Here is a 122,964-nt window from a genome sequence, read left to right on the forward strand (position 1 = left end):
AGCTCCTTGGTCTTCATGGTGCCGCTTGCTTGATGGTGGCCCTTGCTTAGTGGTGTTGAAAACTCTGGGGCCTTTCAGAACAGGTGTATATATACTGAGATCATGTGACAGATCATGTGACACTTAAATAAAGTCCACCTGTGTGCAATCTAACTAATTATGTGACTTCTGAAGGTAATTTGTTGCACCAGATCTTATTTTGGGGCTTCATAGCAAAGGGGGTGAATACATATGCACACACCACTTTTTTTGTTTTTTATTTCTTATCATTTTTGGAAACAATTAATTTTTTTTCATTTCACCAATTTTGACTATTTTGTGTATGTCTATTACGTGAAATCCAAATCAATGTATTAAATTACAGGTTGTAATGCAACAAAATAGGAAAAACACCAAGGGGGATGAATACTTTTGCAAGGCACTGTATACAGGGGGTACCAGTACAGAGTCAATGTGCGGGGGCACAGGTTAGTCGAGGTAATTGAGGTAATATGTACATGTAGGTAGAGGTAAAGTGACTATGCATAGATAATAAACAGAGAGTAGCAGCAGCGTAAAAATGGGGGGGTAGGTAATGTTAACAGGCATTACCCGTGGAATGCGGGGAGTGCGGTGCTATAACTCCTTGCTATAAACCAGTCAGCATCCAGGATCCAAACAACCCATATTTGTGCTCGGACATTCACGGACATGTATACAGTATGTCCAGAAACGGTTCAGTAAATCCCCACAAACCACCACACATGCCAGTGCACACCTTTAACATCTCCAACCACGTCCGCCCGTCTCTCCCATAAATGTCAGTAAATGGCTGTGAACTTGCTCAAGGTTGTGCATGCTTATTCACCCCACTGAATGCTAATCAAATCAAATCAAAGTTTATTTGACACGTGCGCCGAATACAACAGGTGTAGACCTTACAGTGAAATGCTTACTTACAGGCTCTAACCAACAGTGCAAAAAAGGTATTAGGTGAACAATAGGTAAGTAAAGAAATAAAAACAACAGTAAAAAGACAGTGAGAAATAACAGTTAACGAGGCTAGAACAGTAGCGAGGATATATACAGGCACCGGTTAGTCGGGCTGATTGAGGAAGTATGTACATGTAGATATGGATAAAGTGACTATGCATATATGATAAACAGAGAGTAGCAGTAGCGTAAAAGAGGGGTTGGCGGGTGGTGGGTGGTGGGTGGCGGGACACAATGCAGATAGCCCGGTTAGCCAATGTTTGAGGGTACTGGTTGGTCGGGCCAATTGAGGTAGTATGTACATGAATGTATAGTTAAAGTGACTATGCATATATGAGAGTAGAGAGAGAGTAGCAGCAGCATAAAAGAGGGGTTGGGGGTCACACAATGCAAATAGTCCAGGTAGGCATTTGATTACCTGCTCAGGAGTCTTATGGCTTGGGGGTAAAAACTGTTGAGAAGCCTTTTTGTCCTTGACTTGGCACTCTGGTACCGCTTGCTATGCGGTAGTAGAGAGAACAGTGTATGACTGTTGTGACTGGGGTCTTTGACAATTTTTAGGGCCTTCCTCTGACACTGCCTGGTGTAGAGGTCCTGGATGGCAGGCAGCTTAGCCCCAGTGATGTACTGGGCCGTACGCACTACCCTCTGTATTGCCTTGCGGTCGGAGGCAGAGCAATTGCCGTACCAGGCAGTGATGTAACCAGTCAGGATGCTCTCGATGTTGCAGCTGTAGAACCTTTTGAGGATCTCAGGACCCATGCCAAATCTTTTCAGTTTCCTGAGGGGGAATAGACTTTGTTGTGCCCTCTTCACAACTGTCTTGGTGTGTTTGGACTATTCTAGTTTGTTGGTGATTTGGACACCAAGGAACTTGAAGCTCTCAACCTGCTCCACTACAGCCCCATCGATGAGAATGGGGGGCATGCTCGGTCCTCCTTTTCCTGTAGTCTACAATCATCTCCTTAGTCTTGGTTACATTGAGGGATAGGTTGTTATTCTGGCACCACCTGGCCAGGTCTCTGACCTCCTCCCTATAGGCTGTCTCGTCGTTGTCGGTAATCAGGCCTACCGCTGTTGTGTCATCAGCAAACTTAATGATGGTGTTGGAGTCGTGGCTGGCCATGCAGTCGTGGGTGAACAGGGAGTATAGGAGGGGACTGCGCACGCACCCCTGAGGGGCTCCAGTGTTGAGGATCAGCGTTGCAGATGTGTTGCTACCTACCCTCACCACCTGGGGGCGCCCGTCAGGAAGTCCAGGATCCATTTGCAGAGGGAGGTGTTTAGTCCCAGGATCCTTAACTTAGTGATGAGCTTTGAGGGTACTATGGTGTTGAACGCTGAGCTGTAGTCAAGGAATAGCATTCTCACATAGGTGTTCCTTTTGTCCAGGTGGGAAAGGGCAGTGTGGAGTGCAATAGAGATTGAACCATCTGTGGATCTGTTTGGGCGTTATGCAAATTGGAGTGGGTCTAGGGTTTCTGGGGTAATGTTGTTGATGTGTGCCATTACCAGCCTTTCAAAGCACTTCATGGGTACGGACGTGAGTGCTACGGGTCTGTTGTCATTTAGGCAGGTTGCCTTCATGTTCTTGGGCACAGGGACTATGGTGATCTGCTTGAAACATGTTGGTATTACAGTCTCAATCAGGGACATGTTGAAAATGTCAGTGAAGACACCTGCCAGTTGGTCAGCACATGCCCGGAGCACTCGTCCTGGTAATCCGTCTGGCCCCGCAGCCTTGTGAATGTTGACCTGTTTAAAGGTCTTACTCACGTCGGCTATGGAGAGCGTGATCAAACAGTCGTCCGGAACAGCTAATGCTCTCATGTATGCCTCAGTGTTGCTTGCCTCGAAGCGAGCATAGAAGTGATTTAGCTCATTTGGTAGGATCGTGTCACTGGGCAGCTCGCGGCTTTGCTTCCCTTTGTAGTCTGTAATAGTTTGCAAGCCCTGCCACATAAGACAAGCGTTGGAGCCGGTGTAGTATGATTTAATCTTAGCAATGTATTGACGCTTTGCCTTTTTGATGGTTCATTGGAGGGCATAGCAGGATTTCTTAAAAGCTTCCGGGTTAGAGTCCCGCACCTTGGAAGCGTTGGCTCTACCCTTTAGCTCAGTGCGAATGTTGCCTGTAATCCATGGCTTCTGGTTGGGGTATGTACGTACAGTCACGGTGGGGACGACGTCCTCAATGCACTTATTGATAAAGCCAGTGGCTCATGTGGTGTACTCCTCAATGCCATCGGAAGAATCAGGGAACATGTTCCAGTCTGTGCTAGCAAAACAGTCCTGTAGTATAGCATCTGCTTCACCTGACCACTTTTTTATAGACCGAGTCACTGGTGCTTCCTGCTTTAATTTTTGCTTGGAAGCAGGAATCAGGAGGATAGAATTGTGGTTGGATTTACCAAATGGAGGGCGAGGGAGAGCTTTGTACGCGTCTCTGTGTGTGGCATACAGGTGATCTAGAATTTTTTTCCCTCTGGTAGCACATTTAACATGTTGATAGAAATGACGTAGAACTAATTTAAGTTTCCCTGCATTAAAGTCTCCGGCCACTAGGAGCGCCGTCTCTGGTTGAGCGGTTTCCTGTTTGCTTATTTCCTTATACAGCTGACTGAGTGCGGTCTTAGTGCCAGCATCCGGCTGTGGTGGTAAATAAACAGCCACGAAAAGTATAGCTGAAAACTCTCTAGGCAAATAGTGTGGTCTGCATTTTATCACAAGATACTCTACTTCAGGCGAGGAAAATCTAGAGACTTCCTTAGATTTCGTGCACCGTCTTACCGGAGTGTGCTGTTCTATCTTGCCGGTGCAGCGTATATCCCACTAGTTGAATATCCATGTCATCATTCAGCCACAATTCCGTGAAACATAAGATATTACAGTTTTTGATGTCCCGTTCGTGATCGTACCTCATCTAATTTGTTGTCCAATGATTGCACATTGGCGAGTAATATTGACGGTAACGGCAGCTTTCCCACTCGCCTTCTGCGGATCCTTACGAAGCACTAATGCTAGTCATTGCAAGCTTGCCTTAGTGACTGTCACTGATATATTAAAAACACAATTAATTATTCAATGAAGGAATGAATAAATTACTTTTAATTATTTGTATTAATATTATACATCAGGGTTCCTACACCTTTTCAGAAACAAAATTCAAGCATCACTATCAAGGTTTTTCCAGCACCTCAAGACATCACTATACTAAAACAACTGTTAGTTCCTTGAATAAAACACACAAATACACTTCTTGAAGGATGACAATTATCCTCTCTGGGAAATGTTGGACGCTAGCGTCCCACCCGCGGGACACCCTATTCAACAGCCAGTGAAATAGCATGGCGCCAAATTCAAAACAACAAAAATCTCATAATTCAAATTTCTCAAACATACAACTATTTTACACCATTTTAAAGATGAACTTCTTGTTAACCTCTCTAGGGTATGTGGGACGAAATCGTCCCACCTACTCAACAGCCAGTGGAATCCCGTGGCGCGATATTCAAATACCTTAGAAATGCAATTACTTCAATTTCTCAAACATATGACTATTTTACATCATTTTAAAGACAAGACTCTCGTTAATCTAACCACACTGTCCGATTTCAAAAAGGCTTTACAACGAAAGCAAAACATTAGATTATGTCAGCAGAGTACCCAGCCAGAAATAATCAGACACCCATTTTTCAAGCTAGCATATAATGTCACATAAAACCAAACCACAGCTAAATGCAGCACTAACCTTTGATGATCTTCATCAGATGACACTCCTAGGACATTATTTTATACAATACATGCATGTTTTGTTCAATCAAGTTCATATTTATATCAAAAACCAGCTTTTTACATTAGCATGTGACGTTCAGAACTAGCATACCCGCAAACTTCCGGTGAATTTACTAAATTACTCACGATAAACGTTCACAAAAAACATAAATTATTTTAAGAATTATAGATACAGAACTCCTTTATGCAATCGCTATGTCTGATTTTAAAATAGTTTTTCGGCAAAAGCACATTTTGCAATATTCTGAGTAGATAACTCGCCATCACGGGCTAGCTATTTTGACACCCACCAAGTTTGGCACTCACCAAACTCCGATTTACTATAAGAAAAATTGGATTACCTTTGCTGTTCTTCGTCAGAATGCACTCCCAGGACTTCTACTTCAATAACAAATGTTGGTTTGGTTCAAAATAATCCATAGTTATGTTCAAATATCCTCTGTTTTGTTCGTGCGTTCAAGACACTATCCGAAGGGTGATGAAGGGTGACGCGCCCGGCACATATCGTGACAAAAAAATTCTAAATATTCCATTACCGTACTTCGAAGCATGTCAACCGCTGTTTAAAATCAATTTTTATGTGATTTTTCTCGTGAAAAAAAGAGATAATATTCCGACCGGGAAACCCTGTTTTCGTTCAAAGACAAAAAATCTAAAATGGACTCTTCACGTGAACGCGCACCCCCGTCTCATTGTTCTCTGATCGACCACTTACCAAATGCGCTACTGTTTTTCAGCCATGGCCTGCAAAGTCATCATTCAACGTTCTGGCGCCCTCTGAGAGCCTATGGGAGCCGTAGGAAGTGTCACGTTACAGCAGAGATCCTCAGTTTTCAATAAAGAGAGTGTAGAAGGCCAAGAAATGGTCAGAGAGGGCACTTCCTGTTTGGAATCTTCTCAGGTTTTTGCCTGCCATATGAGTTCTGTTATACTCACAGACACCATTCAAACAGTTTTAGAAACTTTAGGGTGTTTTCTATCCAAATCAAACAATTATATGCATATTCTAGTTTCTGGGCAGTAGTAATAACCAGATTAAATCGGGTACGTTTTTTATCTGGCCGTGCAAATACTGCCCCCTACCCTAGAGAAGTTAATCCAACCACATTGTCTGATTTCAAAAAGGCTTTACGCCGAAAGCATAGCATTAGATTATGTTAGGACAGCGCCGAGACAAGAAAAACCACACAGCCATTTTCCAAGCAAGGAGAGGCGTCACAAAAACCAGAAATACAGCTAAAATTAATCACTAACCTTTGATGATCTTCATCAGATGGCACTCATAGGACTTCATGTTACACAATACATGTATGTTTTGCTCGATAAAGTTCATATTTATATCCAAAAACCCCATTTTACATTGGCGTGTAATGTTCAGAAATGTTTTGCCTCCCAAAACTTCCGGTGAATGAGCACATCAATTTACAGAAATACTCATCATAAACGTTGATAAAATCTTAAACTGTTATTCAAAGAATTATAGATACACTTCTCCTTAATGCAATCTGAGTACAGCGCTCAGAGACGAAACCAAACCCGCCATTTTGTGGAGTCAACAAAACTCAGAAATAACATTATAAATATTCACTTACCTTTGATGATCTTCGTCAGAATGCACTCCCAGGAATCTCAGTTCCCTAATACATTTTCATTTGTTTCGATAAAGTCCATATATATGTCCAAATACCTCCTTTTTGTTCGTGCGTTCGGTAGAGTACTCAAAATGCACTGTGCTTACGCAGTTAAGTTCAGACAAAAAGTCAAAAAAGTTATATTACAGACGATGTATAGAATGTCAAACGATGTATTGAATCAATCTTTAGGATGTTTTTATCATAAATCATCCATAATATTCCAACCGGACGATTCCTTTGTCTTCAAAAAAGAAAAGGAACACAGCTAACTCTCACTGGAGCGTGCGCCACTGAGCTGATGTTATTTTCTCACTCATCTACTTCCAGGAGCTCTTATTCTCTCCCAATTCACAGTAGAAGCATGAAACGACGTTCTAAAGACTGTTGACATCTAGTGGAAGCCTTAGGAAGTGCAAAATGAACCCTAAGTCACTGTATACTGGATAGGAAATCACTTGAAAACTACAAACCTCAGATTTCCACACTTTCTGGTTGGATTTGTCTGCCATATGAGTTCTGTTATAATCACAGACCTCATTCAAACCGTTTTAGAAACTTCAGAGTGTTTTCTATCCAAATCTACTAATTATATGCATATCCTACCTTCTGGGCCCGAGTAGCAGGCAGTTTAATTTGGGCACATCATTCATCTGAATTTCCAAATACTTCCCCCTGTCACTAAAAAGTAAATTTCAGTAGAGCAGGAGAAAGTGGTTAATAGCATCTGCATTTAGACTAAGCATGGCCTGAAACTAAAGTAACCCCCATGGAGGCTTGCCTTGGGCCAAGCTGTATGACTCCTGCCAGTACTCTGCTCAATTATGTTAAACACTTTCCTTCATCTTTGAATTTCAAATGTGGTGCGGGGGTATATCTTATTTGGGGGAAAATGAACGAGCCTATCCAAAGACCAACAATAGTGTTTTCAATAGAATAAAGCACAGTGCTGACAGGATTCATCCAGCTTGGCCAAGGGCGAGCCTCCATTGGGGGTGCTATAGCGTTGATTTGTCCTTGGGATATAGGTTGCTGTTACGGAGTCTAGTTGATAGGTAATCGACTAGAGGTCATTGGAATAATACATTGGGATAATACTATTATGTAGGTTATGTAATACAAGACATATATGGCTGAGGATGGTGCTGCGGTTAAGGCCGCCTTCCTCGGCACATATATCATTCCCTTGCCAGCATGGAGTCGAAGCCTTACATTGGTAGGCTTTTACTTCCTTAAAACCAGTACAGTGTCTATATTTTAGCCAACAGTGTCCTCTGGTGGTAATAGAAAATGAAGCAGCCTAACACCTTATGATGTTTGTAGCTCACATTCAAGCAACTGTCCAGCGAAAATCCCACATTTAAAAGTTCATATTCTGTTAACTCATACCCAAATAATGTTGTTTACTCATCTATACTCGTATGTAGCCAAAGCATAAATTGGAGAGAAAAAAAAATACTTCAAAAAACCCACCTGAGCAAAGAGCGGTTTACTCGCATTAATATTTTTTAATGACTGGTAAACACCCAGACCATTCTGTTGTTGGTGTACGCCCACACCATTCCAAAACAGAAAAGCTGCTTTTCAACATACTTAATTAAAAGGAAAACTATTTCACTCATATTGCTATTTATTATAGGTCATATTTCATACAAATCTGGAAACACTGGACAGTTACTTTAAATTTAGAGTGGACTAGGATGTGAATTTGACTTTACAGCTCATAGCAGATGCCCTTTATAACAAAGGCCTCTCTGAAACGATCAACTTGCAGTATATTAATTATTGTTCATTAAATAGCCCACTTGCACAGTTTGCCTGGTTGACCAGACTATGGTACCAGGACAAAATCTGAGTTTAGTAAAGGCCCAATTCTACTTTTTTTATATAGATATGGATAGGAACGATCTGGATTATTTTATCCCCTATTTTGCAATCCAACATCAGATCAGTAATGGTTGATTTTAAGCTAGTTTATCAGAAAAGTATTGGATTGGATCATTTTAATCAAGGGCCACATTCAGTAGTCAAATGTTATCCAATGTTGCAAATAGACATTTTATGAAGAGAGTCAATGTGATTCCTTGTGCTACTTGTCAGAGGCTGCGCACAGGCAGCCCAATTCTGATATTATTTTCCTTCACTAATTAGTATTTTGAGCAATCAGATCAGCTCTGATAAAGCCAGTAATGGTTGGGGAAACACCCCCCTGACACCTCCTTATGCATCAATGTTTGATGCCGCTGCCATCAAGCTAACTTCGGAAACTCGGAACCTCCGAGTTAAAATGTCCCTACGTTTTTTGCATAGAACTTCCTATTGGTTGATTCTGATACTTTCAAAGTGGGAAATTCGAACCTCGTCTTTCTTCAACTAGTTTCCAAGTCTAACATTTCTGAGTTCCCAAGTTCCGAGACGTCTTTAACAAGGCAGAAGGATGAAAAAGTGAACAAATGGGGTATAATCATTACGCCAATTCTATGGCAAAACGTTTGCAAAAGAAACTGTTTACTCCAAACGGTAAACATATTGAAACGAAAACGAGAGTTTCTATTGGACAAATTCAGGGCGGTCCCTCCCTGTTTCGTTCTGTTGGCTCTATTTGCTTCTGTTTGGTTCTTAAACAGTAAACGGTTTACATAACAAAGGTTTCCTCTGTTGCAAAATGTACTAAAAATGCTGATGAGTTCTGTTTTATTCTTAAACGGAAGTTGTAGTTCTGTGTCTGGAAGATTTCACTCCACTTTAGATCATGGAAGAACCGGTCATTTATAGATGTGCAGCTTATGCCACACACTTCTTAGACTATTCAGACTGGAATGGCAACCCGTGGAAACCATACTATTAAAATGAACTACAACTTCTGTTTAAGAACCTAGGGTGAAGATTATATTTTTGACCTAGTTAAGAACCCAGCAGCTTTAATTACGTGACGTTGAAGTGTTAGGAGTAAACGGTTTGCAATGGAATCTAATGAATACCCCCCTGCTGCTGCTCTCCAATAGTCCCAGCAACCCAGGGTTGCCATGTTCTCAGTTTTCCTGGGAATTGGGCTACTTTGAGAACGATGTGTGAAAATGTATTGGTTGCAGGTTGCAGGTTTTTGGGCTACTTCTAAATTGCACTTCGGACGCCATAGTATTTCACTTTTTTGTGTTATCTATTAATTTCACTGTGACCTGCTGCTGCTGACTATCAGGCAGTGAGGCAGGCTGCTGTTGCTAAGTGAGGGAGTGGTGGCGGGGAAGGCACTTCATATACAGTCATAGGAAGGGAGGGACTGGCGCAAGGGTTTGTGTGTGTGTGTATCAGGGGTGATAAGTGCCAGAATTAAGCCTAGGCAACCGTATCACCGTGTGGCTAATATGACATGATACCAACGCCTTACCAACGTCTGTGTGATGCCTGCGTGTACCTAACATGTCATCATACCAACGCCTTACTAATGTCTGAGTGATGCCTGTGTGTTAATGAAAGTCATAAGGTGCGTAGTTTATATTTATATTCATTCAATCTCAACCATAAATGTTAGAAACTTAGCAGACAGAGAGCGCTTCTGCTGCAGCAGGCAGCTCAGCTGAGTCACGTCAGAGAGAGAGCAGCATGAGCGCACATCATGATAAGTGACGTGAGATTCAACAACTAACAGCAGCCCTAGGTAGCTAGCTACATACTTTTCCTTGTAGCTAGCTACATACTTCTTCTTTGCTTCCTTCTTTGTGTCCTGACCGCCCCCAGTCCTACCAATCATGACAGCCAACACAGCAAGGGAGAGAAACTGAGAAATACACAAACAACAGTTTCAGAGAGAGGATCGCACAATGTAGCTAGCTAGCTAACATGGCCAGAAAGTTGAAGTCAGAGGAGAGAGGGAGCAACGTACAGAGGTGAGGACAGAGGAACGAACCGATTTGATACGCTAGTTTACTGGCTAGACACGATTCTACTGTGAGAATGCCAGGTAAATGGGCAAAATATTGCAAAGGCTGGGAAAGAGAACGGGTTATAATGTAATCGATTAAGAGCATCCCAGGAGATGACAGAAAAGCTTACTGTCAGTATTGCAAATCAGAAATGCAAGCCCACTACGCCAATCTTATTTCTCATGAACAAATAGAGAAACACAAGAAAAACGCTGCTCCATTTTCTAATGCAAGAACATTGTATGACACAGGAACTGCATTTGTAAGAGAGAATAACACAGTTAAACAAACAGTTATTGATGACTACACATTGCATTGCAACTGTTGATCACCTGGGATGTGTTGTTGAAGACATTATCTTCAACAGTATCCACAGAACAAAATGCACAGTGCTCATCAATGCAGTTATAGGGCCTGCGGTGCATGAGGAACCAAAATGACATTGGGAATGAGTCATACTCATTGATTAATGATGAAAGTAGTGATGTCACAACCAAGAAGCAACTGTGTGTGGTGATAAGATACCACAGCAAGAAACTCTCTCAAATCACACAAAAAACACAAGAAAAAAGCATGTTGAGTAACTTTTACTATCGTTATTTTTGAGTTTTCACACACACAGACACTTCCTTCAGTCAACGGTCTGGAAAGTCTCAATCCCCCTGTTTCTCTAACTGATCCCTCATTATACTTTCTGTCTCTGTTATGTGGTGATGGGGGAATGGCAGCAGCACCAACTTGTATGGGGATCTCCAGGCATTCCATGCTTTTCTTAACTCTTGTCCTGAGCACCTGAGATTTACTATGCAATCTGACACACGTCAAATCAGTTTCCTTGATCTTCTGATTTTGTGTGAGGATAATGTTCTAAACACTGATCTTTACAGAAAACCTACTGATCGTAATAGTTTGTTGAGGGTTGTCACCCGCTTCCCTTGAAAAACAGCTCAGTACAGCCAATTCTGTCGAAGCCAAATAATTTGCAAAAAAAAAAAATCAGATTTCGACAGAAATATGGCTGAGACACAAAGAAAATTCAAGGAGCGGGGGTACAAAAATGGTTAGATTGATATTGCTATTTAGAAAATTCGAATCAAATCGAGACATGATCTCTTTCAAGGACAGTCTCGCAAAAAGAAGCATTCTTGCGTTCTAACTACCCGCTATTCAAAGAGCTCTCAACAAATTAAGGGAATCGTTCACAAACATTGGCACATTCTAAGATCTGATGACAGTATCGGTAATGTGTTTTTGGACCCTCCCTTGGTCGTATTCTCGCAGGGCAAAAATCTCAGAGATCAATTGGTAAACTCTGATTTACTACCCCAAAATATCCCTGCATAGCCGTTATTTGTGCCTCTACCAGATGGAAACTACAAGTGTAATGGCTGCGCTCAATGCAATGACACTTACAAATGTAGATCCTTCAAACACCCCAAACAGGGAAACAAATCCCAATCAAAGGTGTTATCACGTGCTCCACTAAGGCAGTTATTTATCTTAAACGTGTCCTTGTGGTAAAATCGTGGCTGCCTTTGATTTTGAACTGGGCCTTATAAAGATTGATTGTAGGGCAGCTAGTTGAGACTTCAACTCTTTTACTTTTCTCTTTACGTAGTTCACTTTTAGCTGGAAAGTCACTTTCACATTTCTTGTGAACAGTTTTGAAATGCCTCTCGACATTTCCCTTCTTAGCAAGAGCTACATTTCAATGGCAGATCAGACACACATATTTTGAATTTGTTGTGGGGTAAAAATGATCTTCCTCCCACTCACTGTGAAAGTTGTAGATTTTCGGTTTCTTGCTGCTTGGTCCAGCACACACATTAAAAACATAACCGCAACTTCATAGAAAAAAAACATAGTAAAAAAAACAACTACCACTGGAACAACTGCAGAAGGTTGCTATGGTAGCGACAGTTTGGAAAACAAATGTAGCAACTATAGTGCCGCAGGTTGGTCCAATTTTATGTCAATCAAGCAGTTTTAAAAAATATTTTGGCTGTGCAGTAATAATCGAGAAAGAAGCTAACCTGTAAGCAAAGCAAATGGTGCTTCAGAAATGTGGACCTCATTTTTTTTTTTTTTTTAACCTTTATTTAACCAGGTAGGCTAGTTGAGAACAAGTTCACATTCACATCTGCGACGTGGCCAAGATAAAGCAAAGCAGTGCGACAAAAACAACAACACAGAGTTACACATAAACAAACGTACAGTGAATAACACAACAGAAAAATCTATGTACAGTGTGTGCAAATGTAGAAGAGTAGGGAGGTAAGGCAATAAAAAGGAGGCGAAATAATCAAAATTCAGCATAAACACTGGAGTGATAGATGTGAAGATGATGATGTGCAAGTAGAGATAAAAAAAGAGCAAAAGAGCAAGACCCTAAGTAACAATATGGGGATGAGGTAGTTGGGTGGGCTATTTACAGATGGGCTGTTTACAGGTACAGTGATCGGTAAGCTGCTCTGACAGCTGATGCTTAAAGTTAGAGAGGGAGACATAAGACTCCAGCTTCAGTGATTTTTGCAATTCGCTCCAGTCATTGGCAGCGGAGAACTGGATGGAAAGACTGGACGGAAAGGAAGTGTTGGCTTTGGGGGTGACCAGTGAAATATACCTACTGGAGCGTGTGCTATGGGTGGGTGTTGCTATGGTGACCAGTAAGCTGAGATAAGGCAGAGCTTTACCTAGCAAAGACTTATAGATGAACTGGAGCCAGTGGGTTTGGCAACGAATATGTAGTGAGGGCCAGCCAACGAGAGCATACAGGTCGCAGTGGTGCGTAGTATATGGGGCATTGATAACAAAACGGATGGCACTGTGATAGACTGCATTCAGTTTGCTGAGTAGAGTGTTGTAGGCTATTTTGTAAATGACATCGCCAAAGTCAAGGATCGGTAGGATAGTCAGTTTTACGAGGATATGTTTGACAGCATGAGTGAAGGAGGCTTTGTTGCGAAATAAGAAGCCGAGTCTAGATTTAATTTTGGTTAGGATTTGCTTAATGTGAGTCTGGAAGGAGAGTTTACAGTCTAACCAGACACCTAGGTATTTGTAGTTGTCCACATATTCTAAGTCAGAACCGTCCAGAGTAGCGACAATAGTCGGGCGGGAAGGTGCGGGCAGCAATCGGTTGAAGAGCATGCACTTAGTTTTACTTGCATTTAAAAGCAGTTGGAGGCCTCGGAATGAGTGTTGTACGGCATTGAAGCTCGTTTGGAGGTTTGTTAGCACAGTGTCCAAAGAAGGGCCAGATGTAAACGGAATGGTGTAGTCTGCGTAGAGGTGGATCAGAGAATCACCAGCAGCAAGAGCGACATCATTGATATAAACAGAGAAAAGAGTTGGCCCGAGAATTGAACCCTGTGGCACCCCCATAGAGACTGCCAGAGGTCCGGATAACAGGCCCTGCAATTTGACACACTGAACTCTATCCAAGAAGTAGTTGGTGAACCAGGCGAGGCAGTCATTTGAGAAGCCAAGGCTATTTAGTCTGCCGATAAGAATGCGGTGACTGACAGAGTGGAAAGTCTTGGCCAGGTCGATGAAGAAGGCTCCACAGTACTGTCTTTTATCGATGGCAGTTATGATATCGTTTAGGACCTTGAGCGTGGCTGAGGTGCACCCATGACCAGCTCGGAATCCAGATTGCATAGTGGAGAAGGTACGGTGGGATTCGAAATGGTCAGTGATCTGTTTGTTAACTTGACTTCGAAGACCTTAGAAAGGCAGGGCAGGATGGATATAGGTCTATAACAGTTTGGGTCTAGAGTGTCTCCCCCTTTGAAGATGGGGATGACCGCGGCAGCTTTCCAATCTTTGGGGTTCTTAGACGATATGAAAGAGAAGTTGAATAGGCTAGTAATAGGGGTTGCAACAATTTCGGGGGATAATTTTAGAAAGAGAGGGTCCAGATTGTCTAGCCCAGCTGATTTGTAGGGATCCAGATTTTGCAGCTCTTTCAGAATGTCAGCTGTCTGGATTTGAGTGAAGGATAAGCAGGGGGGGGGGCTTGGGCAAGTTGCTGCAGGGGGTGCTGAGATGTTGGCCGGGGTAGGGGTAGCCAGGTGGAAAGCATGGCCAGCTGTAGAAAAATGCTTATTGAAATGATCGATTATTGTTGATTTAAAGGTGGTGACAATGTTTCCTATCCTTAGTGCAGTGGGCAGCTGGGAGGAGGTGCTCTATTTCTCCATGGACTTTACAGTGTCCCAAAACTTTTGGGAATTAGTGCTACAGGATGCAAATTTCTGTTCGAAAAAGCTAGCCTTAGCTTTCCTAACTGACTGTGTATATTGGTTCCTGACTTCCCTGAATAGTTGCATATTCAATGCTAAGGGCTATTCGATGCTAATGCAGAACGCCACAGGATGTTTTTGTGCTGGTCAAGGGCAGTCAAGTCTGGAGTGAACCAAGGGCTACATCTGTTCTTAGTTCAACATTTTTTTGAATGGGGCATGCTAATTTAGCCTGTTAGGGACAGATGTTCCGCTAGCGGAACGCCTCACCAATATCCAATGGTATAGAGTGGCGCAAATTACAAATACCTAAAAAATGCAAAAACCTCAATTTTTCAAACATATGACTATTTTACACCATTTTAAAGACAAGACTCTCCTTTATCTAACCACATTGTCCGATTTCAAAAAGGCTTTACAACGAAAGCAAAACATTAGATTATGTCAGGAGAGTACCCAGCCAGAAATAATCACACACCCATTTTTCAAGCTAGCATATATGTCACAAAAACCAAAACCACAGCTAAATGCAGCACTAACCTTTGATGATCTTCATCAGATGACACTCCTAGGACATTATGTTATACAATACATGCATGTTTTGTTCAATCAAGTTCATATTTATATCAAAAACCAGCTTTTTACATTAGCATGTGTTGTTCAGAACTAGCATACCCACCGAAAACCTCCGGTGAATTTACTAAATTACTCACGATAAACGTTGACAAAAAACATAACAATTATTTTAAGAATTATAGATACAGAACTCCTTTATGCAATCGCGGTGTCCGATTTTAAAATAGCGTTTCGGTGAAAGCACATTTTGCAATATTCTGAGTAGATAGCCCGGCCATCATGGCTAGCTATTTTGACACCCACCAAGTTTTGCACTCACCAAACTCAGATTTACTATAAGAAAAATTGGATTACCTTTGCTGTTCTTCGTCAGAATGCACTCCCAGGACTTCAACACCCAATGTTGTTTTGGTTCCAAATAATCAATAGTTATATCCAAATAGCTCCGTTTTGTTCATGCTTTCAAATCACTATCCAAAGGGTGACGCGCCGGCGCATATCGTGACAAAAAAATTCAAAATATTCCATTACCGTACTTCGAAGCATGTCAAACGCTGTTTAAAATCAATTTTTATGGGATTTTTCTCGTAAAATAGCGATAATATTCCAACCGGGAGACGTTGTATCCGTTCAAACACTGAAAGAAGAAAAATGGAGTCGTCACATGCACGCGCGCACCAGTGCCATTGTTCTCAGAAGTACCACTCTCCAAAACCCCTACTGTTTTTCGGCCCAGAGACTGCAGAGTTATCATTCCAGGGCACTTCCCATATAGAATCTTCTCAGGTTTTGGCCTGCCATATGAGTTATGTTATACTCACAGACACCATTCAAACAGTTTTAGAAACTATAGGGTGTTTTCTATCCAAATCTACTAATTATATGCATATTCTAGTTTTTGGGCAGGAGTAATAACCAGATTAAATCGGGTACGTTTTTTATCCGACTGTGAAAATACTGCCCCTTATCCCAAACAGGTTAAGATGGTGAGGAAAGCACTTTTAAAAAGCAACCAGGCATCCTCTAGTCAATATCTTTCCAGGATACCCGGGACAGGTCGATTAGAAAGGCCTGCTCGCTGAAGTGTTTTAGGGAGCGTTTGACAATGATGAGGGGTGGTCGTTTGACCGCAGACCCATTACGGACGCAGGCAATGAGGCAATGAGATCGCTGAGATCGTGTTTGAAGACAGCAGAGTTGTATTTAGAGGGCAAATTGGTCAGGATGATATCTATGAGGGTGCCCATGGTTGCGGATTTAGGGTTGTACCTGGTAGGTTCCTTGATCATTTTTTGAGATTGAGAGCATCTAGCTTAGATTGTAGTGCATGTCCCAGTGTAGGTCACCTAACAGTACTAACTCTGCAGATAGATGAGGAGCAATCAATTCACATATCGTATCCAGGGCACAGCTGGGGTTTGAAGGGGGTCTATAACAAGTGGTAACAGTGAGATACTTGTTTCTGGAAAGGTAGATTTTTAAAAGTAGCATGTATGACGGCACTCATACGAATCTCAATGAATCTCTGCAGTAGATTGCAACTCCGCCCCCTTTGGCAGTTCTATCTTGTCAGAAAATGTTATAGTTAGGGATGGAAATTTCAGGAATTTTGGTGGCCTTCCGAAGCCAGGATTCAGACACGGCTAAGACATCTGGCTTGGCGGAGTGTGCTAAAGCAGTGAATAAAACAAAATTCTAATGGCAGGCTTCTAACGTTAACATGCATGAAACCAAGGCTTTTACGGTTACAGAAGTCAACAAATGAGAGCGCCTGGGGAATAGGAGTGGAGCTAGGGGCTGCAGGGCCTGGGTTAACCTCTACATCACCAGAGGAACAGAGGAGGAGTAGGATAAGGGTACGGCTAAAGGCTATAAGAACTGGTCGTCTAGTGCGTACGGAACAGAGAGTAAAAGGAGCAGATTTCTGGGTGCGGAAGAATAGATTCAAGGCATAATGTACAGACAAGGGTATGGTAGGATGTGAATACTGTGGAGGTAAACCTAGGCATTTAGTGACGATGAGAGTGGTTTTGTCTCTAGAGGCACCATTTAAGCCAGGTGAGGTCACCGGATGTGTGGGGGTGGAACAAAAGGATTAGCTAAGGCATATTGAGCAGGGCTGGAGGCTCTACAGTGAAATAAGACAATAATCACTAACCAAAACAGCAATAGACAAGGCATATGGACATTAGGGAGAGGCATGTGTAGCCGAGCGATCATAGGGTCCAGTGAATAGCTAGGCGAGCTGGAGACACGGCGATTCAGACAGCTAGCGGGTCGAGGCTAGCAGGCTAGCAGATGGACCTTTGGGGGACGTCGCAATGGAAGAGCCTGTTGAAACCCCCTCGGACGGTTATGTTGGCAGACCAGTCGTGATGGATCGGCTGGCCTCCGTGTCGGCAGTAAAAGGGGCCAAGCCAATTGGCAAAATAGGTATTGTAGCCCAAGTATTGGCTAGTGGACCTCTTCAGCTAGCCGGGATATGGGCCTAGCTCGAGGCTAACTCCAGGCTAACTGGTGCTTGCTTTGGGACAGAGACGTTAGCCAGGAGTAGCCACTTGGATAGCAGCTAGCTAGCTGCGATGATCCGGTGTAAGGTTCAGAGCTTGCGGTAGGAATCCGGAGATGTGGTAGAGAAAAAGCAGTCCGATATGCTCTGGGTTGATATCGCGCTGTGCAGACTGGCAGGAATTGACTGGGCTGAGGCTGGCTGATGTCCGAGTTAACGGAGATGACCGCTAGCAGTGGCTAACTGACTTCTACCTAGTAGCTAGTTAGCTGGCTAGCCTCTGATGGGGGTTCCGGTTCTAAAGTGTAAGAAATAGCAGATCTGTAACACTTTGGGTGAGGCGGGTTGCAGGAGCTCATGTTCAGTCCGTAGATGGAAATTGAGATAAAAATATATATATATATATATTAAAAATATATACGAAATATATACGAAGAAAAAGATATATACATGGGACGGGACCTCCGACTGCTACGCCATCTTGGAATGTTTTCACAAGAATGTTCACTATCAATCATTATTTTTAAGCACACTCAATGGTAATGCTGTGAATTGCCAAAAAATATATTTTTAGTGCATACATTTTGAAAACTTTTATGCGGTCTACTAGAAAGTTGGTGGTCGACCTCCTTTTATTTATTTTAATCACCAGCGTGCACCTTCTTTGGCCCCTCACTTGCTAGAACCCTGTTGCTGAGTGTCCCCTAAAGTCCAAGATATGGCTTAAACCTGGTAGTGGGGCACCGGGTTGGCCTAATCCAGAAATTTTGGGGTAAGCAGAACACACACAAACACTTCCTTCAGTCAGCTATCTGTAAAGTCTCATTCCCCTGTTTATCTAACTCATCCCTCATTATATCTCTGTCTGTTCCTCTACTCTATGTAGAGCAACATATGGAGAATGGCAGCAGCAGCACCAACTTGTATGGGGATGTCACAAGTGTCGAAGAGATGAGACCAAGGCGCAGCGGGTACCGGAATACTCATACTTTAATAAAAAAAATTTAAAGTGAGTAGCGGGAAAGAAAAAAAACAGAACGACAGCTAACAGATTTGCAGGCTCAACCAACAGGAGTGCAAATACAACTACCCACAAAACCCAAACCAAACACACACCTAATTATAGGACTCTCAATCAGAGGCAACTAGAAACACCTGCCTCCAATTGAGAGTCCAACACCCATAGAAAAACTAAACTAGACAGAACGTAGAAATACATACAAAACACAAACCCTCTGCCACGTCCTGACCAAAACTAATACAATTACTCCCTCTGCTGGTCAGGACGTGACAGGGGATCACCTTATCCTCTAGATCAGGGGTGGGCAAACTTTTTGGCTCGAGGGCCACATCGGGATTTTGAAATTCAACGGAGGGCCGCAGTTTTTGGGAGTACACGACAATGCCTTTTCCCCCTCAGGAGACTGAAAAGATTTGGCATGGGTCCCCAGATCCTCAAAATGTTCTACAGTTGCACCATTGAGAGCATCCTGACTGGTTGCATCACCGCCTGGTATGGCAACTACTCGGCATCTGACCATAAGGCACTACAGAGGGTAGTGTGTACGGACCAGTAGATCACTGGGGCCAAGCTTCCTGACATCCAGGACCTATATACTAGGCGGTGTCAGAGGAAGGCCCAAAATATAGTCAAAGACTCCAGTCACCCAAGTCATAGACTGTTCTCCCTGCTACCTCACGGAAAGCGGTACTGGAGCGCCAAGTCTATGACCAAAACGCTCCTTAACAGCTTCTACCCTCAAGCCATAAGACTGTTGAACAATTAATCAAATGGCCACCCGGACTATTTACACTGATGCCCCCCTCTGTTTTTACACTGCTGCTACTCACTGTTTATTATCTATGCATAGTCACTTTACAAATTACCTCGACTAACCTGTACCCCCTCACATTGACTCGATACCGGTAACCCCTGTAAATAGCCTCGTAATTGTTCTGTAATTTTCTTGTGTTCTTTTTTGATTTGATACATTTTTTTACTTTAGTTTATTTCTTGAATTGCATTTTTGGTTAAGGGCTTGAAAGTAAGCATTTCACGGTAAGTTCTTCACCTGTTGTATTCGGCGCATGTGACAAATAAAATGTGATTTGATTTGATATAGTATTGTGCAAACAGTGGCTGGCTAACTAGCTAGTTAGCTATCAGCACAGCCACAACAGCAACATCACTAGTTCTGGTCCAGGTTGTTATGTGCGACTTGAGTTTTCTCTTTCCCCCGATTTTGTTTAGTGACTTGTTTCAATTTACTTTCGTTACCTACTAATGTAACAATGTTCTTGGAGTGCTGACAAACTTTTCTCTGTATGCGCATGCTGTCATTTCCCAAAAATGCGAAATACCGGTAAACGTTATTGAGCACTTTGTTTACTGCCAGACTGGATTTGGTCCATGTGTATGCTTTAATTCCTATCTGATGCATGCGCTCTGACCAGAACTACTTCATTAGCTAGCCAGTGGTCAGCCAAATAGTTTGTGCGATGATTGTTAGCTACAGTAACATTGCTAGCACAGTGGAGGCTGCTTGTGGGAGGACTGCTCATAATAATGGCTGGAATGGAGCAAGTGGAATGGCGTCAAAAACATGGAAACCATGTGTTTATTGTTGATACCTTTCCACCTATTCCGCTCCAGCCATTACCACGTGCCCGTCATTCCCAATTTAGGCGCCACCAACATCCTATGTAGCTAATGTAACAAAATGAAGCAACTGATGTGAATAGCATATGGTTGTTGTCTAGCTACCTTATGACTGTCATGTGTAATCGGATTGAGTCTATTTCTGTCAAGCTAACTAGCTAGCTACCCATTTAAGGAGACTAGTTTCAATGTGTGTTAGTGGTATGATTGTTGTTAGCTTGCTAGCTGTACAAGGGCTACACTGTAAAAGCTTAAAATGTTCATTTCAGAAGTATAATACAACAGGAACACTTAAAGCTATGCATGAAACATTCACAGGTGAAAAGCATTTATATGTGTAAGAGTACACGGATATCCTCAAATGGATGAAATCGGTAAGAAAATGTGATCTTAGTAGCTAGGTTTCCATCCAATTGGCGACAGATTTTCATACGAATATTCTAAAATCTGAATAAAAGCAATATATGAGCATTTTCCCACCAGAGATGTGTTTCCATCAAAATGTACTTGTTGCAGATAAAAAGCTGTGCGTGATGACCTAGTGCACATAAAAATACCTTTTGAGGTTAATTTCCCTATTTAAATGGGTTTCCATCGAATTTTCATCTCTGCTGATGATTCTCGCACAAAATTGTTTCACTTTATATAGTAGCCAACAGTGCGCAGAAACAGCAGTGTATCTTCACGCTGTTGGCTAGAGCGCATGTATAGCCTACATGATGAGGTTATTATGGACAAAAGAGCAAGATAATTTTTTGTCATGTCGGCACATTTTACAGGCACAAAAAGATCACACCTTTCCTAGCGCATTTTGTTTTGTCGACATTTGGAAAGTTTACGGAAAAATATTCTGTTTCCATTAGGCCTGTCATTAAATTTTGTCCGACATGTACTGTACTCTCATAAAAAGGCATACGGCGACAAGGAGAACTCTGAGGGGGTGGTCAAAGTCCTCTCGTACATGGAAGCGGTTTAGAAGGTCAAAAACACTGCTGACGAGATAGAGGTCACCCATCTGATAGAGGAGCACAGGCTGGAGCGGGAACAACTACTGACAGACCGACCACCTGAAGTCCAAAGAGGTAAGCAGTGTGCACCAACCAACTTATTTAACCAACTCTTAAAGGGGGTAATTCACTCCAAATTAAAGTTGGTCAGATGTTGAAAAGTTCTACTCCCCCGCTATGTGTTTTTTTTAAATGAATGGGAAAGATAAGCACCATATCATTTCAGCATTATGGAACTATCACTTTTTCATATTAGGGTCTCAAGACATCCTTATTACTTTTTTGGGATAAGATTGAGGGTTGTTTTTTGGTCTTCTGATTGTATGATGCCTTTTCTCCTCTGTAGGTATGGAAAGCATTGTTAAAGGAGATGCCCATGGCATCAGTGCTAAGAATCCTGGGTAAATCCTCTAACCAGGAAGCTCAGACGTGGTAGCGGTTTGCGAGATGATCCAGAGTTAGGTGGCTTTAAAGAAGGTGAGACATACCTACCTGCTGTCTCTCACTCTCAATGAACTGGGATTCATTCACTTGCTGCTTTCACAGGGATCTATCTAGCAGTTGTATTGTTATTGTAGGCAAAATTCCACCCCTTCAGCATCTTGGCGGCATCAGAAAATTACATGGTGGATCCGGCGTTAAAGCGTTTTGTGGTGGCGGTGGACATTAGCACGCCTCTGAGCAGCATTGTTCAGCACGGTGGTCACGGCTGCAGCGATGGCCATGGTAAGTCAACACGACTATCCTGCACTCAAGATGCACCATAGAGATGGATAGAGGCTGCACTTGACACAGAAGCGTTAATGACAAAGATGGGGGGTGGGTTCTCTCTTGAACTATAGCTGCACTCCTAAGCACGGTTTAATGACTAGTTGTCACAGCCGTGTTTCTAAGCTGCATCTATAAACATGGGAAGGCTAGACGGTCTCTGGAGGAAGCTAGGGTCAAGGAAAGGGTCTGTTGAGAGATTCCATGGGTTCCTGCCACATCTCCCCCCACATTCCACCATCTCAAGAGGGCACAGGCATTCCAGGCATGCTCTGTTATGAGTACATGTCATGTAAAATTGTAATAACCATTCCAGGTATTTTAGAGAGGGACTATTTTAACATTATGTACCAAGTTGGTTGTGTCTATGTTACAGGTTCTTGTGCAGACGGAGGCAGAGCCACAGGTTCTGGTCTACTCAGAGGGAACTATAGTTCCTTGCACAATCTCAGCCGACATGCCTCTTTGTGAAGTAACAGCTAAGCTGGTCAAGGAAGGACAATAAGTGTCACACTAAAAAATGTGCATCTCGAAACGCACATTGTTTTAATGACAAAAACTTGCTTGCTGAATGCTTGCTTGCCAGAACTGAATGATTGCTTGCCAAAATCACTAGTCACACTGTCTAAAACCAGGGTCATGTGCATAAGGGAACCAAACTGAAGATAATGGACTGAAACAGGGAGGAACTTATCGGACTTGGTCCAATAAGAAAAGCTCATTTCTGTGTTCTGTTTTCAAACGTTTTGCTGCCGAGCCATCTGAACATGGCCCATTTCTTTGATAAAACATGACGTTGTGTAAGTGCTATGATTGTGGGTCATAGCTGACCACTGCGTCATCGATCTGTTCACAGATCCCCAGTGGCTATACAGACTGTGCTCTCCCCATCCTGTGGGCTTCGGAGAAAAAGATCACTGTGAACATGTTCATCATATTCACCAACAGCGCCTGCTGGCATGGCCAACCCGGCGGAGTGTCTGAGGATGTACAGACATGTAAGTTGGATGCATCAAGGTAGTCCTCAGAGAATGATTCTGTGGTGTACCACTGTCCTTCCCCCACTGCTCTGTCAATGCCAACGAGTGCTGCATTGATTGAAAAATAGACTTGGTTGTTTTTGGAAAACACTTGCACAGATACCATGTCACATGGAATATTATTTTTTTTTAATTACATGTGACTACACTACTAACTACTCTTTAATCACAATTCAATCATGTTTGTTTCATGCATCTTATCTGTGTCATTATGTGCAGCTTGGTCAAGTACATTCTGGGGTCGTTCCACCTCAAAGCACAAGAAAGAGGATTTCGACACTCACCAACGCAGATAGTTCTGAAATTGTTTCTGTCGTTAGAAACATAAGAAAGCATTTCTACAACATCATTTTGTTGAAATATAATTTGCTCTGAGAAATTAAGATAATTGATTTCACCCAAATTGGCAATTTCAATGTAGGATTCATATAATATACAATAAATATAGTACGCAACATCCGATGTGCACGAAAACTGCTTAGCAATGATTAAAATATGAGGAATCCAAATAAATTGTAAAACGACACATACCCACCCCAATTGGTCAGTATATAGTATCAGTTCTCTCTGTTAGAAAAGTTGTATGAAGCTGTGACTTGGAGTATTGTTTATTCATGCTATGTAATGTAGTCAGAGTAAATCATTATTTTATTTTTTTTCCTGTTTAGAGATATCCTGCTACTGCCATTTAAAAAGAAAATTATGGTGTCGTGTTTATCAAATGTATCACAACATTTTCTTTTGAACTTTGGGTAGAAAACCAATAGCTTGTGCTCATGGTGAAAATACTTTGTGGTATTCAACAATTCAAGCCAGTCCTCCATGAAAGAAGTTCAGTTTGTCCTTCTCTTAGGCTTAATCTGTGTCCAGAAAACCAGCCCTGTGTGTTTGGTGAAGAAGCAAACTATTAGGCTACAGCAGTTCTAATGGTTTCAATGTTATGCTCTCTAAGGGTTTTCAATGGTAAAAGTCCCAAACACACACAGTATTGGGTTTTGTATTGGGTTAGGTTTAATGTTAAGTGTCACTAATCACACAACATACCATCACCAAGTTTACTAAGAATTGGGGTTGTAACAGTTTGCGTTTCGGTACAGCGGGAAAATGAAATGCCATTCACAATGTTCAGCATTCACAATGTTCATGGCGTTGTCTGTTGTGACAGGATTATTATGCTGGGACTCTTAAGTTTCCACTCTGATGCTGCGTTTTTGTGACCATGTGGGATGTGGGAATTTACCAGTTGTGAAGTCCTAAATACAATTTGTGATGCATTAATCACTATCAAACAATTACTCCGATCAGAATTGGATCAGGCAACTGTGCTGCCGCAGCGCAAAGCAAAGCAGGGCAGGGCATGTTTGATACTCTGAGTAAATTGCCTATATTGCTATTTACTATAGCCTATTTCAATAAATGTTTTATTTCCATAAAGCAAGAGAACATTGTAGATCTAAGAATCTCACCAAAGCAGCGCAAAATATCCAGTCAGAGAATTATTTTATTTTTTCTCTCGAATATCTGACAATCTGGGATCAATAACCGAAGTATATTTTTTTATAGCGGACACACCGGTGTCTTGTTGTAGAAGCCCAAATGTTCTATTTTCTCTCCATTTGATATGAATATGACTTGGTCTATTAAATCAAATCAAATGTATTTATATAGCCCTTCTTACATCAGCTGATATCTCAAAGTGCTGTACAGAAACCCAGCCTAAAACCCCAAACAGCAAGCAATGCAGGTGTAGAAGCACGGTGGCTAGGAAAAACTCCCTAGAAAGGCCAAAACCTAGGAAGAAACCTAGAGAGGAACCAGGCTATGAGGGGTGGCCAGTCCTCTTCTGATTAATTGCATATAATCAGTTGCCATTATAAAGATAAGCAGACCTTTTTTTTTTTTGTATTGAAGAACAATACTTTCAGACATTCAGAAGAGATAATGTGGTCTGACGTGGCGGTTTCATAAAGGTCATATCTGTGGGCTTACGTGCGTTAGTAAAAAAACAACAACTAAAAGAACAAGAAATATTAAGCCACTCTTTCATTTTACTGCATGCTAGATTTCTCCTGAGGTGTAATTTCATTATCAAACAAATGAATGAAGCCTAGAACTCTGTTAGATATCTCAAAGTTAAGTTGTTTTTGAGTAACCCCAAAACATGGGATCTAAGGTAATAATGAGAGAAAAAAACTAGAGCAATATATACAAATTTAATGAGAAATTTTAACAAACCTTACAGTGGAGCAAAGCATTATAAGACAGAAATGATGCATGTGTAACAGTATTGCTTCCGTCCCTCTCCTCACCCCGAACCAGGTACCCTCTGCACACATCGACAACAGCCACCCTCGAAGCATCGTTACCCATCGCTCCACAAAAGCCATGGCCCTTGCAGAGCAAGGGGAACAACTACTTCAAGGTCTCAGAGCGAGTGACGTCACCGATTGAAACGCTATTAGTGCGCACCACGCTAACTAGCAAGCCATTTCACATCGGTTACACTCACCCCCCTTTTGACCTCCTCCTTTTTTCCGCAGCAACCAGTGATCCGGGTCAACAGCATCAATGTAACAGTATTGCTTCCGTCCCTCTCCTCGCCCCTACCTGGGCTCGAACCAGGGACCCTCTGCACACATCGACAACAGCCACCCTCGAAGCATCGTTACTCATCGCTCCACAAAAGCCACGGCCCTTGCAGAGCAAGGGGAACAACTCCTTCAAGGTCTCAGAGCGAGTGAAGTCACCGATTGAAACGCTATTAGTGTGCACCAGGTAACTAGCTAGCCATTTCACATCGGTTACACATGCATGCAAGGTTGGGGGAAAAAATTACCAAAAGCCAATCATACTAACTGAAATATGATAAAAGCATTAAGACATTAAAGTTATGAAGAGTATTTTCCAAACTGTTCTAATAGTGTTTGTCCAAAAGTTTCAGCTTTTAAATGGGAATAATTATGGAAGTCGGAGTCTACGCTATTTTCATTCACAGATTTATTTTGAATTACATATTTTAGGCCACAAGAAGTGAAATTGAGCATACAATACCAAGATGGAAAAATGTAATGAGGAGTCAAAAGAATTGAGGCTACAACTGAGGAAGTCTTATGAAATAAATGCGTAGTTGGCCTAGGCCTATTCCCATATTATTCTAGCAATGTGCAACCCACCTACAACGCATATAGTAGCCTAGGCCTAACAAGAGAGGAGGTTGCGGGAAACATTTTGAATTAGTTTATAATTATCCAGTTCATGATGAGGCCTATTGACTGTCACTCGCTCATCTGCGCAATTCGGCACACACAGCTAGCCATATAAGGCTACTACACATCTCTTTTGTGCCATAGCTCCACCAGAATGGAATAGGCTATTTGAAAAGATTTGCCTCCACTAAATATATTTTGTCAATGTCATGATGCTTCTCGTCCCTCTAGTAGCATGCCAGCCAAATGCGTAGAAGTATTTTTATTTAATGTGTTACTTTTTGGTACATTATTTGGGATGGCTGTTAGTGCGATAACATTGTCTATGGCAGGGGATTCAAACTTATTCCATGAAGGGTTTAGTGTCTGCTGTTTTTTCCTTTCAATTAAGACTTAGACAACCAGGTGAGGGGAGTTCCTTACTAATTAGTGACCTTAATTCATCAAGCGGGTACAAGGGAGTAGCAAAAACCAATCCCTCCTATGTACACTGATTTTCAGTCACCCTTTTGACCTATGGTGTTATGGACCTTTTTTATTGTTGTTGTTTGGCCCGAAAGCTGAAGTTACTTCAGCTTTCGGACAAGTAAAAAAAATGTTAAAAAAAATAATAATACTTAAAAAAAATATGTTTTAATTAAAATAATAAATAAATAAAATATTCGATCCTACTTGTCCAAAAGACAAGTGTCTAAAAACGTTAATGTCAAGCCCTGCTTGTGACTTTCATAAAGGGGGCATGTCTGTAGCATGGTACATCGTCCTCCCACTCCAGGTTAATGTGATGGGCTGCCACTGGGCAGATTCGATTATGCTGAGCCACAGGGCACCGGCCATTGGCACGAGACATGAATGGACAAAAACGACGAGGGTAGAGCGACCTTCTCAAATCGAATGTCAACAAGGCAGCATGGGGCATCATCCAGAAACCTCTCTTTCCCATAAATGTTTGAATTTTCCAATTAGTTTTCATTGGTAAGGAAGATAAAGCATTTTTTAATCAAAGGCAATCACTTTTGCATGTGAAAACACAGAATCATAATCATTATTCCACGTGCTCCTATGTCACTTGTTTTTAGTCAACTTCACTGTGAGCTTTGAACAGGACAACTGGCTCACGTCTGGGTGGCTGCCCAGTTCCAAAACTAATGCAATCAACTTTCACCTGGTGCTAAAGATGCCTACCCAGTCCAGATTAATCACTGTTAAGTAAGCGCAACACCAGTTCATGAAAATCTTTGACTTTGGCTTGCTTATAGAGTAACTTCTGAAAGTTTTCAGACCTCTTTACTTGTTCCACATTTTGTTACATCCTTATTTTACATTGATTAAATAAAAAAATGTCCTCAACAATCTACACACAATACATCATAATGACAAAATGAAAACAGGTTTTTAGAAATGTTTGCAAATGTACATAAGTATTCAGACCTTTTGCTATGAGAGTCGAAATTGAGCTCAGATGCATCCTGTTTCCGTTGATTATCCTTGAGATGTTTCTACAACTTGGAGTCCACCTGTGGTAAATTCAATTGATTGGACATGATTTGGAAAGGCACACACACCTGTCTATATAAGGTCCCACAGTTGACAATGCATGTCAGAGCAAAAACCTAGCCATGAGGTCGAAATAATTGTCCATAGAGCTCTGAGACAGGATTGTGTTAGGGGAGGGTTTGGCCGGGGGGTTTTACTTGGCTCATCGCGCTCTAGCAACTCTTTATGGCAGACAGGGCGCCTGCAGGCTGACTTCGGTTGTTAGCTGAACAGTGTTTCCTCTGGCACATTGGTACAGCTGGCTTCCGGGTTAAGCAAGGGTGTTAAGAAGTGCGGTTTGGCGGATCATGTTTCGGAGGACGCATGACTTGACCTTCGCCTCTCCCGAGCCTGTTGGGGAGTTGCAGCGATGAGACAAGATCGTAATCACGAAATTGGGGAGAAAAAGTGGTTATAAATAAAAAAGAATCAGCAGAGGGGAGATCGTGTGTTTCTTTCCGTTTACATCTTGCTCCGGTATACTGGGGTGACGTCGGCGTAAATGTGTCATCATATTTCAGGTGTTGGCAACTGCATATTCTTGTTGAGCGTGGTGACATACTGTAGACATTCTATCCACAACTCTCTGTCCGTTGCCATTGTAATATACTGGGAAGCCAAAATGTTCCCAAACTGGAGATTTTAAACGATGATGGGGGATCCTCCAATTCTGGTTTATCTACCCCACCACACGCCATTGTACAGAACTAGTTCCCAGCTGCGCCTCACAAAAGGACAGTTTGAAATGCGCCCATTACGGTTTGAATTTTGATTACAACATGCACATAGGCCTGAATATTTTTTTCCAGCTCAGATTCGCTCGAGGCATAGGTCTACAAGGGTAATGTGATGGGCTGCAGCGTAGGCATAGTGCTTTTATTTGGTAAATATATACAGTATATTTTTTTATGTATTCATTTGTGTTCAGAATGTGAACTGAACCGAGGTCCCCGTACTGAACGGTTCAGTACGAATATGTGTACTGTTACACCCTTATGAATAAACAATACTCCAAGTCACAACTTGTCAAACAGAGATCTGATACTGTATACTGGCCATTGGTGTGGGGTTTGGGTGGTCCGTGGGTGGTGTTTGACCATTTATTTGGATTCCTCACATCTTAACCATGGTTAAGAGGAGGTTTTTGTGCAAATCAGATGTTGGGTACTGTATTTGACTATCTGAATCCAATACATTTAAATGGCCAATTTAGGTGCAATCAATTACCTTAATTTCTCAGAGTTCAAAACGTCTTTCAACAAAATAATAAAATATCGGTTTCTAATTAATGAAACTATTTTAGAACAATCTTAGATGGCGGGTGTCATGACATGGAACGACACTGGTTATCAAAGTAGTTGTAACGGCCGTCGAAAGGAGTAGACCAAGGCGCAGCGTGGTGAGTGCTCATCATTAACTTTTTAATAGAACACTTTAAACAAAACAAGAACGACAGCCAAACCGTTCTGTCAGGAACATGAACTAAACAGAAAGTAACCACCCACAAAACCCAAAGGAAAATAGGCTGCCTAAGTATGGCTCCCAATCAGAGGCAACGATATACAGCTGTCCCTGATTGAGAACCATACCCGGCCAAAACAAAGAAATACAAACCATAGAAAAAAAGACATAGAATGCCCACCCTAGTCACACCCTGGCCTAACCAAAATAGAGAACATGGCCAGGGCGTGACAGTAGTTGTAGAGTTGCCAAATGTTTTGTCGCATCTACAACTATAATCATTGTTATTCAAATCCTTGTTATTCATCACGCCTCTATTGTGTTTTGTTTTTGGTAGAAAATTGGTAACTTTTCCAAACTGATGGGGTGCGGGTCGACCTCAAAGGCCACTCCATCGCTGCCCCTGCTGCCATGGACGTCATCCGTAACCTCACCCTAATCTTCGAACAGATTCTGGACCGTACAAAGAAATAAAAACATTGATAGAAATGGTGGAAAGACTATGAAATTGACTTGGCTCGCAACGACGCACAAAGTGCCCTGGAGAGCAGAAATTCAAAAAGATATTGATATTTAAATCAAATCAAATCAAATGTATTTATATAGCCCTTCGTACATCAGCTGATATCTCAAAGTGCTGTATAGAAACCCAGCCTAAAACCCCAAACAGCAAGCAATGCATGTGAAAGAAGCACGGTGGCTAGGAAAAACTCCCTAGGAAAAACTCCCTAGAAAGGCCGAAAACCTAGGAAGAAACCTAGAGAGGAACCAGGCTATGAGGGGTGGCCAGTCCTCTTCTGGCTGTGCCGGGTGGATATTATAACAGAACATGGTCAAGATGTTAAAATGTTCATAAATGACCAGCATGGTCAAATAATAATAATCATAGTAGTTGTCGAGGGTGCAACAAGCACGTCCGGTGAACAAGTCAGGGTTCCATAACCGCAGGCAGAACAGTTGAAACTGGAGCAGCAGCACGGCCAGGTGAACTGGGGACAGCAAGGAGTCATCAAGCCAGGTAGTCCTGAGGCATGGTCCTAGGGCTCAGGTCCTCCGAGAGAGAGAAAGAAAGAAAGAAAGAAAGAAAGAAAAAGAGAGAATTAGAGAGAGCATATTTAAATTCACACAGGACACCGGAAAAGACAAGAGAAATACTCCAGATGTGACAGACTGACCCTAGCCCCCCGACACATAAACTACTGCAGCATAAATACTGGAGGCTGAGACAGGAGGGGTCAGGAGACATTGTGGCCCCATCCGATGAAACCCCCGGACAGTGCCAAGATATGTAACATTATTAAAGTGATCCATTTATTAAAGTGACCAGTGATTGAGTCTCAGTGTAGGCAGCAGCCTCACTGAGTTAGTGATGGCTATTTAACAGTCTGATGGCTTTGCGATAGAAGCTGTTTTTCAATCTCTCGGTCCCAGCTTTGATGCACCTGTACTGACCTCGCCTTCTGGATGATAGCGGTGTGAACAGGCAATTGCTTGGGTGGTTGTTGTCCTTGATGATCTTTTGTTATTTTTCACTTTTTTATTTCACCTTTATTTAACCAGGTAGGCCAGGTCATTTACAACTGCGACCTGGCCAAGATAAAGCAAAGCAGTGCGACACAAACAACACAGAGTTACACATGGAATAAACAAACGCACAGTCAATAACACAATAGAAAAAGTCTATATACAGTGACTATAAACATATTTTGGGCCGTCCTGTGACATCCGGTGCTGTAGGTGTCATGGAGGGCAGGTAGTTTGCCCCCGGTGATGCGTTGTGCAGACCTCACCACCCTCTAGAGAGCCTTGCTGTTGAGGGCAGTGCAGTTGCCGTACCAGGCTGTGATACAGCCTGACAGGATGCTCTCGATTGTGCATCTGTAAAAGTTTGTCAGTGTTTTGGGTGACAGGCTGTTACGCCTTCTTCACCACACTGTCTGTGTGGGTGGACCATTACAATTTGTCTGTGATGTGTACGCCCAGGAACTTAAAACTTTCCACCTTCTCCACTGCTGTCCCTTCGATGTGGATAGGGGGGTGCTCCCTCTGCTGTTTCCTGAAGTCCACGATCATCTCCTTTGTTTTGTTGATGTTGAGTGAGAGGTTGTTTTCTTTACACCACACTCCGAGTGCCATCACCTCCTCCCTGTAGGCTGTCTCGTCATGTTGTGTTGGTGATCAAGCCCTCTACTGTTGTGTCATCTGCAAACTTGATTGAGTTGGAGGCGTGCATGGTCATGCAGGCGTGGGTGAACAGGGAGTACAGGAGAGGGCTGAGCACACAAATTCAAATTCAAATGTATTTGTCACATACACATGGTTAGCAGGTGTTAATGCAAGTGTAGCGAAATGCTTGTGCTTCTAGTTCCGACCATGCAGTAATATCTAACAAGTAATATAACTTAACAATTCCACAACAAGTACTTTATTCACACAAGTGCAAAGGAATGAATACGAATATGTACATAAAAATATACTGCTTAAAAAAATAAAGGGAACACTAAAATAACACATCCTAGATCTGAATGAATGAAATAATCTTATTAAATACTTATTTCTTTACATAGTTGAATGTGCTGACAACAAAATCACACAAAAATAATCAATGGAAATCCAATTTATCAAACCATGGAGGTCTGGATTTGGAGTCACACTCAAAATTAAAGTGGAAAACCACACTACAGGCTGATCCAACTTTGATGTAATGTCCTTAAAACAAGTCAAAATGAGGCTCAGTAGTGTGTGTGGCCTCCACGCGCCTGTATGACCTCCCTACAACGCCTGGGCATGCTCCTGATGAGGTGGCGGATGGTCTCCTGAGGGATCTCCTCCCAGACCTGGACTAAAGCATCCGCCAACTCCTGGACAGTCTGTGGTGCAACGTGGCGTTGGTGGATGGAGCGAGACATGATGTCCCAGATGTGCTCAATTGGATTCAGGTCTGGGGAACGGGCGGGCCAGTCCATAGCATCAATGCCTTCCTCTTGCAGGAACTGCTGACACACTCCAGCCACATGAGGTCTAGAATTGTCTTCCATTAGGAGGAACCCAGGGCAAACCGCACCAGCATATGGTCTTACAAGGGGTCTGAGGATCTCATCTCGGTACCTAATGGCAGTCAGGCTACCTCTGGCGAGCACATGGAGGGCTGTGCGGCCCCCCAAAGAAATGCCACCCCACACCACGACTGACCCACCGCCAAACCGGTCATGCTGGAGGATGTTGCAGGCAGCAGAAGGTTCTCCACGGCGTCTCCAGACTCTGTCACGTCTGTCACGTGCTCAGTGTGAACCTGCTTTAGTCTGAAGAGCACAGGGTACCAGTGGCGAATTTGCCAATCTTGGTGTTCTCTGGCAAATGCCAAACGTCCTGCACGGTGTTGGGCTGTAAGCACAACCCCCACCTGTGGACGTCGGGCCCTCATACCACCCTCATGGAGTCTGTTTCTGACCGTTTGAGCAGACACATGCACATTTGTGGCCTGCTGGAGGTCATTTTGCAGGGCTCTGGCAGTGCTCCTCCTGCTCCTCTTGGACAAAGGTGGAGGTAGCGGTCCTGCTGCTGGGTTGTTGCCCTCCTACAGCCTCCTCCACGTCTCCTGATGTACTGGCCTGTCTCCTGGTAGCGCCTCCATGCTCTGGACACTAAGCTGACAGACACAGCAAACCTTCTTGCCACAGCTCGCATTGATGTGCCATCCTGGATGAGCTGCACTACCTGAGCCACTTGTGTGGGTTGTAGACTCCGTCTCATGTTACCACTAGAGTGAAAGCACCGCCAGCATTCAAAAGTGACCAAAACATCAGCCAGGAAGCACAGGAACTGAGAAGTGGTCTGTGGTCACCACCTGCAGAACCACTCCTTTATTGGGGGTGTCTTGCTAATTGCCTATAATTTCCACCTGTTGTCTATTCCATTTGCACAACAGCATGTGAAATGTATTGTCAATCAGTGTTGCTTCCTAAGTGGACAGTTTGATTTCACAGAAGTGTGATTGACTTGGAGTTACATTGTGTTGTTTAAGTGTTCCCTTTATTTTTTTGAGCAGTGTATGTAACTGAGTGATGGCCGAACGGCATAGGCAAGATGCAGTAGATGGTACAGGGCACAGTATATACATATGAGATGAGCAATGTAGGGTATGAAAACATATAAAGCGGCATTGTTTAAAGTGGCTAGTGATACATTATATCAAGATGGCAAGATGCAGTAGATGGTATAGCGTACAGTATATACATATGAGATGAGTAATGTAGGGTAAGTAAACATTATATAATATAAAGTGGCTAGTGATAAATTGTTTACATACATTTTTCCATTATAAAGTGGCTGGAGTTGAGTCAGTATGTTGGTAGCAGCCACTCAATGTTAGTGATGGCTGTTTAACAGTCTGATGGCCTTGAGATAGAAGCTGCTTTTCAGTCTCTCGGTCCCCGCTTTGATGCACCTGTACTGACCTCGCCTTCTGGATGATAGCGGGGTGAACAGGCAGTGGCTCGGGTGGTTGTTGTCCTTGATGATCTTTTTGGCCTTCCTGTGACATCGGGTGGTGTAGGTGTCCTGGAGGGCAGGTAGTTTGCCCCCAGTGAAGCGTTGTGCAGACCTCACTACCCTCTGGAGAGCCTTATGGTTGTGGGCGGAGTTGTTGCCATACCAGGCGGTGATACAGCCCGAAAGGATGCTCTCGATTGTGCATCTGTAAAAGTTAGTGAGTGTTTTTGGTGACAAGCCGAATTTCTTCAGCCTCCTGAGGTTGAAGAGGCGCTGCTGTGCCTTCTTCACCACGCTGTCTGTGTGGGTGGACCATTTCACTTTGTCCGTGATGTGTACGCCGAGGAACTTAAAACTCTCCACCCTCTCCACTACTGTCCCGTCAATGTAGATAGGGGCTGCTCCCTCTGCTGTTTCCTGAAGTCCACGATCATCTCCTTTGTTTTGTTGACATTGAGTGTGAGGTTATTTTCCTGACACCACACTCCGAGGGCCCTCACCTCCTCCCTGTAGGCCGTCTCGCCGTTGTTGGTAATTAAGCCTACCACTCTAGTGTCGTCTGCAAACACACCCTTGTGGGGCCCCAGTGTTGAGGATCAGCGAAGTGGAGATGTTGTTTCCTACCTTCACCACCTGGGGGCGGCCCGTCAGAAAGTCCAAGACCCAGTTGCACAGCGAGGGGTTGAGACCCAGGGCCTCCAGCTTGATGATGAGCTTGGAGGGTACTATTGTGTTGAATGCTGAGCTGTAGTCAATGAACAGAATTCTTACATAGGTATTCTTTTTGTCCAGATGGGATAGGGCAGTGTGCAGTGTGATGGTGATTGCGCCATCTGTGGACCTGTTGGGGCGGTATGCAAACTGAAGTGGGTCTAGGTTGGCCGGTAAGGTGGCGGCGATATGATCCTTGACTAGCCTCTCAAAGCACTTCATGATGACAGAAGTGAGTGCTACGGGGCGGTAGTCATTTAGATCAGTTATCTTTGCCTTCTTGGGTACTGGAACAATGGTAGCCACCGATAAAGACTGAAGCTGCTAGAAGCACATTAGAAGTATTCCAGTGTAGGAGGTTTTTGATAAAAATTAATGTAATGATGTCAGTCATGCAAAACCTAACTTACCAATGTTCACGTAGAAATGCACTAGGTACCTTTCCAATGTAATAGATCCGACAATGTAACTTTTGACATAATTGTGTAACACTTTAGAAGTATAAATGTAATGATTTATTTTTTCAAATTTTGGATAAATAAAATGGGATAATACTAAAATGATTAATCTTTGTGGGTCATTTCAATTGGAGAAGGACATCTGAAGGTACAATTGAACAAGTAGAAATTAGTAACTGGGATTCATTGAGTTTTGGTCATCTACCATTTCAGATCAACCCCTATTTAGACAAAGTTAATGTTGACCATGTAACTGATTTCTAAAGATTTGTTTTATTTGTGTTTTCATCTTGTGCAATAAAGGCACAAGGTGTGTCAATCTATTTAGAGCCCACCAGAAAGTATGTTTGAATATGTACTACTAGACCCTGTAATTAAACATTCTTGTTGGCTACAATCTATACCCATCCCGAGGAAAAATACATTGGAGTCAGTTGCAGTAATTGAATACAGTGGGGCACATTGACACCTGTCGATTTAAAATTGCCACAGTCCATATTAATATAGACCTGTCAATCTGACATCGTCTATAAATTGAACTAAACTGAAAATGTAGGCCTTGGTGTCACATGGTTGTAATATTCCATTCCACTTTCAATGAAATTTAAGGTGTTTTCTGTCGCATGCATTTACTAGCTCTCAGCGGGTACGGTTGGCTGGGTGTGAACTACAATTCCAACACTGTTTTAACATTTAGAAACATATGCTGTGTGTTCCTCCAGTTGATGAACTACACTTCCTCCCCAGTTTTCTTACGCACAGGTGCTCGTAACGCGCTAGGAAGCTAATTAGCGCGGGTAACCACCTGTTTTCCATAAACAAGCGCTGTAAGATGGCGATATGGCCTAACCATGTAAAGGTGTGTTGTAATTGAACCTTTTGTATTTAGAAAATTATTTCTCGCTAATATGAAAGATAAGGTCTTATGTTTTCAAAACCGTACCGCAAGCTATGAGTTTTAACATTCAGAACGAGAGTCGTTGGGCTCTAACAAAACTTCCCCCTGCTAAATTAGCATCTATGAATGGCTTAGCCATTTACAGCAGCCATAGTGTCAATGCCAACCTTAACTATGTCTATTTACTGTCAATTGTACTTTTTGTGTACAGAGAAAGCAAAGAAAATATGTTATGAGGGTAACGTTACACTGGTACTGCAGAGATTTTAGTGCATCTCAAACTTTGAGGTATAACGTTAAAGGGCATGAATTAAATACACTTTTTTGAATGTGTGTGTATATAGAGAGATCAGTCAAAATATGTGTAATGCAGTTTGTTTTTAGGCTAGGTTTATCAATTGACATTGAACATAAATACAACTGGAAATTGGGATCAGGCATTCAGTGAGACCACATTGCATTCTGTTGATAGGTGACTGGAGGCCTTGCAATCATAGCTACATGAAGACAAGTGAAGATGGCGGACGTGTTGAGTGTTCTTCGCCTGTACAACATCCAGAAAAAAGAAATCGTCGCCAAAGGAGACGAAGTTATCTTTGGAGAGTTCTCTTGGCCAAAAAATGTCAAGACTAACTATGTCATTTGGGGGTATGTTAATTTTGCTTATAAATTGGTAACTAACTCTTCAATTGGCCTGTTGTAGCTAGCTAATGATTAATGTTAGTTAGCTGCTAGCCACTGCTGTATTGCTAAAACTTTTCTTGCTGTTTGTAAGGTGCGACTAATTGCACTGAAAGATCGCACATGCAACTGGTTTTTACTGTTCGTTTTGGGGTTTAACTATTACGTTAACCGTCTAATTTCAATCTAACTAACTTGCTTATTCAAATGTATACTGATATGGTTCGTGTGGCTAGCTACGGTTAGCTGCCTAGCTAACAGAACCATGCCAGGCAACGTTGTCGTAAGCCTGCTGTCTCGCTTACAATGCAAACCCACCAGGTTTAGTCAGTTAACGGTAGCTAGGCAACGTAATCCATAAGTAAAATTGTCTTTGAGAATCTGCCCACGATCGATTAGCTAGCCAGGTAACTACAATATTGCAGTTAGCTAGCTATTATTGATTTCTGCACGTGACCATAAATGTCCTGTTTGACATTTCTAGCTTGCCAGGTATATATTTACCTTGATGTTATGTGCAAATCAGGTAACTAAGTTGGCTAGTAGAGTTTGTGTGGCTAGATAACAATCTATCTTTGCTTGCAAGCTAGCTAGCTACAGTATTTCCAGTTTTTTTGCAGAACCAACAGTCTTTCAGGCCATAATAAATGTAATAGTTGGACAAACCCTTAATTAACCTCATGCACCTGAACCCAGCAAGTTGGGCCAGTTGTTGGAAGTGTAATTGAAGAGCTGTGACATGGTTGCCCTGGTCACAATTTGTGTGTAATGTCATTAACAAAATACAGGATTTAGACAATAAAAAATAAAACAGCCATAGCTATTGATGCATGCATTGTGCCTAAATTCCAGATTAGTTCCACAAGAGGGGGCCAAGATCGATTTTTCTTTAACAACTGTGGACAAAACTGCTGGTCTAATCTGATGGTAATTTTCACCTTCCATTTTCAGGACTGGGAAGGAGGGTCAGCCGAAGGAGTACTATACTCTGGACTCCATCCTGTTCCTTCTCAACAATGTGCATCTCCCTCATCCATCCTATGTGCGAAGGGCTGCAGTAAGTACATGTATATCATCATTCCAAAAGCTTCTTAGTTAAAATGTGTTGCCTAATGCTGATACTTGTCGGAAGCTTTGTGGTGACCTTTGTCAATTTTGTTGTATTTCCTCGTGATTTACATGGTTTTATGATCACCCTAGACCGAGAACATTCCAGTTGTCAGAAGACCTGATCGAAAGGGCTTGCTTTCGTATCTCAATGGAGAAAGTTGTAAGTATGAATTGAGAATTATTTATGCAGATTTTAAAATATTTGCATGAAAATGTCTCCAATTAGATGGAAACCTAACTAGTAAAATGAATGCACATGTGTTAATTCCATTGAAATCATTGTACTAAAAAATATTCCCCTTTGATTTCCCTCTTCACAGCTACTTCAACAAGTATCGACAGAAGTGCCCCCATAGAGATTGGTTTGCAAAGGCCAACACAAGGTACAGTTTAAGCATTTTGGATACTCTTCCATTGATTGACTGGATTATTTGAATCCATGCATATTAGGAAATATGTTCTCTTGCATCGGATATATCCACAGTCCATGCTGTGAGGCCTAATGTGCTACTTGTACGCCATTGGGTTGTTGCACTTATGAAATCAGTTTGGTAAGACACAGCGAAGTAGGAAGTAATTTGAGAGATATTGAAAAGGTATTGCATAGTTGGCTAATTATTCATTTTTTTTCATCCTCAGTCAAACGAGCAGCAGATGAGGTGTCATCTGAAGCCAAAAAACCAAGGATAGAGGTGAAGAATTTTTTTTATTTGACCTGCAACTTTCTGACTCCTCAGCTGAATAGAAATCCTGTTTAACAAAAGGCCAGATAGTGCCTAAAAGTATTCACACCCCTTGACTTTTTCCTAATTTTGTTACAAAGTGGAATTTAATTGTAATTTGTCAACGATCTATACAAAATACTCTGTCAAAGTGGAAGAAAAATTCTAACATAAAAATTATATATATATATTATATCTATCTCGGGAAAAAAAACTAAAACTAAAACACAAAAATATCTTAATTGGGTAAGTATTCAACCCCCTGAGTCAATACGTTAGTCACCTTCGGCAGCGACGACAGCTGTGAGTCTTTCTGGTTAAGTCTCTGAGATATTTGCCCACCTGGGTTGTACAATATTTGCATTATTCTTAAAAAAATGTCAAGTTGGTTGTTGATCATTGCTAGACAGCCATTTTCAAGTCTTGCCATAGAAAACGGAGCATTTTACTATAACATTTTGTCATTCTCTAGGATGAGGAACGAGTGCGTCTGGACAAGGAGCGTTTGGCTGCTCGACTGGAGGGCCACAAAGAGGGCATTGTGCAAACTGACCAAATCAGGTATGTGGTGCCTATACCCGTCCATCCAGTTGTTTTTTTTTGGAAGTGCAGAAATGATTTTTTTGTAAAAATGTTTTTACTGTTCTTCAACAACCTTGTACAACTGGCACCAACAAGCTGAATTGCTATTAAAATGTACATGGATAAAAAAAAGATGTAGGTCCTTTGCAATGGATGAAAGAAGTTGGTAATGTTGGGCCGTTGGCTTTAGCGGAGCAGTCGTATCACTTTCTTATGACTGGCATTAGGATGGGTATGAAGGCACATTCATTGACCTCCCTAGTTACTAAAGGAGGCAATTATCAATAAGCCACCATTGCTGCACACAGGTTTTAAGATTACTAGCTAACAAATCCCAATGAGAGCGGTTAACAGACATGAACACAAACCAGGAACCTTGCTTTATTCTCAAAACGGTGCATTATTTAATCACATTGCTGCTCAATCAACCTCGGACATGAACCTCTACTCAATGACAACTTAGCTTTTCATAACTTTAATAAAAAGCTAAATGATAACGTGTTCCTTTCAGCTCACTTAGTGAAATAAGGGTTAGCTGAAATAATCTCTACCTCCAGGTCACTGTCCGAGGCTATGTCAGTGGAGAAGATCGCCGCCATCAAAGCCAAGATCATGGCAAAGAAGCGCTCCACCATTAAGACAGACCTGGATGAGGACATCACCCTGAAGCAGAGGAGCTTTGTGGACGCTGAGGTGGACGTGACCAGGGACATTGTCAGCAGGGAGCGGGTGTGGAGGACCAGGACCACCATCCTACAGAGCACTGGAAAGGTCAGCGGTCAACCCCTAGACTGGACTGGCAATGACTGGGGGGGGTTGTCATTCTGTCATTTAGGGAATGCTGTCATTTCATGACATTATGAGGCGGAAGCCGGCCACATGGGAAGACACACACGCTCCATGTAGGCGTTACCCTCGGGTAAACATAGCACAAAATTGGCCTTGAAGGGTGGGGGCGATGATCCTTAGCCATAGCTGATCAAAAACCTTTGGTTTAACACTTGTGTTCTTTTATGCCTGCAGGTGGCAGCATCACCACAAGGGAAATGTTTTTTGATTTGGTGGTGAGATCTGCTGTTGTATTATTAAAAGTGATGTCTGAGATTACACATTTTGCAGAAAACCTGGACTAATCTCTCCCCAATTTTTAATACCTCTTGATTTATATACATTTGAGTTTAGGACATTTTTGGGTAGAGGAAGCTCAATGGATTTGTTTATGGTGCTCGCTTTACACATGTCACTGCACAATGTGCACAAAAAAGGGTCCTTTGTAGCTTTGATCTACACATCAACGTTTTTTCTTTGGAGTGATGTCTCGCCTACCTTTTACACTGTGCTTAAATCTTTTGCTCATGCAGAACTTCTCCAAAAACATCTTTGCCATCCTGCAGTCGGTGAAAGCCAGGGAGGAGGGACGCGCCCCTGAGCAGAGGCCAGCACAGAACACCACTCTGGTGGTAAGGAACATGTTTAATTTAATGCACGCTGTAGATGTACCACCATAGTCTGATTTTGGATACACACTTTTGTATTCTAAGAATCCAGCCAATGCATCATTTGAGAATGAAATCCATAACCAGTAAAGGCTCTTGCTGAGGAATTCCATAACATCAATGAGTACCTCACCTCCCTGTTGTCATTTCTAAAAGAAATGCAGCGTGAAATGAACTTGGTGCATCTCCATAAAAATGAGTATGTAACCTGTCGAAGCAGGGTTGAGCGGAGTATTACCACTTTATTATAATAGTCTCAATATGCGTATCATTAATTGGAAATGACCTGTTTTTAAGTGTAACCTCTTGCCTCCCCTCAAGGACCAGTCCATAAGGAACAAGCAACCTGTCCCAGCTGCCTATAACCGATACGATCAGGAGAGATTCAAAGGAAAAGAGGGTGAGTGGGACCAGGGCACATATTGTCATTGTGATGATGTTTCTTTGTAAATATGGCCATGAATAATAGTATTTTGTGTGCAAAGGAGGCTGGTGGGAGGAGCTGAAGGAGGACAGGCTCATTGTAATGGCTGGAATGGAATGGAGTTACGCGTTGTTGCAATGCGTTTGATATGTTTGTCACTAGGGGTGTGAACATTTTTAAATTAAGTTGGGATCCTTAAAGTTAAGAAAAATCCCTAACCAAAAAAACTGTTTATTACATGCTGACCACACCGCTCGTGTCGCGTGCGCTCGCATTGCAAAATAAATGTTAACATGTTATTCAATTATTGCACCCACACTGCTCGTGCGCGCCAACAAGCATCTGCGTTGCCAAGCGCTAAAATAGAAGCCAGTTCTGTTTGTGATTCTGAACGTGGTGTAAGTCCTGCCTCTCCCATCTCCTCATTGGTTTAAAGAAGCTGATAGATGAACCGAGTTCAGGTATAATAACAACTCAACATTTATATCCCAGGACAAATTAGCTAGCAACACCTAGCTAGCTAAATTGCCATAAATGTTTAATGCTTTTTGACCTGTCCCCAAATTAATATATTTGGTTGAGTTTGTTTTGATATTTCAACCTGCGTGTCGTGACCGCGTTTGGTGTGGGGGGACAAAATCTATTTGCGCACGATGGCGCACATGCTCGGCCGGTTTGGGTACGGTGGGACCGGCGGGACCTCTATGGGACCGGCGGGACGAATTCGTCCCACCTACGTAACAGCCACTGCCATCCTGTGGCGCGATTTTCAAAATCTTCAAAATCATATTACTTCAATTTCTCAAACATATGACTATTTTACAGCCATTTAAAGATAAGACTCTCGTTAATCTAACCACACTGTCCGATTTCAAAAAGGCTTTACAACGAAAGCAAAACATTAGATTATGTCAGCAGAGTACCAAGCCAGAAATAATCAGACACCCATTTTTCAAGCCAGCATATAATGTCACCAAAACCCAGAAGACAGCTAAATGCAGCACTCACCTTTGATGATCTTCATCAGATGACAACCCTAGGACATTATGTTATACAATACATGCATGTTTTGTTCAATCAAGTTCATATTTATATCAAAAACCAGCTTTTTACATTAGCATGTGACGTTCAGAACTAGCATACCCCCCGCAAACTTACGGGGAATTCGCTAACATTTTACTAAATTACTCACGATAAACGTTCACAAAAAGCATAACAATTATTTTAAGAATTATAGATACAGACCTCCTCTATGCACTCGATATGTCCGATTTTAAAATAGCTTTTTGGTGAAAGCACATTTTGCAATATTCTAAGTACATAGCCCAGGCATCACGGGCTCGCTATTTAGACACCCGGCAAGTTTAGCACTCACCATAATCATATTTACTATTATAAAAATGTCATTACCTTTTGTTGTCTTCGTCAGAATGCACACCCAGGACGTCTACTTCAATAACAAATGTTGGTTTGGTCCAAAATAATCCATCGTTATATCCGAATAGCGGCGTTTTGTTCGTGCGTTCCAGACACTATCCGAAATAGTAAAGAAGTGTCGCGCGCTTGGCGCAATTCCTGACAATAAAATTCAAAGTATTCAATTGCCGTACGTCGAAGCATGTCAACCGCTGTTTAAAATCAATTTTTACGTCATTTTTCTCGTAGAAAAGCGATAAAATTCCGACAGGGAATCTCCTTTTCGGCAAACAGAGGAAAAAATCCCAAAGGCGGGGGCGGTCGGGGTCACGCGCATAAGCTAGTGTCTCTTGATGGGCCACTTGAGAAAGGCGATAATGTGTTTCAGCCTGGGGCTGGAATGACGACATTCTCTTTTTTCCCGGGCTCTGAGAGCCTATGGACGACGTGGGAAGTGTCACGTTAGAGCAGAGATCCTTAGTAAATGATAGAGATGGCAAAGAAGTTCCAGAAATGGTCAGACAGGCCACTTCCTGTAAAGGAATCTCTCAGGTTTTGACCTGCCATTTGAGTTCTGTTATACTCACAGACACCATTCAAACAGTTTTAGAAAATTTAGGGTGTTTTCTATCCATATGTAATAAGTATATGCATATTCTAGTTACTGAGTAGGAGTGGTAACCAGATTAAATCGGGTATGTTTTTTATCCAGCCGTGTCAATGCTGCCCCCTAGCCCTAACAGGTTAACAAAATGTATGAACACGCTCCCCTCTGCTTTGCGCTGCCAGCCTGCTCTGTCTCTGCTAATGATGCAAGGATGCGTTTGGTATTCGGTCAGTTGCGTGTAGGATACCCTAGCCTAATCATGGCACGATGTCACTGGGCTACAGGGGTGTCTTCAGGCCAGTCTTGCAAGCATGGGGTACCCTACTATTTGTTTTTGTCTCATAATATGAAATTACAGTAGGCTACCGATAGCCTTTATCGATTTAACCTTTTCACACACAATGGAATGTGGCCCCTTGAATGCGCTTCGGCAGGTTTGTATGTCCGGGTAGGCAAACATTTTAATGTGGACACGAAACCTCTGGCGATATGAACCAGCATTTTACTTGTCTATAAAGGAATGAGGCTTCTCAAATCAAATTTTATTGGTCACATACACATGGTTAGCAGATGTTATTGCGAGTGTAGCGAAATGCTTATGCTTCTAGATCCAACAGTGCAGCAGTATCTAACAGGTAATATCTAACAAGTTCCACAACAAAACCTAATACACACGATATAGTAAAGGAATGGGATAAGAATATAAGTATAAAATATATGGATGAGCAGTGACAGAGCGGCTAAGATCCAATATATAGTAAAGAACTACTCTGACTAGTTTTCCATTTATTAAAGTGGCCAATGATATCAAGTCTGTAGCTAGGCAGCTGCCTCTGTGCTAGTGGTGGCTGTTTAACAATCTGATGGCATTGAGATTGAAAAACAGCTTCTATCTCTCTCTGTCCCAGCTTTGATGCACCTGTACTGACCTCGCCTTCTGGATGGTAGCGGGGTGAACAGGCAGTGGCTCGGGTGGTTATTGTCCTTGATGATCTTTTTTGCCTTCCTGTGACATCAGGTGTTGTAGGTGTCCTGGAGGGCAGGTAGTTTGCCCCCAGTGATGCGTTGTGTAGACCACACCACCCTCTGGAGAGCCCTGCTGTTGTGGGCGGTGCAGTTGCTGTACCAGGCGGTGATACAGTCTGACAGGATGCTCTCAATTGTGCACCTGTAAAAGTTAGTAAAGGTTTTTGGAGACAAGCCATTTTTTTTCAGCCTCCTGAGGTTGAAGAGGCGCTATTGTGCCTTCATCACACTGTCTGTGTGCGTGGACCATTTCAGTTTGTCGGTGATATGTACACCGAGGAACTTATCTTTCTACCTTCTCCACTGCTGTCTCTTCGATGTGGATAGGGGGGGTGCTCCCTTTGCTTTTACCTAAAGTCTACGATCATCTCTTGTTTTGCTGACATTGAGTAAGAGGTTATTTTCCTGACACAACACTCCGAGGGCCCTCGGCTTCTCCCTGTAGGCCGTCTTGTTGTTGGTAATCAAGCCTACCACTGTAATCAAGCCTACCACTTTCAACCAAGCAGGTGCCACACGAAAGTCAGAAATAACGATATAATTCATGCCTTACCTTTTGAAGATCTTCTGTTGGCACTCCAATATGTCCCAGAAGCTTCACAAATGGTCCTTTTTGTTCGATAAATTCCTTTTTTATATCCCCAAAATGTCCATTTATTTGGCGCGTTTGATTCAGAAAAACACCGGTTCCAACTCGCCCAACATGACTACAAATTATCTAATAAATTACCTGTAAACTTGGTATAAACATTTCAAACAACTTTCCTAATCCATCCTTAGGTATCCTAAAATGTAAATAATCGATAAAATAAAGACGGAATATACTGTGTTCAATAGCGGATAAAATCAAAGTGGAGGGAGCTTCAGGTCGTGCGCCCCAAACAAGAGTCCACTTGGCTTGACACTCATTCTGAATAGCCATACTACTTCATTTCTCAAAGGAAAAACATCAACCAATTTCTAAAGACTGTTGACATCTAGTGGAAGCCTTAGGAACTGCAACCAGGTGCCTCATAAATCTAGTTTCCCATAGAAAACCAATAGAAAACAGTGAACTCAAAAAAGAGAAATTCCTGGATGGTTTGTCCTCGGGTTTTCGCCTGCCAAATAAGTTCTGTTATACTCAGACATTATTTTAACAGTTTTAGAAACTTTAGAGTTTCCTATCCAAATTTACCAATTATATGCATATCCTAGCTTCTGGGCCTGAGTAGCAGGCAGTTTACTTTGGGCACGCTTTCATCCGGACGTGAAAATACTGCCCCCTATACCAAAGAGTTAAATACCTTGACTTACCAAGACATTTAGTAGGAATAAAACATTTAGCTCCCATACCATAAACACAGCAGCACATCAATCAGTGACAGTTATTGTTGTTAGGGGGAGATTTTTTTTTTAATGCTGCAGCAGAATTGTCTTTTTATTTTTTTTTGACTGAAAAGTTACAAATTGTCGCAATCGACATGTTATTGTAGCTGTGTTCAATGACTGTAAAGGGTTCCGGTAGATATAACTTCATTGCCCGACCCTAGCGGTCATACATATGTAATAGGACCATTATTCTCCATTGTAAATTGACATGGAATTGTCCATTTGTCAAATCCCTATTTGCTTACATTCCATCCATTACAATGAGCCCGTCTTCCTATAGGTCCTCCCACCAGCATGCGTAAAACACTGCAAGTGCTCTGAATGATTGCTAAATTGCATGGCTTTGAGTGCTTTTCTCTTTAGAAGTAAATGGCTGTGTTCAAATACCCATACTATTAGTTAATTTTAGTATACTGTAAACAAATGGTATCCTTTCAGTTGAGTGTACTAGCGCTTCGCCTGTCTACTGGAATTTGATGCTGTTGCTATGCAACTTATTGCTAGCTTGTTAATATAGAAAATTACAAGCTAGACCTCTTACGACTTCATTAACAATGTCCATTGAGAACGCACACCGACTACACCGCTTACCTAAGCTAAGAATGACGTGAAAAGTCAATAAATATTGGGTAGTTAGTTAGCCTACAGTTAATATACTGGCAAGTTTGTATTAGTAGCAACTAACGTTAGGTAGCTAGCAAATGTACTGGTACATACAAGCAACTGCTTTAATGATATGCTATGTTCTTCGTTAGGCTAGCTCAGCCAACATAACTTTTAACTTATTCGAAAAGTAATTACATTGCTCAAGATTTTCTTAACATTTGTCATTAGTTAAAGCATTGAATTTGTATGCTCTCTCGTCAGACTTCGGCTGCATATCTTACGCCATTGTCTTCAAATCTGCAAATGTTGTGAAGCCACGCCCATTTTCTGGAGAATTGCATTATGAGCCCGAAAAGCACTGAAATTGTGTCCACTGCCTATATACTTGACATACTAACTATATCCATAATATGACCAATAAGCATACTACATACTCAATTTACATCACAAATAGTGCGGTTAGTATTACTATTCGAACACAGCTAATGTTTTTGCTGACTACTCAGTTAGTGGTGGTTCGTTCTGTTTTGGCTTGTTTAATTGTGATGCGGTTCATTATTGTTTGAGGCAGCATAGGCATACATGGTTCTCTTTCAAATACTTGTTTTGATCTATCACATTGGGATTTGTCTTGGGAATCACTACTAGGAGGAACCAATCACATAGCGTCTGTCGGCGACAGACTTGTCGAGTGGTGAATGAGGTGTGCCACTCGCCCACCTTCTGGTCATTCTTGCGCCTCTTCCTTGCAAAGCGCACTACTCTCAGCATGACTTGATTCCTGTCTTCCTACTTAACTGTTCTCAGGCGAACCACAAGGTTAACGCTCCCGAACCTAGGACCTCGGCTCTCGTCTTTTGTGCTGAATAACTGACCGAAATAAATGTTTTTGCTTCTTGTAGAAATATGTCTTTAGCTTTTTCTTTCCACTAAGTCTCCTGTGGTAGCTAGTGTCACACAGCTAGCTACTGAGACTTGGTAAGCTATTCTACATGGTAGAATTGCTAGCTCTCCTCGCTCATTTAGTTCAACCCACATTCTCTTATTTCGTGTTGACTAGACTGACAACTTATCTACACAGATGCTTTGTTCATCAAGAGACAAAGAAAGCGCACGCTTTCTCTGGTTGGCATTGTGCTAACTAGCTAGGCTATTAGCCCAGGCTGCGAAGCATAGCTAACTTGGCTTGCGCTTTACAAAACCAGCTAACCATACTAGCCGTCCTACCAGCCCAGACAGTAGTATTGGTAGCTCCCTTCTCTCCTTTAGTTCAATTAAGGGTGGGCGATATGAACTTAAATTCATATCACAATATTTTCTACTGTCCGGACGATAACGATATAATATCACGATATACTGTACATTTTATTTTTTATTTATTTTTTATTACATTTTGTTCCCTTCAAAGTTAATAAATGACAAAATATTGCTTTTAACCTTATAGAAACAGAAAGCGGGCATTGCACTTATATATATTTTTACTTCTGTGGTAAACCTGTGCAAAAATGAAACAAACAAAGGTATATGAGTTACATATGCAGTAAAGTAAAATATTTAAAGAAAATTAAACTTTTTGGTGGGGGGGGCTTTTTCCTGCCAAATATAAGTGGTCTTTTTTTTTCAGCATAACACTGGTCGTTATGAATTCAAGTTGTGAACCTTTTCAAACTAACTTCTTTAAGCATTAACGAGACAGTCTGTCTGTTTCTCAGTTCAACATGTAACAATTCACTACCTCTTCACAAGTTCCGTACCAGGGTTTTGCCTGCCAAATAAGTTCTGTTATACTCAGACATCATTCAAACAGTTTTAGAAACTTTAGTGTTTTCTATCCAAATCTACCAATTATATGCATATCCTAGCTTCTGGGCCTGAGTAGCAGGCAGTTTACTTTGGGAACACTTTTCATCCGGACGTGAAAATAGTGCCACCCAAGCCATAAGAAGTTTAAGTGCTTGTCAAATTGTGAATGAGACTGAAGTGTGTACACAGCCTGTGCAAAAAAACAAAGCAAAGCTCATGCTCAATGCAACTTTTTTTCGTCTTATTAGTCTCATCATGCAGCCTTAGAATGTATTTAAAATTAAAACATCAAGTGCATTCGGAATGTATTCAGACCCCTTAACTTTTTTCTCCATCCATTTTAGAATGTAACAAAATGTAGAAGAAAAATGTTCAATCTACACACACTACCCCATAATGACACAGCAAAATGGGTTTTTAGATTGTTTTTGTTGCAAAAACGTCAATATCACATTTACATAAGTATTCAGGCCCTTTACTCAGTACTTTGTTGAAGCACAGTTGGCAGCGATTACAGCGTCGCGTCTTCTTGGGTATGATGCTACAAGCTTGGCAAACCTGTATTTGGGGAGTTTCTCCCATTCTTCTCTGCAGATCCTCTCAAGCTGTCTTGTTGGATGGGGAGCGTACCTGCACAGCTATTTTCAGGTCTCTCCGGAGATGTTCGATCGGATTCAAGTCCGGGCTCTGGCTCGGCCACTCAAGGACATTCAGAGACTTGTGTCGAAGCCACTCCTGCGTTGTCTTGGCTGTGTGCTTAGGGTTGTTGTCCTGTTGGAAGTTGAACCTTCGCCTCAGTCTGAGGTCCTGAGCAGGCTTTCATCCAGCATCTCTCTGTACTTTGCTCTGTTCATCTTTCTCTCGTTCCTGACTAGTCTCCCAGTCCCTGCTGCTAAAAAACATCCCCACAGCAAGATGCTGCCAACCCCATGCTTACATTTACATTTAAGTCATTTAGCAGACGCTCTTATCCAGAGCGACTTACAAATTGGTGCATTCACCTTATAATATCCAGTGGAACAACCACTTTACAATAGTGCATCTAAATCTTTTAAGGGGGGGTTAGAAGGATTACTTTATCCTATCCCAGGTATTCCTTAAAGAGGTGGGGTTTCAGGTGTCTCCGGAAGGTGGTGATTGACTCCGCTGTCCTGGCGTCGTGAGGGAGCTTGTTCCACCATTGGGGTGCCAGAGCAGCGAACAGTTTTGACTGGGCTGAGCGGGAACTGTGCTTCCGCAGAGGTAGGGAGGCGAGCAGGCCAGAGGTGGATGAACGCAGTGCCCTTGTTTGGGTGTAGGGCCTGATCAGAGCCTGAAGGTACGGAGGTGCCGTTCCCCTCACAGCTCCATAGGCGAGCACCATGGTCTTGTAGCGGATGCGAGCTTCGACTGGAAGCCAGTGGAGAGAGCGGAGGAGCGGGGTGACGTGAGAGAACTTGGGAAGGTTGAACACCAGACGGGCTGCGGCGTTCTGGATGAGTTGTAGGGGTTTAATGGCACAAGCAGGGAGCCCAGCCAACAACGAGTTGCAGTAATCCAGACGGGAGATGACAAGTGCCTGGATTAGGACCTGCGCCGCTTCCTGTGTGAGGCAGGGTTGTACTCTGCGAATGTTGTAGAGCATGAACCTACAGGATCGGGTCACCGCCTTGATGTTAGTGGAGAACGACAGGGTGTTGTCCAGGGTCACGCCGAGGCTCTTAGCACTCTGGGAGGAGGACACAAGGGAGTTGTCAACCGTGATGGCGAGATCATGGAACGGGCAGTCCTTCCCCGGGAGGAAGAGCAGCTCCGTCTTGCCGAGGTTCAGCTTGAGGTGGTGATCCGTCATCCACACTGATATGTCTGCCAGACATGCAGAGATGCGATTCGCCACCTGGTTGTCAGAAGGGGGAAAGGAGAAGATTAATTGTGTGTCATCTGCATAGCAATGATATGAGAGACCATGTGAGGATATGACAGAGCCAAGTGACTTGGTGTATAGCGAGAATAGGAGAGGGCCTAGAACAGAGCCCTGGGGGACACCAGTGGTGAGAGCACGTGGTGCGGAGACAGATTCTCGCCACGCCACCTGGTAGGAGCGACCTGTCAGGTAGGACGCAATCCAAGCGTGGGCCGCGCCGGAGATGCCCAGGTCGGAGAGGGTGGAGAGGAGGATCCCTTCACCGTAGGGATGGTATTGGCCAGGTGATGAGCGGTGCCTAGTTTCCTCCAGTGCTGCAGATATGGTTGTCCTTCTGAAAGGTTCTCCCCTCTCCACAGAGGAACTCCAGAGTGACCATCGGGTTCTTGGTCACCTCCCTGACCAAGGCCCTTCTCCCCCGATTGCTCAGTTTGGCCGGTCGGCCAGCTCTAGGAAGAGCCTTGGTGGTTCCAAACTTCTTCCTTTATAGAACGATGGAGGCCACTGTGTTCTTGGTGACCTTCAATGCCGCAGACATTTTTTGGTACCCTTTCCCAGATCTGTACCTCGACACAATCCCGTCTCGGAGCTATATGGACAATTTGCTTCGACCTCATGGCTTGGTATCAAATTTATTTACGACCTCGTGGATTGGTTTCAAATCAAATTTATTTATATAGCCCTTCTTACATCAGCTGATATATCAAAGTGCTGTACAGAAACCCAGCCTAAAACCCCAAACAGCAAGCAATGCAGGTGTAGAAGCACGGTGGCTAGGAAAAACTCCATAGAAAGGCCAAAACCTAGGAAGAAACCTAGAGAGGAACCAGGCTATGAGGGGTGGCCAGTCCTCTTCTGGCTGTGCCGGGTGGAGATTATAACAGAACATGGCCAAGATGTTCATAAATGAGCAGCATAGTCAAATAATAGTAATCACAGTGAACAGGTCAGGGTTCCATAGCCGCAGGCAGAACAGTTGAAACTGGAGCAGCAGCACGGCCAGGTGGACTGGGGACAACAAGGAGTCATCATGCCAGGTAGTCCTGAGGCATGGTCCAGATGCAGAGCCTCGGTCTGACTCCATTAAAGGGTCATTTACCACCTTCACAAGTGCAGTCTCAGTGCTATGATGGGGTCTAAAACCAGACTGAAGCATTTCGTATACATTGTTTGTCTTCAGGAAGACAGTGAGTTGCTGGGCAACAGCTTTTTCTAAAATTTTTGAGAGGAATGGAAGATTCGATATAGGCCAATTTTAGTTTTTTATATTTTCTGGGTCAAGGTTTGGCTTTTTCAAGAGAGGCTTTATTACTGCCACTTTTAGTGAGTTTGTTACACATCCGGTGGATATAGAGCCGTTTATTATGTTCAACATAGGAGGGCCAAGCACAGGAAGCAGCTCTTTCAGTAGTTTAGTTAGAATAGGGTCCAGTATGCAGCTTGAAGGTTTAGAGGCCATGATTATTTTCATCATTGTGTCAAGAGTGTCTCCCTTGATCCTAGGTCCTGGCAGAGTTGTGCAGACTCAGGACAACTGAGCTTTGGAGGAATACACAGATTTTAGAGGAGTCCGTAATTTGCTTTCTAATGATCATGATCTTTTCCTCAAAGAAGTTCATGAATTTATTACTGCTGAAGTGAAAGCCATCCTCTCTTGGGGAATGCTGCTTTTTAGTTAGCTTTGCGAGAGTATCAAAAATAAATTTCAGATTGTTCTTATTTTCCTCCTTGCTTCAGAGCTCGGGTATTTTCTGTATACCAGGGAGCTAGTTTCTTATGACAAATGTTTTTAGGGGTGCAACTGCATCTAGGGTATTGCGCAAGGTTAAGTTGAGTTCCTCAGTTAGGTGGTTAACTGATTTTTGTCCTCTGACGTCCTTGGGTAGGCAGAGGGAGTCTGGAAGGGCATCAAGGAATCTTTGGGTTGTCTGAGAATTTATAGCACGACTTTTGATGCTCCTTGGTTGGGGTCTGAGCAGATTATTTGTTGGATTGCAAACGTAATAAAATGGTGGTCCGATTGTCCAGGATTATGAGGAAAAAACATTAAGTTCCACAACATTTATTCTATTGGACAAAACTAGGTCCAGAGTATGACTGTGGCAGTGAGTAGGTCCGGAGACATGTTGGACAAAACCCACTTAGTCGATGATGGCTCCGAATGCCTTTTGGAGTGGGTCTGGACTTTTCCATGTGAATATTAAAGTCACCAAAAATGTGAATATTATCTGCTATGACTACAAGGTCCGATAGGAACTCAGTGAGGAACGCTGTATGTGGCCCAGGAGGCCTGTAAAAAGTAGCTATAAAAAGTGATTGAGTAGGCTGCATAGATTTCATGACTAGAAGCTCAAAACACGAAAACGTCATATTTTTTTTAATAAAATAGAAATTTGCTATCGTAAATGTTAGCAACACCTCCGCCTTTGCGGGATGCGCGGGGGATATGGTCACTAGTGTGACCAGGAGGTGAGGCCTCATTTAACACAGTAAATTCATCAGGTTTAAGCCATGTTTCAGTCAGGCCAATCACATCAAGATTATGATTAGTTATTTGACTATAACGGCCTTTGAAGTGAGGGATCTAACATTAAGTAGCCCTATTTTGAGATGTGAGGTATCACGATCTCTTTCAATAATGGCAGGAATGGAGGTCTTTATTCTAGTGAGATTGCTAAGGCGAACACTGCCATGTTTAGTTTTGCCCATCCTAGGTCGTGGCACAGACACGGTCTCAATGGGGATAGCTGAGCTGACTACACTGACTGTGCTAGTGGCAGACTCCACTAAGCTGGCAGGCTGGCTCCCAGAAAGAGGGCTGATTATCTACAAATTCTATCTTTTGGAAGGGGCAGAAAACCGTTTTCAACCAGCGATTGAGTTGACTCTGCTGTAGAGCTCATCACTCCCCCTAACTGGGAGGGGGCCAGAGACAATTACTCTATGTCGACACATCTTTCTAGCTGATTTACACGCTGAAGCTATGTTGCGCTTGGTGACCTCTGACTGTTTCATCCTAACATCGTTGGTGCCGACGTGGATAACAATATCCCTATACTCTCTACACTCGCCAGTTTTAGCTTTAGTCAGCACCATCTTCAGATTAGCCTTAAACGTTGGTAGCCCTGCCCCCTGGTAAACAGTGTATGATCGCTGGATGATTCGCTTTAAGTCTAATACTGCGGGTAATAGAGTCGCCAATTACTAGGGTTTTCAATTTGTCAGAGCTAATGGTGGGAGCCTTTGGCGTCTCAGACCCCGTAATGGGAGGAGTAGAGACCAGAGAAAGCTCAGCCTCTGACTCCGACTCGCTGCTTAATGGGGAGAACCGGTTGAAAGTTTCTGTTGGCTGAATGAGCGACACCAGTTGCGCATTCCTACCAGAAGCCATGAGAAAATTGTCCGGCTGCGGGGACCGTGCGAGGGGATTTATACTAACGTTACCATCTGTACTTACTGGTGGCACAGACGCTGTTTCATCCTTTCCTACACTGAAATTACCCTTGCTTAATGATTGCGTCTGAAGCTGGGCTTGCAGCACAGCTATCCTCGCCGTAAGCGACTGCAGTTAGAAGGCATCATGTTAATGTTACTCCTTAGCTTTGGCTGTTGGAAGTCCTGACGAACCATGTCCAAATAAAGTGTCCGGAGTGGAAAAAGTTTAATGAAAAAAAGTTGAGTGAGGGAAAAACTAAAAATGTAAACGGTATTTAAAAGGGAAAAAACATAAAGTTGTCAGGTAGCAAAGTAAGGTTGGCAACAAAATGCAGAGCAGCACGTAAACAAGTCTGCAAGTTGTGACTGGAAATGACACGTATGACACGTTTATTGGTTTTTGCTCTGACATGCACTGTCAATTGTGGGACCTTATTTAGACAGGTGTGTGTGCCTTTCCAAATCATGTCCAATCAATTGAATTTACCACAGGTGGACTCCAATGAAGTTGTAGAAACATCTCAAGGTTGATTCAATGGAAACAGGATGTACCTGAGCTCAATTTAGAGTCTCAGCAAAAGGTGGCTCAGTTGGTAGAGCATGGTGTGTGCAACGCCAGGGTTGTGGGTTCGATTCCCACGGGGGGCCAGTACAAAAAAAATGAAAATGTATGTATTCACTACTGTAAGTCGCTCTGGATAAGAGCGTCTGCTAAATGACTAAAATGTAAATACATTTAAGTATTTCAAAAAATATATAGAATTAAATGTCCGTGTTCGCTTTGTCAGTATTTTGTGTGTAGATTGACGAGGGGGGGGGGGAATTATCTAATCAATTTTAGAATAAGGCTGTAACATAACAAAATGTGGAAAAAGTCAAGGGTTTTGAATACTTTCCGAATGCACTGTATAGCCCAACTTTTGTATCACAACTAAAAGTTAGATAAATTAATTTAAAGTAAGCATATAGGAGTACCTTTTTCTTTGTTAACCGCTCAACACAGAATAGCCGCATGTGCGCAATCCCTCAAATCGTTTATTTTATTCAGCGATGTTCAATTGTGTTCTTTTATAATATAAAATAATGCCGTGGAATTCTAAGCAAATCTTGTCTGCTAAATGAACTAGTGTAGCTCACACCTTTGTCATAGCCAGATCCAGGCCTAACATAAGGACATCTCAAAGTATTCTCTTCTTCTGAAATAGACTACATTTTCTTAACATGTTTCTTTAGACCTGTCTAAAATGAATAATTGATTTATTGTGATGGTGTAGGCTATATTGCATGGATTTCTTTGACTTTTTAAAATGTAGATGTTCCAAAGGCTGCATCAGTGGCTTGTAGGCTGTGCGTGGAAGCCAGGAGATGCTGAATGTGTTGTTAATTAACGGCAGTTGTTTTATTGACAATCAACTGGCTGACAAAATTTCATGACCGCCACAGCCCTACCCAAGCCACCTGAAAAGTAACGTGCATTACTGATTGATTGACTTGTTGTGTCCTTTTAGAAACGGAGGGATTCAAGATTGATACCATGGGCACCTACCACGGCATGACCCTGAAATCTGTAACGGTAAGACCATCTTTCTTCTTTTGGGGCGTCTACCAGAATACTAACACAGTTGGCACACGTAATAGCAAAGTCACATAGACCCCGTTAGCGAAATGCTAATGAGCGAAAAACTAACGTAATTGCCACGACGGGCAAATCGAGCTCATAAAGCTATACAAGCATAACTAGTAGCTACCGAATGTCATTTTTCGTGAGTGTGGACATTTATAAGTGAGAGAAATTGTGCAAATGAACAAAGTTGTTATGCATGCTTTTCTGAAGGAAGAGCAGCAGGTGTACACGGAGCAGAGGGGATGGGGAAGAAACTCTAGTAGTAGGACTTCTCAAATACGGCAGAAAGCCATTGTAAGATATCTGATGGCAAACATTTAGTAGTGAATTGCATACAAGTGTAACCTCATCACCTCAAGTGAGCTGGACTTGCCGATAGATATAGAACGCTATGGACTCACCAGCTCCCACTTTCTCCCGTTATGCTATTCACAAACAAACGTGACTGGCTCAACTGTTCTCCGGAACTACGGTAAGCGTTATCCTCTAATGTATTTTACAAGTTGACTGCAGGTGTTAACTTAAAGTAGCTACAAATATTAACATTTATAGGAAAACTACAATATTAGTTTTGACGGTATTGAAAAAAACTTTGAGCCTTTTCCATATAGCCCGGTATACAGTATACCACCCAAGCCTAACCTCCATTGACTATTAAGTAGCAGTCTACCTGTTGGCTCTTGGTCATATCCTTCTCAATTAAAGATGCAATATCTAACTTTTTGGGTGACCTGACCAAATTCACATTTCAGTTATAGTTCTGTCATTCTCATTGAAAGTAAGTCAAGAAGCCGTATATTTGTTCTAAGTGCGCCATTTCTATGCTTCCCGTTTTAAAGTCTTGGTTTTGTACACCAGTTTCAAACAGCTGAAACTACACATTTTGGGTTATTGAAAAGATCTTTCAGTGGTCTAGATGGTACAATGATTCTCTGCACCAGGGGTATTCAACTCTTACTCTACGAGGTCTGGATCCTGCTTGTTTTCTGTTCTACCTGATTTTGAAAACAAGCAGTGGAACTGGCTTCGCTGTCCAGAGTTGAGTTTGAGGGCTCTGACAAAACATCTCAAAGATGATCAATGGAAACAGGATGCACCTCAATTTCAAGTCTCATGGCAAAGGGTCTGAATACTTACGTAAATAAGGGATTTTTGTTTGTAAATAAATGTGCAAACATTTAACCTGTTTTCGCTTTGTGACTGGGGTATTGTGTAGATTGCTGAGGATTATTTCTTTTTTAAATCCATTTGATAAGGCTGTAACGTAACAAAATGTGGAAAAGGTCAGTGGGATACTTTCCGAAGGCACTATATAGAGATTTATGGGGGGGGATTTTTTTAATGTATTCATTCGCAGGCGGGTCAAACAGAGGTTGCTGTACTGACCGTTTCGGTACTAATACGTGTACCGTTACACCCCTAGACCATTGCGACGATGTGTATGCAACTTTTAAAAAATTATGTCCTTGATGAAGAGACCCTGTTGTAAAAATCACAATACCCTGACTGTTTAAAGCAAAACTATCAAAACTATTTATTATGGTGAACCTGAATCTAAGTAAATTCTGAATGTTTGAAAACTCCAATCAGCAGTTGGATGTGGGTTGTCCACTCTTAACACCATTCTCTACAGCGCATTTGGTAACAATGACCCAGCAAATTACATTGGTTGTCACTTAACTTATAAAGCCTATGATTTGACAGTGTGAAAGCCATTTTTACAAGCATTTGAATGCTGAATGCGCTGTGCAGATGCACAAATAGCCTATTAGAACAGGGATAAAGCCCATCTCTCGTTGACATGAGCAACTGTCTTAAACTGTACACTTATCAGATAGTTCTACGCAGTTACATGCGTAAAAGTATGATAGGCTACTGAACTGAAGGAGAGGACTCGTCAATTCAGCCACAACAGATGAGTTATTTTTGGAATGAAACAATGAGTAAAAAAAAACATTTAGTAAACCGGCAATTCGTAACGTTTTGGTTCGGTTTTCAAATGGTCCCATGGACCGATGCACTAGTACCTTATGCATCGGTCCCAGGTTCAAATTTATATCTGTGAATCATTACATCCCTAATAGCTGGAGCCCTGAGCTGGAGAGAACGCAATTTGCTTAATTTACACTGAACAAGAATATAAATGCAACATGTAAAGTGTTGGTTTCATGAGCTGAAATAAAAGAAATCCCAGAAATGTTCCATATGCACAAAAAGCTTTCTCTTGTATTTTGTGCACACTTTTGTTTATCCCTGTTAGTGAGCGTTTCTCCTTTGGCAAGGTAATCCATCCACCTGACAGGTGTGGCATATCAAGATGCTGATTAAACAGAATGATCGTTGCACAGGTGCACCTTGTGCTGGGGACAATAGAAGGCCTCTCTAAAATGTGCTGTTTTGTCACACAATACAATGCCACAGATGTCTCAAGTTCAGGGTGCATGCAATTGGCATGCTGACTGCAGGAATGTCCACGAGAGTTGTTGCCAGAAAATGTAATGTTAATATCTACCATAAGGTGCCTCGTCTCAAGTTGTTTTAGAGAATTTGGCAGTATGTCCAACCAGCCTCACAACTGTAGACCACGTGTAACCACGCCAGCCCAGGACCTCCACATCCGGCTTCTACACCTGCGGGATCATCTGAGACTAGCCTACCAGAGAGCTGATGAAATTGTGGGTTTGCACAACCAAAGAGTTTCTACACAAACTGTCAGAAACCGTCTCAGGGAAGCTCATCTGCATGCTTGTCGTCCTCATCTGAGTCTTGACCTGACTGCAGTTCGGCATCGTAACTGACTTCAGTGGGCAAATGCTCTTCACAGATGAATCCCGGTTTCAATTGTACCGGGCGGACGTGGTGTGGGCGAGTGGTTTGCTGATGTCAACGTTGTGAACAGAGTGCCCCATGGTATGGGCAGTCATAAACTAAAGATAACAAACACAATTCCATTTTATCAATGACAATTTGAATGCACAGAGATACCGTGATGAGATCTTGAGGCCCATTGTCATGCCATTCATCCTCCACCATCACCTCGTGTTTCAGTATGATAACGCAAGGATCTTTACACAATAGCTGGAAGCTGGAAATGTCAGTTCTTCCATGGCCTGCATACTCACCACACCTGTCACCCATTGAGCATGTTTGGGATGCTTTGGATATATGTGTACGACAACGTGTTCCAGTTCCCGCCAATATCCAGCAACTTCGCTCAGCCATTGAAGAGGAGTGGGACAACATTCCACAGGGCACAATCAACAGCCTGATCGATGAGGTGTCATGCCGTATTAGGCAAATGGTGGTAACACCACATACTGACTGGTTCTCTGATCCACGCTCCTACCTTTTTTCTTTTTTTTGACAATCATACCGAAAAGCATATCTTCACATTGATCATATTCTTCTTATCAACGTTATATCTTTTTTTGATGTTTGAACTATTACATACCTTGGAGAATAACAGATGCAAACCAGTTGGAAGTCCAGTTCCTACTCTACTGTTGTAAAAGGGAGTTCATGTTCCTCTGATCGGTTTCTGTGACTAACTTATTACCCAAAGCTTGAGGTATATTGTTGTGTACTGTTAGCTCACTGCACCTCCAGGTCTTTGGGGCCTGTGATCTGTGTCCAGAGGCTGCCCAGTCTATAATGAGATTGGGCTCCAGGTACTGATTGTAGGGAACCACAGAGTACATGGAATGAGTCATGACTCGGTGACATCTCTGCAAATGGGCAAACCTGGGAAGGTCAAGCTGCCTTTGTCTTCCTCATCCACACATACACTACAATGAGACCACTGCAGTATGTCTATCATTCTGAAATGTTAATACTGATAATACTTTGCCATTGCTGCTGTTTTAGTTCATTTCCAAGCTTCATTTTCATCAACGCTTCTGAAGACGGTTAATTCACAAAGCCGAATACAATTACTCTGAATTGCGTGATTGAAGAAGGAACTGTAAAGTCAAAGCATCCTTTGTGGAGTCTTATGCGTAGGAGAACTCACGATGAATGCACATATCTCCTTTGTGACGGAATTATGCTGAACTTTCATTTTTTTCGGTCAAGGCTGAACTTCATAGTCACTATATATTTTCAGTGCATTCTATTACATTGTGTTTTCAGTTATTTGTTATGGTATGCGCAATATAGTTGTAGCTATGTATCAATTAATAGTTAACTGATTTGTTGTGTGTTAGTGTTCTGTTTCTTCTATATTATACAGTGCCAGTCAAAAGTTTGGACACCTACTCATTCCAGGGTTTTTCTTTATTTTTACTATGTTCTACATCATCAAAACTATGAAATAATACACATGGAATCATGTAGTAACCAAAAAAGTGTTACACAAATCAAAATATATTATATTCTTCAAAGTAGCCACCCTTTGCCTTTATGACCGCTTTGCACACTCTTGGCATTCTGTCAACCAGCTCCATGAGGTAGTCACCTGGAATGCATTTCAATTAAAAGTTAATTTGTGTTATTTCTTTCCTTAATGTGTTTGAGCCAATCAGTTGTTGTGACAAGGTAGGAGTGGTATGCAGAAGATCGCCCTATTTGGTAAAAGACCAAGTCCATATTATGGCAAGAACAGCTCAAATAAGCAAAGAGAAATGGCAGTCCATCATTACTTTAAGACATAAAGGTGTCAATCTGGAAAATTCCAAGAACTTTGAAAGTTTCTTCAAGTGCAGTTGCAAAAACCATCAAGCGCTATGATGAAACTCGCTCTCATGAGGACCGCCACAGAAAAGGAAGACCCAGAGTTACCTCTGCTGCAGAGGATAAGTTAATTAGTTACCAGCCTATGATTGCAGCCAAATAAGTTCAACACAGACACATCTCAACATCAACTGTTCAGAGGAGACTACGTGAATCAGGCCTTCATGGTCAAATTGCAGCAAAGAAACCACTAAAGGACACCAATAAAAAGAGACTTGCATGGACTAAGACACACGAGCAATGGACATTAGACCGGTGGAAATCTGTCCTTTGGTCTGATGAGCCCAAATTTGAGATTTTTTGTTCCAACCGCTGTGTCGTTGTGAGACGCAGAGTAGGTGAACGGATGATCTCTGCATGTGTGGTGGTACTTTGCTGGTGACACTGTGTTATTTAGAATTCAAGTCGCACTTAACCAGCATGGCTACCACAGCATTATGCAGTGATACGCCATCCCATCTGGTTGGCGCTTAGTGGGACAATAATTTTTTTTTTCAACAGGACAATGACCCAACGCACCTCCAGGCTGTGTAAAGGATATTTGACCAAGAAGGAGAGTGATGGAGTGCTGCATCAGATGACCTGGCCTCCACAATCACCCAACCTCAACCCGATTTAGATTAGTTTGGAATGAGTTGGAATTGCAGAGTAAAGGAAAAACAGCCAACAAGTGCTCTGCATATGTGGGAACTCCTTCAAGGCTGTTGGAAAAGCATTCCAGGTGTAGCTGGTTGAGAGAATGCCAAGAGTGTGCAAATCTGTCATCAAGGTGGCTACTTTGAAGAATCTAAATATATTTTGATTTGTCTAACACTTTATTTTGGTTACTACATGATTCCATGTGTTATTTAATAGTTTTGATGTCTTCACTATTGTTCTGCAATGTAGAAAGTAGTAAAAATAAAGGAGAACCCTTCAATGAGTAGGTGTGTCCAAACTTTTGACTGGCACAGTACATGGTAAGCTAGAAACACATTTAACATCAATGTTGGCTACACCCTTGAAGTGACTACCACAGTACTGTAGACACCTGTTTTGATAAGAATTATTCAATGTATTTAGTTAGGATCTCTGCTTAGCTGATTGTCAGGGGTGGGGTGCTTTCAGTATAAAACAAGATTGGGCTGAACCCTGACGAGGGAGGTTTCATTATTTTCATCTCTGGAAATGGCAGAAATATGTATAACCTTATTAAATGTCTTTTACCACTTATGGTTTGTAGTGCACCACCCATATCGCTTTTCTCTTTCACCCACGTTCTCTCTTGCAGATGTCCTGCCCTTCATAATTCATGTAGATCAACTGGTACTTGTGAAATGATTCATTATTCATATGCGCACGCACCCCTGAGAGGTCCCTGTGTTGAGGATCAGCGTGAGGGATGTGCTGATCCCTACCACCTGGGGGGGCTCGTCAGGAAGTCCAGGATCCAGTTGCAGAGGGAGGTGTTAATTCCCAGGGTCCTTAGCTTTGTGATGGGCTTTGAGGGCAATATGGTGTTGAACGCTGAGCTGTAGTCAATGAATAGCATTCTCACATAGGTGTCCCTTTTGTCCAGGTGTGAAAGGGCAGTGTGGAGTGCAATAGAGATTGCATTATTTGTGGATCTGTTTTGGCGGAATGCAAATTGGAGTGAGTGTAGGGTTTCTGGGATAATGGTGTGTTGTGAGCCATGACCAGCCTTTCAAATTTTTTCATTGCTACAGATGTGAGCGCTACGGTTTGGTTGTCATTTAGGCAGCTTGCCTTTGTCCCTGTGCCCAAGAACACTATGGTGGTCTGCTTGAAACATGTTGGTATTAGACTCAAACAGGGAGAGGTTGAAAATGTCAGTGAAGACACTTGCCATTTGGTCAGTGCATACACGTCCTGGTAATCCATCTGGCTCTGCGACCTTGTGAATGTTGACATGTTTAAATGTTTTACTCATATCAGCTGCGGAGAGCGTGATCAGTCATCCAGAGCAGCTGATATTTCATTGTTACATGCCTCGAAGCGAGCATAGAAGTTATTTAGCTCGTCTGGTAGGCTTGTGTCGCTGGGCAGCTCTCGGCTGTGCTTCACTTTATAGTCTGTAATAGTTTTCAAGCCTTGCTACATCCAACGAGCGTCGGAACCGGTGTAGTACGATTCGATCTAGGTCCTGTATTGACGCTTTGCCTGTTTGATAGTTTGTTGGAGGGCATAGTGGGATTTCTTATAAGCTTCCGTGTCAGAGTCCTGCTCCTTGAAAGAGGCAGCTCTACCCTTTTAGCTCAGTGCGAATGGTGCATGTAATCCATGGCTTGGGGACGACGTCATCAAGTCAATTTGGAGACGACGTCATCAATGCACTTATTGATGAAGCCAGTGACTGATGTGGTGTACTCCTCAATGCCATCGGAAGAATCCCAGAGCGTATTCCAGTCTGTGCTAGCAAAACAGTCCTGTAGTTTAGCATCTGCTTCATCTGACTACTTTTTCTATAGCCCGAGTCACTGGTTCTTCCTGCTATAATTTTTGCTTGTAAGCAGGAATCAGGAGGATAGAATTATGGTCAGATTTGCCAAATGGACTGCACTGTCAGCTATGGGACCTTATATTGACCTGTATGTGTGTGCACCTTTCCAAATCATGTCCAATCAATTGAATTTACCACAGGTGGAGTCCAAGTTGTAGAAACATCTCAAGAATGATTAATGGAGACAGGATGCGCGGCGCTCAATTTCGAGTTTCATAGCAAAGGGTCTGAACACTTATGTAAGGTATTTCTGTTTATTTTGAATACATTTCCAAAAATGTCTAAACCTGTTCGCTTCGTCATTATGGGGTATTGTGTGTAGATTAATGAGGAAAACAATTTAAAAAATGTAGTGTAAGGCTGTAACATAACAAAATGAGGGGAAAAGAAAGGGTTTTGAATACTTTCCAAATGCACTGTATGAGAAAAATCAGGACACTTTGTGTGTGTGTTATTTATTTAACCCCTTGTTTTTGGCAGTAAACTGTCTCTATAAATATACAGTACCATTTAAAAAGTTTGGACACCTACTCATTCTATGGTTTTTCTTTTCTTTTTACTATTTTCTACAATGTAGAATAATAGTGAAGACATCAAACAAATTAAATAACACATATGGAATCATGTATAACCAAAAAAATTGTTCAACAAATCAAAATAGATTTTAGATTCTTCACAGTAGCCACCCTTTGCCTTGATGACAGCTTTGTATTCTCTCAACCAGCTTCACCTGGAATGCTTTTCCAACAGTCTTGAAGGCGTTCCCACATATGTTGAGCACTTGCTGGCTGCTTTTCCTTCACTCTGCGGTCCAACTCATCCCAAACCATCTCAATTGGTGTGAGGTCGGGTGATTGTGGAGGCCAGGTCATCTGATGCAGCACTCCATCACTCTCCTCCTTGGTCAAATAGCCCTTACTCAGCCTGGATGTGTGTTGGGTCATAGTCCTATTGAAAAAGTAATGTTAGTCCCACAAAGAGCAAACCAGATGGGATGGCGTATCGCTGCAGAATGCTGTTTAAGTGGGCCTTGGAATTCTAAATAAATCACTGACAGTGTCACCAGCAAAGCACCATCATACCACCTCCATGTTTCACTGTGGGAACCACACATGCAGAGAGAATTCGTTCTCCTACTCTGCGTCTGACAAAGACATAGTGTTGGAATCAAAATGTTCACATTTGGATAGGACAGATTAACACTGGTCTAATGTCCGTTGCTTGTGTTTCTTGGCCCAGGCACATTTCTTCTTATTGGTGTCCTTTAGTAGGGGATTCTTTGCAGAAATGTGTATACTTCTACTCTACAGCAGAGGATAAGTCAGGCCCAGCCACTGGGGAGCCAGGCCCAGCCAATCCGAATGAGCCTTTCCCACAAAAGGCCTTTATTGCAGTCAGAAGTACTCAAAATGAGAGAAACAAGCATTTTGTCCACATGGAAAATTCCTAGTATTTTTTTTTTTCTTTATTTCAGCTCATGAATATGGGACGAACAATATGTGGCGTTTTATATTTTGTTCAGTGTACTTCCATACATTTTTTTCAACTGGTACCAGGGGACGTTCAGACGAGTCTTGTGTCCAAATGGGCGTCTTAGAGCAAAACAACCGACATGTTCGTGTCGGTGAGAGTCATCTTTCCACAGAGGGCAGTCCCTCCAGGATTCTGTGATCGCATAATTCAATGCAAAATCAACGCATATGATGCGGTAGTTCGCAATTTTGACCAATATCCACACATTTAGCGCATTAAAGGGTCCAATCAAAAGCGGGTTCGTCATTTTTACCGATTTTACTGGACTGTTACCATGGCAAATGGCCCAATCCAACCACACGTCAACAGGTACATTAAAAAAATAATCTCTCCTCCCTGGCCTGTCAGCATATTCGCGTGCAAAAATGGGTGATTGTTGATGGCCGACAGGCAGTATAATGAACAGAAATCAATGTCATTTGCCAACAAAAATAACAGCTGACGACCGTGCAAAACAATTTCCAAATGTTTTTGGAAACTAGAGAATGTCGACAATCAAGTCACTTCGAATCAGAAAAACATATGAGAATGTCAGAACAGTTCCCGCAGCGGCAGATCACTATGACTGAAGTGGTAGCAGGAAAGACTGGCAAGCGCTGAAAGAATCAAGGTCAGTGGTGTTTTACTCAAACTTTTACTCCACTAACCTTGGCTTTAGTAGGGGAGTCGGCACTCTGCTCTCCCCAGTCTGTCTATGGAGAGCGCTGCTCAAAGCACTGAGTGCAATTTGTCAGCTTTGCTGTTTTAAACTCTCTAAAACGTAATACTGATCACAAAAGCACAATCTTTCTGGATTTTTTTTTTTTAATAAATGGAATAGTAAATATCAACCACAATTCTCTATTTTTACATTTTTCATCTCCCTTATGACCCTTTCAGAAAAACTCTTCAAAGTTCTTGATTGTGATAACTTATTAGAAAGAGATTGATCAGCTTTAAATCTGTTGGATGCATCTTGTGTTGATGGAGAGGTGAGTGGATTATGACGAACTGTTCAGGAACATAACCAAAATTGAGCACTTTAGATGTTTCTAATTGTTTTTCTATTATGTATTCTGCTCAATATCGTCCTAAAACTGAGCACATGACTTTTATTGCTTTATATGAAATGAATGTGGGGAAAAACATTGCAAAATGTATTGCAGAATTTCAGAAAAGTTTACGCAAAGTCAAGCTTTTTTGGCTGCAGAAATCACACGTTGCTAAATCCTGGAGGGACAGAGGGGTCATAATAGTGTGTAGCCCATACTGTTCGGACGCTGCATACAGAAGTTGGCAGATCAGCTGTACCGACTTCAGACGAGTCCCAAATTGTGGTGGTCGTAGAGCACCCTCGTTTTCGTGAGTCATCTTTCCATAGAGGGGTTATAAACGTTTGTAGTCCATAACTGTCTGGACGATTTTGTGAGGAGACCGATTTTTGGGATGTCTCATTGTCTGACGAAAACTGCTCTAGCTCTATCAACTTTCACCACAGATGCAGAAGTGCGACGTGTGGATCCAATGCAAAAAAAAGACATCTCTAGCTGAAACTTACAAATATTTTTACTTTTTTTATTATGCTACTTCAATTCAACCTTAAAAGGAAAAGTATTTAAACTCAAGTTGAACAAAATGGATACTAGACAGTGACAGTCCACCAATAGTCTCTAAGATGTATCCTCATAATAAACAGCATCCACATTTCACATAAGTAATGTCTTCCTCTGTACACCAATGCATATATTCTTTCAATCAATTCATGTAATAAATAAAAAAAATACAGCCTTCAAGCATTAGTTTGTCCGAAAACATGCTTGACTCGGTCACCTCTTGCCCAGTAACTCCTGCACAGGCAATGACCTAACATCACACTCAACTCTCTATCACCAAATAGGCTGTACCCCCTGCAGTTTCCTTTGGCGAAACCTGTCCACCTTGTCTTTGGACGTGTTGATACAGGCGTTGTGCTTGTTGCTCTGCAGGTGGTGCCAGTACTTGAGCAGTTCGTTGGGGTGAAATTGGTGGGAGGTTATTAGGTGGCTATACTTGCAGCTGGAGTAGGACACCCGCCAGTGGTTGAACAGGAATTCATTAGGTGGCGGCGTGGGTTCGATCCGCAGCTTGGCCAGGCAGATGCCCACGTAAACGTCCTCCAGATGCAGCCTGCGGATGCCCAGGGAGGCCCTGTAGATCTTTCCAGCCAGGTCCCCTGAGAACACATAGCCCGTTCCTGAGCAGAAAGTAGGGTACACCTCGCTGGGGTACAGCTCGGGGGACATGTACCACTTGCTATTCTTGTTCCTGTTGGGTGCATAGCCCCTCATCAGGTAGCCCGTAATGTAGTCCCGTTTGGGCTGCATCTCTGGCCGGAGTAGCTTGTGCACGAGATACTCTGTGTTGACAAACATGTCACTGTCTGTCTTCATGACATAGTTGGTGCCCGGGCAGTGCGCGGACACCCAGTGCATGCCCATCAGGGTTTTGATAGTCAGGTTGTTGTAAGTGTCCATGTAATCCTGCTGGATGATGTCACGGTGCCTCCGGCTCTCGGCCTCCAGGCTGCTCTGCTGCAGGCGGCCCACCCTGCCCTCCTTCACGCCCAGCAGGAAGAGCCGAACAAAGCCTAGGCCCGGGACCATGCTCTCGTTCCCCCAGGTCTGCCGAATGGTCTCCCTGGCCTCCACCTGCTGGGCCTCCGTGGCTATCAGCAGCACCAGGAAGGGCTCTGGGTTGCCCTCCCGGCACTTGTCGGGCTCGTTGATGATGTAAGGGTATGGCTCTGAGGTCAGCAGGCCCCTTAGCCCGACTTCTCCACTCAAGCTAGCATTAGCCGCCACTGTAACCCCCTGTGGAAAGGAGTCCTGAGGGGAACTGAGGTTGGCATTTCTTTCCGGAGGCGCAGGGGGAACCAGTGCTTCCCTCCATAGAATCTGTGATGAGCTGTGATTCCCTTTTTCTTTGGTAGAGTGTAGTCCTCTTTCGGTGTAAGCCACTGGGTGCTCCCTCTGCCATGTTGGCCCCCTGAGGCCTGGCAGCCAGTCTTGATGGCCCAGGATGATCAGGAGCGAGAGGAGAGACAGTAGGCCAGCGACGTGTGTGTAGCAGTGGCGCCTCCTCCACTGCATGGTGTCTATGTGCACCACCTCACTTGGGCAGCTGTAACACACTCAGTCAGGTCAGGCGTATGCTGTGTGCGACCAAACTTTTTTTATCGTTGATAAACCAAGTAATTAGTCGGGCTCCTGAGGGAGCTACATCAGAGGTGGTGCATGTATTGAACCGTAACATTCAAGTCACTTTGAATTGTTGGTCAGTTGTCAAACCTGCCCATATGTTTCAACCAGGTTCATGCTCAGGGATAAAGAAGTCTTCAGCAGAGGCCAATGTTTTTATCTAGGAGAAAAACAACAGTGATAATGTTAGCACAAGTTAAAACCATCAAACGCTTTGTCTAGGGTGAATGAGGGATTGATGTGATAACATAGTGTATTGAAAGTATTCAGACACGTTGACTTTTTCCACATTTTGTTACGTTAAAGCCTTGTTCTAAAATGCATTGATTAGGGGGAAAAAACTATTTAATCTACACACTACCCCACAATGACAAAGCACAAACAGTTTTTTGTAGACATTTTTGTGAATGTATTAAAAATGTAAAACTACATTTAAAATAGCATTCAGACCCTTTATTCAGTACTTTGTTGAAGCACCTTTGGCAGCGATTACAGCCTCGAGTCTTCTTGGGTATGATGCTGCAAGTTTGGCACACCTGTATTTGGGGAGGTTCTCCCATTCTTCTCTGCAGATCCTCTCAAGCTCTGTCAGGTTGGATGGGGAGTGTTGCTGCACAGCTATTTTCTGTCTGAGGGGGCGGAGGTTCATCGTAGAGATTGTGCCAGGTTTCCTCCAGATGTGACGCTTGGCATTTAGGCCAAAGAGTTCAATCTTGGTTTCATCAGACCAGACAATCTTGTTTCTCATGGTCTGAGTCTTTAGGTGCCTTTTGACAGCCTGCTTGCAGTTTGCCAAGTGCCTTTTTACTCAGCTCTAGGAAGAGTCTTGGTGGTTCTGAACTGCTTCCTTTTTAGAATGATGGAGGCCACTGTGTTCTTTGGGACCTTCAATGCTGCAGACATTTTTTGGGACCCTTCCTCAGATCTGTGTTTTGACACAATCCTGTCTCGGAGCACTACAGACAATTCCTTTGACCTCGTGGCTTGGTTTTTGCTCTGACATGCACTGTCAACTGTGGGACCTTATATAGACAAGTGTGTGCCTTTCCAAATCATGTCCAATCAATTGAATTTTCCACAGGTGGACTCCAAGTTTTAGAAACATCTCAAGGATAATCAGTGGAAACAGGATGCACCTGAGCTCAATTTCGACACTCATAGCAAAAGGTCTGGATACTTATTTAAATAAAGCATTTGTTTTACTTTTTTTTTTATATATATACATTTGGGACAACTTTTTGCTTTGTAATTACGGGGTATTGTGTGCAGATGGAAAAAATGTATTTAATACATTTTACATTAAGGCTGTAACGTAACAGAAATTGGATAAGTCAAGGGGTCTGAATACTTTCTGAATGCGCTGTAACTATCATTCATCGACTAATGTTGAATTAACTGGAAAGTATATTAGCTGTTCAAAGCTTATGAGCCCTTTTAAGTGTCATTTAGAGATGTCTTGCTTAAACTGGCTAATGAGCATCCCCTACTTTCTGCGAGTTAATGGTACAGTGGTTCCTCAACTAAAAGTTTTTAGCTCGTGTCGTGACTGTTTGTGGTAGTGTGGCGCACTGACGGAATCACGCAATCACAAAGGGGAGTTAGAACGCTGATTTATGCTTTTGGTTTCTCCCTCTAAAAACCGAAATAACAAGCTGGCTTTATTTACCACAGTGTGAAAGATTAATAGTCCTTCTTTGCTAATGTGAAGGAGTCCAGCGAGGGGAGGAGGGGGGGGGGGGAGAGAAATGTGGCCTATATTTTCGAGACCTGAGCTACTTCATATTTATGAAATATACAAGTTTATTTAGGCAATTGAATATATTTGTGTAGGCTATATTGCATCAAGCTTATTGACGAGAAAAATATCATCCAACCCATAGGGTATCTCACTGCACCCTTATATGCCATGTCTTGAAATATGCAGACAATATCCATTTTAATACTTCTGAAAGCCAAATTTCTAACTCCACCCATAACTTTTGGACTTTATAACATTCCCAGAAGGCGTGGATTATTATAACCTAATGAACAGTCCATTCATAACTAGATTTCTTCACATTGCTGTGCAGGAAAAGGATGTCATCTCTGAAACCACAGAGACGCTTTATCCTTTTGGAACCACACAATTACCAGGTGGACAGTAGGCCTGTTGAAGCGATAGAGGAAATCAACAAGATCCATAAGTATTCTTTCACAATAGCTGGCCTTACGTTATCTGCAGTTTTGAACTGCACTGTCCCACTCTGTGTTGGATAACATCCACTCATCATTTATGTAATAGGCTGTAAGGCACAAGTATCCCATTTTTTGAAAATCGTCAGTCCACATGTCAAGTGTAATTGCGCCATTGTATTTACCGAAGTTCTCGCTCAACTCTGAGAACACCCGCCAGCTGATTTTGTTGTTGCCTGATGCAGGACTCTAGTGCAATAGGAGAGCGACTGACTGGAACATTCACACCTCCATTAATTTACACAAGGTTAGTGTAATAGATCGCCCTTGGGTGTGTGTGAAATCCCCCAATTTGTGCCACATTTTAGACTACTGATAAATGCTGCTGTCAGAGTTGAGTCCTATTGTAAAGTGTAGCCTAATGGCAAAAAAGGGTGAACTTGCAATGTATTTGAGGCTTAAGAACTCTTTGAAGTTTTACATTTTAACTCCATATCACAGACCAGATTTGACCTAACAAAAAATACATCAACCCCTACAAATATATTAATTTATTATAATTCAAATGAAATTGGCTGTAGAGAGAGAGAGAGACTGCACACTAAAGATCATCCATCAGGGAGTCGATGGCTTGAATAGTCTGGCTGGAAATGGAATACAATGTAAAAATGTGCAACAGACCATAAAGACCAGCAGTAGATTTATTTAAGAATTATTATGCCTACTGTACCTGTTCATTTTCCTGTGCGTTCGGCGTAACACAGGCATCTGACGATTAGTGTTTGTGAATATCACTGTCCGTGACCGTAATCCCCAAGTCTAATGTTATTTTTTTAAATGTCCATGAGAGATGCAACCCGAAAAAGCATTAAAGACAAGAGTTAATGAGTACTTGAGGTCATCGAGTAAGTCTGGACATGGTCTGTTCTCCCTTCGGGATCGGTGTCCCTTCCACGGGACGGTTGAGCTAACATAGGCTAATGCGATTAGCATGAGGTTGTAAGTAACAAAATTTACCAGGACAGAAAGCTTAAATGATTGTTAATTTAAATGCACCGTCCAATTTACAGTAGCTATCACAGTGAAATAGTACCATGCTATTGTTTGAGGAGAGTGCACAGTTTTGAACATGCAAAGTTTTTAATAAACAAAGTACGCACATTTGGGCAGTCTTGATACATTTTTAACAGAAATGCAATGGTTCATTGGATCAGTCTAAAACTTTGCACATACACTGCTGCTGTCTAGTGGCCAAAATCCAAATTACACCTGGGCTGGAATAATACATTATGGACTTTTCTCTTGCATTTCAAAGATGGTACAAAAAAAATATAAATAAAGGTTTTTTTTTTTTTTCTTTCGTATTTTACCAGATCTATTGTGCTTTATTCTCCTCCATTCCATTCACATTTCCACAAACTTCAAAGTGTTTCCTTTCAAATGGTAACAAGAATATGCATATCCTTGCGTCAGGGCCTGAGTTACAGGCAGTTAGATTTGGGCATGTCATTTTAGGTGAAAATAGAAAAAAGGGGGCGGGTCCTTAAGAGGGAACTTGATGGTATTGCAATAGCCTAATAAATTTGACATTTAACTTGAATCTTCTCTCCATTTTACCCACAAGCAAAATGGCATAGTTTAGCATAGTCCCATGTAGACCATGGCACTTGCAACGCTATGGTTGTGGGTTCGATTCCTACGTGGGACAAGTATGAAGAGGGAAAAAAAGAGAATGCATGCACTCACTACTATAAGTCGTGGCTGCTAAACAACTGAAATGTGAATCAATTGTTTTTTTTATTGCCAGTATAATTTTGCAGCTTTGACATGCATAATCCAAACAGCCGCTGAAGGGCAAATGAGATCTAATGCAGACGTCTCTACGATATCTTGCCAATGTGCAAACGCTCTCCATACATCAGCCCGATGGATCGTGTATACATCGGGCAGACGTCAGCGAGATGTGTGTATGTGCTGTCTGGGGTGATGACATGCAAGTTATGTTAAGACGGCTACAGTAAACAGGACTCGTAGTCCTACAGCTCCATGTCATTTCAATAAAAACCTTGAACCCACCTGTCCCTGAATTTACTGAAATATGTGTATTTTACACTAGCAGTAGGCCTACATTTAGATAAATATCATGAAAGACCAACTTACTGAGCATTTCATCTGCAAAGCGCCATGAAGGTCTGCTGCAGGGTATGCATATTAACAGTAGCCGCCAGTCTAATAAACCAATTTAGTATACACAATCACAAAGAGAACCATTATTTTGTTTAGGAAGGTCATAAAAAAAATGATACGAAGACAATTTTTCAAAAGAACAGAATAGCATGTTCTAAGAAGTATTTCTCTGTGCTATAGTAGCTGAGGCTATGGTTGCTTCATGTCAACGAAATTAACTTATGCTTTTTCAGATCGGGTATAGCAATCAAAACGTCTGGCCTGCATGGATCTCCGTAGGATTATTTGGGAAAGTAAGCAAGCAGCATGCTGCCCTCTGGTGGTTTCAAAGAGCATTAACAGCAACGACGGCTGACCGTAAAATACTAGGATGTTATGCACTAACGTGCTGTACCATACCGCAGCAGCCTGCAAGCTGTGCTGCTGTATGACAACTTTTTAAAGGAGGAACCACTATCATTCACACTACAGAGTGTACAAAACATTAGGAACACCTCTTTCCATGAGACTGACCAGGTGAATCCTATGATCCCTTATTGATGTCACCTGTTAAATGCACTTCAATCAGTGTAGATGAAGAGAAGAGTGGTTAAAGAATCATTTTCAAGCCTTGGGACAATTGAGACATGGATTGTGTATGTGTGCCATTCATAGGGTGAATGGGCAAGACAAGATTTAAGTGCCTTTGGACCGGGTAGGATAGTAGGTGCCAGGCGCACCGGTTTGAGTGTGTCAAGAACTGCAATGCTGCTGGGTTTTTCACGCTAAAAAGTTTCCTGTGTGAATCAAGAATGATCCACCACCCAAAGGACATCCAGCCATCTTGACACAAATTATAGTCATGGGCCAGCATCCCTGTGGAACGCTTTCGACACCTTTTGTTAAGTGCATGCTCCGATGAATTGAGGGCAAAAGGGGATGCAACTCAATATTAGAACAGCGCAAACTGGCTCTAACCAAAATAGAGTGGGAGGCCCCGGTCCAAATTCATCTCATGGAAACATCTGTTCTATTCTGCTCCTACGGCTAGCACACACCAACTCTCAACATTCTAAATAATTCCCCCTCTCCAGAGGGACCCGTCGAGTGTGCCCTATGTCCCCACTCCTTTTTGCACTTGTGATAGAACTGCTTACCTTGGCCTTAAAATTATCATCATTCACTGGAATCCACCGAGCTGGTTAAGAACAGGGCAGGCAAGCAATCTACGACTAAGAAACACAATTTTGAACGGTCATCTAACTCGGAATTACAACTCAGGAACTCGTGCCTCTTTCTAGAGCCCCTACTTTCCGACCTGAAGATCACTGACATGATTTTTCCAAGTTGTCTTGAAAACACCATTAGGTTCATTGTCTAAATATTAACTAGCTAGGTCTAAACAAGACTCCACTTCGCCAGATGATACCATGACTCACCATGTTAGCCAGGTGTGTCTGGGGTGTCCTATTGTATTTCATGAACGTGTGTACATGTCTAGACAATAGTGACCCATCCACTTAGCTAGATGTGGTTATAGAATTTATTTCACATGACCCATCCATTTAGACTGTCTGGGTAGGAACCATCTAATAATACATTTTTCTAATATTGCTACTATGCAAGTAACCATTTCACTGTACTGTCTCCACCTTCTTTATCCTGTGCATGTGAATCAATAAATCAAATCAAATTTTAATTGTCACATGCGCCGAAACAACAGGTGTAGACCTTACAGTGAAATGCTTACTTACTACAAGCCCTTAACCAATGATGCAGTTGAGAAAAAAAATAAATAATTAGAGCAGCAGTAAAATAACAAGTGAGGCACCGGTACAGGGTCAATGTGTGGGGGGGCACTGGTTAGTCGAGGTAATATGTACATGTAGGTAGAGTTATTAAAGTGACTATGCATAGATAATAACAGAGTAGCAGCAGTGTAAAAGGGGAGGGGGCAATGCAAATGGTCTGGATAGCCATTTGATTAGATGTTCAGGAGTCTTATGACTTGGGGGTAGAAGCTGTTTAGAAGCCTCTTGGACCTAGACTTGGCGCTCCGGTACCACTTGCTGTGCGGTAGCAGAGAGAACAGTCTATGACTAGGGTGGCTGGAGTCTGACAATTTTTAGGGCCTTCCTCTGACACCGCCTGGTATAGAGGTCCTACATGGCAGGAAGCTTGGCCCCGGTGATGTACTGGGCCATACGCACTACTCTCTGTAGTGCCTTGCGGTCGAAGGCCGAGCAGTTGCCATACCAGGCGGTGATGTAACCCGTCAGGATGCTCTTTGGTGCAGCTGTAGAACCTTTTGAGGATCTGAGGACCCATACCAAATCTTTTGTCTCATGAGGAGGAATAGGTTTAGTCGTGCCCTCTTAATGCCAGCTTGGTGTGCTTGGACCATGTTAGTTCGTTGGTGATGAGGACGCCAAGGAACTTGAAGCTCTCAACCTGCTTCTTGTTGATGAGAATGGGGGCCTGCTCGGTCCTCCTTTTCCTGTAGTCCACAATCATCTCCTTTGCCTTGATCATGTTGAGGGAGAGGTTGTTGTCCTTGCACCACACGGTCAGGTCTCTGACCTCCTTTATAGGCTCTCGTTGTTGCCGGTGATCAGGCTTACCACTGTTGTCATCGGCAAACTTAATGATGGTGTTGGAGTCGTGCCTGGCCGTGCAGTCATGAGTGAACAGGGAGTACAGGAGGGGACTGCGCACACACCCCTGAGAGGCCCCTGTGTTGAAGATTAGCTTGGCAGATGTTACCTACCCTTACTACCTGGGGGCAGCCCGTCAGGAAGTCCAGGTTCCAGTTGCAGAGGGAGGTGTTTAGTCCCAGGGTCCTTCGCTTAGTGATGAGCCTTGAAGGCACTATGATGTTGAACGCTGAGCTGTAGTCAATGAATAGCTTTTTCACATAGGTGTTCTGTTTGTTCAGGTGGGAAAGGGCAGTGTGGAGTGCAATAGAGATTGTATTATCTGTGGTTTTGTTGGGGCGGTATGCAAATTGGAGTGGGTCTATGGTTTCTACGATAATGGTGTTGTGAGCCATAAGCAGCTTTTCAAAGCACTTCATGAGTGCTACAGGTCGGTAGTCGTTTAGGGAGGTTGCCTTAGTCCCTGTGCCCAAGAACACTATGGTGGTCTGCTTGAAACATGTTGGTATTACAGACTCAGACAGGGAGAGGTTGAAAATGTCAATGAAGACACTTGCCAGTTGGTCAGCGCATGCTTGGAGTACACGTCCTGGTAATCCGCCTGGCCCTGCGGTCTTGTGAATGTTGACCTGTTTAAAGATCTTACATCGGCTGTGGAGAGCGTGATCACACAGTCATCCGGAGCAGCTGATGCTCTCATGCATGTTTCAGTGTTACTTTCCTTGAAGCAAGCATGAAGTCATTTAGCTTGTCTGGTAGGCTCGTGTCACTGGGCAGCTCTCGGCTGTGCTTCCCTTTGTCGTCTAATAGTTTGCAAGCCCTGCCACATCCGACGAGCGTTGGAGCCGGTGTAGTACGATTTCATCTCAGTCCTGTATTGATGCTTTGCCTTTTGATAGTTCGTCGGAGGGCTTAGCGGGATTTCTTAAGCTTTCGGGTTAGAGTCCCGCTCCTTGAAAGCGGCAGCTCTACCCTTTAACTCATAGCGGATGTTGACGGTAATCCATGGCTTTTGGTTGGGGTATATACGTACAGTCACTGTGGGGACAACGTCATCGAGGGCACTTATTGATGAAGCCAGTGACCAATGTGGTGTACTCCTAAATGCCATCGGAAGAATTCCGGAACATATTCCAGTCTGTGCTAGCAAAACAGTCCTGTAGCTTAGCATCTGCTTCATCTGACCACCTTTTTTTATTGAGTCCCTGTTGCTTCCTCTTTGAATTTTTGCTTGTAAAGCAGGAATCAGGAGGATAGAATTATGGTCAGATTTGCCTATAGTGTGTGTTTTACCACACATGGTAATGTGAAGAAAAACATGACCTGCACCAAAGTTGGATTAGAATATAGGCCAAGGACTAGATAGGGTGTATTTTTGCTACCACTTTTAGTCTTTGGTTGTTTACTACACAACCTTACTCTGTTTAGCACATGGCCTCACATGTGAATCCTTAAAGACATGGGTGGGACTAAGGCTTTAGAGGGTGTGAACAATGCTGAATGGGTGTAGACAGAAGTGCTCTCCAGTAGGTGTACTATTTTCGCAAAAGTGGGGTTACAAATGTATGAACTTTAAAAGCAGAATTACTTTCCCATTGTTCCTCAACTGCGGTGTATAATACAGTGCCTTTGGAAAGTATTCGGACCCCTTCACTTTCCACATTTTATGTTTAAGCCTTATTCTAAAATGGGTTAAATAAAACAATTTCCTTATCAATCTACACAAAATACCCCATAATGACAAAGCGGAAACAGGTTTTTAGAAACAGAATATATTTAGTTAGGTATACAGACCTGTTGCTTTGAGACTCGTAAATGAGCTCAGGTGCATCCTGTTTCCATTGCTCATCCTTGATGTTTCTGCAACTTGATTGGAGTCCTCCTGTGGTAAATTCATGATTGATTGCACATGATTTGGAAAGGCGCACACACCTGTCTATATAAGGTCCCACAGTTGACAGTGCGTTTCAGAGCAAAAACCAAGCCATGAGGTCGAAGAAATTGTCCATAGAGCTCTGAGACAGGATTGTTTCCCAAAGAAATTCTGCAGCTTTGAAGGTCCCCAAGAACACAGCGGCCTCCATTCTTAAATGGAAGAAGTTTGGAACCACCAAGACTCTTCCTAGAGCTGGCCGCCCGGGCCAAACTGAGCAATCGGGGGAGAGGACCCGCAGTCAGGGAGGTGACCAAGAACCCGATGGTCACTCTGACAGAGCTCTAGAGTTCCTCTGGAGATGGCAGAACCTTCCATAAGGACAACTATCTCTGCAGCGCTCCACCAATTAGGCCTTAATGGTAGAGTGGCCAGACGGAAGCCACTCCTCCGTAAAAGGCACATGACAGCCGCTTGGAGTTTGCCAAAAGGTACCTAAAGACTCTCAGACCATAAGAAACAACATTCTCTGGTCTGATGAAACAAAGATTAACCTGTTAGGGCTAGGGGGCAGTATTGACACGGCTGGATAAAAAACGTACCCGATTTAATCTGGTTACTACTCCTGCCCAGTAACTAGAATATGCATATAATTATTGGCTTTGGATAGAAAACACCCTAAAGTTTCTAAAACTGTTTGAATGGTGTCTGTGAGTATAACAGAACTCATATGGCAGGCCAAAACCTGAGAAGATTCCATGCAGGAAGTGGCCTGTCTGACAAGTTGTTTTATCTTGGCTCTTTTTATTGAAGACTGAGGATCTTTGCAATAACGTGACACTTCCTACGGCTCCCATAGGCTCTCAGAGCCCGGGAAAAAGCTGAAGGATATCGAGGCAGGCTCTGGCTGAAACACTTTATCGCGTTTGGATAGTGGCCGATCAGAGTACTGTGGGCTTAGGCGCGTGCCCGAGTCGACCGAATGCTTTATTTTCTTTCCTCTGTTTACCTAAATGCAGATTCCCGGTTGGAATATTATCGCTTTTTTACGAGAAAAATGGCATAAAAATGGATTTTAAACAGCGGTTGACATGCTTTGAAGTATGGTAATGGAATATTTAGAAATTTTGTCACGAATTGCGCCATGCTCGTGACCCATATTTACACTTCGGATAGTGTCTTGAACGCACGAACAAAACGCCGCTATTTGGATATAACGATGGATTATTTTGGACCAAACCAACATTTTGTTATTGAAGTAGCAGTCCTGGGAGTGCATTCTGACGAAGAACATCAAAGGTAATCAAACTTTTGTAATAGTAAATCAGAGTTTGGTCAGGGCTAAACTTGGTGGGTGTCTAAATAGCTAGCCGTGATGGCTGGGCTATGTACTCAGAATATTGCAAAATGTGCTTTCACCGAAAAGCTATTTTAAAATCGGACACCTCGATTGCACAAAGGAGTTCTGTATCTATAATTCTTAAAATAATTTATGTTTTTTGTGAACGTTTATCGTGAGTAATTTAGTAAATTCACCGGAGGTTTGCGGGGGGTATGCTAGTTCTGAACGTCACATGCTAATGTAAAAAGCTGGTTTTTGATATAAATAAGAACTTGATTGAACAAAATATGCATGTATTGTATAACATAATGTCCTAGGTGTGTCATCTGATGAAGATCATCAAAGGTTAGTGCTGCATTTAGCTGTCTTCTGGGTTTTTGTGACATTATATGCTAGCTTGAAAAATGGGTGTCTGATTATTTCTGGCTGGGTACTCTGCTGACATAATCTAATGTTTTGCTTTCGTTGTAAAGCCTTTTTGAAATCGGACAGTGTGGTTAGATTAACGAGAGTCTTGTCTTTAAAATGGTGTAAAATAGTCATGTTTGAGAAATTGAAGTAATAGCATTTCTAAGGTATTTGAAAATCGCACCACGGGATTACACTGGCTGTTGCGTAGGTGGGATGATTTCGTCCCACATAGCCCAGAGAGGCTAAAATCCTTGGCCTAAATGCCAAGCGTCACATCTGGAGGAAAGCTGGCACCATCCCTACGGTGAAGCGTGGTGGCAGCATCATGCTGTGGGGATGTTTTTCAGTGGCAGGGACTGGGAGACTAGTCAGGATCAAGGCAAAGATGAACGGCGCAAAGTAAAGAGAGATCCTTGATAACCTCAGACTGGGGCAAAGTTTCACCTTCCAACAGGACAATGACCCTAAGCACACAGCCAAGACAACACAGGAGTGGCTTTGGGACAAGTCTCAGAATGTCCTTGGGTGACCTGCCAGAGCCCAGACTTGAACCTGATCGAACATCTGGAGAGACCTGAAAATAGCTGTGCAGCAACGCTCTACATCCAACCTGACAGAGCACGAGAGGATCTGCAGAGAAGAATGGGAGAAACTCCCCAAATACAAGTGTGCAAAGCTTGTAGCGTCATACCAAAGAAGACTCGAGGCTGTATTCACTGCCAAAGGTGCTTCAACAAAGTACTGACTAAAGGGTCTGAATACAAACCAGTTTTTGCTTTGTCATTATGGGGTATTGGGTGTAGATTGATGCGGGGGGGGGGGGGGGGGGGGAACACGTTGAACATTTTAGAATAAAGCTGTAAGCTAACTTAGAAAAAGTCAAGGGGTCTGAATACTTTCCGAAGGCACTGTATACCATTGCCTAGCTCTGAGCCTCTACTTTTATCCAATGGAAAATAAAATACAATTTTCAGATTTCGCTACGTAGGATCCAACTACTCATTTCAAGGTTTTTCTTTACTTTCTACATTGTAGAATAATAATAAAATAGATCAAAACTATGAAATAACACATGGAATCATGTAGTAACCAAAAACAGTGTTACACGAATAAAAATATATTTTAGGTTCTTCAAAGTAGCTACCCTTTGCCTTGAAGACAGATTTGCACACTCTTGGCATTCTCTTAACCAGCTTCATGAGGTAGTCACCTGGAATGCATTTCAATTAACAGGTGTGCCGAAAGTTAATTTGTGGAATTTCTTTCCTTAATGCGTTTCAGCCAATCAGTTGTTGTGACAATGTAGGGGTGGTATAAAGAAGATAGCTCTATTTGGTAATAGACCAAGTGCATATTACGTCAAGAACAGCTCAAATAAGCATCGAGGAACAACAGTCCATCATTACTTTAAGACATGAAGGTCAGTCAATCTGGAAAATTTCAATAACTTTGAAAGTTTCAAGTACAGTCGCAAAAACCAAGCATTATGATTAAACTGGCTCTCATGAGGACCGCCACAGGAAAGGAGACCCAGAGTTACCTATGCTGCAGAGGATAAGTTCATTAGAGTTAACTGCACCTCCGATTGCAGCCCAAATAAATGCTTCAGGGTTCAAGTAACATCAATTTTTCAGAGACTGTGAATCAGGCATTAATGGTCGAGTTGCTGCAAAAAAAACACTACTAAAGGACACCAATAAGAAGTGACTTGCTTGGGCCAAGAAACACGAGCAATGGACATTACACCAGTGGAAATCTGTCATTTGTTCTGATGAGTCCAAATTTGAGATTTTTGGTTCCAACCGGCGTCTTTGTTTAACGCAGAGTCGGTGAACGGATGATCTCCGCATGTGTGGTTCCCACCGTGAGGCATGGAGGAGGTGGTATGATGGTGCTTTGCTGGTGACACTGATTTTATTTCGAAGGCACTTAACCAGCATGGCTACCACAGCATTATGCAGCGATATGCCATCTCATCTGGTTTGCACTTAGTCCCACTATCATTTGTTTTCCAACAAGATAATGACCCAACACACCTCCAGGCTGTGTAAGGGCTATTTGACCAAGAAGGAGAGTGATGGAGTGCTGCATCAGATGACCTGGCCTCCACAATCACCTGACCTCAACCCAGTTGAGATGGTTTGGGATGAGTTGGACCGCAGAGTGAAGGAAAAGCAGCCAACAAGTGCTCTGCATATCTGGTAACACCAACACTGTTGGAAAAGCATTCCAAAAAGCTTGTTGAGAGAATGCCAAGAGTGTGCAAAGCTGTCATCAAGGCAAAGGGTGGCTACTTTGAAGAATCTCAAATGTAAATATGTTTAACACTTTTGGTTACTACATAATTCCATGTGTTATTTCATAGTTTTAATGTCTTCACTATTATTCTAAAATGTAGAAAATGGTACAAATAAAGAAAACCCTTGAATAAGTAGCTGTATCAACTTTTGAATGGTACTGTATGTGTTACAATTTACATTAAAAGGACTTAATAATGTCGCTTTCCATGTGAGTCATGCAAGTCTAGTAATTGGAGCCAGTTACTTTTGAGAGATAATAAACCAAATGACTCTGTTAATGAATGACATGCCACTGGATCTATTATTATACTTGTATTTACATGTGTATCAGTTATGAAGAGCAAACCAACATCCTGTTAGAGTAACTTCTTAGCAAATCTTCTCTTAAATTGAGGGCTATTTGTGCCTTTCCTTGTAAGAAACCGCCCCTGTGCATGATTAAGGTTACTATCTAATATATGGGTGGACTAAATAAGTTAACTATGAGGATCTTATCTGTCCTCAATTGCTTTAGACAATTGGAGGAATTGATATTTGGATAAGGTGTAAGCAAGAAGTGGGCACATTTGGCACAGCAACCCAAGCTAACTGAAAAGGTATGTTTAATTTAGATTGCTGTGAAAGCACTGCACAGTTTTCACATTTTTGGGCAACTAGTCCCCTGGAGTGGTGTGGATTCTCTCACATTCGACTGGATTACATGCTGCTCTCTTAAAATACCCCCTCCAGACAAAGGGTTGTTTGTGAGAGCGCACAAAAGGTGCTGAAAAGCCAAATCCCTCATGTAGGCATCCTCAGGAATGCAAAGAAACATTAAACACACACACCCCAATGTGTTCTCAGGTTCTAAACAAAAACGAGCTCTCAAAGCTATACATTCCTTCCTAACAGCCAGTACCTGTGCATCAGTGTGTACATGGCAGCTTTTACTACCAATACGCTCTTGTAAGAGCATGTGCATGTTTTTGAGCTGTAATTGACCACACCGGACCAGAAGACATACCTGTTCCCCAGTGCAGGACGGAGGGCTTGCTCCCCTCATCTCTCATCTACTAGGGCACAACAACCTACCCATGACTCTGCCCAGTGCTGCTGCCAGCTTCAATGGTTTATCTATCTCTTCTTCCTGTCCACCACACACCTTGGCTCAGCTCTCAGCTCCGTCTCACGGTTACCGTTTTATCGCTGCTTTTCTATCACTGTGTGTGGTGGCCCAATCACGGTGCGACTGCTTCTATGGATCCCGTTTTGGACGGTGTCGTTCCTTCTCTGCCATGTTTTTCAATGCCTCTTGCTGCGAACGCACCCACACGCGCAGAGCGATCCCTCCCTTGGTTTTAAATATGACTCATTGTCAAATTCACTCAGGCACACTGGCTCTTGGTGCCTGTGTGTGTGTAGAGCACCGGAGCTGCATTCTCTCCGTCCACGGTGCTCTCTCAGCGTCGCTTATGTCTCTTCTGCCTCCACACGCTCCCCCTCTATCAACCTCCCTCGCTCCCTATCTCTCTTGCTGTGCTATCGCTCTGTCGCATCTGCTCTAGCTGGTGGGGGCTACTGAGGGGGGCAGGGCTGTTTTCTCTATATGGTCTGATGGATAGTTGCAGGCTTGGTGATAGTATGCTAGTGTTGTCACGATACCAGATTTTAGTGTTGCACGGTATACCGGTACCACTGTAATGTCACGGTACCAAAACGCCATGATACTTATGATATCAACATTTTAGAATACCGTAGTACCGTGTCTTATATACTACCGACTTTTTCAGTCCTATGAATCTGCTGACGCCTGTTATAAAAGGTTTATAAAGTCCGTTTTGTTTAAATTCAGTTGAATTTAATAAGCAACAGCCACTAGTTTCTTGTATGCACGGGTCCAATATCCACCCCACTTTCATGCGCATATCATGTGTGGCAGCTGTAATCAGCCAGCTGCATCCCCTACATGCCCTTACCTGCTTCTCTCCGTCCGCTCTTCACGCGTCTATTCCTCCGTCAGTTTTAGAAATCTATAATTTAGCCGTGATGGCGAGCGGGGATGCAGACCCAGATGAGTATTCTGTTAGATTTGTACATTTGTTATGGAGCAGCGAGCAATGTATCATTTTATCACTTGTTATAACCAAGAGTACAGACTAGTCTGAGTAGACTTTGAAAGTTCAATGTCATGCAGCCTCAGCTGCGGTGTCAGCGAGGGAACATAGAGCACCACTTCGTGACAGGCATGCTTACAGCAAAGAAAAATGTTTTGTCTCTAGCCTAAACGGTAAAATAAATATGACCCATTTTTACTGGATGGGCCTTTTTTTTCTTTTTAATCGGGATTCACGCGCATTTTATATTTATTGGTTTGATAACAAATGTTATGTAAATATGAAAAATATTTTGGCTGGTAAAAGATCTGAGTGGCTGGTAGATTTTTATCTACCTGCCACAGTGGCTAGGGGACCAAAAAGTAAATTTTAGGCTCTGGTTCGGATCATTACATTTTTTTAAATGTACTGAAGAAAAATAAAGTATCCCTTTACATTTCTCGTAGAGAGCATGGCTCTTCTGTGGCTTGTTGTGCAGGCCTATGACTGGCATTCCAGTCAGGCCAGTGTTGAGATGTAGTTAAGCAGCTTGACTTCCACAGACTATCCCAGCAAAGGTGCTGATTCACTAATCTGTCTGTGAGGCCAGTAGATCATGAATAGGAAAGAGAAGACAGTGGGAAAGCAACTAGATGAGAGGGAGATTAAGGGATGAGCTCTAGAGGGATAGACCAAAAGCCTTTGCGGGGCAGAGGCCCCATACATTGAGGTTTACTTACTTTTTGACTGGACTGGAGGACTATTGGCCTAGTATTGACTGATTTTGAGAGTTAGGGTGACCAATGTCATTAAGAATTGGCACCAAAGAAGTACAGTTCTACATAGAAATGGTTACTTATATTTTCTACGTACTTCGAGAATCTCAAGTGAATACCCCTCGCATCCTTTCTCTTCCTCCTCAAACCCCATTGGATGACAGTCACACGTCCATCCACTCTGACCTCCTCCAATGGATTTTGGAGAGAGAGAGAACGTGAGGAATTAGCAATTTAAATTCTCCCTTGGACTAGATTGACAAGATTTGCATTAAACCGCCCCTCTAACTCCTCACTCCTTTATTGGTGGACGATGTGCGCTATCTGGACAGCTAAATTAATCTGATAAAATATTCACAGTTCATTATTTTTGACAAAACAAAACAGGCTTGCATAATTTATTGCATGAGAACTTTAATGTACCGCAATAATTTAAAAAACAGCCCATGGGCCCGGGATTTTCATTGCATTCTCTTGACTCTGCCCTGAACTATTGAATCATATCTGTCATCTACAACTCACCACTCTGTGCTGCTGCCCATGGAGTTAACTGACAAATCTGCAGGAAGCCGGCGCATTATGAGTTCTGCGTAAAATGATATGAAAGCATATCTGTATAACTCCGAACTCTGCGTCTCTGAACAAATTGCTCTGGTCACAGCAGTTTTCCCTACCATTGAATCTGCCACCTACCTGTGTTGGAAAATAATCTATGGGGAACACTGGGTCAACTGGTGACTCTTTATGAAGTTCTGTGGACCATGTGCCATACAGCTCCAATAAAATAAGAGACTAAAGAATTATTCAACCTACTAGTAGAAATCCAACAGGAACCAATGTGTCAAAGCAACATTGCCAGTATTTCATGTAATGCTTCAGGGTGGAGTTTCCCCTAGGTTCTAATCTAGGATCAGCTTCCCTTCCCCCAATCCTAACCTGAACCATTAGGGGGAAATGCAAAACTGACCAAAGATCAGCGTCTAGGGGCAACTTCATCGCATTCCTAAATAATGTATGCCATTGAGGTTCTGGAAAATGGTTCCTCTTTTTTTTTTCTGTACTGAGCAAATTTCAGGTCTGCTGAGTGCAAACTTGAACGTTGTGAAAATTCTGTGGAACTTCCAGCATGTGTTTACTGTAAACACTGAGGCTGTACCCGCTTTAAGTTTCAGACAGTGGTCAAATAGGCTTCTGTGGATGATCATAATGTAGGCCTACCAGAGGACCTACCATCAAAAACAAAATGCATCCCATAACATTTGAACATAGAAATGGCTGTTCTATCATGCAGCCTACAATAGCAGCCAATGTTTGGTGTAAAATGTAGGCCTACGGAATGTACATTTGGGAAAAAAAAACATGCAGGGCTTTACATTAACCTGTTTATCCACTTGTCCTTCAGACAAGGTGACTGAAAATGTTTGATGCAAGAAACCACTTTAAAATAAAATGCATTATTATTACAGAGAATCAGATCAATTATGCTACCCTCTACCGTATTGGCTACGTAGATTAGTCAAGCTTGTCTCAAAATACAACAGTCCTACGTGTCAATGCAATAGAACCAGACTCCGATGCGTTCTGCCTACAACAAAATCACTTGCATAGTTTTGCATACTAATAAGTCTTGCATAGTTTGTTTTGTTTCGGTATGTTGCATTGAAAGTTGCTAATGTTGATTTGATCACAATTCCCACCGTAAAGGGAAGCATTGATAGTGTTAACCACCCCCCCCCCTTAGTTGAGTGAAGTTCAATTGCGGGCTTATTTCTAATGCACGCAGCTTAGTGATACAATCACTGGTTTGAGTCCCAGGCTCTGGCCGGATCGACAGTATTGAGAGCTCTGACAGTATCGACACTTAGAAACAACCCCCAGTATATGTAGATGTTTCTACAGCTCTTCTTTGAAGCCGAGCTCTGGGACTGTCATTAAGATGATGAATTATCACTAGACCTTAGAGGGTATGACCCTTGATACACTCCCATCAGACTAGACGCACACAAGGGTAATCAGCCTGAGGGAGGAGGGAGCAACAGTCATCATACACAACACTGAGGCTCTTGATAAGGACAATGTATACAATGCAATCGGAAAGTATTCAGATCCCTTCTCTTGTACGTACAGCCTTATTCTAAGTCTACACACAATAACCCATGATGACAAAGCGAAAACAGGTTTTAGAAATGTTTGCAAATTTAAAAATGATAAACCGATCTTATTTGCGTACGTATTTAAACCCTTTGCTATGAGACTTGAAATTGAGCTCAGGTGCATCCTGTTTCCATTGATCATAATTGGAGTCCACCTATGGTAAATTTTAAATTGATTAAACATGATTTGGAAAGGCACACAGCTGTCTATATAATGTCCAACAATTGACCGTGCATGTCAGAGCAAAAACCAAGCCATGAGGTCGAAGGGATTGTCCGTAGAGCTCCAAGACAGGATTTTGTTGAGGCACAGATCTGGGGAAGGGTACCAAAACATTTCTGCAGCATTGAAGGTCCCCAAGAACACAGTGGCCTCCATCATTCTTAAATGGAAGAAGTTGGGAACCACCAAGACTCTTCCTAGAGCTGACCGCTCGGCCAAACTAAGCAATCGGGGGAGAAGAGCCTTGGTCAGGGAGGTCACCAAGAACCCGATGGTCACTGACAGAGCTCCTCTGTGGAGATGGGAGAACCTTCCAGAAGGGCAACCATCTCTGCAGCACTCTACCAATCAGGCCTTTATGGTAGGGTGGCCAGATGGAAGCCTCTCCTCAGTAAAAGGCACATGACGGCTCGCTTGGAGTTTGCCAAAAGGCACCTGAAGGACTCTGCAGACCATGACAGACAAGATTCTCTGGTCTGATAACCAAGATTGAACTCTTTGGCCTGAATGCCAAGCTGGCACCATCCCTACAGTGAAGCATGGTGGTGGCAGCATCATGCTGTGGGGATGTTTTTCAGCGGCAGAGACTGGGAGACTAGTCAGGATCAAGGGAAAGATGAACGGAGCAAAGTACAGAGAGATCCTTGATGAAAACCGCCCCAGTAGGAGGTCCTGAGCGCTCTGAAGCAGAAGGTTTACCTTCCAATAGGACAACGACCCTAAGCACACAGCCAAGACAACGCAGGAGTGGCTTCGGGACAAGTCTCTGAATGTCCTTGAGTGGCCCAGCCAGAGCCTGAACTTGAACCCGATCGAACATCTCTGGAGAGACCTGAAAATAGCTGTGCAGTGACGCTCCCCATCCAACCTGACAGAGCTTGAGAGGATCTGCAGAGATGAATGGGAGAAACTCCCCAAATACAGGTGTGCCAAGCTTGTAGCGTCAAATATGTTATAGACGAGTCCGAGTTGGATGGAACTCGCCTACCCTATGCCAATATGTAGGGTTGGCTTTTCATTCATCAGGCTGTAGGTTGACCGTTGTGTTTTTGTTTGTGTTTCAGGAGGGAGCATCTGCCAGGAAGGCCCAGACACCAGCCCTGCAGCCCGTCCCCAGACCAGGTCTGTATCTGTCACTACCAAAGCAGATGACATGAAAACATTGTGTAAAAGTAGGCCTTTTGTAGAGACAGCTTTCCAAGTCATTCAAAACCCCTGTATCAGCAGTCACCACCAACCCTGGCCCAAAAAGTAACTTTTAGAGCTGGGTTGGAATAAAACCCTGCACGCCACGTCACGTTGAACCCCTAATGCGGTGTGCATGGTTTCATTACAGAACAGTACTCAAACACCTGATTCAAGACCTTTATTGGTTGAATCTCGTGTGTTCGTAATGGGCAGGCCTGCAGACCCTGTTACTCTCAAGGACTGGAATTAGTGGTTGACTCAGTACAGTCATGGCCAAAAGTTTTGAGAATGACACAAATATATTAATTTTCACAAGTCCGCTGCCTCAGTTTGTATGATGGCAATTTGCATATACTCCAGAATGTTATGAAGATTGATCAGATGAATTGCAATTAATTGCAAAGTCCCTCTTTGCCATGCAAATGAACTGAATCCCCCAAAAACATTTCCACTGCATTTCAGCCCTGCCACAAAAGGACCAGCTGACATCATGTCAGTGATTCTCTCGTTAACCTCTATGGGCTAGGCGGGACGAATTCGTCCCACCTACGTAACAGCCAGTTGAAGCCTGTGGCGCGATTTTCAAATACCTTAAAAATCCTATTACTTCAATTTCTCAAACATATGACTATTTTACAGCTATTTAAAGACAAGACTCTCGTTAATCTAACCACACTGTCCGATTTCAAAAAGGCTTTACAACGAAAGCAAAACATTAGATTATGTCAGCAGAGTACCAAGCCAGAAATAATCAGACACCCATTTTTCAAGCTAGCATATAATGTCACAAAAACCCAGAAGACAGCTAAATGCAGCACTAACCTTTGATGATCTTCATCAGATGACACACCTAGGACATTATGTTATACAATACATGCATGTTTTGTTCAATCAAGTTCATATTTATATAAAAAAAACAGCTTTTTACATTAGCATGTGACGTTCAGAACTAGCATACCCCCCGCAAACTTCCGGCGAATTTACTAACAATTTACTAAATTACTCACGATAAACGTTCACAAAAAGCATAACAATTATTTTAAGAATTATAGATGCATTACTCCTCTATGCACTCGATATGTCCGATTTTAAAATAGCTTTTCGGTGAAAGCACATTTTGCAATATTCTAAGTACATAGCCCGGCATCACAGGGCTAGCTATTTAGACACCCAGCAGGTTTAGCACTCACCAATATCAGATTTACTATAAGAAAAATGGTCTTACCTTTCCTGTTCTTCGTCAGAATGCACTCCCAGGACTTCTACTTCAATAACAAATGTAGGTTTGGTCCAAAATAATCCATAGTTATGTTCTAACAGCGACGTTTTGTTCGTGCGTCCCAGACACTATCCCAATGGTAAATAACGGTCGCGCGCACGGCGCATTTCGTGACAAAAGATTTCTAAATATTTCATTACCGTACTTCGAAGCATGTCAACCGCTGTTTAAAATCCATTTTTATGCCATTTTTCTCGTAAAAAAGCGATAATATTCCGACCGGGAATCTGCAATTAGATAAACAGCCGAAGGAAAATATATCACTGGGTCGAATCGGGCACGCGCCTAATTCCATTGTCCTCTGATGGGCCACTTGGAAAAGGCGATAATGTGTTTCAGCCTGAGGCTGCCTCGTCATCGTTCAGGTTTTTCCCGGGCTCTGAGAGCCTATTGGAGCCGTGGGAAATGTCACGTTACAGCTAAGATCCTGACTCTTCAATAAACAGAAGCAAGAACAACAACACCTTGGCAGACAGGCCACTTCCTGCATGAAACCTTATCAGGTTTTTGCCTGCCAAATGAGTTCTGTTATACACAGACACCATTCAAACAGTTTTAGAAACTTTAGGGTGTTTTCTATCCATATGTAATAAGTATATGCATATTCTAGTTACTGGGTAGGAGTGGTAACCAGATTAAATCGGGTACGTTTTTTATCCGGACGTGAAAATACTGCCACCTATCCCAAACAGGTTAACACAGGTGTAAGTGTTCACGAGGACAAGGCTGGAGATTGATTGAGTTCGAATAACAGACTGGAAGTTTCAAAAGGAGGGTGGTGCTTGGAATCATTGTTCTTCCTCTGTCAACCATGGTTACCTGCAAGGAAACACGTGCCGTCATCATTGCTTTGCACAAAAAGGGCTTCACAGGCAAGGATATTACTGCCAGTAAGATTGCACCTAAATCAACCATTTATCACGTCAAGAACTTCAAGGAGAGCAGTACAATTGTTGTGAAGAAGGCTTCAGGGCGCCCAAGAAAGTCCAGCAAGTGCCAGGACCATCTCCTAAAGTTGATTCAGCTGCGGGATCGGGGCACCACCAGTACAGAGCTTGCTCAGGAATGGCAGCAGGCAGGTGTGAGTGCATCTGCACGCACAGTGAGTCGAAGACTTTTGGAGGATGGCCTGGTGTCAAGAAGGGCAGCAAAGAAGCCACTTCTCTCCAGGAAAAACATCAGGGACAGACTGATATTCTGCAAAAGGTACAGGGATTGGACTGCTGAGGACTGGAGTAAAGTAATTTTATCTGAATCCCCGTTCCGATTGTTTGGGTCATCCAGAAAAAAGCTTGTCAGAAGAAAAGGTTAGCGCTACCATCATTCCTGTGTCATGCCAACAGTAAAGCATCCTGAGACCATTCATGTGTGGGGTTGCTTCTCAGCCAAGGGAGTGGGCTCACTCACAATTTTGCCTAAGAACACAGCCATGAATAACACATTTCCATGGGTAGGAAACTCCCCAGACCTTAATCCCATTGAGAACTTGTGGTCAATCCTCAAGAGGTGGGTGGACAAACAAAAACCCACAAATTCTGACAAACTCCAAGCATTGATTATACAAGAATGGGCTGCCATCAGTCAGGATGTGACCCAGAAGTTAATTGACATGCCAAGGCGGATTGCAGAGGTCTTGGAAAAAGAAGGGTCAACACTGAAAATATTGACACTTTGCATCAACTTCATGTAATTGTCAATAAAAGCCTTTGACACTTATGAAATGCTTGTAATTATACTTCAGTATTCCATAGTAACATCTGACAAAAATATCTGAAGACACTGAGGCAGCAGACTTTGAAAATTAATATATTTGTCATTCTCAAAACTTTTGGCCACGACTACATGTAGACAGCTTTCTATGTACTACTTCAACATGTTCCTGCCGTTTGAAACACTTTCTAAGTCTTTCTCGGGACAACTGATGTTGCTTCAAGGTTGTGACCTTCGCCAAACGTAAGGGATGTAAAGATTCACAGATAAGCATCCGTCCTGGGTGCCCAAACCGATCCAAATTAAGCATGCATCAGTGATGGGGAATAAAATTTACACCTGCCAAATGCGGGTCAATTTAGGTATTGGCGAGTGAAATAGGCATTCTTACCAGCCACGTTGGCGGGTGGTCAATTTGCAAGGCTCTACAGTGCGAGCATTACATTTGTGAATAAAAATAGTCAAAAGTCAAGTATGAACACGTGAGTTAGGGTTAGAAAAATGCTGCAGTATCTCTTTACAAATTATTTCTGTGGTTTTGTTTCATAGCAGCTAATTGCACAAAGAAATACGAATCCTATATTCCACCTCACACAGCAACACTGCCTGGCAGGGGAGCTGTGTGCAGTAAGTGCATTTCATTCATAGATAATTTTTTTGGAGGCATAAAAGTTAGTGTTATTTACTTGAATATATCTACAAAGTGAGCCACTAAACCATATTACTTCTTAATAATACAATTTTGAAACAATTTAAAAGATTTTACTGAGTTCCAATTCATATTACAGTGCATACAGACTCCTTGACTTTTTTCACATTTTGTTACGTTATAGCCTTATTCTAAAATGGATGAAATCGTTTTTTTCCTAATAAATACACACACTACCCCATAATGACAAAGCAAAAACATGTTTTTAGAAATGTTTGCAAATGTATTAATAAAAAAACTTGCATCACATTTACACAAGTATCTAGACCCTTTAATCAGTACTTTGTTGAAGCACCTTTGGCAGCAATAACAGCCTAGAGTCTTCTTAGGTATGAAGCCACAAGCTTGTATTTGGGGAGTTTCTCCCATTCTTCTCTGTAGATCCTCTCAAGCTATGTCAGGTTGGATGGCGAGCGTCGCTGCACAGCTATTTTCAGGTCTCCAGAGATTTTTGATCGGGCTCTGGCTCAAGGACTTTCAGGGACTTGTCCCGAAGCCATTCCTGCGTTGTCTTGGCTGTGTGCTTCGCCCCAGCTCTGGAGCAGGTTATCAAGGCTCTCTCTGTACTTTGCTCCATTCATCTTTGCCTCGATCCTGACCAGTCGCCCAGTCCCTGCCGTTGAATAACATCCACAGCATGACGCTGCCACCACCATGCTTCACCGACGGGATGGTTCCAGGTTTCCTCCACATGTGACGCTTGGCATTCAGGCCAAAGAGTTCAATCTTGGTTATCAGACCAGAGAATCTTCTGTCATGGTCTGCAAGTCCTTTAGGTGCCTTTTGGCAAACTCCAAGCGAGCTGTCATGTGCCTTTTACTGAGGAGAGGCTTCCGTCTGGCCACCCTACCATAAAGGCATGATTGGTGGAGTGCTGCAGAGATGGTTGTCCTTCAGGTAGGTTCTCGCATCTCCACAGAGGAACTGGAGCTCTGCCAGAGTGACCATCGGATTCTTGGTCACCTACCTGACCAAGGCCCTTCTCCCCCGATTGTTCAGTTTGGCCAGGTGGCCAGCTCTAGGAAGAGTCTTGATGGTTCCAAACTTCTTCTACTTAAAAATGGAGGCCACTGTGTTCTTGGGGATCTTCAATGCTCCAGAAATTGTTGGTACCCTTCCCCAGATCTGTGCCTCGACACAATCCTGTTTCGGAGCTCTACGGACAATTCCTTTGACCTCATGGCTTGGCTTTTGCTCTGACATGCACTGTGGGACCTTTATATAGACAGGTGTGTGCCTTTCCAGATCATGTTTAATCAATTGAATTTACCACAGGCTCCTACAACTTGATTGGAGCCAACATCTCAAGTATGATCATTTGAAACAGGGTGCACATGAGCTCAATTTCGAGTCTCATAGCTAAGGGTCTGAATACTTATTTACATAAGGTATCTGTTTTTAAACACATTTGCGGAAATTTCTACACTGTTTTCGGGTATTGGGTATTGTGTGTAGATTTTTTTTTTAATACTAAATCCATTTTAGAACAAGGCTGTAATGTAATAAAATGTGGAAAGAGTCAAGGGGTCTGAATACTTTGACCACCATTTGCCTCATGCAGCGCGACACATCTCCTTCGCATAGAGTTGATCAGGCTGTTGCTTGTGGAATGTGGTCCCATTTCTCATAAATGTCTGTGAGAAGTTGCTGGATATTGGCGGGAACTAGAACACATTGATCCAGAGTGTCCCAAATATGCTCAATGGGAGACATGTCGGAGTATGCAGGCCATGGAAGAACTTGCACATTTTCGGCTTTCAGAAAATGCGACATGGGGCCGTGCTTTATAATGCTGAAACATAAGGAAATGGCAGCTCGATGAAGTGCACGACAATTGGCCTCAGGATCTCGTCACGGTATCTCTGTGCATTCAAATTGCCATCGATAAAATGCAATTGTGTATGTTGTCCGTAGCTTATGCCAGCCCATACTATAACCCCACCGCCACCATGAGGCACTCTGTTCACAACATTGATAACAGAAAACCACTCGCTCACACAACACCACCTGCCTGGTGGACTTCCTGAAGTCAGCATGCCAATTGCACACTCCCTCAAAACTTGAGACATATTTGTGGCATTGTGTTGTGACAGAACTTTGCATTTTAGTGGCCTTCTATTGTCCCAGCACAAGGTGCACCTTTGTAATGATCATGCTGTTTAATCAGCTTCTTAATATGCAACACCTGTCAGATGGATGGATTATCTTGACAAAGGATAAATGCTCACTAACAGGGATGTAAACAAAGTTTTAGAGATTAGAGTTTTTTTTGTGCATATGGAACATTTCTGGTATCTTTTATTTCAGCTCATGAAATTTGGGACCAGCACATTACATGTTGCGTTTTATGTTTTTGTTGAAAAAATCTGAGCAGCTGGTAAATTTTTCTTTATCTACCTGCAACAGTGGCTGGTAGACCAAAAAAGTAAATTTTTCTCTCTATGCGTTGGAATACTTGGGAACAGATTTCCAAAATGTTAATCACTTGGCGCTGATTTCTTGATTCTGTCTTATGTCCAACAAGTTTGCAAAAAAGGGGGCTAGTGGGGACCTGGCCGGAGCACGATATATCGGTGAACATTTCGGAATTAGCTAAAAATGCCAACATCGGTATCGGATGATATCTAGTTTAACGGCGATGTTAAAAAAAACGATGTCAAAGCTAACGTGCATACGCCACTTAAAATTTGGCGCTACACGTGCAACACAGCATTCCTAACCTAGCCCACACAATGTCTGCTGTGTGGATCGAGCAGTCAACAAGTCAAGCAGTCATTTGAAAGAGTAAGAAAATTTCAGCGAGACAACTCAAATGCGAATGGAATTCATTGCTCTTGACAATCAACCGTTCTCTGTCGTGGGTGATGTTGGCTTTCGCCGACTGGTCGAGCACCAGTACACACTACCAAGTGCGCTATTTTTCAGATGTTGCCCTACCGGAGTTACACAGTAATAGCGTCACTATTAGCTTCACGACATACATGCTATGGATCGCCGTTTGGGTCATTGCGTGTCAAAAAAGTTACAGTAGCACTGTCAAAGCGGTGCAAACACTAGCCACGAACGATGTGTTTTACAATACCGTGTTAGTAATAAAGCCATTGTTTGTTTGACTGCAACTTCTGGGGTAGCTAGCTTTAGCTTGGTACCAAGCTAGCACTAATACAACCAGCCTGAAACTGCAGTCATTTTCATTATTCTTAGCAATGATTTAGGAATCCTTGTGAGTAAGTATTGGCTAGGTTGCCACTTGTTGTTCGCCTATTGAAAGTCAGTTCATGAAAATAAATGGCTAGCCAGCTACTTAAGCCTGTTGACCAAAGCTAACGTTATCCAGCTACCTTCGTCTGGCTAGTGAGGCTCGACCGGACCGGGTTATGTGTTGTGAAGCTAGCCACTGTTGGGCTTCTTTTCTTGGGCTTCTATTTAATGAATACTCAAAATGTGCACTTATAAATCATATCAATTTTAATCAAAATACAGCTGTAGACTGAAGTCAAAGATCAAACATACAACTGATGTCTCTCCTGAGTTCTGCAAAATAGGAAAAGTCCAAGTTGCTTTTATTATGCTCGCAGTCAACCCATATTGATGTAACTGCCAACATCACCACCTACTCGTGAGACCAAGCCCATGCATACACAGTTATACAAACTTGCAGGAGCGAAAAATAGTTCGTGTTTTCTAAGGGCTCAGCAGTAATTTTCCACTCCCCCAGTTGCTTTATAGTGGCATGTCTGACTTGTTTCTCATCTCTTTCGCTCCCCTGCAGGATTCTGTCTATGAATCTCTTTATGCCTTGAGGTGCATTCTCACAAGACACCCTGTTATGACTGCAATAATTCAAAGCTGAATTATATTCATTGGCTAAATGCCATGCTAATTTCTAAAGATGAATATTGACAGTAGTAGCTCAACAACATTTGATCTGCAAAAATGACAAGTTAATCAGTGGGTGATGGCGGTTTCAGATAAGTGGGGGGAATAAAAGTATAAATTGCCCCCACCCCTAATTCCTACACACACACTAGACTTCGAGAAGTCATCCCATCAGCAGCAGATAGTAATAAACCAAATCGCATTAATTCGTTCCCCAAAACAAATCACACTAACACATATCGTATCAGGGGCTATGGATCTAGATACGTATATTGAATTGTTCATGAAAGGAGAGCTGCCAAACGTCAACGTTATAAACGTCCTGTCAATTCTGTGATCGGCATCCTACACGGAACGCGGTCAGACAAGTATTTAGCAGCTGCCATCAAGCGTCCGTCATTGTTCCTACACATGGCATTTATCTTGGAAATGAAAAGAACATGAGGTCCAGAGCTGAAGGTCAGCCCTTCCCCGCTCTTTGTGCAGCGTGATGAATCGCATGTCTGTTTTGCTATCCCCTTCTGACATTCGGCATCTCTATGGCTGTGTAGAGAAGTCACATTCTCTGTGTGTGTGTTTAGGGGTGTGTTTTTGTGTGACACGCACTATATAGACAAAAGTATGTGGACACGCCTTCAAATTTGTGGATTTGTGGCTGGCAAGTGTATAAAATCGAGCACAGTCTGAAATCTCCATAGACAAACATTGGCAGTAGAATGGCCTTACTGAAGAGCTCAGTGACTTTCAACGTGGCACCGTCATAGGATGCCACCTTTCCAACAAATCAGTTTGTCAAATGTCTGCCCTGCTAGAGCTGCCCTGGTCAACTAAGTGCTGTTGTTGCTTCTAGACATTTCCACTTCACAATAACTGCTCAGCTGCAACGTGGTAGGCCACACAAGCTCACAGAACTGGACCGGTGAGTGCTGAAGCGCGCAGTACGTAAAAATTCTGTCCTCGGTTTCAACACTCACTACCGAGTTCCAAACTGCCTCTGGAAGGAGCTTCATGAAATGGGTTGCTATGCAGCCACACACAAGCCTAAGATCACCATGCGCAATGCCAACCGTCGGCTAGAGTGGTGTAAAGCTCGCCCTGGAGCAGTAGAAATGCGTTTTTGGAGTGCTGAATCACGCTTTACCATATGGCAGGCCGACGGACAAATCTGTGTTTTGAGGATGCCGGGAGAACGGTACCTGCCCCAATGCATATTACCAACTGTAAAGTTTGGTGGAGAAGGAATAATGGTCTGGGGCTGTTTTTCATGCTTTGGGCTAGGCCCCATAGTTCCAGTGAAGGGAAATCTTAATGCTACAACATACTATGGCATTCCAAACAATTCTGTGCTTCCAACTTGATTGCAACAGTTTGGGGAAGGTCCTTTCCTGTTTCAGCATGACAATGCCCCTGTGCATGTAGTGTGCGTCAACGTTGTGAGCGATAGTGAAAGTGCGAATCTCCGTTTGGGCTGACTAGCGCCTCCCCCAGTTAGAGGTGAATAAGGCAACCTCAAAGTTACACAGACGAGTACTTTGACACACACACAGATGAAATGTACATGGAAAGGTAGTGGTTCTGAAACAAAATAAACCGAGGTAATGAATGCACTGTACACAATACAGTAACTGATAGCACAAGTAGAGCTAGGCTATTAACAAAGGAAGGACTGATTGAACCTTGATATGCTACCTGCACATACAGGTATTACTAAACAGCTATACACACAGGCATCATACACCAATGGTAACAGCTAACTACGAAGAACAATATACAAATGTCACAACTCACTTTGTGCACGCACACCATCCCACAAGTCCAGAGATATGAGTCCAGCTGTTGCTCTGTGACTGCTTGAAAGAGGCAGAGGGGGAGGCGGGAATTGTGGAGTCGGGAATTGCCTGTGATTGGCTGAGCCCACAGTGTGATAAGGCCCCAGGCAACCATGACCCCTAGCAACCAATCTGTTTGGCTAGGGCCAGAGGTGTGAAGGGTCAGTTTGCGACCCATAGCCTAGTCTGCTAAGCTCCTGAGGGGGAGGGGAGCCTACTGCAAGAGTTAGAAAGTTGCAGAGTTTGTATCCCTGAGAGAAGGCTGCGAGATGGTGTGCTAAGAGTCTCCGGCAGGGATTTCATAACAGATAGCCTGACAGGCAGAATGTTACACATTTCCACTACTCTGCTTGTGTAGATTAATAGATGAGCTTGGTTTGATAAACTAGCAGACATCACAAATGCTGGCCTGGAGAAATGAACACTGAAACTCCACTTTTTTAAAATGTGTTTTTAATTTGGCTAGTCAGTTAAGATCAAATTCTTATTTACAATGATGGGCCTACCCCTGCCAAACCCTAACCCGGATGACGCTGGGCCAATGGTGCGCCACCCTATGGGACTCCCAATCACGGCCGGTTGTGATACAGCCTGGAATCAAACCAGGGTCTGTAATGACGCCTATAGCACTGAGATGCAGTGCCTTAGACCGCTGCGCCACTCGGGAGTTTAAAGCAGTGTTCATTGTTATCTTTTTTAGTTTGTTTTAGTCTTAGTCACATTTTAGTCATTTCATCCTTTAGTTTATCAGTCGACAAACTCTGGACAGTTTTAGTGTAGTTTTAGTCACAGCCATTTTAGTCACGTAATCAGTGCTTTTTTTTCTATTAAATAATGAATATTTAGGCTACCTCTAACTTCCATCGTACACATTCAGATAGCCTTGTTCAACTAGGCCTACTATCCCCTCGTATACCTTGGCTGGCAACATTGATATTGTGGCAGATTGTAACCAATGCCAGCCATAATTAACCATATTGGCTATAAAGCCTTGGCTACAGGTTAAACAATTTACAGCTCAGATTTTTTCCCCATCATAACCATCAAGGGGGTAAATTGGTGGTTTATTTGAAAAGGGGGAAAATTGAGCTTTCCAAAAAATGCCAGAAGTATTACTGTACTCCTAATATTCATCAAATAGCTTTTTTTCCATTAGGAAATAAGCAACCGCAACTCATTTACGGAGCGCAGTGAGTGAGAGAAAAATTACAAGATTATGTTTAAAACTGTTTATGCATCAAATATCTATGATGAGTACTCTCATCTGTGTCTGTGGGACTGAGTTGGGCCTCTGGGGCTTGAGCTGACAATTTACCTACAGCTGACATTCCATAGATGTGATGTGTGTGACCCAAGATAGACAGAGCCTGGTCAGAGTAGAACAATCCCTTATTGTGTCCAATCATTCTTGCATCTGGGAAACGGCACCAGGTGCAGGTGACCACAGGATTAACCCAGAATGGTGCCCCCGATCTGCATGGAGGGGTGGAAGCAGCCATGACTAAGCATTTTTGGGTCTCCTATATAAGATCTGTTTTTTTCATTTAAGGTTAAGCTCTTGGCAAAACACCTTTTAGAGTGTGTGGCCGACCAACTGCATTATTGTAATAATGAATCAATATTAAATAAAGGTGATTGTTTGAAGAAATGAGTCTCTCTCAGTATACATCCACTTCCACGACAGGTGCAAGAGCAGCAACACAGTTGAATGAATAACAGTGCATATGGGAAACTAGAGCTTCTGATGTGATCAAAACAAAAATAGCCTACATGAAAAGGAGAGCGTAAACATTGTTTTTAGGTTAGTTACAAGTCAAGTGTTCTGGCTTCGCATCAGTTCAAAAGATTGACGAGTGACTAAAGTGACTGCCTGGGAGCTGTGTGGGAGAGCCGGGCAGATCAGCTCAATCAGACCGCGCAACTGAAGATGTCAATTCTGCCAATGAGAGGATTGCATTAAATATTTTGCATGCATGTATGCTTAGGATTGGACAAAACGGGTTAAAAAAAAAGCTGCTTCATGTCAAATGAAATGTGCATTAGTCTCACGTGGAATTCTCATGTCACATTTTCGTTGACTAAAATGAAAATTCATTTATAATAGTTATCGTTTTCTCCAGGGCATCTCATCGTCATAGCCTTAGTCAGGGGGAAAAAAGGTTCGAGTATTTTCTCAGTTATTGTTGACGAAATTAACACTGGTTTAAAGGGACATTACTTTTTCTGGTCTGAACTTGGACATGATTTTATTTGACTGTAGTCTAATATCAAGATGAGTCCACATACCACACCATTGATTGTGTAGACCCAGCTGCCTCCAATCCCCCCAAAAATGGAAAAGATAAGCACAGCAAATCTGGAAGTTACGTGGCGCTTACCTTTTCCATTCATTTTGGATTGTGGGATATAGCTGCATCTTTAAAAATGGCCTGGTTTGTGGACTCCGATGACCACTTCGAGTTATAATATCTGACACATTTCGATTTGAGTGTTATGTCTATTTAATGACACCACGTGTTTCTTCCCTTTGATTTGTGAACCCCACATTTCAATGTCTTTCCCTTTTGCTTATTCTTTGTTTTTGCATTAATGCAACACGGTGTGTCAAGTAAGCTATTAATAATCGAGGTAGGATCAATGCTGTTTTGTGACCTTGGTGGAAAAACGGTTGAAAAGAGATGTGAGCGTTAAAAAGATAACAGCAAATCTATTTTTGGAAGTCTGACTAGGCCTGTAACGTACTGTAGCTCTCAAGGCTCTTCATATCACACACATTGCTCTGTTAGATGAGATCTGGGTAGGAGTGCTCATATAGGATCAGATTTGCCTTTTAGATTATAATGAATAAGATTACATTGATGGGGGTGACCTGATCTCGGATCAGAACTTTCGGGACAGAGATGCTTTGTGGATATCTGTGTTTTAACTACAAAAAAAAATGGCGCTTTGCTTCTGTGAAATATACAAATCATACCAAGAGTAGCTGCTCCACTACTCACTGGATCCAATGGCTAAAGCTTGTCTCGGAACCAGACAAATTTGACATCGTTACAGCTGTGCATGTCTGAGGTAAACTAACTCCTTGAAGGGTTTTTTAAATTTGATCAGAAAATGAGTGCATTAGCTTTACCTGGTTTATGCCTGTCCGTTTCACTTAATTCAGGACACAAGCCAGAGCTGTCATTTCCTCTGTTCATTGTCTCATCTGTTGTCAAATTTTATAATTTTTGCAGCACATGGCTAATCATGGGATATCGGTTCTTTCTGTCACTGATTCTTTTTTTTTTTTCCTCCTCCAGTTTCCCAAGCCAGACCCCCACCAAATCAAAAGAAGGGTATGTACTGCTACAAGTGTGTGTGTGTGTGTGTGTGTGTGTGTGTGTGTGTGTGTGTGTGTGTGTGTGTGTGTGTGCGTGCGTGCGCACGAGTGTTATTGATGAATGTTGATAAATGGTAATAGATGAACTAAAACATATACATTGTGTTTGTTTCATTAAAGGTTCTCGGACCCCCATCGTCATCATCCCAGCGGCCACCACATCCCTCATCACCATGCTCAATGCGAAGGATCTACTGCAGGACCTCAAGTAAGTAGAATGTGTGTGCGCGTGCATGCGCCAGGATTTATTTTAGGAAAATGTGGCGTCTGACAACATGACCGGGAAGATTTGAATTTATCGGGTCATTTCTGAAATTTACCGGGCCCATATGGATGCATAACTCATTAGGGCATCAACCCATGGTGCTCAGAATGACATAAGATACATGAACATAATCGAAATTTGATTTAACAGAACTTGCAACTAATGTAATGAAGCAGCCAATACATTTTGCCAACACCATTGTAAACAGCGCACCTGATAGCAGTTCTATATGTGACAGAGATGCAAATCTATGTTAGAAACTTAGAGGGCGGATCTAACGATGCAACAACTAGGATGTGTTGCTAATATGACTAGGATTTTGGCTTCTGGACAAAGAAAGTTCATCTGAAAATCAATAGAACAGGAGACAAATGGCATAGCGGTGGGTCCAATAGGGAAGTGGAAATACATTTGCTGAAATTATATACTTGCTCCTGTCTATACAGAAATAAATAAAATAATTCAAAAATACTTCACCAGAAAGCATGACTTGGCCACAGAGGAGTCGTGGATCATTAGCTTAATTTTTTTGTTGCTGTGGATTGTTTCAAACTATGCTTATTTGGGAAGCCCGCAATTTGGGCAGCGTGCCTAGCTGATTTATTGAGTTGTCAGTCAGTGAAAAGCTTCTAAAATGTGTGATGAATATAATTTCATATGTTGAGACTAGAAGGGGATTGGTGTGTGGTGGAGATTCAGGCGAGTCTGTCTCCAGAATGGATCAGCTGTCTCCTGCCAATTCTTGCGCATCCATTGTTTCATTTTGTGAATTGTTTGCCCTTTTTTGTTTTGTTTTTATCAATTAATCCACATCATTTGGTTACATTCGTTTAATTTATCGTTCTCGGAGTGGAAACGATTGCAGATTTCACAACCTGCTACACTTGTGAGAAACAAGTTTTGGTTTATTTCATAAACTAACAAATTTCAAATGATGTTTTTTTTTTCATTGTCTTTTGTTTGGAGTGCTCCATGTGAGCAATGAGCATTTGTATGGTTTCTCTGTCCTGATGGCGCACGCATAGAAGTACCTGGGCTGCTGCGCAGAAGTGTAGGGAAGTATTTCTTTAACATCCATTGCAAATAATAATATATTAACTATAGTTCCTCACAGTAAGCCATTTGAATAATCTTTCCAACAATCTACCCCTCGATATTCACCAATCCTCGGTGAGAAAGGGCAATAGGCCTTCTGCTGCATTGGCAGCATGAGTTCCATGCGCTCTTTTTTTTGCCGCAAATGATCATGGTTTATCAATGTGTCCATATGGCAGGGTCTGGTGATAAGTTGACTTAACTTTTTGATTATAATTTTAATTCAGATTTTAATGATTAACCACATGACAATGATTTTGAGAAACTAAATCCTCATTATTGAATTTAAACTGTTCCACAAAAATGTGCCTAATGAAAATCCACAACTGGTAGAAATGGTAAACTTGAAACTTACGCGCCGCCTAGTCATTTTATAAAAGAATTGCCTCCACGTTTCCATGGTTGGATTTTGCCTATAGGCTACTTTGAAGCAAGGTAAGACATGCGTCATAATTTTAAATAAAACATTCAGGTTTCAAACAATTAAGTATGTTTTAGAAATACATCCTGCCTCAGCTCACATTGTAAAAAGTGTTGGGTGTTGCCTGCGCTTGCATGGTGAATGGGAGGCGAACTTCAATTACCAGTTGAGAAATAAAAATAGTAGCTCTTTAATTGTGCAGCAAAACAGTTAACAGGCGAATGTATTTAGAATTGTTGCGCAGTGAATGGGCACAATTAAGCACATGTTTTAGTCCAGCAGCAATCAGCTGAGGAGCTGTTGAAGAAATCCTGCTGTGTGATAGTTGTGTTGGACAAATAATATACATGACTAATGAAAATATACACAAGCCCATTTAATTCCACAAAATTATGGAAATTTAAGCTATAGACTGATAAGCATGACTGTCAATGCATCTACATCGACTGGTAACCTATTTCCATCAATGAATAAAGTGCATTATTTTGCAATGTATTTTTTTCCTCCTGTACATTTTGGCTGGCAACAGTTTGATTTATCGACTTTTCATTTATTTGGTGGGGGGCTAAAAGCCGGCAGTTGGCGGCTAATGGAACCCTGGTGTGTGTGTGTTAGAACCTATATGGAAAAAACCCGGTGGATGAATCCTATTGGTGTTCAACCCTGGTAATCCAGTTTATCAATACATGCAGAATATTTATGCTTCTCTGGGAGGCTGGATGTTGGCAAGGTCATTATCAAAGCATAAAGTACTGAACAGGAACCTGTGTTTAATTGATATACAGGTAGAGAGCCCTGAGGGCAGAACACAGGGCCCAGCTACCCACCCTCTGCTCTGTGAACACATGACAGCTCCTTATAAACATTGCAACCATAGCTGCACATAGGATTTTCACTAGGAGAAAATGTGCGTTTATGGGCCTTATTTATCGTCAAAGAATAAACATGAAGCGGTCCAGAAACTATCTCCAATAGACATCCCCGATCACACTTGTAGGCGATGTTATAGCAAGCTAAGCTCATGCACAGAAATGCATCACTGGGTCTAACGGTCGTGTTGACCCGAACTGCCCATGTGCAGGCCGGCAAATCAAAGGCACTCCTTCAATATGAAGCAGTTACTGTTTTTGGACAGTGTTGTAGTAATGGCATGCTCAGCTATTTAAAGGTTCAATGCAGGACTGTCTGGGAGTGGTCTGAGTGGGGAGTGGAAAATTGAAAATTCGTAGTTGGTAAAGAGGTTTAACTCTTTCTTATTAGTCTATTAACTGATTTACCAACCAATTTTAAACCGCTCTTACCCCAAAAGGACATAATTTTAACAATTTCACAGTATTATTCCAACCTCGTAGTGTGAAAAAAAAAATACGCATATATACACACACACACACAGTACCAGTCAAAAGTTTGCACGCCGACTCATTCCAGGGTTTTTATTTATTTTTACTATGTTCTACATTGTAGAATAGAGAAGACATCAAAACTACGAAATAACACATTTGGAATCATATAGTAACCAAAAAAAGTGTTAAACAAATCAAAATATATTTTATATTTGAGATTCTTCAAAGTAGCCACCCTTTGCCTTGATGACAGCTTTGGCATTCTTTCAACCAGCTTCACCTGGAATGCTTTTCCAACAGTTTTGAAGGACTTCCCACATATGCTGAGCATTTGTTGTCTGCTTTTTCTTCACTCTGTGGTCCAACTCATCCCAAACCATCTCAATTGGGTTGAGGTCAGGTGATTGTGGAGGCCAGGTCATCGATGCAGCTTTTCATCACTCTCCTTCTTGGTCAAATAGCCTTCACACAGCCTGGAAGTGTGTAGGGTCATAGTCCTGTTGAAAAACAAATAATAGTCCCACTAAGCGCAAACCAGATGGGATGGCGTATCGCTGCAGAATTCTGTGGTAGCCATGCTGGTTAAGTGTGCCTTGAATTCTAAATAAATCACTGACCGTGTCACTAGCAAAGCACCATCATACCTCCATGCTTCACGGTGGGAACCACACATGCGGAGATCATCCGTTCACCGACTCTGCATCTCAAAGACACAGCAGTTGGAACCAAAAATCTCAAATTTGGACTCATCATACCGAAGGACAGATTTCCACCGGTCTAATATCCATTGCTGGAGTTTCTTGGCCCAAGCAAGTCTCTACTTCTTATTGGTGTCCTTTTAGTAGATGTTTCTTTACAGCAATTTGACCATGAAGGCCTGATTCACACAGTCTCCTCTGAACTGTTGATGTGTCTGTTACGTGAATCCTGTGAAGCATTTATTTGGGCTGCAATTTATGAGTCTGGTAACTCTATGAACTTACCTCTGATGCAGAGGGTAACTCTGGGTCTTTTCCTGTGGCGGTCCTCATGAGAGCCAGTTTCAATATAGCGTTTGGTTTTTGCGACTGCACTTGAAGAAACTTGACATTTTCCGGATTGACTGACCTTCACGTCTTAAAGTAATGGACTGTCATTTCTTTCTTATTTGAGCTGTTCTTGCCATATGGACTTTTACCAAATAGGGCCACCTTCTGTATACCACCCCTACCTTGTCACAACACAACTGATTGGCTCAAATGCATTAAGGAAAGAAATTCCACAAATTAACTTTTAACAAGGCACACCTGTTAATTGAAATGCATTCCAGGTGACTACTTCATGAAGCTGGTTTAGAGAATGCCAAGAGTGTTGAAAGCTATCCAAGGCAAAGGTTGGCTACTTTGAAGAATCTCTTATGATTCCATATGTGTTATTTCATAGTTTTGAGGTCTTCACTATTATTCTACAATGTAGAAAATAATTCAAATAAAGAAAAACCCTTGTAGGTGTCCAAACTTTTGACTGATACTGTATATAGTGTTTACTGAAAGTATTCCGACACCTGGACTTTTTCCACATTTTGTTAGCCTTATTCTAAAATGGATTAAATTGTTTTTATCAATCTACACAATACCCCATAATGACGAAGCAAAAACAGGTTTTTAGACATTTGTGCAATGTCAAACTCCCCAAGCTTGTAGCGTCACACCCAAGATAATTCGAGGCTCTAATTGCTGCCAAAGGTGCTTCAACAAAGTACTGAGTAAAGGGTCTGAATAGTTATGTAAATGTGGTAAGTCTCTCCAGAGATGTTTGATCGGGTTCAAATCCGGGCTCTGGCTGGGCCACTCAACGACATTCAGAGACTTTTTTTGTTGTTGGTATGTTGGCAATACTGTACAGTGAATGTGGTAGGGAGAGTACAGTAGGTCTTGTTTTGTGTGTGTGTGTGTGAAGAGGCTAGCAGTTACCAAGTTTTAAAACGGGCAACAACAACAAACTACGGGGATGTTTTTTTTTTTTTGGTATGTAGGCTATAGTTAGTTTCATGGTTAGAAGATTGTAGGACTTGTTTTGTATGCTAGCATGCTAGAAAGGAAATGGAGGGAAGGAGTGACGGCCAAGTGGGAACAATTCAGACTGGGCTAAAATAGCTGTGCTGGAAATGAATAATAACACTTCATTAATCAGGACACTTAGTAACTTCATCTTATCACACACAAGACTGCAACATTGATCCACTAGGTACCAATAAACATTTCATAAAAAAACAAGCTTCACATATGTTGGACTTAAAAATCCCTATATTAGAATCATGTTGAAAACAACATTGCATAGTCACCAATACTTTTTTTTGCCTTGCTAACAGTAATACATTCTTGACGGAGGTTTTGTATCGTATGCATTAGCCATTACTCTTCTCCCTCCCCTCTCCGTGAGGTTTGTGACGCCAGAGGAGAAGAAGAAGCAGGGCGTCCAGCGGGACAACGAGGTGCTGCTCCAGAGACGCAAGGACCAGATCCAGCCTGGGGGGGCCACGCTCAGCGTCACCGTGCCCTACAGGGTCATCGACCAGCCCCTCAAACTAGCTCCGCAGGACTGGTGAGTCACCACCACCGTACATGACCATTTGGCATCTTCGATACATACATTCCACTCTGTATCATTGACCAGCCATCGTGTCACCAGGACCATACATAACCACATTATGAACATACATGACCGTTCATGATCTTCCATAAATACAGTGCTTTCAGAAAGTATTCACACCCCTCAACTTTTTCCACATTTTGTTGTTACAGCCTGAATTTAAAATTGAATAAATTGAGGGTTTTTTCACTGGCCTACACTCAATTCCACTTTGTCATTATGGGGTATTCTGTTTTTCAATTTTTTACAAATTAATAGCTGAAATGTCTTGTCAATAAGTATTCAACCTCTTTGTTATGGCAAGTTTAAATTGTGCTTAACTATTAATTAATTATACTTTGGAAGGCATATTCATACACCCAGTCACTACAAAGATACAGGTGTCCTTGCTAACTGCTGCCGTAGAGGAGGAAACCGCTCAGGGATTTCACCATGAAGCCAACCGTGACTTTAAAACAGTTACAAGTTTAATGGCTGGGATAGGAGAAAACCGATGATGGATAAACAACCTTGTAGTTACTCCACAATACTAACCTAATTGACAGTGAAAAGGAAGCCTGTACAGAATTAAAATATTTCAAAACATGCAACAATGCAAAAAATGTGGCAAATCAGTAACTTTTTGTCCTGAATACAAAGTGTTATGTTTGGGGAAACCCAATAAAACATACTACTGAGCACCACTCTCCATATTTTCAAGCATAGTGGTGGCTGCATCATGTTATGGGTATGTTATGAGTTTTTCAGGGTAAAAAAAGAAACGAAATGGAGCTAAGCACAGGTAAAATCCTAAAGAAAAACCTGGTCTGCTTTCCACCAGACACTGAGAGATGAATTCACCTTTCAGCAGGACAATAACCTAAAACACAAGGCCAAATATACATTGGAGTTGCTTAACAAGAAGACAGTGAATGTTCCTGAGAGGCCAAGTTAGTTTTGACAATCTACTTTAAAATCTATTGCAAGACCTGAAAATGGTTGTCTAGCAATGATCAACAACCAATTTGACAGAGCTTGAAGAATTTTGAAAAGAGTAAGGGGCAAATGTTGCACAATCCTGGCGTGGAATGCTCTTAAAGAGCAATATGTGACTTGTGCATGTGTGTGTAGACACAATAGTACTACATGATCGACAGTACCTCACGATATTGTGGTAATGGTCGGCTGTAAATGAATGTACTTGACCCAAATCCACATACCGCTACGCCACTTGAGCAACCAGCCCCTCAAAACTTACCCCATGGCCACAAATGACTATACATCCTCTCTACATCTGGCTTACAATATGACGATTGTGCGACACTTACTCCCATTTTACTGTGCCACACATGCAAAACGGTCTCATTTTGTATTGTTTTCACACTAGAGGTTGATGTTGACTGTGTTTGTGCAGGGATCGCGTGGTGGCCGTGTTCGTGCAAGGCCCTGCCTGGCAGTTCAAGGGCTGGCCTTGGCTGCTACCTGACGGATCTCCTGTGGACATTTTCGCTAAAAGTGAGATTCCTCCCACTTGCTCTTATACATACAGGGGTAGCACTTTACATACAGGGGTAGCACTTTAAATGGTTACCCAGTTATTTTAAACTGTAAAGTGCTACCCATACAGTTCTTTGGCTACTAACCTGTGATCCCTTTAGATGGACTTAAGTTCATGTATTTGAGCTAACCTGTCTCGAAACGAGTATTGGTCCTACCTAATTGACTGTGTGTGGTTGTGGTCACCCTGCAGTCCGAGCCTTCCATCTGAAGTATGACGAGCAGAAGATGGACCCCAATGTGCAGAAGTGGGATGTGACCGTGCTGGAGCTGAGCCACCACAAGCGCCATCTCGACCGGCCCATGTTCCTGAAGTTCTGGGAGACCCTCGACAGGTGTGTTTTGATAGCACGTTGTGTACATGTATGTTCATGACACAATGGGGTTGATACCAAACCCACCTATACCTTATGAAAACCCTTCTCCCTTCCCTCTTTCTATACTGGTCTATCCTTTCAATGAAATTACTTAAAATATTTCTGAAAAAATTTATTATATTTAAAATTCATTCTGGAAATGCACTGAATTCCAATTCTCTTCAATTGGGAAAATGTGGTGTTGGAATTTCATTTACTTTCTGAATTTAAATGGAATTGACCCTAACCCTGGAAGATAAGTTTCCATGTAAATGTTAGCACTCATGTACATTGAGTTAAATAATATTCTCTGTAAAAGTTAATACTTCATATACTCTGTGGTTATAGAAATATTTGGGATTTATATTTGAATGGGATGACAGTAGAATGCATGAGCTCCTTCTGACCACATGCCATCTTCTCTTCCTGTTCGCTCTACAGATACATGGTGAAACACAAGTCGCACCTGAGGTTCTGAGCCTGGACCGTGGCCTCCTTCCTCCACAGGTCCCGTCAAGGCATTTATAAACTCCCGCCCCAAACCTAGCCGCCCTCCCCACCAGGACTACCACTAGACGAGAAAGGAGACCCACGGGCCCACAACACCCCCCCTCCCCCACCAGCACTTTCCCAGAATAGACCCACGTGTTCAGATAGTCATTCAGGAAAATACTTTCTACCTGGTCTTCATAGATGGAAGCAGCAGACACAGTATGTCTGGACATTGGGGAGGTTGGAGCTTCCCATGTTTTTCAAGTTCCTATGTACAATATACAAAAACTATATTTTCTAACAGTCTAGCGTTTTACTGTGGAGACAGATTGAAGAGCGAGTGAGATGGAGAGCGGAAGGGGGATGGATAGATGGAGGTGGGGAAAACAACTTCCCATACTATTTCCTTTGTGAAATGGATCTTGTAAATTCCATGTGAAACATGAGCTGGATAAGAAGCCCTTTGGAAATCTGGTGGTACAAATAAAAATCACTGCTGGCAATAAGGGATACGAGACCTCTTTCAGTTTCATTTTCTGGTGTTTTTACTTCCTTACGATAGGAACATTTATGTCTCATCTTTTTTACTAGGTGCTTTCGATTTGGCACCCTATTTCCTAAATAGTGCACTACAGTGCTCTATGAAGGGAATAGAGTGCCATTTGGGACCGAATACTAGTTTGAAAGAGCCTAGGTATTCAGTCATATAGCCAAGGAGCATCTGAGCGACGACTTCCATGTGATCCAAATGTATATATGATGATATATGAGCCAGACTTTGAAGATCAAAGAAGCTAGGTATCTTATTCTTGATGCATAACAAAGCTAATGATTGCGCGATAGATGGGTTCAAATGTTCCTGACGGTAAATTCCAATATTTGCGCCTTGTTTTTGTATTTTATTTTTGCAACTGCACACCACTTTGGTAACTACATGACGATGTAAAGATTTAGTTGTTTTTAGTTGTTGTGCAAATGAAAGGAATGATGATGGACATTGCTTTATTTGATGTGTTCACAGTGCAAATGGATAATAAAAGTTGGTAGACGGAAAAAGTGTTTCGTCTGTGTTGCAGTTTAAATCTCCTTTCGCTTTCTTTACCATGCAGAGTTGGGTTTCTATTTGAACCTGACGTTTTCCTGCCCTCATGATCTTATCATGAAAAATTCTGGGTACTTGATAGATAGAAAAACTACTTAAACACATACAGTAAAGGCATAAGGTTTTTGATTGAGCTGTTTTTTTTTCTTCCGTTAAGTCAGAGGATGATTGTACATTTTCAGTTATAAAACGGACGATCTTTTCGTATTTTTGATCAAGTTAATTATAGGTGTAACTGTTTAGGCTACTGTTGCTTCATGCGTTGTATGCGTGTACTTACTTTCACTCTGGGTAGCTACTTTCCATGCCGTTACCGTTACTTGCCAAGCAGGAGTAAAGGGCACTGTGTTCCGTTTGTTGCCGTAGTAGACTGTATTACAGTCTAGATGGTTATAAATATTATTTATTGTGTAGGCTTCTAACCTACTTGAAATAAAATAATGCGAGAGAAAATGGCCACGTAGCTACCTACCACCGCACCGGTGACACTACCATTAATTATACCCAGTACGAAGCACTTCGAGTCGGCAGGCACAAAACTAGAGCATTGAGCAGTGACCGCCGGGTTATTGACTAGTGCATCAGCCACGCAAAACGGTCTTGAGTGCCAACAAATCGCCCCAATTAGCTGATTCGCTTTCCATACACCCACTTATTTCGACACACCCGGTCGCCATATTGGGATGCAGCTACCCCCTTCCCGGGGATAATTAACCCTAGCTAGCTTGACTAAGGCTGCAGTGCATTCGCTTTCTCATCCTACATTTACAAATAACTCCATTCGAAATATTAAATAGGAGCCTACCTGTTGGTTCGTGGTCGTTGTAGCCTATCCTTCTCCCTTAATTTAGAGTTTTGTCATTTTAATTCCATTTTACATTGATTAGATATCTAACTTTTGCCACACACTGACCAGACCGCGGGAGCATCTGCCAACGCGCGCGTGTTGATTTTATCCCCACACACCAAACACGATCAGGACACGCAGGATGAAATATCAAAACCAACTCTGAAACAATTATATTAATTTAGGGACAGGTCGATAAGCAAACATGTATGGCAATTTATCTAGCTAGCTTGCTGTTGCTAGCTAATTTGTCCTGGGATATAAATATTGGGTTGTTTTACCTGAAATGCTCAAGGTCTACTCTGACAATCCACAGATAAAAGGGTAAAACGTTGTTTTCTAGTAATCTCTCCTCCTTCAGGCTTTTTCTTCTTCTTTGGACTTTATATGGCGGTTGGCAACCAACTTTAAGGTGCATTACCCACTACTGACTGGAGTTTGGACCTCAGCTCATCTTTCTATCACTAACGTGGGTATATGCTCCTAAAAACCAATGAGGACTTAAAAAAGGTATATTTTATTTTACTAGGCAAGTCAGTTAAGAACAAATTCTTATTTGCAATGACAGCCAAACCACGGACAACGCTGGGCCAAATATGCGCCGCCCTATGGGACTCCCAATCACGGCCAGTAGTGATACAACCTGGAATTGAACCAGGGTTGGTAGTGACACCTCTAGCACTGAGATGCAGTGCCTTAGAACGCTGCACCACTCGGGAGCCCAAACGGGATTTGCAGCGCATCGAGCGTCACAAATATAACTAGGGTTGCAAAGGTTCGGAAACTTTCTGGTAATTTTCCATGGGAAGTTAAGCCTGGGAATTTTGCTTAAATTCATACAACTTTTTGCTTATAACAGTGCACCTTTTTTTGTGGGATACACATAAGGCAATTCTAGGTCTTGTGACATAAGTTGGTTAAACTATCCCCAATTCAATGGAGTTGCAACCTTCTGCATGCACAGTGCATTCTTCTATCACATATGCAGTGCACTCTTCCATCACATGTACTGCTGATTCTCAAGATCTTGCACACTAATGAGATGCTATTGAGCCCACACTACTACACTGTCTGAGACAAGGACTACATACTTTCTGATAAGTTTTGATTACAATACTGGGTGGGGTGAATATATTTTATATGACATACATGATTTTTTGTTAACTAGTATATAGTAGCCTACAGCAAAGTGTGATTAAAACATTTCTAACTCATTAACAATTTCTGCTAGTTAGTTTTCGCTACCATGTGGGTTTTAGCTTTCTTGAGCCTGCTAACAGAGTTAATTCACCTGTTTCCATACATGTTACATTTTAAAACATCTATCTTACAAAGTTGTTTAATCTAACTGCTTAACTATTTATCTGTACATGGAATTGTATTTGGGGTTTTTTAACAAAAAAAAAAAAATCTTTATAGGAAAATACCACAGGCAAGATCTGATGTGTAGAGATATTTCACTGCAGCTAATGTAGAAGGAAAAACTGTGTACATTTGTAAATACTGTGCCAAATCATATGTGAAGAATGCAACAAAGATGCACCATCATCTGGCCAAGTGCATAAAGTTCCCTCAGCGCTCACAACAAGCAACCTCTGACAAAAGTCCCTCTACTTCTATTCGAGGTGAAAATGGTGAATCAGACACCTTATCGATAGCAACAGCTCATGGTCCTCCTGGAATCAGAAGTTTTTTTTACTCAATGGAGGAACCGAGTCAGAGAAATCTAATGAATGTCTTGCTTGAGCTGTGTATGCAACTGGTTCACATCTGATGCTCACAGGCAATGTGTATTGGAAGAGATTTCTGAATGTACTTCGCCCAGCATACACCCCTCCAACCAGACATGCTTTATCTAGTCATTTGCTGGATGCAGAGTTCAACAGAGTTCAAGTGAAGGTGAAGCAAATTATAGAGAAAGCAGACGGTATTGCAATCATATCTGATGGCTGGTCAGATGTTCATGGGAAAGGAATAATTAACTAGATCTCTACCCCTCAACCAGTATTCTACAAGAGCACAGACCCAAGGGACAACAGACACACCAGTCTCTACATTGCAGATGAGCTGAAGGCAGTCATCAATGTCCTTGGACCACAGAAGGTATTTGCATCGACAATGCTGCAAACATGAAGGCTGCTTGGTCTAAAGTGGAGGAGTCCTACCCTCACATCACACCCATTGGCTGTGCTGCTCATGCATTGAATCTGCTCCTCAAGGACATCATGGCACTGAAAACAATGGATACACTACACAAGAGCCAAGGAAATGCTTAGGTTTGTGAAGGAAGGGTCATCAAGATATAGCAGCAATCTACCTCACCAAGCAAAGTGAGAAGAATAAGAGCACCACATTAAAGCTGCTCAGTAACACCCATTGGGGGGGGGGTGTTGTCATCATGTTTGACAGTCTCCTGGAGGGGAAGGAGTCTCTCCAAGAAATGGCCATATCACAGTCTGCTGATATGGACAGCCCCATCAAGAGGATCCTCCTGGATGATGTATTTTGGGAGAGAGTGGTAAGCAGCCTGAAACTCCTGAAACCTATAGCAGTAGCCATTGCACGGATTAAGGGAGACGATGCCATCCTGTCTGATGTTCAGACTCTGCTTGCCGATGTAAGAGAAGAAATCCGTACTGCCCACTTCACTGTTGCTCCAAGCAGAGGAAACTGCAGTTCAGCGTACATGTTGGACCCCAAGTATGCTGGCAAGAGCATCCTGTCTGGTGCAGAGATCAACAAGGCCTATGGTGTTATAACTACCGTGCTGACCAATACAAGGGTTGAAAAATTGGTGACCATCCGGGCAAATTTGAGGATTTTGAGCCTGACAACGCTAGCTTACTCGAATTGACTCACCAGCTAAGGTAATTTAGTAGTTCTAGCAATGGCAAACCAAATGTCGATTGCTAGGTTTTTCAAAAAAAGACGTCTGGAGGAAAAGGAGTGTGTGCCAGAAAATAATTTGGATCAATCTACCGATAGCTTCCAGAATGAGACATTAACAGGTGGCGCCAGGATAGAAACAACCGCAATCGCCATCACAACCGCCAATGCCACGTTGAGCCAGGCATGCTTGCCTACCCCACTGTCTCCTCTCGTTCTTGATGCTGCGGCTGGGGGTGAACCTGCAGTAGGTCCACCTACAGATTTGTCTGTCGTTGATGAACCAGCCAAGTTGATGAATCAACCAAAGCTAGCAAAGTTTCCTTCAAGTATGATAAATGGCAAATCACGCTGCTTCTCTTCAAGGTGGATTGACCAGTTCGTGTGGATTGAGTGTAGTAAAGCAAAAGATGCAATTTATTGTACGTTTTGTAGGCACTTTCCTGGGGCAAATGTCGAATTCAGATTTGTACAAGATGGATTTAAAAACTGGAAACTCACAAGAAATGCTTGCTGCAAACACGAGAATAGCAAATTACATGCTAGTGCCCTTGCAAAATTTGAATCCTTCAAGGCGACCCATGGGCCTAGAAGTTGTGGGACTGTGTTGGACCAAATACATGGTGATGCAAACATGGATTTTATAGAAAGAAACCGTGCACATGTTAAAGTGGTCATAGATATTGTTATAATGTGTGCAAAGCAGGATATTCCACTCAGAGGGCATATAGAAACCGAAGAGGCAATCAACAAAGGTAACTTTTTAGAAATCTTAAATTTCATCTCAAAGTATGACTCAGAAATACAAAACAGGCTTAATGAGCTACCTCGCAATGCCCCGCTTATGAGCCCCGAAATTCAGAACGAGTTGCTGGAGTGTGCAGCATCGTTGTTACTGTGGAGGATAAAAGATGAAGTTCATTCTGCGCCTTCCACATATTTTGCCATACTAGCAGATGAATATAAAGAGCAATCTAAACGAGAACTTATTCCTGTGTGCATCCGATACATTCATGCTGGAATGATTAAAGAAAGAGCTGTTGAGTTTATGGAAACCACTGATTTGTCTGCACAAGGAATTTCTCAGAAAATACTTCAAGTGTTGCAACCCCTGGAGTTGGATCCCACTCTGTGTGGATTTTCTTTCGATGGCGCTTCAGTCATGTCAGGGAACAGAGGAGGGGTACATATCCTACTAAAGCAAACATTTAAGCAAGCGGTATAAATATAAATTGTAACATCAAACATAGGCTTGTTTGCCCATTGAGATTAAAGTGCGCCTGAAGATGAGTTTTATGTTGTTGGCAAGTTGGCAACTGGTCTAAAGTTACTGTCTTATTTTAATATGCTGGGATAGGTAATTATTTGTGTAACGAGGTTGCTCCAAGTACTATGCACTAGTATAAAACGATTGTATTACGAAATAATATACGGTGCACATCGCAAAATAAATGTAATAAGTAAGTAGAAAAAATGCCTATCCAACTTTTTCTAGGCCTATCCAAAACAAATACATCTGGCTACGCCCCTGGTGTAATGATCATGCTGTTTAATCAGATTCTTGATATGCCACACCTGTCAGGTGGATGGATTATTTTGGAAAAGGAGAAATGCTCACTAACAAGGATGTAAACAAATTTGTGCAAAACATTTGAGAGAAATAAGCTGGAACATTTTTGTGATCTTTTATTTTAGTTTATGAAACATGGGACCAACACTTTACATGTTGCATTTATATTTTTGTTTAGTGTGTAGGTGATGCTAACCCAGACACACCTGTCTAAATGTATGTGAAATAAATGCTACACCAACCCCCCAGCCACATCTAGCTAAGTGGATGGGTCAGTAAAGTCTAGACATGTGCACATGTTCATGAAATACAATGGTGGCCGTAAACACCTTCAGACACACGTGATTAACTTGATCGGTCATGTAGTTAGCTAAACAATGAACCATAATCCCAACCCATACAATACAAACAGATTGTCATAGCTAGCCACCACGCATAAAATGCAGTAGTATGTATTTGCAAGTAGCTAAAACTAACCAACTAGGTTCAATGTTAGCTAGCTAGCTAACATTAGGCTACAACTAGCAATGCAAATGGGTTTCTGAGATATGAATATTATCGTAACGTTAGCTAGCGAGCAATCAAGTTAAGGTTCGCTAGCTAGCTAACAATACTCTTTAACTTGTAATGAAAACAACTTTCTGCCTAAATTAGAAACGTATGATATCTGAAAATGTAGCTAGACTCTTAACCATATACATGCAGGAACGCTTCATGGCAGAACCCCTTTAACGAAGTAAGATGTCCTGTGTCTTTGTTTATACAGCTTGTTTGGCCCGTTGTGACAAGTCACTCTGGGTTCACACTGACCGTGTGCAGAAAGTAGTCCATCACAACTTTTTCCCACTGATCTTTGTCGATATAGTGCCTGCTAAATTCAGGGCAGCAATGTTGTTGAGAGCAGTAGCAATGCTTTTTCAGTTCTCCATGGCTAACATATCTTTCAAAAAAGCTTCAGTAGCAAGGATTATCTACATACTGAGCAGCTCAAGTTATAGACAGAAGCATGCTAAATGGCAGACCAATCCAAACTCATCTCTCGGCATGTCCAGCCCATCCATTATCTCAGCCAATCATGGCTAGCGAATAGGTTCTTGTATTTTTCCGTGGCTGAACCAACTAGGCTCGTAATTTAACAATTATATTCTTATTTACAGATGGCATACAAGTTTGTTATTAAGGCACATGAAAGTTCACATGTTCCCGAAGGCATTTCTGTCAAACGCATTTTGATGGAGATAATTGTTTTTCAAATGCCTCTCCTGTGAATTAGTGACGTGCAACATACTCATACATATCTCTCTCCCTTTCTTTTCTGTGTGTGTGTGCGTGCGTGCGTGCGTGCGTGTGCGCAGGTATACTCCCTGAGGAGGTGTTGGGAGAATGACCCGGAGAACAGGATCCAGTTCAAAGGCCTGATCACAGAGCTGGAAATGCTGCTGGACGAGAGGCACAGAGGAGATAGACTGGCTATCTGAACTGATAGAGCTCACACATAGATGGATATATATAATAATTCATATTACAATAATATAATATACACTGAGTATACCAAAACATTAGGAACACCTTCGTAATATTGAGTTGCTCCCCCCACCCCTTTTTGCCCTCAGAACAGCATCAATTCGTCGGGGCATGGACCCTACAAGGTGTCGAAAGCGTTCCACAGGGATGCTGGCCCATGTTGACTCCAATACTTCCCACGGTTGTGTCAAGTTGTCTGGATGTCCTTTGGGTGGTGGATCATTCTTGATACACCCTGAAAACTGGTTGAGCGTGAAAAACCCAGCAGCGTTGCAAAACCGGTGCACCTGGCACCTACTACCATACACCACTCAAAGGCACTTACATTTTTTGTCTTGCACCATCATCCTCTGAATGGCACAACAACTCAATCCATGTCTCAAGGCTTAAAAACCATTATTTAACCTGTCTCCTTCCCTTCATCTACAATGTTTGAAGGGGATTTAACAAGTGACATCAATAAGGGATCATAGCTTTCACCTGGATTCACCTGGTAGGTCTGTCATGGAAAGAGCAGGTGTTCTTAATGTTTTGAACACTCAGTGTATATGCCATTTAGCAAATGCTTCTATCCAAATAGACGGATGGATGGATGAAAAGGCTGACAGACAGACATACAGACAGACAGACAAATGTCAGTTAACAGAAAAAGACAGACGTGTGTTAGCACAGATAGACTGACAGACTGACATTGACTACTACAATAGACGTAATCTAGAACAGACAGACCGACACACAAAGACAGACAGGCAGACGTCAACCATCACAGACAGACAAAAAGCTACATTTTTTTACAATACAGAAACAAATTGCCCAGATGTGGGCTTGATTTATATACTTTTCCACATACTGTACATATACAGTAACACAAAAGTATACTGACCATCAAATGCATGTTGCTGTCATTCACTATTTTCTTAAGTACAGTATTTGTTTCTTTCTTTTTACAAGCTATTGATACACATTGTAAGTTAAATAGGACCCTTCTGGATAACTGAGTTAGTTAATTTTGTAAGGATGAAAGCCATTGAAGCGGTGATTCGCGTTAGCCGACAAACAGATAGCTTTTCATAACTTTTTTTATTAGCTGGTCAGAGGTGTAACCAATGATGTACAAATCTCTTGCTGTGTGTTCGGCCTGGCAACGGTGGCAAAATGAGTTACCTTCAGCCCATATGTTAGAGTAGGACGATGGCTTCCTCCATTCGGCCACAGTGGGGTCAGCTCTTTGAAATGGTTTCAGCTCCTGGATGATGTCACTTGTGAGCGCCTTCATCTGGTCCTTAACCTCTTCCATGATTTATTTTTTTAAAGCCTGCTTCCAGTCAGTTTCCTGTGGACGAGATCGCGGAACATTATACTCTCCTACAGCAGAACACATTACCTCAGCCATCCTTTTCCCATGATGTTCCTCTTCAAGTAGCAGGGCCTCCTGGCATATCCGCAAATCCCTTTTCTGGGTTACAACGGGCATACAGTTGAAGTCGGAAGTTTACATACACCTTAGCCAAATACATTTAAACTCAGTTTTTCACAATTCCTGACATTCAATCCTAGTAAAAATTCCCTGTCTTAGGCTAGTTAGGATCACCACTTTATTTTAAGAATGTGAAATGTCAGAATAATAGTAGAGAGAATTATTTATTTCAGCTTTTATTTCTTTCATCACATTCCCAGTGGGTTAAAAGTTTACATACACTCAAATAGTATTTGGTAGCATTGCCTTTAAATTGTTGAACTTGAGTCAAATGTTTTGGGTAGCCTTCCACAAGCTTCCCACAATAAGTTGGGTGAATTTTGGCCCATTCCTCCTGACAGTGCTGGTGTAACTGAGTCAGGTTTGTAGGCCTCCTTGCTCACACACGCTTTTTCAGTTCTGCCCACGAATTTTATATAGGATTCAGGTCAGGGCTTTGTGGTGGCCACTCCAATACCTTGACTTTGTTGTCCTTAAGCCATTTTGCCACAACTTCGGAAGTATGCTTGGGGTCATTGTCCATTTGGAAGACCCATTTGCGACCAAGCTTTAACTTCCTGACTGATATTTTGAGATGTTGCTTCAATATATCCACATAATTTTCCACCCTCATGATGCCATCTATTTTGTGAAGTGCACCAGTCCCTCCTGCAGCAAAGCACCTCCACAACATGATGCTGCCACCCCTGTGCTTCACAGTTGGGATGGTGTTCTTCAGCTTGCAAGCTTTCCCCTTTTTCCTCCAAACATAATGATGGTCATTATGGCCAAACTGTTATATTTTTGTTTCATCAGACCAGATGACATTTATCCGAAAAGTACGATCTTTGTCCCCATGTGCAGTTGCAAACCGTAGTCTGTCTTTTTTTATGGCGGTTTTGGAGCAGTGGCTTCTTCCTTGCTGAGCGGCCTTTCAGGTTATGTTGATATAGGACTCGTTTTACTGTGGATATAAATACTTTTGTACCTGTTTCCTCCAGCATCTTCACAAGGTCCTTTGCTGTTGTTCTGGGATTTATTTGCACTTTTCGCATCAAAGTACGTTCATCTCTAGAAGATACTGAGATACTGAGCAGTATGATGGCTGCGTGGTCTGATGGTGTTTATACTTGCGTACTATTGTTTGTACAGATGAACGTGGTACCTTCAGGCGTTTGGAAATTGCTCCCAAGGATGAACCAGACTTGAGGAGGTCGGCAATTTTTTTCTGAGTTCTTGGCTGATTTCTTTTGATTTTCCCATGATGTTAAGCAAAGAGGCACTAAGTTTGAAGGTAGGCCTTGAAATACATCCACATGTACACGCACTGGAATTGTGATACAGTGAATTATAAGTGAAATAATCTGTCTGTTAACAATTGTTGGAAAAATTACTTGTGTCATGCACAAAGTAGATGTCCTAACCGACTTGCCAAAACTATAGTTTTTTAACAAGAAATTTGTGGAGTGTATTACCTCAATTACCTTGACTAACTGGTGCCCCCGCACATTGACTCTGTACCGGTACCCTCTGTATATAGCCTCGCAATTGTTATTTTACTGCTGCTCTTCAACTATTTGTTACTTTTATTTGTTACTTTTTTTAGGTATTTTTCTTAAAACTGCATTGTTGGTTAAGGGCTTGTAAGTAAGCATTTCACTGTAAGGTCTGCACCTGTATAAGTCGCATGTGACAAATAAGATTTGATTTGATGCTCAGCCCAGGTAGATATTGTGTTCAAAGAATTTCGGATGGAGCCAATGCTTTTTCAATGGGAGTCATCCATTGCCGGATGAATGAAAACAGATGACAATGGAAGATGATTGTCAGACAAAAAAACTCACAAACGGTCCGTCTTTTTATGTACAGTGTCTTCAGAAGGTATTCATACCCCTTGACTCATTCCAGATGTTGTTGTGTTTCATCCTGAATTCAAAATGGATTAAATAGATTTGTTTTTCTCACCCATCTACACCCGATACCCCATAATGACAAAGTGAAAATATGTTTGTAGAATCTTTTGCAAATTTATTGAAAATGAAATACAGCAATAACTCATATACATAAGTATTAACACCCCTGAGTCAATACATGTTACAATCACCTTTGGTAGCAATTACAACTATGAGTCTTTGTGGGTAAGTCTCTAAGAGCTTTGCACACCTGGATTGTACAATTGTTTTTCATCTTCAAGCTCTGTCAACTTGGTTGTTGATCATAGCAAGACAGATATTTTCAAGCTGATTTAAGCCAAAACTGTAAGTAGGCCACTCATCTTGGTAAGCCAGTGTATATTTGGCCTTGAGTTTTATGTTATTGTCCTGCTGAAAGGGTAATTTTTCTTTCTGTGTCTGTTGGAAAGCAGACAGAACCAGGTTTTCCTCCAGGATTTTGCCTGTGCTTAGCTGTATTCCCTTTCATTTTATCTTAAAAACGCCCTAGTCCTTGCCGATGACAAGCATGCCCATAACATGATGCAGTCACCACCATGCTTAAAAATATGAAGAGTGGTACCCAGTGATGTGTTGGATTTTCCCCAAACATAACGCTTTGTATTCAGGACATAGAGTTCATTTCTTTGCCACATTATTTGCAGTTTTATAATATTTTTATTCTGTACAGGCTTCCTTCTTTTCAGTCTGTTATTTAGGTTTGTATCGTGGAGTAACTAAACTAAGCAAAAAAAGAAATGTCCTCTCACTGTCAACTGCGTTTATTTTCAGCAAACTTAATATGTGTAAATATTTGTATGAACATAACAAGATTCAACAACTGAGACATAAACTGAACAAGTTCCACAGACATGTGACTGACAGAAATGTAATGTGAGCAACGGCGGGGTCAAAATCAAAAGTAACAGTCAGTATATGGTGTGGCCACCAGCTGCATTAAGTACTGCAGTGCATCTCCTACTCATGGACTGCACCAGAGTTGCCAGTTCTTGCTGTGAGATGTTACCCCACTTTTCCACCTAGGCACAAACAACTTCCCGGACATTTCTGGGGGGAATGGCCCTAGCCTTTACCCTCCGATCCAACAGGTCCCAGACGTGCTCAATGGGATTGAGATCCGGGCTCTTTGCAGGCCATGGCAGAACACTGACATTCCTGTCTTGCAGGAAATCATGCACAGAGCGAGCAGTATGGCTGGTGGCATTGTCATGTCAGGATGAGCCTGCAGGAAGGATACCACATGAGGGAGGAGGATGTCTTCCCTGTAACGCACAGTGTTGAGATTGTCTGCAATGACAACAAGCTCAGTCCGAGGATGCTGTGACACACCGTACCAGACCATGACGGACCCTCCACCTCCAAATCGATCCCGCTCTAGAATACAGGCCTCAGTGTAACACTCATTCCTTCAACGATAAACGCGAATCCGACCATCGCCCCCTGGTGAAACAAAACCGCGACTCGTCAGTGAAGAGCACTTTTTGCCAGTCCTGTCTGGTCCAGTGACGTTGGGTTTGTGCCCATAGGCGACGTTGTTGCTGGTGATGTCTGGTGAGGACCTGCCTTACAACAGGCCTACAAGCCCTCAGTCCAGCCTCTCTCAGCCTATTGCGAACAGTCTGAGCACTGATGGAGGGATTGTGCGTTCCTGGTGTAACTCAGGCAGTTGTTGCCATCCTGTACCTGTTCCGCAGGTGTGATATTAGTATGTACCGATCCTGTGCAAGTGTTGTTACACGTGGTCTGCCACTGCGAGGACGATCAGCTGTCCGTCCTGTCTCACTGTAGCCCTGTCTTAGGCGTCTCACAGTATGGACATTGCAATTTATTGCCCATTATTGCAGTCCTCATGCCTCCTTGCAGCATGCCTAAGCCACGTTTACACAGATGAGCAGGGACCCTGGGCATCTTTCTTTTGGTGTATTTCAGAGTCAGTAGAAAGGCCTCTTTAGTGTCCTAAGTTTTCATAACTGTGACCCTAATTGCCTACCGTCTGTAAGCTGTTAGTGCCTTAACGACCGTTCCACAGGTGCATGTTCATTAACTGTTTATGTTCATTGAACAAGCATGGGAAACAGTGTTTAGAACCCTTTACAATGAAGATCTGTGAAGTTATTTGGATATTTACAAATTACCTTTGAAAGACAGGGTCCTGAAAAAGGGATGTTTCTTTTTTTGCTGAGTTTACAATTTTGTTGATCCATCCTCGGTTTTCTCCTATCACAGGCATTAAACTCTGTCACAGTTTTAAAGTCACCATTGGCCTCATGGTGAAATCCCTGAGCGGTTTCCATCCTCTTTGTCAACTGAGTTGCCTCGCAAATAGGTGTCCCTCTTTGCGAGGCATTGGAAAACCTCCCTGCTCAACTGAGGGACTTTACAGATATTGTATATGTGGGGTACAGATATGAAAATAATCATGTGAAACACTAGTATTGCACAAAGAGTGAGTCAATGCAACGTATTATGTGACGTGTTAAGCACATTTTTACTTCTGAACTTATTAAGGCTTTCCATAACAAAGGGTTTGAATACTTACTGACTCAAGACATTTCAGCTTTTCATTTTTTATTAATTGTAAACATTTCGAAAAACGTAATTGGACTTTGTCATTAGGCCAGTGATAAAAAAAATCTCAATTTAATCACTTTTAAATTTGTCTGTTACGCAATAAAATGTTGAAAAAGTCTCTACAGGCTCTGTACATCCTTAAAATTGTAATATTTGGTTGCGTTGTCAACCAAACTTAATTCAATATTTATTTTGTAATACAGTAAATAGACTAAAGTTAAGGCTATCTTAAAAACGAATGTAGGTTAACAGTATTTATTTAACCTTAAAATGAGTAACACATCCATGGCCACATTTCGAGGTTACTGTAACTATAATTGTCTTCTTATGTAATCATAGAAAGCATGCATGTTCAAAATAGCATGTAAAGTCACAGATCTGTGGAGCTCTTTACAACTGCTATAATAATCTGTTCAGAATTTCGAATGGCATTAATCACTTGCACTATGTACTTTTAATGTAATCTCAACTGCAATCCAGGTCATTTGGTTGTGCTATTAGACGAAGCACAGTGATAAAACTTAGTTTGGAAATAAAAATACTATTATGTTTTTTTCATCAGAAATGATTGTTTATAGGTACCTTCATGTGTGTGTAAAACATTACTGTTTTCAGATTTTTAATCTGAACATCACCTAGCTATTTTACTGTAAATCGTAAATTTTGCATTTGCTAAATTACTAAAATGTAAAATGTAAACATTTTACATACAGATCTCATATTACTGTATTGAATTTGTTTTTTATATATTCATGTCACAAATGTATAATTTGTACAGTTCTTTATTAAATGTTTTGTTATTTGTTACATTTGAGTGTGTAAAACATAGCAGTACTACTTATTTCTCTGAGAGTGAGGCAGACATATAGCATTTAGCAAAAAAAACATTATTTGTCTCTCAGAAATTAAATCATCAAGTGACAGATTTTAAACAAAAACATTTCTGTCATTGAACGTTTTAATCATGTAGCAGACACTCTTATCCAGAGCAATTTACAGGAGCAATTATGGTTAAGTGCCTTGCTCAAGGGCCCATTGACCAATTTTTCACCTTGTCGGCTCTGAACCAGCAACTGGCCCAACACTCTAGCGCAAGGCTACCTGCCACCTACACATTGGGAATTCAACAAACTTTTGGCTGTCTTTTTGAGTGGCTGAGTATAGGTGGCAATCTCACTTATCACGACTCATCCAAATATTACTAAATTGTCCACATTGAAATGATGTGGTGTGCCCAGTGGGATCCATGTCCATGTGTTTGAGTGTGGCCGTAGCCAATGCAAATCTCCTTCGGTCTCTCCCTTCTTGTTTTTACATCTACTGTGTGTCTCTGTGTATATCCCTCTAATATGATGAACCTACTAGACATGTAAACATTTAGCATACAAAATGTCACACCCAAATCATCTCAAACTAAGTTACTTCAAGCCACTGAACTACACAATCCCTTTCAGAGATGAACATGTAATGCATATGCTAAGGGACATTGACATTAGTTTTTGCTTAGAAAATGCTGATATTAGCGGATGGTGGAAGTAACTAGATTAACAAAACCGAAGTGTGGGTTAAACAGTCTACCCTTGTCCATAGACTGCTTTCAAGGTAAGGAAACAAAATATATATTTGTAATTTAGCTGAAATGTCCCTTTAAAGTGGCAATCAGCAGTTGCTACATCCATTTTAAATTAAATGAATGATGTACCCAATGATTATTGTAGAATATAACTGATAAATGCCTCATGAGCTTAGTTCAACTTTCGTACCCCTTCATAACCCAAAATGTAAGCTTATTTTACTCCAATGTTTGTAAACAAAGTAAATGTAAACAAGCACTATATAGCCTCAAAACATGGTTAAAACTATAATTTTATAGAATGGATGGTCAGTTCTTGCATCCATAGCTCTTTCTATACATTTGAGAGTGGTTACATTTCTCCAGCCATATCCCTCAGCTTTTTTACCACGTTATTGTTTCTACTACTTTAAGGATAATATCAATGATTTGATTTGGTGGGAAACTTGTCTATCATCCCTGAGCTATTATCCGTGAGCTCCGAATTCTCCCACCTACTAAGAAAATGACCTCGATAACAGCATTTTCGGCAGTTAAATGCAACAACAAAACATTATTTATA

General features: G+C 42.2%; 2 protein-coding genes across 5 annotated transcripts; one reads left to right on the forward strand and one right to left on the reverse strand.

Annotated features, from left to right (window-relative positions):
- Positions 1-35,748: 35,748 nt before the first annotated feature.
- Positions 35,749-107,977, forward strand: LOC100196612 (cell division cycle 73, Paf1/RNA polymerase II complex component, homolog (S. cerevisiae)). Of its 2 annotated transcripts, XM_014139087.3 has the most exons (18): positions 35,749-35,846; positions 36,358-36,533; positions 37,518-37,623; positions 37,767-37,836; positions 37,997-38,059; positions 38,316-38,368; positions 38,871-38,959; positions 39,538-39,751; positions 40,342-40,440; positions 40,798-40,876; positions 54,576-54,640; positions 85,874-85,931; positions 98,703-98,738; positions 98,903-98,990; positions 104,328-104,489; positions 105,931-106,031; positions 106,267-106,408; positions 106,871-107,977. In XM_014139087.3, exons 2-18 carry the CDS (start codon positions 36,403-36,405, stop codon positions 106,905-106,907), a joined length of 1,593 nt encoding a protein of 530 aa, XP_013994562.1. In that variant the 5' UTR covers positions 35,749-35,846; positions 36,358-36,402; the 3' UTR covers positions 106,908-107,977. The 2 variants fall into 2 exon arrangements, with proteins under 2 accessions (XP_013994562.1, NP_001135113.1); NM_001141641.1 differs by lacking the exon at positions 35,749-35,846 and having other exon boundaries at positions 36,393-36,533; positions 106,871-107,424.
- LOC106568735 (beta-1,3-galactosyltransferase 2) lies at positions 64,993-108,685 on the reverse strand. Of its 3 annotated transcripts, none has more exons than XM_014139330.3 (2): positions 108,304-108,685; positions 64,993-66,827 (listed from the first exon to the last, which is right to left on the reverse strand). In XM_014139330.3, the coding sequence occupies exon 2, from the start codon at positions 66,557-66,559 to the stop codon at positions 65,318-65,320; it is 1,242 nt and encodes a 413-aa protein (XP_013994805.2). In that variant the 5' UTR covers positions 66,560-66,827; positions 108,304-108,685; the 3' UTR covers positions 64,993-65,317. The 3 variants fall into 3 exon arrangements, with proteins under 3 accessions (XP_013994805.2, XP_013994803.2, XP_082816846.1); XM_014139328.3 differs by lacking the exon at positions 108,304-108,685 and adding an exon at positions 80,589-81,024; XM_082960720.1 differs by lacking the exon at positions 108,304-108,685 and adding an exon at positions 67,145-67,512.
- Positions 108,686-122,964: the final 14,279 nt, after the last annotated feature.

Source organism: Salmo salar, chromosome 14 (genome assembly GCF_965601325.2).
Source record: "Salmo salar chromosome 14, fSalSal1, whole genome shotgun sequence".
NCBI lineage: Eukaryota > Metazoa > Chordata > Actinopteri > Salmoniformes > Salmonidae > Salmo > Salmo salar.

What these genes read in the sequence shown, in the direction of transcription:
- LOC100196612 (XM_014139087.3), top strand. Translation starts at nt 36,403, where the DNA reads ATGGCGGACGTGTTGAGTGTTCTTCGCCTGTACAACATCCAGAAAAAA. An exon ending in GATCTACTGCAGGACCTCAA is followed by an intron (nt 98,991 to 104,327) that starts GTAAGTAGAATG and finishes CCTCTCCGTGAG; the next exon opens with GTTTGTGACGCCAGAGGAGA. An exon ending in TTCTGGGAGACCCTCGACAG is followed by an intron (nt 106,409 to 106,870) that starts GTGTGTTTTGAT and finishes TTCGCTCTACAG; the next exon opens with ATACATGGTGAAACACAAGT.
- LOC106568735 (XM_014139330.3), bottom strand. Translation starts at nt 66,559, where the DNA reads ATGCAGTGGAGGAGGCGCCACTGCTACACACACGTCGCTGGCCTACTG.